General features: G+C 34.8%; 19 protein-coding genes, 2 long non-coding RNA genes and 2 pseudogenes across 41 annotated transcripts in view; 8 read left to right on the top strand and 15 right to left on the bottom strand.

Moving 5' to 3' along the window:
- Positions 1-8,441: 8,441 nt before the first annotated feature.
- Positions 8,442-9,932, top strand: LOC140978415 (uncharacterized). Its single transcript, XR_012175568.1, has 2 exons — positions 8,442-8,651; positions 8,731-9,932. It is a non-coding gene; the product is annotated as an uncharacterized lncRNA (long non-coding RNA).
- On the bottom strand, positions 8,650-10,246 carry LOC140978414 (uncharacterized). Its single transcript, XR_012175567.1, has 3 exons — positions 10,055-10,246; positions 9,092-9,930; positions 8,650-8,816 (listed from the first exon to the last, which is right to left on the bottom strand). It is a non-coding gene; the product is annotated as an uncharacterized lncRNA (long non-coding RNA).
- A 2,125-nt stretch (positions 10,247-12,371) lies between these two features.
- LOC140979199 (histone deacetylase 6-like) lies at positions 12,372-15,366 on the top strand (annotated as a pseudogene).
- Positions 15,367-15,980: 614 nt separating this feature from the next.
- LOC140978413 (tryptophan aminotransferase-related protein 2-like) lies at positions 15,981-20,774 on the bottom strand. Of its 2 annotated transcripts, none has more exons than XM_073443413.1 (6): positions 20,371-20,774; positions 19,779-20,088; positions 17,431-17,734; positions 16,858-17,138; positions 16,412-16,716; positions 15,981-16,301 (listed from the first exon to the last, which is right to left on the bottom strand). In XM_073443413.1, exons 1-6 carry the CDS (start codon positions 20,450-20,452, stop codon positions 16,114-16,116), a joined length of 1,470 nt encoding a protein of 489 aa, XP_073299514.1. In that variant the 5' UTR covers positions 20,453-20,774; the 3' UTR covers positions 15,981-16,113. The 2 variants fall into 2 exon arrangements, with proteins under 2 accessions (XP_073299514.1, XP_073299515.1); XM_073443414.1 differs by having other exon boundaries at positions 15,982-16,301; positions 19,779-20,068; positions 20,371-20,772.
- Positions 20,775-28,474: 7,700 nt separating this feature from the next.
- Positions 28,475-31,128, top strand: LOC140979355 (uncharacterized). 3 transcript variants are annotated; one of them, XR_012175722.1, is made up of 10 exons: positions 28,475-28,659; positions 28,839-28,914; positions 29,005-29,044; positions 29,242-29,300; positions 29,372-29,409; positions 29,565-29,628; positions 29,726-29,779; positions 30,352-30,453; positions 30,697-30,806; positions 30,907-31,128. XR_012175722.1 is itself a non-coding variant. In XM_073444712.1 (10 exons), the coding sequence occupies exons 1-9, from the start codon at positions 28,481-28,483 to the stop codon at positions 30,751-30,753; spliced, it is 669 nt and encodes a 222-aa protein (XP_073300813.1). In that variant the 5' UTR covers positions 28,475-28,480; the 3' UTR covers positions 30,754-30,791; positions 30,907-31,128. The 3 variants fall into 3 exon arrangements, 2 of the variants coding, with proteins under 2 accessions (XP_073300813.1, XP_073300812.1); XM_073444712.1 differs by having other exon boundaries at positions 30,697-30,791; XM_073444711.1 differs by having other exon boundaries at positions 30,697-31,128.
- Positions 31,129-32,031: 903 nt separating this feature from the next.
- LOC140978412 (protein MICRORCHIDIA 6-like) lies at positions 32,032-49,719 on the bottom strand. Of its 12 annotated transcripts, none has more exons than XM_073443409.1 (22): positions 49,534-49,719; positions 47,796-47,902; positions 42,765-42,877; positions 42,303-42,614; positions 42,026-42,100; positions 41,888-41,922; positions 41,275-41,353; positions 41,059-41,148; positions 40,918-40,990; positions 39,495-39,573; positions 38,512-38,640; positions 38,297-38,395; positions 38,069-38,167; positions 37,784-37,921; positions 37,520-37,612; positions 36,739-36,790; positions 36,539-36,650; positions 36,016-36,227; positions 35,781-35,893; positions 33,147-33,226; positions 32,947-32,989; positions 32,032-32,292 (listed from the first exon to the last, which is right to left on the bottom strand). In XM_073443409.1, the coding sequence occupies exons 4-22, from the start codon at positions 42,604-42,606 to the stop codon at positions 32,182-32,184; spliced, it is 2,016 nt and encodes a 671-aa protein (XP_073299510.1). In that variant the 5' UTR covers positions 42,607-42,614; positions 42,765-42,877; positions 47,796-47,902; positions 49,534-49,719; the 3' UTR covers positions 32,032-32,181. The 12 variants fall into 12 exon arrangements, 11 of the variants coding, with proteins under 11 accessions (XP_073299510.1, XP_073299504.1, XP_073299507.1 ...); XM_073443403.1 differs by having other exon boundaries at positions 49,473-49,717; XM_073443406.1 differs by having other exon boundaries at positions 47,796-47,863; positions 49,473-49,717.
- A 1,746-nt stretch (positions 49,720-51,465) lies between these two features.
- LOC140978411 (pre-rRNA-processing protein esf1-like) lies at positions 51,466-63,120 on the bottom strand. Of its 3 annotated transcripts, none has more exons than XM_073443397.1 (8): positions 62,917-63,120; positions 62,194-62,775; positions 61,997-62,071; positions 61,258-61,478; positions 60,830-60,992; positions 53,478-53,606; positions 52,190-52,899; positions 51,466-52,022 (listed from the first exon to the last, which is right to left on the bottom strand). In XM_073443397.1, exons 2-8 carry the CDS (start codon positions 62,722-62,724, stop codon positions 51,746-51,748), a joined length of 2,106 nt encoding a protein of 701 aa, XP_073299498.1. In that variant the 5' UTR covers positions 62,725-62,775; positions 62,917-63,120; the 3' UTR covers positions 51,466-51,745. The 3 variants fall into 3 exon arrangements, with proteins under 3 accessions (XP_073299498.1, XP_073299499.1, XP_073299500.1); XM_073443398.1 differs by having other exon boundaries at positions 62,883-63,112; XM_073443399.1 differs by having other exon boundaries at positions 62,927-63,112.
- A 634-nt stretch (positions 63,121-63,754) lies between these two features.
- LOC140978408 (serine/threonine/tyrosine-protein kinase HT1-like) lies at positions 63,755-67,561 on the bottom strand. The gene is made up of 4 exons (XM_073443395.1): positions 67,209-67,561; positions 66,523-67,111; positions 64,617-65,072; positions 63,755-64,198 (listed from the first exon to the last, which is right to left on the bottom strand). Exons 2-4 carry the CDS (start codon positions 66,883-66,885, stop codon positions 63,941-63,943), a joined length of 1,077 nt encoding a protein of 358 aa, XP_073299496.1. The 5' UTR covers positions 66,886-67,111; positions 67,209-67,561; the 3' UTR covers positions 63,755-63,940.
- A 2,734-nt stretch (positions 67,562-70,295) lies between these two features.
- On the bottom strand, positions 70,296-73,628 carry LOC140978407 (4-hydroxybenzoate polyprenyltransferase, mitochondrial). Of its 3 annotated transcripts, none has more exons than XM_073443392.1 (8): positions 73,196-73,628; positions 72,780-72,915; positions 72,283-72,404; positions 71,942-72,011; positions 71,614-71,763; positions 70,789-70,924; positions 70,547-70,643; positions 70,296-70,382 (listed from the first exon to the last, which is right to left on the bottom strand). In XM_073443392.1, the coding sequence occupies exons 1-8, from the start codon at positions 73,612-73,614 to the stop codon at positions 70,313-70,315; spliced, it is 1,200 nt and encodes a 399-aa protein (XP_073299493.1). In that variant the 5' UTR covers positions 73,615-73,628; the 3' UTR covers positions 70,296-70,312. The 3 variants fall into 3 exon arrangements, with proteins under 3 accessions (XP_073299493.1, XP_073299495.1, XP_073299494.1); XM_073443394.1 differs by having other exon boundaries at positions 73,227-73,382; XM_073443393.1 differs by lacking the exons at positions 71,942-72,011; positions 72,283-72,404.
- A 108-nt stretch (positions 73,629-73,736) lies between these two features.
- Positions 73,737-76,009, bottom strand: LOC140978410 (CASP-like protein 4A3). The gene is made up of 3 exons (XM_073443396.1): positions 75,049-76,009; positions 74,174-74,309; positions 73,737-74,078 (listed from the first exon to the last, which is right to left on the bottom strand). The coding sequence occupies exons 1-3, from the start codon at positions 75,765-75,767 to the stop codon at positions 74,067-74,069; spliced, it is 867 nt and encodes a 288-aa protein (XP_073299497.1). The 5' UTR covers positions 75,768-76,009; the 3' UTR covers positions 73,737-74,066.
- A 1,487-nt stretch (positions 76,010-77,496) lies between these two features.
- Positions 77,497-81,196, bottom strand: LOC140978406 (E3 ubiquitin-protein ligase SIS3). Its single transcript, XM_073443390.1, has 10 exons — positions 80,876-81,196; positions 80,666-80,704; positions 80,417-80,483; positions 80,235-80,308; positions 79,644-79,782; positions 79,460-79,552; positions 78,968-79,033; positions 78,720-78,839; positions 78,339-78,452; positions 77,497-78,113 (listed from the first exon to the last, which is right to left on the bottom strand). The coding sequence occupies exons 1-10, from the start codon at positions 80,902-80,904 to the stop codon at positions 77,724-77,726; spliced, it is 1,131 nt and encodes a 376-aa protein (XP_073299491.1). The 5' UTR covers positions 80,905-81,196; the 3' UTR covers positions 77,497-77,723.
- A 1,744-nt stretch (positions 81,197-82,940) lies between these two features.
- Positions 82,941-86,321, top strand: LOC140979342 (G-type lectin S-receptor-like serine/threonine-protein kinase CES101). Its single transcript, XM_073444695.1, has 7 exons — positions 82,941-84,265; positions 84,403-84,492; positions 84,576-84,763; positions 85,020-85,230; positions 85,347-85,581; positions 85,682-85,832; positions 85,937-86,321. The coding sequence occupies exons 1-7, from the start codon at positions 83,050-83,052 to the stop codon at positions 86,240-86,242; spliced, it is 2,397 nt and encodes a 798-aa protein (XP_073300796.1). The 5' UTR covers positions 82,941-83,049; the 3' UTR covers positions 86,243-86,321.
- A 2,252-nt stretch (positions 86,322-88,573) lies between these two features.
- Positions 88,574-90,362, bottom strand: LOC140979513 (bidirectional sugar transporter SWEET5-like). Its single transcript, XM_073444935.1, has 6 exons — positions 90,164-90,362; positions 89,919-89,955; positions 89,579-89,795; positions 89,316-89,477; positions 89,104-89,223; positions 88,574-89,014 (listed from the first exon to the last, which is right to left on the bottom strand). The coding sequence occupies exons 1-6, from the start codon at positions 90,204-90,206 to the stop codon at positions 88,862-88,864; spliced, it is 732 nt and encodes a 243-aa protein (XP_073301036.1). The 5' UTR covers positions 90,207-90,362; the 3' UTR covers positions 88,574-88,861.
- A 1,899-nt stretch (positions 90,363-92,261) lies between these two features.
- LOC140979198 (RING-H2 finger protein ATL66-like) lies at positions 92,262-92,693 on the top strand. The gene has a single exon (XM_073444528.1). It carries the CDS (start codon positions 92,262-92,264, stop codon positions 92,691-92,693), a length of 432 nt encoding a protein of 143 aa, XP_073300629.1.
- A 1,263-nt stretch (positions 92,694-93,956) lies between these two features.
- LOC140978405 (protein DELETION OF SUV3 SUPPRESSOR 1(I)-like) lies at positions 93,957-95,545 on the bottom strand. The gene is made up of 3 exons (XM_073443389.1): positions 95,390-95,545; positions 95,174-95,269; positions 93,957-94,326 (listed from the first exon to the last, which is right to left on the bottom strand). The coding sequence occupies exons 2-3, from the start codon at positions 95,265-95,267 to the stop codon at positions 94,181-94,183; spliced, it is 240 nt and encodes a 79-aa protein (XP_073299490.1). The 5' UTR covers positions 95,268-95,269; positions 95,390-95,545; the 3' UTR covers positions 93,957-94,180.
- Positions 95,546-96,902: 1,357 nt separating this feature from the next.
- On the bottom strand, positions 96,903-97,692 carry LOC140979197 (pyruvate decarboxylase 2-like; annotated as a pseudogene).
- Positions 97,693-103,989: 6,297 nt separating this feature from the next.
- Positions 103,990-104,466, top strand: LOC140979196 (uncharacterized). The gene has a single exon (XM_073444526.1). The coding sequence runs from the start codon at positions 103,990-103,992 to the stop codon at positions 104,464-104,466; it is 477 nt and encodes a 158-aa protein (XP_073300627.1).
- A 956-nt stretch (positions 104,467-105,422) lies between these two features.
- LOC140979422 (probable inactive receptor kinase At2g26730) lies at positions 105,423-108,155 on the bottom strand. Its single transcript, XM_073444808.1, has 2 exons — positions 106,599-108,155; positions 105,423-106,254 (listed from the first exon to the last, which is right to left on the bottom strand). The coding sequence occupies exons 1-2, from the start codon at positions 107,854-107,856 to the stop codon at positions 105,671-105,673; spliced, it is 1,842 nt and encodes a 613-aa protein (XP_073300909.1). The 5' UTR covers positions 107,857-108,155; the 3' UTR covers positions 105,423-105,670.
- Positions 108,156-110,615: 2,460 nt separating this feature from the next.
- Positions 110,616-118,217, top strand: LOC140978403 (nucleobase-ascorbate transporter 6-like). Of its 3 annotated transcripts, XM_073443387.1 has the most exons (15): positions 110,616-110,790; positions 111,119-111,316; positions 112,258-112,355; positions 112,441-112,614; positions 112,830-112,930; positions 114,060-114,135; positions 114,250-114,309; positions 114,513-114,697; positions 115,398-115,494; positions 116,539-116,625; positions 116,914-116,972; positions 117,060-117,151; positions 117,233-117,310; positions 117,401-117,561; positions 117,737-118,217. In XM_073443387.1, exons 2-15 carry the CDS (start codon positions 111,214-111,216, stop codon positions 117,953-117,955), a joined length of 1,590 nt encoding a protein of 529 aa, XP_073299488.1. In that variant the 5' UTR covers positions 110,616-110,790; positions 111,119-111,213; the 3' UTR covers positions 117,956-118,217. The 3 variants fall into 3 exon arrangements, with proteins under 3 accessions (XP_073299488.1, XP_073299487.1, XP_073299489.1); XM_073443386.1 differs by lacking the exon at positions 110,616-110,790 and having other exon boundaries at positions 110,900-111,316; XM_073443388.1 differs by lacking the exons at positions 110,616-110,790; positions 111,119-111,316 and adding an exon at positions 111,383-111,704.
- A 759-nt stretch (positions 118,218-118,976) lies between these two features.
- LOC140979259 (succinate dehydrogenase subunit 7B, mitochondrial-like) lies at positions 118,977-121,041 on the bottom strand. The gene is made up of 3 exons (XM_073444597.1): positions 120,800-121,041; positions 119,477-119,579; positions 118,977-119,228 (listed from the first exon to the last, which is right to left on the bottom strand). The coding sequence occupies exons 1-3, from the start codon at positions 120,926-120,928 to the stop codon at positions 119,155-119,157; spliced, it is 306 nt and encodes a 101-aa protein (XP_073300698.1). The 5' UTR covers positions 120,929-121,041; the 3' UTR covers positions 118,977-119,154.
- Positions 121,042-123,047: 2,006 nt separating this feature from the next.
- LOC140978402 (calmodulin-binding protein 60 A-like) lies at positions 123,048-126,974 on the bottom strand. The gene is made up of 7 exons (XM_073443385.1): positions 126,445-126,974; positions 125,239-125,317; positions 125,066-125,118; positions 124,488-124,972; positions 124,161-124,321; positions 123,810-124,016; positions 123,048-123,693 (listed from the first exon to the last, which is right to left on the bottom strand). The coding sequence occupies exons 1-7, from the start codon at positions 126,528-126,530 to the stop codon at positions 123,307-123,309; spliced, it is 1,458 nt and encodes a 485-aa protein (XP_073299486.1). The 5' UTR covers positions 126,531-126,974; the 3' UTR covers positions 123,048-123,306.
- Positions 126,975-130,202: 3,228 nt separating this feature from the next.
- LOC140978401 (uncharacterized) lies at positions 130,203-132,281 on the bottom strand. Its single transcript, XM_073443384.1, has 3 exons — positions 132,044-132,281; positions 131,692-131,758; positions 130,203-131,458 (listed from the first exon to the last, which is right to left on the bottom strand). The coding sequence occupies exons 1-3, from the start codon at positions 132,119-132,121 to the stop codon at positions 130,530-130,532; spliced, it is 1,074 nt and encodes a 357-aa protein (XP_073299485.1). The 5' UTR covers positions 132,122-132,281; the 3' UTR covers positions 130,203-130,529.
- A 3,313-nt stretch (positions 132,282-135,594) lies between these two features.
- Positions 135,595-137,676, top strand: part of LOC140978400 (5-formyltetrahydrofolate cyclo-ligase, mitochondrial-like) — a 2,946-nt gene continuing 864 nt past the window's right edge. Inside the window, exons 1-4 of the mRNA XM_073443383.1 lie at positions 135,595-135,886; positions 136,018-136,158; positions 137,040-137,204; positions 137,631-137,672. Of these exons, the coding sequence (XP_073299484.1) occupies positions 135,610-135,886; positions 136,018-136,158; positions 137,040-137,204; positions 137,631-137,672 (625 nt within the window). The 5' untranslated portion in view covers positions 135,595-135,609. The remainder of the gene's footprint in view (positions 135,887-136,017; positions 136,159-137,039; positions 137,205-137,630; positions 137,673-137,676) is intronic.

Below are 137,676 nucleotides of genomic sequence, written 5' to 3'. Positions count from 1 at the left end.
TTTTAAAAGTTATAAATATATTTTATTCCTTAGAGGTCTGGGCGGCTGGGCCTACCAGCTTCTTTAAAACCATTGGAAAAAACTCTCTTGGTTAAAGCTGTGGGAGAAATCGAAAGAGCAGCCGTGAATCAAATGAAGAGAACGCTGAGTGGCGTCCGATTCCTTCACTCTCTCTCTTCGATTCAACTATCTAGATCTCAATCAATTTACAAACTAGTCAACCTCTTCTCTCAGTTTGAACCTTTTCTTTTCAAATAGCCGAGAGATGATATGTTGATGTGCTCTTTCCTGTCACTGCACCTTTCTGTTTATCACCTTCCTTCTTGTCACCAGTCATGGCACTGCGTGGTGATATCCATGGGAAAACTCGTTTCAGCAGCTGTCATAGCAGGAAATCGGAGAACTTGAAGATTGAAGATTAGATTGCAGAAACACTAATCCATGGTGTGAAAATTGGGTGTTTGATTGGAAACTGAACGCTGGGAGAAAGATTTTTATTATTATTACTATTATTATTATTATTATTATTTAGGAATATTTTATCATTTAAGAAAAGAAAGAGAACATTACGCTGATTTCACTGTAATCATACTGATGAACCAATCGATTTATTTTGAAAAATGATTCAACCGATTGGATCGTTTGAGCCAAAAATCGGATTAGAAAAACTTTATGTTATATAAAATAATAATATAATATCATGAATATTATATTTAAAATTATAAATATATATATTTATACAAGTTTAAAATCTAAATATACAATAAGATTTATATAAATATATATTTATCAAAGTTTAAAATCTAAATAAATATATACATATATTTAAAATATCAATTGTTGTTATATATTTTTTAAAACCAAAAACAATAAATTAAATAAATATATTATTATTAAAATAATATTTTTAACGAAGTTTAAAATTCAAATAATCGTGTATATATCTAACAAAATATTAAATTTAAGATTTAAAAAAATAATTTCTCAAAAAAGTAAAATAATTCGAATAACCGGTTGATTGTCGGTTCGACCAGTGTAAAACACTTTTAGGATGTTTCAGACTAGACTCGTGATCAGTTTTTGGTTGAACTTTTTGATATGATCCAGTTTTGAAAACACTTTTATTACATTTATATTTATATTTTAGAAAGAAGAAAATTATATTTTAAAAAGAATTTAATTATACAATTATTATTTTGCATTAATCAAACATAAAATAATAAAAATTGTAATTAACCAAATTTAATCAGTTAAATCATATATATTTTTATTCAATATTATTCCCCTCAAATATTTTAGTAATCAAATTGTTTTTTCAATTGTGTAAATATATCTTTTAATGATTTCAGTCATCTATATTATCATACTTCAGTTTAATCTTTTAATGATTTTTTAAAATTTAAAATTTGTATTTCATTCTATCCAAATATAGTAATTTATAAGATAGAATATTTAGATTTAAACCAAATATAATAACCAAACAAATAAGAACATTTTTAATCGAAAAGATTTGAAGTTGGATGCATTCCATTTTTCTCACCTAAAATAATATCTTTATTTGGTCTCTACGTAAGTTCCATTAGAAAATGACACGTGAATGCCAATCCCATATCTCCTCATCTTTAATGGCAACAAGATAATTCATTTCAGCCAAAAATCATTAATACCTGAGGCTCAGATTCATCCCAACAAATTAGCATGGATCCGTAAACATCCCACTCACAAGACCATGAAGATCAAAAGCAAGAACCATGAACAAGAAAACTATGCTAATATCATCAAGGCCGTGGCACAGGCCTGGCATGGACACTCCAGCTGCCCCGTGATCGAGTCCACTTCGGAGTTCGACGCGCACAGACTGTGCTTCCAGTCGAAACCGACCCGGTTCAAGATCCAGGCGTTGCGGGAAGAAGTTCCTCCACCTGGTGTGAAGAAATGGGATTTTGCTAAGTCGCTCTGGGACTCTTATGAGATTGTGAACGTATCCAGGAAGTTGGAGAGATGCTTGTTGAATATGGATGATCCGTTTTCGGAGTCGAACAGGGTGAAGCAGGTTCTGGTCAAGAGGGGGGGAGAGAGCAGGAATAGCCTGAGGAATTTGTTTAAGATATCTTCAAGGAGATTCAGTGAAGTTGAAATTAAAGGCCCTTTTTAAAGTGATGTTTCTTCTGGTAAAAGTAAATTGTTTTCGTGTTATTGTGTTAGAAAAGAAGGGATCAATCATGTAATCTTCCGAAGTCTAGTTACTCCATACCTTTTATGATTTAAAAGATTTTAGCTGTCTGTCTCATTGCAATAATAACCGATTTTATCAGTCACTTGATCACTTGAATAATCGAACTTTGGCATTTCGCAGTGTTGGAGATTAATGAGTACTGGTTCAAGATGGAATAATTCTTACATGTCCATGAACATCAGTATATATTTCAACAACTTATGTATAATATACATAATCAATAACATAAAAGACAGGCATGTTATTTATGCGTATAATTATAGGACAACCTTTAATAAACATTATTTAGCTAGGTTGCCACACAGCCTGCTATAAAGCAATCCATACGTATTCCAACCTTAATTCCTCTTAAATGTTTCCCATTTATCAAAAGTTTGATGATGCTTCTGAATGAATCCATCGGCCTCAACATCGACACTGATCTCCTCATCATAAACTTCATGTTTCCCATTCTTATCAAACTCCACATGTTCAACAAAATGAACTTTCTTGTTTACTTCCGGCACCCCATGATGCCCTTTATTTTGATGGCGATTCATTATGTGAAAATCCTTCTGCTGATGATCCTCGTACTTGTCAGAGCCATACATGGAGTCGCTCTTGAGACCATAGGGGGCAGCTGGGGCTTTGGCGGACACATGGGGAACTTGAGAGACGATGGGAGGCATTAGGAAATATTCATCATCTGAGATGTTATCTTTGCCGTAATATTGGGCAGAGGTGGTGTAGTAATCGTAGTTTTTTTGCATTTTCTTGGCTTGTTTTAGCCGTCCTGGTTGACTGCCCTGGAAGAGTTGTGGAATTGAATTCCAAATTTATAGATGGTTCATGTCCAAAAGATATTCCATAGTGACTTGAGATAGATTAAAATATTTAGTCGATATATAAAAATAAATAAATCCGTGACGGAGGAGTTGCAAAGAAACCATTATAAAACTTATTGATCAATTGATGTCGATGACTACTGGAGTTGTTTTTTCCCGTAATTAGCTTGGCATGAATCAGATTCTTGCCTTTATTCCATTTTCAGAATATTTGAATTATGTTTCTAGGGAATCTTAAATCATCACTGTAGGACCAAAAACTATTTATTACCAGTCTTTCTACTAGGAATGGTGATATAGTTGGACCGTATCATAATTGGAGTTTGTGAGAAAATATTGTTCTTTCAAAGGAATATAAAAAGGGTGATTCTCCAGCATTAGTGGGAATATGAGATAACCCAAAAAATACAAAAAAAGAAAGAGAGAATTCGAAATAACCATGTGCAGAGGCTAAAAGGTTTATAATTGAATTGACTAATAAATCCACAATTTTAAAGCGTTATATTCCACCGGCCGCTTTTGGCTTGATCGTAAAAAATTGCCTGAATAAGATGAGATGGAATGGAAAGGGGAAGTCACCTGAAATTTCAACATAGGACACAACAGCACATACTTCTATAACTGTTATGTGGTGTTGATGACATACATCACCTATGCTTTGATTGCTTATTTTTTACATGATAGATCATAAAGAGTACCTAGCAAAAGACTGAGCTTTAGTCGACTGTGTTCGAATTGGGAAGAAAATCACTCGGATCCAATGTGACTCAGACATAAAAACCTGTAACTGCAACGCTTGCGCAAAGTAAAAGCATTGGACTAGAGCTATGAATTTGAAATCACCCGGATCTGAAGATATGGATATGATGTGTATTTCGTTTGCACCTCAAAGAAAGACAAAGAGGATAGTTTTCATCCTTCTGAATTTCCAGCACGACAAAGTGGGGATAAGATAGTTTTCATCCTTCTGTATGCAACATGAATATGTTTCATTCCAGGAATCAAATAAACAGTTCAAAACCGAACATGAGATATATTAACACCGAATAAACAAGTGAAACCAGCACAAATCCAAATAAACAAGATTTATAAGAGACAAAGAACCGAAAACAAGCTCTAACAATTTATTCATGTCAAATGTGTAATGTTAAAAGTATGATATATTACTGCCTTTTCTCCAGAAATAAGGTCCATGACACCGCACTTCATGCTTGCATTTTTCTTCGTAGGCAGTTTCTTGTTCATTTCTATACCATGAAAACATGAATCAGCGATCCCTTTAAACATACACTGTTAGAATTTGCACTCCATATTATTCCATCAGAGCAATATAAGAATTTAAATGAAACTCACCATTTCCTGGAGCTTCTCATGGATAGGATTCCCACCAGTAATTTCGCATAGATCTTTCAGTGTTTGTAGCAAATCATACTCATGAAACCTCAAGATCTCCTTGTTTAAATCAACCTGATTGAAGCCCATATCCTCGAGTTCCCTCAGAAGTTCCTTCTCTACTTCTTCCATTCCTTAAAGCTCTTCTGTGTTTTCTACCGTGTCTCCAGCAGGTGGGGGCCAAGAATAGAAAAAAGGTGATGATGGTGAAGTATAGAGCAAAGCTTGATGTCGAGGAAAGGTCAGTGAAGGTGGTAGTGGATAGAACACATATGCTGGCAGAGGATAGAGCAGAGATGGTGGTGGCGGTTGGAGAGGATAGAACGCAGCCAATTGAGTATAGAGAAATGGCAAAGTTGACGGAAAGATCACTGGAGGTGGTGGAGATGGATAGTGCACATATGGTGGAGGGTACACTGGCGATGCCATATCCGACTGATCAATAACAGGATATAAAATCGATGAAGCGGTAGTTGGGGCAAAGTTTATTGCTCCTCGTCCTACCATTGAACTGTCAGAGATAGGAAACTTCATATCCTGTCCAATGTTTGGCAACGGTGTAATATAGGTGACTATCTTCAACCAGTGGATCCATTACAGCATTATTGATTTCGGGGCCAGTTAAGACATTGTTTACCAGGGGTAAATTTAGGTTCAAGCCCCGAACACCATGTTGTGTCTCTTCAATGGTAGCAATTAGCATGAACCAACGGGTATGCACAAAAATATCTGTTGAATTTTGTACCAGATATATAACATGAAGAAGAAAGAAGAGTAGAGGATTTAAGTTGTTAGGCTATAAAAGCTTACATCATCAACAAGAGTAAGCGTGAGCTCGGCATCAGTACTGAGATCCAGTTTATCATCCCTAACACTTGCATTGAAACGGCTGAGAAAATCCCCATATTTTACCTGTCAAAATGTTGAGCTTGGTGATCAGGGACAAGGGTCGTTCATGGTGAACATAGAACTGGACATACAGAACTAAAAAAAATAAATTAACATTATATTAAACACAGGCTGAAAAGCAGACTACCAGCTTGCAAAGTGTACACACGGGTAACTCTAACAAGATTTAGATAGCACTCATAACAGGTCAGATCTACTAGAGGATCAAGACTCACTTAAAAATCTTCTCTTGGATCAATGATCATTCAAAAAGCAGTTCGCATTATATGTCAACGCGCGGCACTAAATAACAGCATGAGGTAAAACATTTGCTTCGAACAATGATCCATAATTATAGAGAACATATGAAATTAATTCCACCATCCTCTCTAGATCGGAGAGACATAAATGGAGGAAAAAAACAGAGCTCAGGTTGCAAAATCACTCCCAGATGATCACAACAAAGAGAATCAAGCTCAGGTCGAGAAATCAGTCCCAGCTGCTGACTTCATAAATTTGGTTCATGCTCATCCATGCACTCTTATCTCACTAGTTTAGCTGGAGTTTGTAGACCTTTTTACGTACTTTATATACAAAATATATTTTTACATGATCTCATCCATGCACTCAAACTTTTAAGATGCTTTTATTATTTATACATGTATATGCATGAGTTGTATAAGGTTTATTCCATCAACCTTCAATGAGTTGTATAAGGTTTATTCCATCAACCTTCAACTAGATAACAACTTAACTATCAAAGCAGTTTGATTTGTTCAATAATTTTTTTTCATGAGATGGAAATCCTCGGTTGTTATACTTCGATGTGCACTGGATAAATCATTGGACCAACACAATAGCCTGCAAATCACATTAGTCGGGTAAGCCACATGATTTGTTCAATATTGCTATTTGGATAAATCAACTACTCTATCCGTCTCATATATTTAGGATAAATTTCTTTTTTCATTCGTCCTAAATATATAATTCAATTTTTCATATTTAGTATTGTTTACTGTACTCTTTTACCAATCTGCCTATATTTAACTTATTTTTTAATTACTAATTTGTTCATTTAATTACTAAAATTTTCATTAAATAAGGGGTGAAATTGAGAGTTTATCAGTAAAATTTATTTTTCAATAATTTTAATGTGTACAAATACATATGTATAAGCCTAATATTATAAAGGAGAGACTATTCAATTATTGAGCCCACGAGAACTTCCCTTGTGTCTCGTTTTCACAAACATTAATTTCTGGTTGGAACTCCCCTTTTCAGCAAATTTTAAAATAATTTCTCCCCTTATTAAATTTATATATGGCTCACTTCTACTTATTCTGTATTTTCAACTTTGTGTGCAATTTTTTAATACTAACTAATCTGTTCATTCCTACTTATAATATTTGAAATCTTAATACAGACTAATAAGAGGAATGGGCATTTTTAAGGAAGTAGATGAACCAAATCCTTCGCCTCTGTTCGATAAAAAACTCGTTTGAGTTCGTTTGTTAATCACGTCAAGCCAAACTCAAGCTCGATTTCGAGCTCCACAATTTAATCAAACCAAACTCAAGCCTAAGGATATTCAGCTCTAAGCTCGCAAACATGTTCGTTAATAGACTCGTGATCTCAAGCACAGCTCGGCTTGTTTAGGTAGCTCGTAAGCTCGAGCTCTAGCTCGGTTCGTTTATGTATTTTTATTGTTATGTTTGTAGTTTTAATTATTTATAAATAGATTTTAACTTTTATGTTTGATTTAAAATTAATTCATAGATATATTTAATTTTTAACAAGCTCGAATCAAGTTCAAACTCGAGCTCAGTTGTATGTTTTACGGGCTCGAAAACGAGCTGAGCTCAAGTCAGGCTTGATAAGCAGATAAACGAGCTATTAATGAACCAAATTCGAGTCGGACTTGATTAACATGATAAACGAGCTTTTAATGAGTCGAGCTCGAGCTTAGTAATTTCAAGACAAATCGAGCTCTGGCCTGATGATAAAAACTCGAATCGAGCTCGAGCCTCTATCAATCTTAAACGAACCAAGCTCAAGTCTGATATTATTTAGCTTGTTTTGATCATTTACATCCCTAGGCGTATTTGTTTTATATACCAATCGTTTTATGTATTGTTAATTTTTTATAGAAAAAAGTTCGCTGTTTATAATCCAATGCTTATTTCAGTTTCTTGTTTCTGAAATTAAAAACGCTATTTCAATTTAATTAGGTTAGACGATATTCACAGGTGGCTTTACTCAATGTACTCGATAATAACCACTAATTTGAGCGTAAATAATTTTAACGGGAATCATAAAGAGTTTATATATAAACAAAACGCGATGATTCGAGTTTTTACGGTATTAAGTTTTCATATATATACAGTAGTCAAGTTTTCAGAGTTTATATATATATAATTCATTGTTTTTACGGTATCAAGTTTTCATCGTTGAAAACTGACTCTAGAAATCAAGGAATACATAAATTATTAAATTAATACAGATTTTATATTTCTTTACACACATAAATCCGACAGAAAATGATTTTCAAATACTAGCCAAAGAACAATGCGATTCAAGTACAAGATACAGTAGTCAGGGTCGACAACGAGTGGAGTTTAGACAAACCCGAAACCCATCCCAGCCATGAAGCCACCAAATTTATTTTTTATTTTTTTTCAAATACTGAATAAATTTTTTAAAATTAATTAGTTGATTAAATTTATATCCAAACTTTATATTAATAATATTTAGAAAAAAAAATGTTATCATATATTAAAATCATTCAATCAATTAAATATATTTATTTAAATATTAAAATATTACAAAATAAAATATTTATTATTAAATATTTAAAAAATTATATTTATATTAGTAATAATATATATTTATTTCTATACACATGAGCGGATAGAATCCAGCTAAACTAAGACCGCCTCGAATGAGCCTAAACAAGTCTAAACCCGTCCCGTTGGAGTGAATTTAATACGAGAACTCAACCCATTGTCATTTTTAGCAATAGCTAACACCCTTGGTTTTATGTTATTTTGAATGTGTTGGCCAGATTACTTTGTCTCTTGACAGAATGATGTGTTTCAAGTTAGATTGATTTGTCTCTATACAGAATGATGTGTTTTAAAACTTGAAACATCATATATTAACTATCAACAAAACATACGTACAAAAAATTTTAATCGTTAACGTGTAGACACATGCGAAGGACGTGGGGCTGTATATTTCTGAAAAAACAATGGAAAAAATATTTTGCATTTTTTAGGTAGGTCGGCTAAAAAAAATCGTATTTCAAAATTTTGGTCAAACAAATTATTATAATTTCTCTCCTCCTTTGGTATGTCTGTCCTTGACCCGATCTCTATAAAGTATAAGAATTAGGCTTAACACTTTTCCTATAACCATTCTCCAGTTTCCAGGATAAATTTCCCTCAGTCAGTGCTAATAACTCCAGGGTAAATATGAACCTGCAACCAACGAACAAAACAAAATCAAAATTTAACAAATCAAATAAAATAATACTAATCAACGAGAATGAATTATAAATAGGCAACAAAGCTAATTCAAAATTTAATGATATTATATAATTTGTTTTGTTGTTTCTCTTAAATAAGAAGATTATTCATCGGTCCTTGCACCACAAAAGATTGGCGCCGAATATCTGCTCAGATAAAAATAAAAAGAAAATTGAACCGACCAAAAACTTTCAAGAAAAAAACGGGCCAACCGGCCAAGGAATTACCCAACTCATCACGACACGTGAACACCACACCATAACTGCGTGTCCCAGATACGACACCGCGGTCGCCAGGCCTACGGCCGTCACGTGAAATCCACGCAGATATTTACGGCTGCATAAGTCCGAAAACCGCAGTTAACGGCGTCAGTTCCCCCTTAACAGGATGCGTTCAACAACAGCCGCATTCTATGTTTGACTACGAACCCGGAGTTTTGCTGTTCGTAACAAAATTAAATTTCACACTCAAGAATTCAAAGAACAAAATCAATTCCTCAGAGTAATTCGGTATTCACATCACGCAGCATATAATCCAAATATTAGCTACGGTATCTTGAAGTATTTTCATTGTATATCGTTCTTTTTCTTCGAATATCCTTTCTAATAGTAACGCGAATGAGAATAAATCCGGCGAGGGATATTTGGCACGTTCCTTGGATTCCACCCTGCGTACCGCTGATGATGCCCGGATGCATTACGATATCCAACCGCCGGTGAGCAACACTTGTGGATCGCCTGCGAGCAACACCGGTGAACCGCCACATGCGGTGCTGTATGACAGTACGTGACGGAGGAGGGGATTATTTTTCTATGAGGTTTCGGAGCCGAGGGAAAATCAAAACACGAAATAGGTGATGGCGGAGGAGAGACTTTCTTCGCCGCTTTGATTGGGAAAAGTACGGCTCTGATTTTCATCTCCGGCGAAGCTCTATCATACTCCTCGATCACATTCCTCAAATCCTCGTCGGATTTAACTGAAATCAAAATGTCCAAATCTTCACTCGGTAACTTGCACGTCAGATTCATCGAGAATCCATACGATTCACCAAATTTCACCATCAACTCTGTTCAAGAAAAGAATTCAACAAAATAATTGAGTAATCAACACTCTTCTTAGGAAAAAAATAATAATAAAAACGTAAGATGATCATGAGGGGAAAAATTAAAACAGCGTAGAGCATAAGATACCTAAAAAAGTAATCGAACGATCAACAGAAAGAACTCTAGTGAAACCGCCGACGTAACGGAGAACGCCGTCGGACGGGCGAGGGGTGATTTTGCCGCCGTAACTGTAAAGAAACTTGATTTTCTCCGTACTGTCAACGCTTGAATTCATGGTGGAGAGAGAGAGAGAAGCCGAGGACAGTAGCGGAATTAGAGGAAGCTTGAAGAAAAGGTTTTGAGAGTTAATGGGGTATTTATAGTCCTAGGGTGGTAGGAAATTTCAAAATTAATAAGAACTCAACGCGGAAAAGTAATAGTGTATTTTGGGGACTAGTCTAATTAAATATTCGAATATTCGGTGTTGGGAGATTTGACTATATAATAATGAAAAAAACTCTCATTATATTATTAATTTTATGATATGAATATTTTTATTTCATCTAATTTATTTTCAATGTAATATATGAAAANTTTCACATGTCAAATATTCAAAATTAGATTAATGAATAGATCAACAATTTGCTATGTACTTCGGAAATTATTGGTTTTAAAAGGAATTTTATTATATTGTTTTCAATTGTTTGACAAAAATAAAATAGTTCTCCATAGATATGCAAACTGTGATATTGGATCCATCTATACTTTTTAATTTGATTATTTAATTTTAGGAATTATATAAACCATCTTATATTACATTATTTCGGGAAATAGTGTAATTCGACTTGGTTACAGTTGTAATAATCAATGGTTAGATTTTCGCATAAAATACCGTTTGGCCTCAGAAGCTCAAAAAAGGAAAAAAGATCCATGCACCAATTGTCTACGAGAATTTGACTAGGACAATATAATATTCCCTATATTTCAAATAAAAACACAAAATTATTTATATATATATATCGATTCTTTTCAATTTCATGACCCCCAAAAAATAAAAATACATGTACCCATTTATCTACGAAAGAATGACTAGGACGATATTCCCCTAAAATTCAGATAAAAAACACAACATTCTTATTTTTATTATCAACACAATTATTTTTAATTTCACAAAAAAAAAATAAAAATAATCCACGCACCTATTTATCCACGAAAGAATGACGCGGACAATATTCCCTAAATCTAAAATTAAAAAAAAAAAAACACAAAAAGCATGATTTCACATTTTATTTTTTATTATGTGACTAATAGTTAATAAAAAACTGAATATAAATTATATACACACTTTATTTTAAAAAAAATCAAGACAAAACAAACCTTAAAAAAAATAGTGTTTCGATTTGATGTTATTGACATCCTCAATCAAAGGTTTTAAATTAATACGGCCTTTTTTCCATTATTATTTACCAAGTATGGGAAAATAATAAACTATAATTTTGTCGTTAGTAAACATTGATTTTCCTACAATATTAGCGGGACCTTTGCTACCCCACACATTAAATTTTTTTAAGTATTATAAAGGAATTTTTTATTGTTCTATAGTAATTATAGATGAGATACTAAAATAAGTATTTATGATATTTTTTTATTAAATTTAAAATGTAATATCACAAAGTTACTTATTTTAAGTCCTTAATTAATAGCACAGTACATATATTCTCTAAAAGAAATACTAACATAGTATATAATATAATTAAATTTGTAATTATAATAATGCTTAATATTGAAACTAATTTATCCTATGTTTTGTACATTCAAAAATACAAATAAGAATATATCAATATTCTACAAAATGTTAAAAAAAAAATGCAAGAACTCAAGAATTCGAGTGATGATGGTTTTATATGTAAATTATATTTTGAAAAAATTGTAATTTGGTCTTCTAGGTTTTTTTTTCCTTTTATTTTGGTTCTCTATGTCATTCAATCCGAGTTTTAATCAGTTATCTTTTTATTTGTTTTTCTTGTTTTATATTTTTTTTTTTACCATGTGAAGTTGATGCAGAGCAGATGTGGAATTGGCATAACGTCAACATATGCAGTATAACATCAATATTCCTACGAGAAAATGACTAAATTGCCAACAATTTGAAATATGTATGACTAAATCTGAATTTTGTTAATTTAAATGACTAAAATCAAAAAAAGACAAACATATTATACAGATGATCAAAATTACAATTTTTCTCTTGTATTAATAAAAAGTTTGCTTCCAGATGACGCTCATACTTATATTAAGAGATCCGTCTCACAAAATACGACCTTTGATACCGTCTCACACAAGTTTTTGTCTATTAAAAATAGGCATGGAAATCTAACATCGAGCAAGAGATGGAGACAAAGCAGTGAAAAATTGTTCTTCTATATTTTCTTCTTTTGGTTTGTTTCGAAGTTCTCTTTGAAGCATGGCTTTATCAGTGTCTCTACTCTCGGACCCATGCATGTATTTGATTTTTCAAGATTATTTATAATTTCTTTAGACTATCTTCAACAGCAGTATTTGGTGTGTAACTTTTCAGTAGCGTTATTATTAATTATCATGTTCATTAGACGAGTCGTACTTAGGTGAGATGATCGGTCTTCGCTCTTATCTCTGGTGGGTTTTTGTTCTAAATTTTGTATTCTCAATGGCAGCGTGTACTATACATTGACATTGGCATTTATCACGTAGACGGTGTTGAGGAGGCCTTTCATGTCACTGACAGAGTAATGACAGAGGAACAGGGCACATCAAAGACATTGGGGTGGCTGCTGGGAAGAATTATGCTCTTAATGTTCCATTGACTGATGGATTAAATGATCAAAATTTCCAAAGTTTATTCCGTCCCGTCATCCAAAAAGCCATGGAGGTGTACCAGCCAGATGCTGTTAGGGTGCTTTAATTTGTCTGTGAAAGGTCATGCAGATTGCCTTCGTTTTTTGAGGTCTTTTAATGTTCCTCTTATATATGGTTTTGGGAGGGGGAGGGTATACAATCCGGAACGTTGCTTGTTGCTGGTGCTGTGAGGTTATCCCCTCCTTTCTGCTTATGCCTGTGTATTTTTTGATTCTCGAACATGTGCAATTTCTATGTTGCTATTGTTTATTGTCTTTCCTTGGTCGGCTGCTGGTCAAAATAACGTGAAATCGCTAATGGTTGAAATTTTTTTCTTGGTAGACTGCTGTTGCAGTTAACATAGAACCGGATAATAAATTGCCGTACGACGATTATTATGAGTACTTTGGCCCTGATTATACTCTTCATTTGGAACCATGTCCGGTGGAAAATCTGAATACAGACAGAGAGTTGGAGAAAATGAGGTGACTTTTTTGCACTGAGTTCCATTTGAAATTAGAAAACTCATCAGTGAAATAAATTTAAATTTGTTTTTAGGTATTTGTTTTACTTTTTGGTGTGTTGTGGAAGTGACTTGAGCTGTTAATTAAGCAATATCTTTACCCGTTTTTCTGAAATCTCCTAGTTGAAATTCAGTGTTTTTTGTTTTAGTATACTGACAGCTTACATCTAATAATAACTGTTGGCCCCATAAATTTCGGTGTATTACTTAGGCACCAATGCTTTCACTATAAGATTTATGGTAATATGTTGTAATATATGTGGTTTAGTTTGTTCTTCCTTGAGAGTCATTGTCATGTCTGCTTCTATCTGTTACTCTTTTATTCAGCCTCAGCATATGTTGGGTTTCCATTAATTTTACTCATCAAGTCGTATTACGAGTCGTGTTCAGCTATCCTGCTATGTAGATTCATTACAAAATGCACTGGCCTTTTGAGTTTTGATCTAACATGATTTACTAAAATTTGTTTGTGCCATTTGAAGAATCTTTTAAGGCTAGAAGTGCACATATCTTTTATAGATTGAAATGTAGTGTTCTTGGAGGCAGTGATTGATATGTTGACTATTTGCAAGTAACCTTTTTAAACATCACTTTTCTTTCTCTTTGTCCCTTTTTTGCCATCTATTTTATGAAATTTTCATGTTTATGTACTGGTCTTGGCATTTTTCTTTTTTTATTTTGATGTAAGTATTTTCTACTTCTTTACACATTTCTCTTGATTCCTTGAAATTGTAGAAATATGCTACTCGATCAACTTTCTAAACTAGTACATGTACCCAGCGTCCCATTTCGAGTAATGCCTCCAACCACTGAAGCTCCGGAAGAGGTAGGTTTGCTGGGGGAGTTCTCAACACTCTTCAAATTTAATTTAATTTCCATCACTACGTGCTTAAAATCAAGCATTCTCCATTTTCAGAGAGAAGAAGACATGGAAGTGAGGGAAAAACCCCGTATATGGAATGTTGAATTGGATTATGAGTCTGAAGGTCATGAGAATGAGAATTCTCTGTAGGAAATTTGAGTAAACAGTTCTACATATGAAGCAAATGATGTATGAGGTATGTACTGACCTTGTCATTATGCTAGGTCATTTAACGAAAGCAAGAATTTTCATGATGATATCAATTATTTGCTGAAAAAATTGCTGCTGTTAACAAAAGGCGGCCTTACATATTCGTTTTGAGTTGTTAGAGTTGATGAAGCTAAGTAAGACATTGGACCTATTTTTATTGACATTGGTGTTTCAGAAAAGATATCAGGTTCTCTTTCATTACGAGTTGATGATCGAACTGAACTCCTTTGAAAATGTTCATGATGATGGAAAAAAAAAATCACTGTTATGTACTTTTCTTCTTGTTGTAAGAAATAATCTTACTCTTGCTATACGCGACTTCACGGTTCTTGGGATAAATAGTCTCTCAATACTCTCATATTAAGTTTTTGAGGAATATGAGAGAAGTTGTAGAAAATTTTCACTTGGTGTTTGGAGAAAATGTTTGAAGGTTCTTGCTTCATCAGAAAAAAAAATTGTTTTTATCATCAGTAGTTGTGAACTGTTCTGAGATAGCTCCGGCTTTAACTATGGCTAATGTTTCAGGGGTTAGGTCATTGTTCTTTCTGATTGCCTTTTATGTTTTTCAAATCACAAGTTTGTGAGTTGGTGGAGGATTGATTTGCATCTCTATTTTTGTTAAAAAAATAAAAAACTAATGAAAATTCTTTTTGTTCCCTTAAAAAATGTAAAAAAAGGAAAAAAAAAAATCGTGGGTGCTAAACATTTTATTTTTAAAAACTTATGAACCTGATGAATTGAGAACATCTTGCGAGAACTTTGAAAGGAATTTACAATGATCACAGAAGTGAGAAAAATATTTCATACTTCTTTTTAATCTGTAAAGAAAAAAAAAGAGATCATGCATTCTTTGAAAGAAGGGGTTGCAAAGTTTTTTGTCCCGATCATTTATTATTTATGAACTTGTCAAAAAAGTTCCACGCCAGAAAACTATATATGCTGCAAGAAAGATACTTGTCAAAATGGTCATGTAGTATTGAATGTTTTTGAATAATGTAATGGAATTATTATGGATTAATGCTTGATGGATACGTGTCAATCACATATAAAGGAATATATTTCTTTTGTAAAAAAAAAAATAATGGAGAAAATATAAATCGTGAAAGATTAATTTAGATTTAATATATTAAAATTCATGGATGACGTACTGCTAGAGACAGAGGGTTAAACAAATTTAAAGAATATTTTCTACAAACCATGCTTCATTCCTGATTTTCAGAGATGTAATCGAACCAAACTCTTGAATGTTTGAATTTGACATGTTTATAATCGAGTTGAATTCGAATTTTATTTAACGAATATATTTATGACTCATGAGTTTATTCGAACAAAAATAAGTTCAGTAAATATAGATTATAAATTTAAATATTTATTAAATTCATTAACAACTAAATTATATATTTAGAGAAAAATACAATATTTTTATTAAAATTTGTAATTTTATTTTAATAAATAACTTTAATAGATTTTTCTACATTTTTCATAAGTAAAATGTATAAATCAAATAACAAAATTAATTTTTTAAAAACCGACTCATGAGCATATTAACGAACATATTAACGAGCTAAATATTGTAAAGCTTTAGTTTGATTTGTTTATCTTAACGAAGTTCATTAAACGAGCTTTTATCGAAACAAACTTCGAATAATTCAGTAGCAACTTAATTCATTTACATCTCTACTGATTTCTTACACTAAAAGGATAGGAAAAAAAGAAGAATAAAGAAGAAGGTTCTTGCTATGAAGAACTAATACTGGACAATCGTTTGATAAATTGATCGAATATTTTATCGCGTGGAAGAACACTTATTCGGACATATTTTTCGTCATCACCAAAATGCTTACCACCTCTGGTTCGTATCTTGTGGTGGCGAAGAAAGCTTTCACAATCATCTATTTCACTTTCACACTTCAACCAAGCGAAGGCTGTAAAAAGTGAAAATTCGAGGGGAAAAAAGTTCATATGAAATAACGTACTGGTAAAATTAAGAACCTTAAAAACCTGATGACTTTGTGAAGAACAATTTTTTCTTTACCAGGTTGTGTAGTGAACGAACTATTGGTAAAGGTGCAGTGCCAAAGGGGAAACTCGGGTAAGCTAAAGATTTTGACATTGCTCACTGCGTCTCTGAGCTGTTTCCATCTTCTCTCCACGAGTTTATGGCTGTGTTCGAAGAAGGCTTCACCTTCATTAAAATCGCCTCTATACTCATGGCTATCAGATACTACTTGTAAAATCTTGGCAGCACGAATCTGTGACTCTTTTGATACGCCTATGGTGCTTAACATGACGAACTCAGTCATTTTCTTGGCGATATCTTGATCCTTCACGAGAGCCCATCTGCAATTGCATGCCAACAATGTGTCATGAACTGAAAATTCTTTTTGAGTTCCTTTTTAGGATTAAGCCTGTTTTTCTTATATTGAATTTGAGCAGTTGCAGTTTCTCAAGCAATCATTGGAATCTAGAAATGTTGCTTACCCGAGTCGTGTACCAGCATGGCCGGTGCTTTTGGACACCGTAAACAGCATGATGTCGTGATCTGCAGTGTAGGAGATGGAAGTATACTGCGGCCAGTAGTAAGCTAAGTCATGAATTAGTATCCCTTGATCTCGATTCACGACAGCATCTCTTGAAAATCCATCTGGATTGTTTGGAGATGTTACGAGCTCAATGTAAGGCTTGTCTTTCTTGAATTTGTTAGCATCACCACCCCATTTGTAGAGTCCAGACTTCAAAAAGTCCGTGATCAATGGATATGACTGCAACAGTAGAAGAGCTTGGATCTTCATAAGAGTGAAGATGAAACTTTAAAAAATTCTAAAAGAAAAATGTAAGCGTCTCTATCAAAATTTAAGAGGAAGAAAGGTAGAAGGGTTAGTTGGCCACCCTTCCCTCCCTCCGCTACTGATCACGAATTCACCACGTCACGTTCTTGCCATGAGTTTATGGCTGTCCCCTTGACGATTTATATAATTAGACCGACTAATTCAGAGGGACGTCGATAAAATTTACACCTTATCATATAAGTTGATCTAGGAAACCATGGCTTACCGAGTAGAATGGCGCAGCGGATACTACATCGATTGGCTCTGTAGCATTTGGCGGAGAAACCGCATACAACACAGCCTGTAACAGTTGTGTAGAACCCGTCCCGACAACAATATAGCGATTTTCGGTCACAGCATTGCCTACTAACTTGTGCAATCTTATGATGGCATTCGCAAATTCGGGCTCCAGAAACCAGCAAATATTATTGCCATCAGAAAAATAGCTAATGAATCTCCAACCAGGGATCAGGACCGTAGTTTTGTCCCCCATTTTCTGCCAATATCTCTCATACATTGTTGGATCCCCGCTGTCCAGAGATCATAATTAAATTACTACACAATGCATAAAAGTGATAAAACTCTAAGATTTACAGCAAATGGTTTTCATTAAGATTCCCTACGGTAAGTATCCAATGACATCACACTTTGGGATGCAAAAGACGTACGTCCCAAGTGCTGCAGAACAAATGCCGGCCAAAATCGCCTCAAGGCACTTTCCAAGCACCTCCTTGAATGGCTATTCAAGATGTTAATCATAAGACTTTAAGCTTTCTTAGATGTATATGTTCAAATCCACTGTCAAGCGATAATCAACCGAAAAATAGGAAATTAAACGTTTATGCAGCCATGGGGATGTAGATGACTTAACATTCATATTGAAGGTACCAAATCAAAAACTGTGGTCCTCACCACTCCTTTAGGTTTGAAGATGAAATATGAGGGCCAAACTTGTCGGTCATGCTCAATCATGCGATCAAATGATTGGATTGAATTGGATTAAAAGCAAACATCACGAGGTTCATAATTCACTCTTCATATCGGTTACATGACACCGACCCACGTCGAACAAGAAAACAATTTAAATCAATTTTTTACCTTTTTCTATATTAACCATCTTCAACTAATGTTTTAGATGTATTTAAAGGACAAAGTGTGTTTAGGTACATCAGATGCAAAGGGCAAGAATCATGTGTGTTTAGGACCACCATGTAACTATGCCTTGAACAAAGAGCATAAATTGAAGAAGCTAACTAATTTTTTCTTTGTACTCTTAGCATGCACCATTGGAATTCTCAAGCCCATAAGGACTTGTCCCTGTCTTTAAAGTGATATGACTAACACCGAAGCGCATGTCATGGAATCCCACCAGAATGACAGTTCATTATGCTACCTATTTAAACATATTAAACAATATCCTCGTTAGAACATCATAATCGAACCATCACTCTATAGCTACTGCATGGGTGGATAAATAGTAAAGCACAGATCAGCCCTCTCTATTGAATTTCTAAATCATAAATTTTGGTGACTCTGAATACGTATTCTTAACAACATGACGGATGAGCTATTTGGGCAGCTTGATTTCATACTTTTAGCACCTCCTATGTCGAGGGGGAAAAAAGGAGGCGTAATCAGAAAATTTTAATCATTTATGTATTAAAAACATATAATTTCACACTTGTACACATACTGTAAGAGGAGAGAGATAACCAAGACAAGCTTTTTCTCAAAAATTATTAAACGGTTTTTTTTTAGCCGTCTGCATCGGTACCCAAGACATTGATAAGAGATAACTGATGGGAAACCAAAGACAGGTACCTTTGTACAAACATCTAGTGTGCGCAAAAATTGAAATAACAATGCAATGTAAATACAAACACATAAATCCCAGAAAACAAAAAAAGAGTTTAACACAAAATCCCACAATGAACAAAATACTTGCCTTTCCATTCGAAAATAACAAGATCCCACTACTTTTATGATTACTTTCTTTAAAAAAAACACACAGAATTTGAATGGGGGAGGGAAATAAGAAAAGGAGGAAAGATTTCTTTATAACCAAATAAATTGGAAAAAAAAAACATGCCGGGCACCCAGCTTTGCCCGTGAAGTGATACGACCCTGTTTATCAGAAGAGAAGATTCCAATCAAAGGAAAAAAATAGTGGAGCTTTATCGTGATGATTTGACATTTCCGCCACTTTTCCAACACCAGAAGAATGGAAACGTCGTGCCTAATTGAAGGAACAACTTGGAAGAAAATCCGAAGTACCAAGTCCAACCCCACATCAAGATTTATCTTTTTACTCTTTCTTGTCTTGGTCGGGTAAACTACTAAAGAAAAGTGTACAACAAAAGGCCCTTTTTCTCCCACTCAAGTTTATACACCAGCATGGGGCATTCCCTCGAGTTTTATGTATTTTTTCTCAAAACAATAGAAACCCTTCATTCAAATATTTTGAGTCGTCTCGTCCGAACATGAACTTTCCCTAATGTAATTATTTTTACTAAATATAATAAAATTAATCCATCATTGCAATAACAAAGAAGAGGGTCTTCATAAATCACTTACTGGTCAAGATCAATGGTTTCATCAACAGCTTTTGAAGAAGATGTCTCTTCAGTTTCAAGAACAGTACTTTCAACAACATTATTAGCATCTCGATTTGTGATCAGAGATGCATTCTTCAACTTATTTTCAGAGCTGAAAAACTCTTGAAACTTTTGTTTCCCATTGCCAATATAGTCTCTGTAAAGCAAACCCACATTCAAGGCTAAAGAAAGCATCAACAAATGCCCCAAAATCATTGTTTTAAACTCCATACTTGAACTTCGACATCCCTTCACCAAGTACGGAAAATCCTGATGAAAACAAAAGGGGTCTTACGGAGCATAAACATAAAGCAAATAAAGTTCAGAACAAGTGCAAAAGGAGCCAAAACTCCATGCTCACTGTCACTGCAGATTGATGCCTATGTTTGTAGATTTTATTTCACCATTAAGGTTGTATCGCATATATTTTGAAAAAGGATATCTTTACATCTATAACTTAAAAACCTGAACAAAACAACGTGAAATATTAATTTTATGCTAGAAAACAAATTAGACTCCAATATTTTAAATATTCATACATGGCTCAGTCATTTATTCGCATAAACAATTACCTGTAGAATCTGAATAGAATTCCCACTTCCCAATGTTCTTTTTAAAAAAAGGAATGCTAGAATCTGAAGGTTTTTCCCACATTGCCAAATATTTGGAAAGCTTTTAGGGAGAGCCGGTGAGATGCTCAAGAGGGCAAAGATTCTATACGCATTTATATTGGTAAAAAAACCGAACTTTTACGTTGAAATCTTATCGTTCTTTTAGTAAGATGTTTTGGGTAAAATTAACAGAAATTCCAATGGATTAATTTTAGAAAGCACTGCAGCTTCCCGTAACCACAAGATACTTGAACGTTGGAGAGCCATCGAATTGGGTGGAGAAATCCCATTATTTTCGATGAGAACTTTTCACGTGCTACTGCGTTTGTTTTTGTGTGAGCGCTTTCCTGGTTATGGGTCGGAAGGCAAAGTTAAAAAGAAAAGCAACCCTATGCTTCGCTCCTATATACATACAACTAACCATTGGAGCATAATATTAAGATCGAGACTTCGACTCAGCGGCAGAACAATGTTTTCATTTCTACTCGGTTAGAATTTTCTAAATTATGCAACTCTCCAAAATTTTATCTAACCGATATGAGACAATTAACACACCCTTTCACGCTCAAGAATAAATATTTAGAGCGTGAATTTTACAAATGACTCAACTATGAGAAGTCAAACACATAACGGTATAACTTGAGCTCTAATATCATATTAAGATTGAGACTTGAATATAATTAACCCCAAAAATTATCTCAGCTTCCACCTTTAGGTGCATATAAATTTTTTAGTTAAAACTATATACTATTTTTAAAATGTTAATATGTTGCGAAAAAATATGAACACTTAAAAAGATCAAAACAACTTTTGTAAAATAAAGAATATTTATATTGTATTTGGACCGATGAATTTGATTTGATGAAGAATTTGATAAATTTATTTGATATTTGGTATATTCAAAATCTACCAAATTTTTTTTTGAAATTATATAACTTGATATAAGATGTATTTAAATTTTACTTGAAATTTTCTACCCAAACAAAAGAAAGAATTTGAAATCTACTCCCATATTCATGGCAATCGGCATTATATTTTTTTAATACTTCATAACTATATGTATGTATACACGTTGATTCATTTATTCTTTAAATAATATTTTATTGGCCAATAGCATATGTAAAAAAAAATATAATAAGTGAAAATTATTTTTCAATCTTGAGCATCTCATTACAACTTTCTGTATTTTATCCATTATTAACATTTTATTCATACATTTATCAATCAATGGCAATAGGCATTATTATTTAAAAAATGTTTTCCTCTAGTAATATCAATGATTTTGGTAATAAAAATAATGCACTTAAAAAGTATATTATATGAAATATAAATTTTAGATTTTTATAAGAATTTTAAATAATATTTAGTGCAGATCTTTTCAACTCCTAGGCATCATTTAGTTCGTGTGATAGGATTAAATGATATATAATAAGAGTGATTACAAAATAAAAAATAAAGATAAATAACACGTTATGATAAATTATATGATGTTTGACATGATTTTAACTTGCTTGATTATTTTTGTTAATTATTTACTAAAATGCCCTCATCATATATTAATTAGTAATATATTTTTAAAATGATTGAATAAATAAATAAAATTTCTAGAATTAATTTATTTAAAAAATTATAAATAAAATTAAAATATTACATTAATTATTAAATTTTTATTAATTTCAATTTACAAAAACAACTAAAAAATCGATTAATATTATAAAAAATAATTAAAATTCGATAATAACATAAATATACATTTATTATGATAATTAAAACAGTAATACAAAATTTGAATATTAAATAATGGTTAATAATAATTATAATGTTAAGGTTAAAAATAACATAATAATAATTAAAATATGATCAATACTATTTAAATTATTTATAATGGTAGTCAAATTTAAAATTATATTTAAATATTATAAAATTGATGAACTTATAATTATTTTAAACTTTAAGATATTAATGAAAAATTTAAATTAATCAAACATCATTTGTTGTACTCCAAAATATCATATAATATCATATATGATATATTAAAAATCAATCACTGCACACCAAATGTGTACAAAATCAGACATCCACTGACAACATTGGAGTAATAGGCTTAGGCATTCATTAGGGGACCACATTCACATTGCCGAATTTAATGGGCTGGATCTTGCTTAGATCTCGTAATTAATATTAGTCGCCATCCGGATCAGGCCCAAAATTAGAAGTGGTCCATTCTTGATAAAATTGGTCAAAACCCATCAATTTTTGGACCTCAGCCCAGTTGCAGGTTTTCTTCCACATTAAGTCGGCTGATGTCAGTCGCTATGTTCGCAAAGGGTCCCCTACCAAAGACAAAAAAATAGTAATCTGAAATTAATTAATATTATCGAGAAACTAGCTGGAGTTATATTCTATTCTAGATGGATAAATTTTCTTTGGTTTACAAAATTATTTTTTTTATATTGATACTTTTTCTAACATTTCTTTGGAAATTATAATAATCGATTATATAAAATTTTTTATCTCTCTCATTAACCGCGAAATTCTATCTGAATAACATACGTGTGAGATAGAGACCGAAACATACTAACGGATTTTACATGAATTTTATACATCAATGATCATGGTTGCATTCGACAATATTTTTTTTTATAAAAAATCAAAATCAGTCATTCTCAAGATTGATGCTTATCGATTAATCAATATAATAATATATATGTATGTATAATATAAAGATAACTATTAATAATTAAGTTGGTGACAAAATATCGTAATTTTTTGGATTGTATAATTTTACTAGGTCCTATAATAGAGTACCTACAAAATCTATGTGATAATGTCTCATGTAAAACGTCTCACGTATCTATATTCGTGAGACAGATCGACCGGTTTATACTTACAATGAAAAATAATATTTTGACATATAAATTAAAGTTTTTTTATGGATTAGACCGGATTAAAAATCTGTTTCATGCACAAAACTAACTATGATATCGTATCATATGAGTTATTGTGAATATTTCTCTTTATCATTATATTAGTAATAGGGATATGATTCTCCGTACAATTTTTTACTCTTCCGATTTGCAAAAAGTTTTTCACAGGGAACGAGCTAGCTAGCTAGGCCGTGGTACATTAATACTGGCCACTTGTTATATTCCGCAAAGTGTCAAATACGTTATATTGTATATATGAGAGAGGTGCATAAATGCAAAAATCCCGAATATAAAAAATCTTGTAACATTTTTCCCCATCTTTTTTTAACAGTATTAATTTGTCCCACCATGAATAAATAGTGGAATGTTGTCACGCACCCACACCAAAAATAACACCTTTTTTTTCCCTCTTAAATGATTATAATTATAAGCTGACATGTAATTACAATTTGAGGCATCTTTTGATCGGTTTCGAGTCTCGCACAATCTCTTTGTACAAGCCACACTCTTTCGTTCGAAAACCCCATGGAATCCATATACATCACCTTTATTGAAGCTTATATAACTAGTCCCTCCAAGTCGACATTTCCCATTCAATTCACCACTAAGAAAGGAAGGAAGGAAGAAAGAAAGAAACCAAACTACATTTCCAGCTCAAAATCTCTATGATGTCTTACGGCGACCACAATAAGGTCATTTGGTGCTCATGGCACCTGATGGACCACCCTTGCGACGAGTATTCACAGTTGGCTGCATCTGTAGAAGGCGATGGAGATGACGACGGCGGAGATTATGATTACGCTCCTGCCGCGTGATTTGGGGCTACTAACAATCAGTCGTTACCGTGTTATGGTGCAATCTAGCTAGCTAGCTGGTATATTAATTGTAGGATGGAAGTCATATATGCATGCTTGGTTGAGTTGTGTGCTTTGAATGTAAGTGTTTTACTTTCCTGGGAATAATCACTATATATTTTTATCAGTACCTACAAATACAAAAATCAATTAAAACTAAATACAAATGCCCATTAACCTAATTAAATTATTATCCAGAAAAATGAACATAATTTCTGGCTTTAACAATTAACGATTAAATCAAGGATGCATGCATGCATGGCTTTCCGCCCATATTACGTATGGATGCTGAACTTTGACCATCAATCGAACTGATTAATTATATGTATGTGTGTGTGTGTGTGTGTGTGTCTATATATATATCTGTGTGTGAGTGTGTAAAGAACGTGTCTATATATATATCTGTGTGTGAGTGTCTATATATATATCTGTGTGTGAGTGTGTAAAGAACGTGGGATAGCCTAATTATATATGCCTTCCAACTCTCCTGATTTGGAACTCCACGAGACAATCCATCCAACCAAATATATTTCTATAAGTTCTGTTAACTAACTGGATAAGAACAAGAAATATTATATGATTTCAATGAAAATGCAAGTTTTAAATACATAATTAACTTGAATATATATAATTTGCATTAATCAATATATTTTGGTTACCAAGTGTTTTTCTTTATGACAGCATGCAGGAATCTCATGTCCCAATGTGTCGCGCACTTTCCAAGTATGCTCCACTAAATTGAAACAATATTATTGTAATGATAAACGTATAGTATGTAGATTTCGATCACTTGAAATTTAAACGTGAATTTTTTTAAAAGAAATTAAAATCTCAGTTATCATCTTCTCAATTTTTTTTGTTTCAAATGAAAGATTTATACATATTCTCCATATTATANGTTTACCTTCTCAATATTTTCTCGAATAGCATACTTGCAAGCACGTACATATTTCCGTAATATCCGCAACATTGAACCCGTGTGTGTCTTGCGAGTGCTGATAGATCGATGTTCCTGGACACTGGAAACTTCCGCAAGGATGCCTTGAAGATTTGAAGACGAGAATTTGTTGGATCTCGATTTTCTACGTGCCCAAACGCAGCGGAAGTTTAAAATTTTTATTTTATTTTGAAAACAAAATAATTCTTTTGGACACTCGTATGGTTTTCAGGAATTAAACATGCATAGGATGTTTAAAGAATTATACCTTTGTGAATTAAATCACTGGACTCCAACTAATCCGGTATAAACGGATTAGCTCTTGTTGATTTCCTACGAACTTTCTTCGATGAAATCCTCCTATCAAGTCCACGACTGGATGGTATGTTCCTCTTCCAAATTGCACTAAAAAATTTGGAAGAGATTTTACGTTGGAGACTAAAACGAGAGGCGGCTCAACCTTGGAAAGAAAAACCAAAGAGGCCAATTTTTTTTTCTTTTGAAAGTGGGAGTCACGAAATTCTTGAGGTGGTAGGTGGTGGTGTAGGGTTTTCAATTTTTTTTTGTGTTATTTATAATTAACTTAAACCCTAATTACATAATTAACATTAATGTGCTTGATTTAATTAATTGGGCTAGTCCAATTAGTTTAATTAATTTAATCAAAGTCCATTAAAACTTTAATTATTTAATATGTTGGACTTGTACCCCTACAAGCCCATTAAACACATTATTCACCATATTTAATTTATTAATTAATCAACTCAACTTTTGAGCTTAATAAATTAAATACATTATAAATTCAACATTTGAATTTATTATTTAAATTATAAATTCAACTTCTTGAATTTTTATCACCTCTAAAATTCAATATTTAATAAACCCAACATTTGAGTTTAATAAATTAAATTCTCAAATTTTATAAATTCAACTACTTGAATTTATTCTCTCAAAATTTAATTATCATAAATTCAACTCCTTGAATTTACTATATAACATAAATTCAACTTCTTGAATTTATTCTCTCAACGGGAACAAACGATCCAGTACTTGTGTGACCCTCAATGGTTCAGGGATACAGCTAGCCGTGGGTTCACAACTCTTTGTGATTCAGGACATAATCCTTTATTCGGGCTTACCCTATTTAGCCCCATTCTTTTCATCAACACCTTGATTAAGAATGTCAGAACTCATTTCTGATTGCACCCATCGGATCATGGTAAGAGCGTCTAGTAGCATCGCCCCATGATCCCCTAGGTATCACTGATAGTGCCTGCAAGAACCAGTCGATTATGATTAACGTACAGTACGGTCCCTTCATCTCATATATCCCGATCGAATCTGCAACCATTGGTTCATCGAGGGTTGCATATTAATTCGATAACTATGTGATAACTTTAATAGTGGCATCGCGTGTACTATTGGAGAACTCCTTCTTCAATGTACATCTCATACTCTGGCCAGAGATTCCATGCACTATTATTACATTAGATCACATAGGATATCCACACCCGTAGGTGAGCGGTGAATCCCCGACTACAATGCACTGGCTCCTATATGTGTCGCAACTATACCCAACCTCGCCACCTGATGACTCTCCTGGAGTCGGTAAACGAGTCAAAGCACAGCCCTAGCATATAGAGCCTCAGTGTTGTCCCGGGTCGTAAGGACTAATGGTGTACAATCATAACCACGGACTTATCCTCTCGATGAATGATAACCACTTGGAAAGTCCGAGGGAGGGTTGTTCGGTATAATCATCATATGACTACCCATCTGTATGTTTGGACATCTCTATGCCCTTACCAAGAAACGCAGTACACAACATCACAGATGCTAGTCTCGAGCTCAAGCGACCTTTATCCACGTTTTAGGCGGCTGAATCGACTAGGAACGAATTTAGATCATACAGTGTTTACAAATGAGTTTCAACATCGAATTACGATTCATTTGTATTAAAGTATAATCAAGGTCTTTATCTATGTTTGAAATCATGGGTATACAGATAAAGAAATAACAAACCATGAAATAATGAATTATATTAAAATAAAGATTGTTCTTTACAACTGAGTCAATAAAATCCCTAGTCAACAGTTGACTTGCAGGGCATCTATTCTAACAGAATTTTCATCGGGAAGTTGGATGTAGATCAACTGGTCCAGACGTCCGGGCCCGAGCAATGGCGGGTCAATGATATCCGGCCTATTAGTCGCCGCTATGATAAAAAGCGTCTTTTTTCTGTCATTCCCTCCATTTTCGTCAGGAATTGGTTAAGAACTCTATCCGCAGAACCACCGGCATGTCCAACCGAATTTCCACGCTGAAGTACTTGAAGGAGCAGCATGTTAATAGTAAGTTCTACATACGATACAATGCATGTAAAGAAAAACAGATCAAGGGGTACCTGCGGAGCAATCGAGCCAAGTTCGTCGAAGAAAAGCACACATGGAGCAGATTTTCTAGCCTTGTCAAATATCTCTCGAACATTTGCCTCACTTTCTCCAAATCACATGGTCAGCCACTCGGGTTCTTTTACGCAACGCTTACAGACTCGAGGCACCCAATGCTGTTACAAAGTGTTCATTGCTCACAGCCATCGAATTCAAAACTTCAGCATCATGCACTGAAGAGCAGCTTTGGTGCAAAGGGCAGCAATATCAGCATCAACATAACCGTGGGTATCTTTCGCCACTCTTTCAATATCAACCTGTGAATATATTTTAACCAAGTGAACATCATATCTCAATATAAGTATAAAAGAAAGTTAACAAGCAAATTAACTCAACGGGGAAGTGTAGCATAAACTGGTCCCAAAGAACAAAAACAGCAAATTTCCCGAAGAACATGGAGAAAAATTCAAGTTCCATATATAATTCAACCTTGACATCCCCAAACACCAACATGAAAAGCAGATGGGAAAACACCTAATCCCATATCACCATAGCAAACCAACAGGAAGGAGAAAAAAGACAACCTTTGAACATAAAAAATCAACCAACAGAACCTCAACAACAGAAAATATGAGCAACTACAAAAACACCAACATGGGTTTTTGCAAAATGTGGTTAAAGTGAAGAAGAAAAACTTACGTGTCGGAGGTTTGAGCAGAAGAACTAGGATTAGCCATGTTGCTGAAGACCCAAATGCGCTGTTCGAGGTTTCCATATTCTTAATAGGGAATGACTTGGAGTTGGGCTGAAATTTTGTGAGAGAGTTAAATTTGAGTTGGGCTGAAATTTTACAGAGCCCAATAACTTACATTTAAATTGACCAGCCGACTTTCCCTCCTCTTTCCCGCCACCTTTTCTTCACCCTCCTTTTTTGCAATTCACACCCTTCCTTGTCGGATAATTATGAATTCGAAAGAAATAATCGTGATTTCTGCAGCCACCATTGTCGCTGCGGCGGCATCCGCCGTTGCCGTTGCCGTGTACTTCAATTCCAGGACCTCCAGTAACCACAGCTCGCATAACAGCGACGTCAAGAGGAAATTTTCCCCTCAGAGCCCATTTGATCCAGCGAAACGAAAAGGGTAAGCTACTGGTCATGTTTTGTATGAGTATTACTTGTTGGCGGGAAGTTAGATATAGAAAAGGAGGCAATTTGAGTCGAGATTTATTCAAAGTACAAGCTGTGGAGCACAAGGTGCAAATACGTGTGGACAATACATTTTTTTCTTGCAATAATCTATTTAGCCCTTCATTTTGGTAGGTATTTGTCATGGGACGACTATTTTATGGCAATTGCTTTTTTATCAGCAGAGAGGTCCAAGGATCCAAATAGACAGGTCTATCTTGTTTAGATCTTCTTATAGAGTAACTTTTGATTTTGTCAGCTTTTTTTACCCTCTTTGGTTTTCTTTTCCGCTGTACTACAGGTTGGCGCTTGCTTGGTGAGTGAAAAGGGAATAATTCTAGGTAAGATTTCTTAATGGACATGAGTTTTTTTTTTTTGGTTGAAGAGTTTATTTTGCAAGCACAACATCATGTTAATATTACTGTGGATCCAACGTCTTATTTGAGCAATATCCAACATCTTATTTGAGAAATCTGTAGTAAGGAAAAAGAAAATATTAAAGCAATCTCAGCTTATCTTCATGGTTGGTTGCATTCAGGCATTGGTTATAATGGATTCCCCCGTGGCTGTTCAGACGACAAGCTTCCATGGGCTAAGGTTGGTACTTTTCTTTATCTTTATAGAGCCAATTTCTATACTTGTATCTTACTTGTTCCCTGTTCTCTTAGAAATCCAAGAATGGGGATTCCCTCGAAACAAAGTATCCGTAAGTACCATATTACGACATTCAAAATATCAGCTTTTTACTCGAATAATGTTTTAGGATGTTTTTATCTCAAATCTTTGTTTTGTTTTCTTCCTCTGTCATTTCCTCAATTAATCCCAAAGTTTCAATTGATCTTTGTTTGTGGCCTCTTGCAGTTACGTATGTCATGCTGAAGTCAATGCTATTCTAAATACAAATCATGCATCTGCTGAAGGGCAAGTTAGTTCTATTCTTATCTTGCTGTCACAATGATTAATTTCTTTTTGGGTCCAGGTTTGACATTTCTGATAAGAATGTTTACAATTTACCACTACAGAGGCTTTATGTCACGATGTTTCCTTGCAACGAGTGTGCAAAGATAATTATTCAGGTGAACGTTACTACCTTTTTGGATCTTGTATGTAAGTACAAACCCAATATGCTATTAAGTGTTTTTGGGTTCTTGCGTGTTTATGATCAACTTTCTCATGTGTTTGTGTTATATGTCACACATTAGCTCCACAGGCGATTTTCGATTTGTAACTTAATATTGAGAGTGTCTTTCCCCATTAGAATGTTTTTTTTGGCTGAGCTCTCCTATTGTGCTTATGTCCTGATGATAATGCACTTGTGACAATCGAAAAGATGGGTGATCTGCAAGTCAAGTGGCAAGCATAACTTTATTTTGGGATGCATTTTCCCAAACTAACATAGTTTGTTATCCACTGTTATTATCAGTCATGAAAACAATTTTTATGAAACCGATGTATCAAGATATACTTTTGCACAGAGCTTAAAATAGGTGCATAATATTTGAAAGATGTCAAAATTAGAAATAACCGTTGTAGTTATCAATAACTTCTATCAGATTGTTATCTTTTCCCTCCAGCTTCTAGCTCTTTGATCTAATCTTTCCAAGTACTTTTGCTCTATGATTTTGGTAATGAATAGTTTTGTCTTCAGTCAGGGGTTTCAGAAGTTATCTACTATGTTGAGAAGAGATTGGATAATCCAGATGTTGCCTATGTAGCGTCTCACAAACTTCTATCTATGGCTGGTGTAAAAGTAAGCCAACTAGTTAAGTTTTCTGCTATCATCTTGATCTTAAACTTTTTATCACGATGCATCAATGAGATCTCTCTGTTAGAGTCCCCCTTCTCCCCATAGGATTCAAGAAAAAGCGAACAAGTAAAGAAGGCAGAATAAAAGAGAAATGACAGGATTTCTTCGATTTATTACCAGCAAGCACATTCTACTGGATGCAATGATTGATGAATTTATTCACATCACAGTTTCTTGATTAATTAGGTAAGGCGGCACCAACCTCAGATGGATCAGCTCTTGATCAAATTCAAGGGTTTGTAGGAGAGTACTGGCCACTAATCTATTATATTTGATGCATAGTAAGTATGCTTAGAGTAAGGAATCGTCATGCCCTTTTTCCTCCTCGCATTAATGAAGACTTAAAATGAAACTATTGGAGTGAGAACTGAGTTGTTCCTACAACATTTTGAACAGAAAGGCCTTGGAGATTGAAAGTCCTTTTTTGGCTTGAAAGCTGGAATGGATATGTTGAAAGGCTTCGAACATTTGGTCGGACACGTTTTGTGTGGTATGTGCTCGTTTGAAGATTATTCTCGTCTATGATTGATTTAATCCTCCTTGCAAGATGCTGTATAATTTTTGTTATTCAAAAAGACGTGAAGGATCTCAAAACAATATCGGCCAGCTTATTGTGGTTTTGTATCGCCTTAAAGAACGTGCATGGCACGCTTCTATTCTATAAATTTTATCCGTTTTTGACATACAAAATTTGTTAAAAGTGTTTTGGTTGGGTTTTTTTCTTCATTAAATGTGTGTCCACGTTCCTAAGCGCTTATTGTCTTTAAAAAAAATTGCTTTTTAAAAAGTTATATCCCGATTATTTCTGAAAAATTTTCGATTTGACATCACTGGACAAAATTTTAAAATTTTATAAGTAAATAATAGGTATCCTTATATTAAATTTTAACGATACAGTATACTTACGAGTTTAAAAACATTTATATAGTCCTAGAAAATTAAATACAATATTATAAAATAAGATCATATTTATAATGGGAAATATAACCAAACATAAAGTGAGTTTGTGATCTATATTCAGAGATATACTTCTGGAAAATATGTTTTTTTTAAAAATTTGATCTATATTTCTTACTGTTCAAGCCTTGTGTTGTCTGAACTAAACAAATGAGACGGACCTAGGATGTATTAATACGACAACAATGTAGTTTTCAACTCTACAATATTCACCTGGAGCAAGTATTCTCCAGATGTGAAATTATCCAACCCCGCGCATTTCTAACATAACTACGAAAACTTTACTCTAATTTTTCTTTTATTTCTTTTATTAGTGTTTTAATTTTATATAGAATTTTTATTATAAAAGAAAATATTTATTAGTATTAGGACATTCATCCACCACTTTAAATATTTGAAAATGGATAAAAAAAAATTATTACGTAATTAAACGTGATGTTTTTTTTAAAAAAATTATAATGAGTGTTGTCATGATTTTTAATATATTTAATTATACGTGGTTTGGGTATTACATTTTCTTCGCAAAACAAGAAAGGGAGTTTTTTAGGTGAAATAATCAGAGAGACCAGTGACAAGAAAACTTACGACATTTATGCATATTTTGAAAATTGCAGCAGTAAATGACCAAGAAATGATGCAAACAAATTTTACGAAGTTAATACGGAGAGATTGAAAAAAATAGGAAGAAAAAATTTCTGAAAAAAAGAGGTTGGTCTATGTTCGACGACTATTTTCCCTTTTAACCCTGTCCAAAAATTTTGATTCAAGAAGCAACCGGGCATACTCCCTTTTTGCTTCCTGTATCTCTGCCCTAAGACGTGTTACCTGCATCCGCATGCACAAAATATTTGAATTTTCAACAGGAACGAAATAAAACACAATATGATATTATAATAATGAAAAAGAAAAATAAGGACCAACGATGTTTTACAAGTTAAGAGCAAAGCAAACGATCCTACCATTTGCTCAATCATTTGATAGTCATTAGGGGCAGTCTTTTTGCATGTTGGAGTCACCGCTCCATGGTTTCGCTATTTTCATATACCGCACGTTTCGTGTGAAATGTGTAATTTTGAACTTTATGTCCCATATTACTGCGTTACTTAAGCTTAAATATACTGATGCTGTTTTTCAACTTAATTACACACACACTATGGTAGATGTATAGCCAAAGCACGTCTGACGTTTTTCACTTAAAAACACTCTCCCCAACCCCCCATTCCACAAACACAAGCTCGTGTGTGTCTCCGTGTGCATACGAACATACATTGATTTCTTGATTCTCATTTCTCACGACCCTACCTTCTTCATACCAAACTCCCTATAAATACTAGTTAGCCAATTTAAGAAATGGATGTGCAATTGGGATTCCTAGAATTAATTATAGGGCTCGAATGAAATTGAACATTCACCCAATACCCACAAAAAAAGGCCGGCAATGAAGGGTTAAAGCATAGTGCACAAAGTGATTCGGCATACCTTGAAATTGAGTTCGTCCTCGGTCTTCTTATATTCTTCACATCTGTTATTTTAAAAGAAAGGCAAGAATTAGGATTAAAAGTGTAAATCATAGGTCGAAGTAGATTTTTCCCAGTAGATTTTGGTTGCTTCACTTTGCCTCTAGGTCTTAAGACCAGTGAGGTCATTCCTAAGTATTTCATTCAAACATTTAAACTTACAGAGCATGAAGCTTTTGATTTTCTTGAATTGTGCTAACAGCCTCCTGGGGTTCCAAAATGTTTGTAGGAGCAACAGAATGCTACAAAAAAAGGAGCTACAAGTTGGCCAGAGATTTCCTCGTGGAAAAATATGAAGAGTGACAGATGAATAAGGTAAAACAGGCCAACATACTTGAAGCTTTCATCAACACAACACACCAGAGCATGTCTCATTAAGCTAATGTTTGATTCAAGACAATAGTTATGAGAAAAATCAATTTGGTGGCACGATGAACAGACAAACCCATAGTTACAGAAGCTTCAAAGTTGAGTCACATGAGAGAATCATGCCCAACAAACTATAGGTAATATATTTTATTGAAAAAAAACAGGACTTGGCTTGTGTAAGCGGAATTTCATTTTCGAAAAGGATGGCAGAGCACAATCACAAGGGGTTGTGATTTTCATTGACTGGACTCAACCCGAAATGGTCTCCGGCATAGCTCTCTAACTACACAACCAGATCAGACATGATGTTAAAGTCTCAATTAAGTAAATAATTAACCAATAAGATTAGTGATGTCAATAAGTTACAGTTGACAAATTTTCACATAAAATTTAAAGATTGATTTCCACCACAATCAGCCTTTCGCCAGAGTATACTGCAGTTATGTGTTCGACGGATTTTAAATTGTGTTAAGTAAACATGGAAACCAACAAATAACTCAAACTTCATGAAACCTCAAGTTTTTGGATCTACTATGCCTTGTACCAGAAAAAATAAAAAGCCTTTAAGAGGAGAAACAGTTGATAACAGCATCAGGTGAAATTTTAAAAGAACAGCGACAAAAATCTGCAACGGGTAAGAATTAAGGACAATCCGCTGAAATCAATGATGATGTGGTGGAAGATTCAGAAATAAGGAATTAATTAGAAGGATTTTATCTAGTTATCTTTTTTAATATTGTATGCATTCTATTCATAGATATGAGAATTACAGAAGATTTCTTTCTAGGGAAATTATTTATCTTCCTCGTATATAAATGGCTAATGTTGGCAAGGAATAAGAATATCCAGAATTCTAAAAATCAAATGGTGAATGTGAGATCACGAGGTTCTCTCAAAACGAGCCTTAAACCTCTATCCAAAGTACATTTACCATCCCATAACATGATCCAAATCTGAGACCATAACAAGTTGGTTTAAGAGCGAGCCAGTCGTCCTGAGGGGATTCCAAGCATTATAGCCACAGTTCGAAGCTTTTGAAAATTTGTATCAAGAGGACATGGCAGCCAATGAAAGAAGGCAACAAGCTCTTCTTGATCAATTGGAGGAGATGTCCAAGTCTGTCAACAATGTAATTGGCCGAAGATCGGGGCAAAGACAGCAGCAATCAACGGGGCCCCACCTGAAGGACATCGAGACAGCGAGGATGACTTATCAAAAGTACCTCAAAATTTGAAGCTAGACTTTCCCCAGTACAATAGCCAATCAGACCTGATGATATATCTTAGTCAACGTGAAAAGTTTTTTGACACCAACACAGGCCGGATAAAGACAAGGATTGGTCTCTTTCCACTTTGAGTGTGACGGCGAACACTGGTTCCTCAAATGGGAATGAGATCGACCAAAGTTAAAGAGGGAAGAACTTGAGAATTTGCGCTTAATCCTTGAGATACTTCTACAAAATTGTTCTTGAAGTGGTGGCGAATTTTTCAGAATAGCAAGGGAGTGGCAAGATCATGGAATATCTCATTTTCATGCTTGAGGACAAGCACGATTTCCAATGGGAGACAGATGTAACGGGCAAGAATTAAGAACAAACTAGTGAAATCAAGGATGAAGTGTTGAAGATTCAGAAATAAGGAATTAATTAGAAAGATTTTATTTAGTTTCCTTTTTTTAATATATCATGCATTCTAGCCATGGATAGGGGAATCATGGCAGATTTCTTGCTGGAGAAATTAATTGTCTTCCTTGTATTTAAATGGCTATTGTTGCAAAGAATAAGAATATCCAGAATTCTAAAATCAAATAGTGAATGTGAGATTGCCAGGTTTTCTGAAAACAAGTCTCAAAAGCCTATCCAAAATACATTAATTATCCCATAACATGATCCAAATCTGGGACCATAACAAAATCCAATATAAAAGCGCATTAGAGACGTCAAAAGTTCAAGGAAAGAGTCATCAAACCTCGTGCAAAAAATTGTCTGATAAACCATACAAAGTTTAATACATGATTGCCAGGTGATTGATGAGAATATTCAGTCAAAATCAAGGCACGTTTGTCATAAAATCTCAAAGCAGATACAAGAGTGGATCAAATTCATATTCCCAGTATGAACAAAGAAAATTATGATGGAAAGACTTTCCACATTGTCAACCTACGGTATACGTTATCACTGCATAACCCTTTTGAACTGCAATTGCCAAGTAAATTGGGAGTACAACTTTGACATTGGTTATGACTTTCAGAGGATGTGTGTAGGAACACGTGTGATGGTGGGTGTAACTTGTAAGTAGAACCATGTTTCAGAATTCTACTAAAATGAGAGTATTTTATTGAATTTCTGAAATAATTAGGAATGGCACAATAAAATCCAGGTTTTTCTATAGTGGCCATAAATGACAAATATTCAACACGAGCGCATACCTGTACACCTTGACCATGAACAGCAGAAGCTGTTCTGGGCCCTTTCACAGCCATCTTTTTTTCCCTTTCAGATTCAACCACGTGATCATTCTCTTTCCTTTTCAGAGCCAGTCCTGTGAGATCAAATGCAAGACATCTTCAAGTTAGGTACAAGAATGACAATCTTTGGAGTTTTTTTGCCTCTCCCTTCAAGATTGAGCATTCTAAATCCTTTTTGAGTTTAGATGAAAGATACCACGATTTGGTGCCATGCGATTCAAAGAGGCATTCACTTCATGTCCAGCAGCTACAGATAATTTTGCTCCAGCAGCCACCAAGGAATCTTTACCCAACAAAATAGGTTCATATGTGCCACGACCTTGTGTAGTAGAATCAGAAGAAAACCGTGCAATTTCTGGACGGAGTTGTTTATTAGGTTGGTAACCAATAAGTCCACAATGATGATCCCTGTCAAACTTCAAAAATGTTCATAAGCACAAATGAATCTCATCTTTCTCCCATAAGCAACGTTAAAGACCAAATCTTGAATTTTTCAAGATGCAGATACAACCACTGCAAATGACATCATATAGTACGGACAACAGAGACAAACAGGATAACACGTTCTTCTTTCTTACAGAACACATTATTTGTGAAAACGTAGCAGATGCTCATGTACTTCTCAACTCATTTTGTTCTAGGTGATGAAGATAAGTTGAAAGCCAATACTATCAAATAAAACAACTCCTCCTCCAAGTTTCCTCAAGCAAATCACTTACCAATATTCCTGAGTCATATCTTTCAAGCGGGTTTCAAGCTTTTGGAAAACTGGAGTTCTCTCAAATTCTTGTTTATTGTGAGTTGGCTCGATAAAATTCGCTTCCAAAACACCTGCCATACCCTATAGCAAGTCAGGTGACAGAAATCTGGCACAATAAGGTCAAATATGGCAAGAAGTAACAGGATACAAAACACTTACCCACAACACCTCTGCCTCTGCAGGAAGAATAGCTTACTACATGCCAAAACGGCTGCAAAAGAAAACATTATGGGATGCATATGTAAGGTGCATGCAGTTGTAAACTGTGAGCACCTCAGAGAATATCATTATATCTTCATTGTTTGGCATGTCCGGTTGATTTTTCTTACTAATAAATCTTTTTCATCTTTTGTGTGTTTGAGGGGAAGGAAAAGTCATGAAATGTCTTGGGAGACGCATATGAGAAAAATAAGATAAGATCAATGTCATCATAATTCATATTATATACTTGCCATATGGTATTTATCTTCTAGATAGTGCACATGAACACAAGGCCAGAGTCCATTCTCAATCAAACAGAATTGGACAATAGAAGATTTCTCAAGTCATTCAAGAGGCAGATCCATCAACATCTTCAAAAAATAGTAACAAAAGCATCGACACAAATACATAACGTCAAGTATGTAAGCTAACATCTGTTCATTTCATGATTTCAAAAGAAAACATCATCCCTGGAATTTAATATTCCTCTGCTTTCACCGTAGCCTACTTAGTGGATGTTAAGATGACTAGTGCGCAGAATTATAAACACAAAATTAGCGACCCAAATACATGTGTCACATGACAAAATATTGACCTATCAATCATTCTCCACTAAAACAAATACACTTTATTCTCCAAAAAGTTTCTTTTCACAAGACAGACCATGAGTATTCCATGGTGTATTATACAACTGGCAAAGAACAAAATGTAAAAAAGTAATTAGTGGAAATATATTTACCAATATCAATCTATTCTTGTGGTAAACATTGAAGCCGTGAATGTTCACATTTGGAGCTTCCTTTAAAAACCCAACTGTCGTAACAACCTGACCCTGCAGTCATAAAACGAAGAATTGTAGCTCACAAGTTTAATAACATCAAAGTTCAACAACAACCAGAAAGGTTGTGGCCAGTTGTTTCAATGAACTGCATTAATGCATATGGGTATTAACACATATGATAATTTTGTCCGTGCTAATAAGTACAATGAAAGCTGTCCCAACCTCCACATTTTGTGGCTTATACAATATGAACTCAGGAAATTTGAGATCATTGGCAATGCTGTGATAAATGACAACTCGTCCACGCAATAATATGAAGAAGTTCTGCGGAATTCTCAAGTATAAGATTGATAAATATGCCTGCAGGGGTGAGAAAACAAAGCATTAAATAGGTTATGCCATGCTATCAACACATTACAAAGAGTAAAATAACAAAGTATTAAATAGGTTAAGCTATGTTATCAAGACGTTACAAAGAGTAAAATATTTCACAACACCCAAACATACCCGAAGTGAACAGCGAAGACGATTAGCAAGATGATGTTCACTTAATGTCATCCGATAATGCATTTTTGGGTTGGTTTCCTTCACAGATATGCAAATATCCTGATAGCATCAAACACGGTAAAGATCAACATTAAACTTACAAAATATGACCATTCATGGAGAGGGGGAAATAAAACCCAATTGACTAGAGCACAATATATTATAATTGATTTCAGAGTAAATATGAACCTCTGGATCAGACTCAAAATTGAGCTCCATTTTTCCTTGATTGTCATTCCATAGATTGTAGATTATTATCCTGGTGCCATGAAGACCGACAACCTCACACTGTTCAACAGAGAAAAAGTAGAAGATCCCAAATCATGGTTATGAGAGGAAAATATAACTTTAGATAGAGAGAGAGAGAGAGAGAGAGAGACTAGCCCCCCAATAGCTAAGCGTACTTGCTTCAGAAGTTCAGCTTCCGTGGAAAATGGAGACCACTGCAACAAAATGGAAAGATTATTCTCATGATGTTGTTCGTTGTGTAATGAATTCCACGTGCCTTTTTGAGTGTCAAACTGATAATCAACCTGCACAAATGTAAATAGATGGTGAGACCTTTCAGGCATATCCAGCATGAATTACCATCTTTAAAAAAAGAAGAAACAAAAAAGAAAAACATTCCTCAATGTGAACAGTAATGTTAATATTGATTACTGAGACACGAGAAGAATAAAACCACAAGATTCAGCAATACTTCATCAACTTAATATAAAGGATACACCTACTATGATTTCACAACAACGTGATTGATTTTAGCATCTGAAGAAATTTTCAAAAATAAGCATGAAGCTGAGCTGGCTACGAACTTTTGGAATACTTTAGACGGTTGTGATCTTCTAAAAGTTTTTGTTTCAGGAGTTGCTATTGTGAAAATCTGTATGCCTAAACTTTTCTCGAGAACCTTTTCCTTGATTTTTCCAGACACTGTATAACGGCCCCCCGTTAAATCTATAACTAAATTAATTTCCAGTTCTTTTTTGTCTCCATTTTTCCAACAATTACAGGACAACACATTACGCAGCATAATCATTACCAATCATATCAACTTCTCAAGAATGCTAAAATGAAAAAAAAAAGGGTGGTGGAGGGGACGAGGTAAAGGCCTGGACTTTCTTTTTTCGTCATTACTGATTAAAGGACCTGTCCCCCGACAAACGTTTCAACCAACAAACAGGTAGTCATGCACGTGAGATGTTTTCAGAAGAATGCAGAAGAAAATTTGCTCATAAAGGAAAATTCTAAAAATAAAAAAAACAGATATAGAGAGAAAAATATATTCAATTTTCTATTCACCAGTTTTACTGCCAGTTGTAACTAAAAAGAACCAACACTGAGAACTAAAACAAGCCGTCAACAAAATTAGACCAGGACAAAACCTTACCATGGGAACCACTATTCTGTCATGCCGTGTGTGCATTAAAAATGTATATGATAGAAGACCAACACTTTGTGTCGAATTCCTGGTCACAAATAAGGAAGGTTATACACATAAATAAGGTCAAATTAGGATTCAGGAAAGAAATATAAATTTAGTATGAAAATTGATCAAACTAATCGTTAAAGTTAAGAATGAATCAAGATTGTGATTCAAAATTTGGAATACTTAATAGATTATTTGCATATAAGAATTGGAAAGAAGGGGGTGGGGGTGGGGGTGGGGGGGGGATAACAAAGTACCCATAATATAATCTTATTTTGACGTATCAAGGAAATTTTCTGTAGAAGATGTGCGACAAAACATTAGCATTTGTAACAACCCAAATTAGCAAAAAGGATAAGTGATTGTTGTCAGTAAAATGAGCATATAAATATTGTAACCATGCTGAGAGACAAGATTACGAATTCAATGTTCTGCAGCAGTTATTTACATAAGTATTTTTTTTGGTTTTTTTTAAGAGAGAGAACCATTTACAATGAGTCTGACGACAGAAAACACGAGTATTGATAGGTGAAGAAAACTCGGTAACGCAATACAGAACGAAAATCTTTTTACCTAGTGTAAAATTTATTATTTATTCTTTATTAATAATTAATCATATTAACTGGCCAAAGACGGACAACAGACGGAGGAGAGGTAGACAAGATATTTATGAAGGTTTATGAGCACTCTGAAAAAATTGCATTAGCTTAAATTGCACTTTTGGCCTTTAAAGCACACCAAAATGCGTACTTCATGCCTGTGGCGTGTTGGAGAGTTGTCCTCGGTATGACTAGACACAGGCCGATCCTTCTCGTGTCTTGAGCCTAGAAGCACACCTTGTGCTTTTAATAACTACCATCAACCCCTTATTTATTTCTCGATTTTCAAGAACATCCCCAATACATCACAATAAATAACACAACTCACTCCATTCCGATAACCTCCTCACATCTGAGAACAAGACAATCAAATGGGAAATTGACATCAGGATCGAAGGTTCCCCCCAGTTGATGCCTCCAACAAGGACGGTTCCACAGTTCTGTAGCTCGTTCACCCGCACAAGCACAATTCTTCAGTTTTTCAAAGAATTCATACCCTAAATCTAGGTACTTAATCCATTATTTTCACATATACGAGGCAATCAGAAGGATTTCAAGCACATACGAATACCTCAATTACATGACTACGTCTCAATAGAACATTACACAGAATGCAAATTAACTGAGAGCTCACAAATAAATAGATATGCATCATAATACCATATACGAATACCTCAAGTACATCTCAATAGAACATTACACAGAATGCAAACTAATTGAGAACAAAAAAATAAATAGATATGTATCATAAATACCACTAACCGAAAAACCAGAAAAAGAACAACCTGTCCTTGCAGCGACTGAAGACAACAACATCAGCACCAAGTCTCATTGAACTGGTCTTAAACCCATTTCCATCTGAAAGGCTAGAAGTCAACTTCTCTCCAGGAGCCATATGGTTAATAAACGATATTTTTTACGCTTACACTGTCCAATAGTGGTTTTTGAGTTCTTATCTGAAAAACCAAAACTAATGCATCGTCGCATTGCTTCTGGGCCCATTCCACCACCATTGTCTAATAGAAAAATCATCACGGTTTACAATTATGTGACTTTAAGTTATCGATCACAGAATGTTAATTAGAAGCATAACCAATTAACTAAGATTTATATCATGTTATTTGATGAAAGCAAAAAAGTACCTTGAATGAGTAAGGCTGGTGTCCCATCCCTTGGGTTTGAGGTTTTATCTATTATGACAAAGGTGGCCCCATTGTGTACCTACCAATCGATGAGACAAAACATGAATACCAAACCAGCTTTAGCATTAGCACTCATTCAAACAGGATGGCAGAACATGCAGTAAACTTGCAACCTGCATCCCTCAAAGATATCCTATCCTTTCCGGAAATCAAACTCAATACACAACCCCCGTCAATGCTAAGTCGGTTTGATTTTTACCACTAACCGACTAAATACAGGGACAGCAAATGTTAATCATTGTCACCTTCAGATATTTGTCATCCTCACTTTGCTAAATAAAGGAGATTCCACAGCAAGGCAATTTTAATTCAAATAAAATCCATATGTCACCATGGCATTGGCAGGGAACAATATAACCTCATCAGAATTAAACAGATTATTAAGATTAAACCAAAGTTTCAAACGTCAAACCTTGAAGCTAGTAAGAGACTAAGAGTGCAATCAGACAAATATGACAACAAAGCTTCAAGGTGTATCTTTACATCACCCACTCCTACAAGGCAAAATGTAAAAAGAAGGAAGAGAAGTGATAAAACTTTAATGTAATATCACCTCATCCACAGCATTATCGACCAGTTCTGCTATAGCTGTGAAAATTGAAGTCGAAAAAGGAATAAGAAAAATATACTTGCAGCCATATCCAATAAGATATCTTCAAGTCAACAGGGAAACAACATAAGTAGTGCATACCACCAAACACCCATTTATGTGAAGTGGCATTTGAGTGAAGAAACTTGGGGTGGATACGAAGATAACCTGATCCAGCTGAAAACCAAAGAGCACGATGTCAGATTACCATTAGTTGAAAAAAAATTAATGGTGGAAAGGATAAGAAATTGCTGGAACCACATTCAAAATTTAAAAGCTGATAAAGCAAGGTAATGGTTTGTGTCTAAGTTCAAAATTAGAATGTCAAAGATCATTTATCACAAAAAGGAGAAACATCAGATCTCTGAGAGCATAACACCTCCACAGGTGGGTTTGGTGGGCTTGGAATTAAGCGTCTCGTCATAGTTTCCAGCATTCCAAAACTGCCTGCTAATGGGTGCTGGACTTATTGATGATGTGGAGCAAAGCGTTGAATCATCAATTGAAGACTGCCCTTTATCCGAGATATGTGAGCCACCATGTTCAGTATTTAAAGCACCAAACCTACTATTCTCTTGTGACTGCAAAGATATTTTAATCAAATTTTGCTCCAACTTAACAGCTTTCTGATCTACCTCTCCAACACCATGGAGGCTACTTAAATTGACACCGGTAGAGCTCATTTCAGAGACTGGAAAGGAAATGAAACATGTCAGTGAGTTATCATACCAAAAAATGATTGCAAGTTTACTTTAAAATATCCAACATTGAACGAGGAGAAACTGAATTTTCAGAGAATGAAAAAACGTGGCATAGTAAACTTTTTGAACAACTATTGTACAGTAAACTTTGGATAAACTTTTGCCCGCCCATTGAATGTACCGACAACTTTCCTGTCATCTTTGTCAGAGTGGGAAAAAAACTCCCGTCACTCGTTGGACAATCACATACTCCCTGGTTTGAACAAACCAACTTGTAGTCATTTGAAATACATCTAATGCATACAAGTACAACAAACATCAAGGGAGGTAAATAACACTCTTTATGGGTTTGTCATTCATCCAAACAGGACCATACCTGATATTTTTTAGGCCTCTGTCAAACTCCAAAATTTGGGCCCCTTACAACAATAATATTCAATTTTTTTCACTAATTTCCGCAAACAATATAGAGTTTTTAAAACTAAAATTGTGGAATTTTGGCTAAAAATAGCTTAAACAGTTTCCTACGAAACACAGAACTTTTAAGAAATCATCTAATTTTAAGTGGTTGTGATGGTTTCTTTGACAAAATATTGAAAATTTTGTACTTGAGCACCAAAAAATATACAAAGACAGAAACAAAAAGCATAACACAAATCCAATTAAAATTCTACACAAGTTTGAGCATTTACAACAATAATTACAAGTTGAGTTTCATTTTCCCAACCCCGTATATTTAATCTAATCCAACAGCCTGTTATACTAACAGATGTATTAAATTTTTCAACGATCAATATTCTTAATAATGGGAAAAATCAGACTTTTCGTTAAATTTTAACAGAAAAAAAATAAAATTAAAAGAAAAGAAAAGATTTTGCATGTATACCTGAGAATCTAAGATTGAAAGTAATAGAATATTGCAAGGAACTAAGATATGGCAATTGGTTAATAATGAAAGAAATACTAGAGTCATTAAACATGAAAAAATTGGAGGAAAAAATCACTGCAAAATTTTTGCAATTGGTTCGGAACTAGAAGATGACATCCCGTTATCACAAACAAAGAAAAGAATAGTCAGATTTATTTGAGAAATTACTAACATAAAAACACAAGAACATAACAAGAAGCAAAAATACTTTGAAATCTAGAGTTTGGTGAAGAACTTGTTCGCTTGATTGCAAGGGTAGGCAGCAGCCGTCGAGCCAAAAAAACGTAACAACTAACATGTAATACTAACATTTTTTCAAAACTTTGGGCCTCCATTTAGAGGAGAAAGGATCTTCTACAGTGCACAGTATGATGTTGTGCAATGTAAAGCCGTTGGATGATCCAACGATGGTGTTGTGCAAGGCACCAAATCCAAAACCTATTCAAAGTGAGCCTGAGGCAAGGTCTAAGCGCCTCTCAGGCCTCGCCTCAGGTCCGGCCCTGCATCTGAAACACCTAAGATCGAGGATGGACATTATTCTTCAGGGGTGTTAAAAATAAACCCAACCAGCTAATTCGACCCGAGTTGACACGAAAAATATTAGGTCAGAGTTAGGGATTTTAGGGTTAGGGTTAAATCAGGTATGACCTGAAAAAAATTAGGTTGGATTAGGTTCGGGTTGACCCAAATTAAGAATCAGATCACACATCAACCCGAACTCACCCAACCCATTTATATCCTTTTCACAATGTAAACATCCTAGACATTTTATTTTAGAGTTAAGTTACTTTCTGATGCTTGAAGATTTTTTTTATTTATATTTATATAACACATTTCATCGTGTGATATTTATTTTTGTGAAATATTTGAATTTTTTAAACAATTATTTCTTTTGTGGAGAAATAATAATTTAGAAAATTAAACTTTTAAATTTAATTTAAATATTTAAGCACATGAAACATAATTATCATACTTAGGTGAAGTTTGTTGTTATGTGTTTAGATTAAAAATATTACTAATATGTGGTTTGAATTTTTTTAAATTATTTTGTTAAAGAATAAAATAGTAATGTTGCATAGTAAAAAATCATATAGTTGATCGAGTTCATCGGGTAGGTTCCGGTTTATAGTTTTTGGGTTGGGAAATTTTTGTTAATACCCATGCTTCAACCCGACCCAAACTCACCTGATCCATCCGAATTGACACCCCTAATTTTCTTGCGCCAGGTCTTTGCTCAGCACTGTTGTAGAACAGTACAAAACATGTTCAAGCATCTTAGTCATCTGCTAAACATGCTTTAACACACTGTCAACTTGGGTTTACTTTTCCTTCACGCAAGACCACCTAACGATTATTTGATTTTATTTGATAAAACCTAGGAGCGATGAGAAACCCACAATCACTGTGCATGAGTTGGAGCATGAAACTAATGAATGGCTTCTCTATTAAGGGCTGATGTACTATGTGGGCAAAGCTGGGCTTTTGCCCATCAGGAATTTTGGGCCAAATTTATTTAATAGTTCAGCATCTACTTTGAAATAGTCCAAATATATCTTAAATTATCCTGGCTTAATATTGGAGAATTAAGCCAAAATTTGTTAATAGTTCAACCCATAACTTTTGAATAGTTCAAATATAAATTACATTCTCCTAAAATTGAGGGAACTAATGAATTTTTTTTCATTACAAATATGCAATTTTTTATGTTTGTATGTAATATTTTAGATAAATTATTTTGTTTGATAAAATTTGGGTGTGATGTTTCCAATGTTACTGTTAATTGTATGTTGAGATTATTAATTATTATATACTATGTGTTTTTTTAATATTGAGTTGAATATTTTGTAAAAAAGTTGTCATTTGTGTCGTTGGAAAGGTTGGACTCATGTCGTTGGAAAGGTCAGAATGAAGATGAATTAGTGAGTTACTGGGATGAAGACAAAAATCGAAACAAATTTTGCTCACCAGATTAAAAGTTTTTTGTTATATACCTGATCAATAGCTCATTTTGCCTAGAATTCTTACCATTTATAGACAAGCCAAAAGAGAATAAAACAAAAGTTCCCCAACATTGAGTCCATATCTCTTGCCCAAAAGGTTGCAAATCCCAACAAGGACTTGAAGTCCTCTAATCTAAATAGCCAAGGATTGGGTAGGTTATAGACATCTTTGATTTTCGAATTATTATCCATTAAATGCTTAAATTTACTATTAACAAGCACAAAGGTGCAAAAGAGGGCTAGCTTGTCAAGTTTTAGGCACAAATGCATCATACACAAACTACATGCCCACAAGTAACACGAGACCATGAAGTTTCAAAGACACAATGTATTGAAGCCTAAAACTAATATCATTATCTCTTCCACGTCATTAAAACTTCTAAGAAGTAGAGCGATTGATACTTCATTACGTAATTGTTCCTACATTATCTATCCATAATTTATAGCTATTGAGGGTGTCAAGTGCCAACATGCTTCGAAACCAAAAATAATTACGAAGGTGCAAAGCGAAACAAACTTAAAGGGCGAGACTTTCAGTGATTGCATTAAAGTATTTTACCAAGGAGAGTTGAATGTTGCATGAAGAAATGATTAATCCTTTTCGTTCACAAATCATTTTGAAGAATTGAAGAGAAAATTAAGCAAACCTACAACATGTAGTGCTTAATTGACATACTAACTAAAAATCGAGTCCATGCTTGCCTCAAGGTATGGCCGAGAGTAGGCATCCTTTAGGATAAAACCCAAATTGTTTTTATGCTTTGGGATGAATATTTATAAAAATTGGAACACGAATCTAAAAATGATAACATAAAATGACAATAGTGTTCCTCAAATTTCTCCAACATTAACTATTCTTGCACCAATATCTTGTCTACTGCTTTCTTCATGAGGTATACATGCCCCACCCCCTTCAACCCTCATCGCAACATACTTCATGACCCTCTCAACCATCTCACTCATACGCTTTTAGTTCCTCGATAACTCATTCATTTGCAGCTTCTACTCACTCAGTGTTAATTCCTATTTACTCTTCACGGACTCCATGCCGCTAACATTGTTGCCACCGCCTCCATTAACCCGCTCTGCTCGTAAAGAAGCTTCTTTGCGTACGGGATGAGATAGTCCATTTTTTAGTATTTGCATCCCAGGTTGCCTCCTTATTGGCCCCTTGGCTGTATTCTGGGTCTGCAAGGGCAAGCTTGGCACACCAATCCTTTGGGGTGAAGTGAGCTACGGTTTTTTGGGCTACAATGGTGTGGAATTTTTGTATTGTTTGCAAACATGCCGTCACTCTTCGGTTGACAGCACAGGGAAAGCTATTTAGTAAAGACAAAATTCCCTTGGGGGTTTTGGGAATAAGCATTGTGTTTTAAGTTGTGTTATTGACAAGACTATTGAGCATCGTTCTTGGCTCTGCATATGGTTCTCCATGTAGATATTTCAGAGTGATCTTAAGTGGTTTAAGAAGCTATTATTGGCACTTCTAGACTCACTAGGCCAACCAAAACTACAGCCTTGTGCGGTGTTGAAGAGAAAAAAATTCCCCTAAAGGTGTTTTTCCCAGTCCAAGCAGGCCTGATATGACTATCGTCACCCACCTTCACCCACCAAGGTTGAACACTAACTCGAGCTCAGTTTTTTTGGCCTGGTCAAATCTCGAAAAATGACTTATTTTGAGCTCAAGTTTGGTTTGACTTAGAATCTGGATTTAGCTAGTTTAGTTGTCAAGTTATTAGAACATAACTGATATGTTAGTGGACGTGAAATTGCCGGAGTTATCGACTAGCCATTTGTACCAACAGTCCAATCGCTTTATTATGTGTGAGAAGTATCGATTGTAGAGAATGCTATCATGCAATTCATGAGTGGTGAATGGAAATGACAGCCTGGATACGTAAATATTGTGTATATGCAAACAGTGATTTTCAAATATCATATAGTAGATTCCTGGGGGTAGAGAGATTCACCTTCCAGTCTCTATAATTCCTATGTAATATTTTCTTGTGTGTAGCTAAATTTTTCACTTTACTTATTTACTCGTCTGGTCGAGCATTTTCAAATGAGTTTCATCATTCCGTTGAAAAGGTTTCCGCGACTGTTTGTTTCTCAACCCAAATCTATTGTATCACTCCAGCTTCAATTATCACAACGCACGTGCACCGTTTTAAATCCTATTACACACAATCTAACTATAATTAAATACAAATGTCAAAGAGATATGAAAATAAAGAGGCTTATACCTTAACATCAGGCATTATATTTGGTCCTTGAACCCTTCCACCTTCGCTTCAAACGCGAACAGGTTATCCTACGAAAGAGTGGTGAGAGTAGTTTTCCAATTGTCCATCTGAAATTAAATTGATGTGTGTTTCTTATTTTTATAGAAATGATTAATAACTCAAGCTTACAAGGCCTTTATATAAGCTTCAAAAACTAACCCTATGTTTGGAATCAAGGATTTGGTGGGATTTGGATTTATAAATCCTGATTTTAATCGTTTGGTTAGTTGGATTTTAAAAATAGAATTGGATTTTAAGGGATTTGACAGAATTTGACTGGATTTCATTGTGTATAAACAAATCTTCTCAAAATTGGTCAGATTCGATGTGATTTAGATTTGAATAAACCTAAAAAAATATCCATAAAAAAAAATTAATTATTATCCTTCTACCATCTTTATATATAATGGTTGGATTAAATAACAAATTTATTTATTCATTATTTTATATATTTGATTCTTGAGATCTATTCTTATAATTGTCATGAATATTGAACAATTCTTTATTCGATAATAATATATTTTTCTTTTTTATAAATTTAGGATATGGTTGAATATTTAATTTTGAAATAATTTATTTCGTAGAATTTAAATTTGAATATTTAGATATTATGTTTGATTATTTTATTTTAATAATTCATTTTGTGTTCGTTAAGATTAGTTAAGAGTTTATATAGTATGTATAACACAAATACATAATTGAAATGATATTGAGAAATATATGATAAATTTAATTTTAATTTTTCAGTTTTTTAATAATGTGAATAAAATGTTTTAAATATTGATTTATGTAAAAGATATTAAGATTATTTTAGTAAAATTTTAAATTTCCAAATTCAAATCTTGTTTTTTCCAAACAAGAAATGAATTCTAAATAGAATTTTTAAATTTCAAACCAAACACAAGATGAAATTCTAAATCAATGGATTTCCAAATCCAATTCTACTTCCAAATCCAGATCTAAAATTTTAAGCATCTAAACACACCGAAATTTACAAGGAAACAAATCAAATGTATGGGAAAAATAAATTGGAATAATTAGCGAAATCTCAACAAAATCTAACCAAATATAGAATATATATTTACCAAAAAATGGTGCAAGTTTTTCACTAAAAATGAGTGAGAGTCTATTTATATCAGGGCAAGACGGTATTTCAAAGTTTGGATTAAAGGAGAATTGAGCTGGTTAGAGTCATATAGGTATAAGATTTCTATCAAGTTATGATACAAATCTGAATCAGATAACTGATAGTTAGTTATATCCAGAACAATAAAATGTTAATTATTACCAAACCAGATCAATATTCAAAAATATTAATTATTAGCAAACCAAATCAATATTAAAAATAATTGGTCATTGGGGGGGTTTACATACATTTTGTTTAAAGAAAATACAGATATGGGATAAACTACGGAATCAGTTATATGGGTACTCTTCTACCATACAAAACCATATTTTACAGTCTAAATCATGCCGAAATCGAACTTCATCAAGTGCTCGAGGTTAATCAAGGAGACCATACAATTGACTCATTCAACTTTTTTTCTCGGAAACGTTAAGCCATCAACTGAAAAGTGGGAAACTATCAATCCATTATATTCTTTTCAGTGAAACAAAGACCCAGATAACTAAAAATACCTCGACGGAAGTGAATACTCCGTTGAATTGGACTTTACACTGGTAATTTCGTATCACTTACCAGTTAAACCACTCGCGCGCGTATATCAGATGGGTAACGGTTCGCTAAGCCTCGGAGGAATCGAAACCCTTGGCCATAATAGAAAGAAGGGAAATGTACAGATCACAAAATAAGAAAGAGAGGGAAATCCCATTATTATTATATCATTAAAAATGCCCTTTCATATACCGCGATTCATGTTTTTTGTTTTGTTGGCTACTGAAATTGAAAAACATAATGGAACAAATTTTTTTATGACATATCTACCACAAATGTTCACATGTATTTTTAATCGATGAAATCCTATACAAAATATTAAAAATATAGAATTAATATATGATGTTTAAGTATTAATTATTTTAGATCTAAGATAAAAGATAAAATTTTGATTATAAAATTTGAACTATATTATCTCGCAATTGCTACATTTATTTGTGTACTCAAATATCATATATTATATATCATGTCTTAAAAAATTGATACCGATATATCATATATGAGTAACATATCTTTAGGCTCTGTTTGGTTGAGTATATTAAATAAGGATAGATTAATAGTCAAATATTTATCGTTAAAATTTTAAGATGTTTTAATAATCATTTTGACCCGGTTTAAGATCCAATTTTATGGATAACTATTTGATCAATAGTATTGGATCTTAAACCGGGTCAAAATGATTAATAAAAATCTTAAAATTTTAACGATAAATATTTGACTATTAATCTATCATTATTTAATCCACTCAACCAAACACACCCTTAATGTTTTATATCGATTTTCATCTAAAAGAAACAAATGTCGTTAATATCAGTATTTGTTATAAATGTTTTGGTACTCAAAATTCATGTATTAGTATCATATCTGAAATATTGTGTACTCGAATATCATTTATCAGTCTGGTATTTTAAATTTTGTATCGACTTTCATCCGAGAAAATATGTGTCATTGATATTAATATTTATTATACACGTTCGAATAATAAAAATCATACGTTAATGTAATATCTCAAACATTTTGTACTCAAAATATCATATATTAGTGTCAAATTTCAATGTTTTGTACCGTATTTCATTCGAAAAAATAATGGGGGCCCAACATTTTTTGTGTGAACAAGGAAAGACAAATTTTTTTAAATCTGACAGGAACTGAATGCAGATATAACTATGATGTTAGAGATTTATCGATCATTTCCTGAAAGTATGACCCACAGTTGTTTCCTTATTATATTTATTAAAAGAAAATGAAGTTTTTACTTCCAAAAGATTTTTAATAAGTCAAATTTATATATATAAGTAATGTTCAAACTAGTCTAGCTGGCATGATCCTGATACAACAACCGACATCATATGGTTAGCATATATAATATTCGAACTAGTCTAGCTGTCATGAAATATGACTTGTAATAAATTGAATTTTTTTCTTTCTAACTATGTTGTCCGCTGATCATTTTTATTATTAATATATGATATATCATCAAAATACTTTAGTTCGCTATATTTTCAGGCGATGCAAGAGTGTCGTGCAATTTTAAAAAAATTAAAATCTAAAATACCTATTTAATTTTCACAAAGAAGAAGTATTCATTTTCGATATTTTAGAGAGTGTTTAATACAAGTAACTCCTTTAATGCCACGTAACTTTCTCGTATATGAATAATATAATTTGAGTTTTTTTTTTAATCCATATAGGGTATATCATTGTTTAGTTTGCATCGGACAAACAAAGAGGTTCGTTCATTTCTTTTCTCAGTTTTAATGGCGAGATGTTATTATTATTTAATCCCTAAAAATTAATTTTCCATCGTTCAATATATTTTTGCATTCAATTTAAATCTTAACATCCCCCAAAAATGACCCCATCATTATACAATAATAATCCAATATAGTGTACATTTTTACAAGTGATAACGGCCTACCGCTTGATAATAAAAAAAAATCACCAACTTACACAATCTGATTGTTATCGAATTTTTTTTAGAAATAAAGATAAATATTATTTTAATTTCCAACACAGTTTCAAAAGCAAAATTTCTTAAAACTAAACTAATCTCCCGGATGTGTATAATAATATTTCGCGACTTTTCTGTAGGAAACGCTCTTCGAAAGTCGAAACCAGCTGTTGTTGAAAAACTTGTGTACAAATATGACATACACAATGTCGCACAAAATTAACTTCAAAAGTCCAGGCGGCAGTAGTATATAATGCACAGCTTAAGTTGCGCTTCTAGATTTTCTTATTTCTCTTTCTTTGACTTGCCTTGGGATTTGCGATTCCCTGAAGGAACTTTACCTTGAGACATCAAAGGCAGTTGTTTCAACTTCAGTTTGAGCGACTTAACCAATGAAGATGACTCGTGCTTCTCATTTCCTTGAGGCAATCCTTCAGTTTTTTCATGTTCATGTTCGTGCACTTCTGACACTTGACCAAGAACTTCCGAGCGAACCATTAGGTCATTTTCTTTATCGGTAATCTTCCGTTTTTGGGCATTCAGCCTAGAATAAGTCGCACTCCTGTAGCGCCAAAACCAGATTTAATTTTAACAGTAGACATTGAGTGTCTTAAAATTTGATTTAGACTTTTGGGGGTTCTCTTTCGATAGATAAAATAAAAAAATATTATCAGTACCATAGCGTAGGCTGTAGTGTGGTACTGCATAATACGAAAAGGGGATATGTACCTTTTAAACTGAGGATCTGTTGGATCCAAAGCAAAGAGGGATGAGGTGAATAAAGATGAAAAACGTGGATCATCAACGTCAGCAGTCGGAATTTTCCCTTCATCTGGAATTTCCGTTCCTTTCTTCCCCTTCTTTTTCTTAGGCTTCAAACTGTAGCCCTTTATATTTGTATCTCCTCCATTATCATCAGCAAGTAACAATTCAAGCTCTGCTATGCTTGCTTCAGCTTCTTGGGTTGTTTCTTGAATGTAACTTCCCCTTTTGGTGCCTCGGACTTGATTCCCTTTACTCTCTGTGGCTGAAGGCTCATCAATGAAAAAGTCATCATGTTGTTCTGCAGGTTGTGAAATTTTCTGATCAGAATAACCGTCTTCCTCATCTGATGAATACTTGGACCTGTTTTTATTAGCCTTCTTTTTCTCTCTCCTCTTTCTGAGATGCTCATCCCAAACAGTTTCTGATTTCTTGTCTTTCTTTTCTAGTATGCGTTTGCTAATATTTTCTAAGCTAGAATTAAAAGTGACCTCCATGTCCTGATCATCTCCCTCTTCATCATTATCATCTGAACCATCCTCAGACTGGATCAGTGCACGATACATATCTTGTTTTTTGATTTTTTTCATCAATATGTCTTCTGTGTCTTCGGCACCACTATCATCAGTTTCGCTCTCATCAGATGCCAAAAACTCTTTCAACTCCAGCTCAACAAGCTGAAAACAAAATAAAACTCGTAACAAACTGACAAAGTAATTTTGTTTTAGGGGAATTTATGTAGGCCAGAGACCCAAATTCCATTTTCACCTCCTTAATAAAAAGTTCCTTGCAAACACAAATACTGAGCCAACCAATGTCCGGCAATTACCTCATAAATAAATTCAACCATCTCCGATGGGTATGGAAATTAATATTAATATCAAGCAAAAGATTGAAAAAAAGCTGCTTGTGTAGCCCACGCTAATTCTCATGATGCACTTGGTTTGATCTCTACACGCTAGCAATTAAGTTATTTTAGTTAAAAAAACAATAAGGATATGGCAGAATATATTCAAGCTCTCGCCAACTTCCACAAATAAAGAATTTCTACGTGTGAGGTAATTATATATTAGATCATGTCATTATAATGTTGATAATGTGATTCTCATTAAATAACTTTTCCATAGACAGACAGAAGATGACTCATAGTTTAAGCATTTTATAATATGTGTGTGATAGGACCCAGGCAAAATTGTGAATCTTGCATGATAGTGTGTAAGCAAAAGGCAACCAATAAACATGAATAAACTCGAACCTGATCAGTATTTAGTTTTCTTTTCAAGGTCTTCGCGCGCTGTGGTTCATCTTCATCCCAAGTAAGATGAACATTGCTTTGTTGCAATGCTCTAGTTTGAAAATTTAGACCTTCGTAGTCAGCTGGTGCCTAACAAAGGACAGAACCAGAATTCACAACAGTCGATCAAGATTAAATTGATCTATCCTCAAATAAGAAGATGCAGACAAAAGAAAACTTTTATCGCTATCAAATGCTCACAAAAAAAATATAATTGGAGAGCAATATATCAACTTATTCTCTGTTTACAAATGAGCTTGTGTCGAAATCTGCCTTGATTTCTAGGGATCTGCAAGATTTATTCTTTCCAAAAATAAGGAGATTAGGACAATACCTTATTCTAGTCTCCATCTTATTAGTTTTTTCCTGTTTTAGTTTCTTTACTATATTTTTTTTTACTCATCATTTGGTATAAAATCTCTCTAAACCATTAGATCAAAATTTCTCTATGACCAAATACGGCATGGCCAGTGACAAAAAACACTCAACTACATCTGGAGATTCTTCGGCAGAGAGTACTCTTCTCATTAAAGAGCACAAACTAAATGGGAATAATTATCTTCAATGGTCTCAATCCCTTATGATGTGCGTCAGTGGAGAAGGAAAAGATGAATACTTAACAGGTGAAGTTGTTTGTCCAAAGCCAGGGGATCCCAAATTCAAACTCTGGAAAACAGAGAACAAGACGGTGCCAAGAAATTCAAAGAGATCACAGAAAAGAGAAGAATTTTTAAGTTCTTAACGGGAGTCAACAAGAACTTAGATGAAGTACGAGGAAGAATTCTTGGAATGAAACCCATATCCAGCATCCGAGAAGTTTTCTCTGAAGTTCTCAGAGAAGAGAGCAGAAAAAAGGTAACGAAGACGATGGTGTGATTATTCAACAAAGCGGGCACACCAGAGATACATGTTGGAAGTTACATGGCAAACCCGCTGATTGGAAGTCTTTGAAAGCGGCACCTGAGAAAGAAAATTGCAACAATCACGCTGCCACTGAAGAAGGAAATCCTATTTTGCCATCCAATCCATTCAACAGTGAACAACTTGAAGCCCTTCAGAAGATGTTCTTACAATTGTCACCCCAAAATAACATCGGAACAGGATCATTGGCTCAAAAAGGTAATCTTTCAAATGCTTCACTGCAAAATCAGAAAACAAGAGCCCGTGGAAGATAGACTCTGGAGCTTCAGACCATTTAACGGGAGATATGTCATTTTTCCAAGATGGTAACAGATTCTATCATTCTCTCAAAGGCAGGCTCTAGAATTTAAACATGTCCATGTTTCTAATTTAGATTCCAACCTGTTATCCGTGGACTTGAATGTGCTTAGGACTTTACCTCCTCAAAATCAATGAACCTCCCAGAAGACAAACTCACAATGAGTATGTGTTAGGTCTAAATGTCAGCCAAGCAATAGCTTAGTTTCTTCTTCCAATAAGGATGGTGCTATCATTTTATGATAATATCGTCTAGGACATCCAAATTTTGTGTATCTTCAAAAGTTGATTTCTTCTTTTACCTCATAAACAAAAATCCAAAATTGTTCCAATGTGATGTGTGTCGACTATCGAAACATTTCCATAACTCCTATCACATTCAACCATAAGAAGCATCTTATCCTTTTTCCATGATTCATAGTCATGCCATCCAAAATAAAAAATATTATGGACACTAGATTGTTTGTGTTATTTGTAGATGATCACACAGGAATTGCATGGCTATTTCTCATGAAAGAAAAATAAGAGGTCTGTCAAAATTTTCAACAGTATGGTTCAAACTCAATTTCAGACTAAGATACAAGTGTTGGGGACTGACAATGCAACATAATATTTTGAAAACAATCAAGGAGCTTATCTTCGGAGTCGAGGCATTATACATCAAAGTTCTTGTGTTGACTTTCCACAACAAAATGGGGTGGCTGAGAGAAAACAAACACAGTCTAGAGGTTGCTAGGTCTCTCATGTTTACCTGTCACCACACATGTGCCCAAAGTTTTATGGGGACAGGCAGTCTTAACAACTACTTACTTGATAAATCGGATGTCATCCTATGTCTCAAAGTTTCAAACACCATATCACATGTTTCTCAAATCATTTCCCAATACTCGTGTCTTGTCTAGTTTTCCTCTCACGATTTTGGATGTTCTGTGTTTGTCCACATTTTTTTTATGAGAAACGATATTATATTAAGATAATGGTTACAAAAGGTGGACAAGATATATGCAATTACGTCAAAAATAGTTGAAACTCTGACTACAATAATACATCAACATGTAAAACTCCAATCACTAACTAAATCTGATATTGAGAAATTCTTATATTCTGAATGTTTCCTAACCAAAACTGAAGCCCTCTGAATTGATCTTTTCCCAACATTCTTCCGCTGATTCTTCTATATCATCGAAAATCATGTTGTTTCATTCCAGTCAGATTGACCAAAAGATACAATGGACTGCCACACTCCAAAAAATACCGTCTCTCTTGCCAATATCACGATCAATATCTAAACAAACAATTCATGTGCTGATCTTGGAACAAACCACACCACACCAAACCCAACTTCTCTAGAGCTTTGGACCAAATACTAATCGTGAATGGACAATGCATAAGCATATGATTCTGAGTCTCTTCCCGGCAAAGTACACACCAATTCGGACAGAGTGCACAAGAAGACCATCTCATTTGCAACACATCACAACTTGGCAATTTACCCACAACCACAATCGACGAAAATGTTTGAACCTTATGTGAGATCAGTTCTTTCCAAATAAATTGAAAAGAAAGGAATAAAGGAAAGACGCTGATCGAGAAATAAAGATGTATAGAGGTATTTAAAAGACTAATCTCCCCACCATTTATCCACCCAAAATGTAATGATATTCTCCCTTTTAGCCACTACTCTCACTAATTTACAAAAAGCCAGGTAAGTTCGAGGAATAAATTTCCATGGGCTTCTACATGTAACATTTCTTGCTAAACCCGCATTCCATCCATTTTCTTGCATCTCATATTTGCTCACAATAATCTTCTTCCATAACAGCTCTCCCTCGACAGAGCATCTCCACCACCACTTCCCCAAAAGTGCCTTACTTCTCTGACATATGTTCCCAATACCCAAGCCCCATATTTCTTTCGGTTTGCAAACATTTTCCCACACGACCAAATGACAATAGGAATATCCATCTACCCCGTCCCATAAAAAATCCCTCGTGGTCTTCTCCGTAACATCTGCAACCCTTTAAGGTACCCTAAAAAGAGACGTGAAATACTTAGGAAGGGCATTCAAATTTGCAGAAATCAATGTTAATCGACCCCCTTGATAAATAAGCTTTCTTCCAACTCGCTAACTTCTTCAACATCTTAAACACGACATGTTCCCAAAAAGCGATTTTCAAATAATTACCACCTAATGGAACCCTTAGATATTTGATAGGTCATTCCTCCCTGTCACCCAATTTCTCTGGTTATCCCAGCCATTTCTACTTCAGTACAATTGATTCCCAACAATGATCTCTTTTCCAAATTTATCTTTAACCACGGTATGCAGCAGAATGAGTTCAAAATCTCCATCAAAAAACGCATATGACTCTCAGTCTTAATAAAAAACAATGTATCGTCCGCAAATTGCAGGTGTGATACCTCAACTTTATCTTTACCAACTTCCATTTACCATATATGGTTCATTGCCTTAGCCTTCACCACCAATCTACCCAACACATCAATTACAAGCCTAAACAAGGAAGGAGAAAGTGGATCAACTCCTTGCCTTGGACCTTTCTTCCACTTAAATTTGCCCATCGGTCTACCATTTATAAGGAGTGAAAAAGAAACAATCGAGATGCATTCCTTTATCCACTTCCCCATTTCTCTCTAAACCCTTTTTTTTAAAAAAAAAAACAAACAAACAAACTCTTCTGAAAAAAGTCTTTCCAATTCATCTCGAGCCTCACCATCAATAAGACTCCAATCCACTCCTTCGATACCCACCCCCACCCTCACCCTCAAATTTCTTAAATTAATGAAAAACCTTATTATTGAAGTTTCGATATGCACATCATCTGAAACCATCGATCCATCCTCCAATTCCAACTTATTTATCAAAGATATGCTAATACGCTAATTCGATAATGAATGAAAAAAAATATGAGTTTTGATCCCATTCCCTCAACCACCTCAATTTTGCTTTTTGAGTATTAATCTCACTCCTTCGAGACAACTACTTTTCCATTTCACACTTTGCTTCATTTTTTTCCTTTGTTAATTCATCTGTCAGCCATCCAACTGTCTGATTTTCTTTTCTAACTCCGAAAGTCTCATATCCGCATCTCCAAAAACCTTGTTATTCCATTTCTTGATATCATTTTTATGCCTTTATGTTTCCTCGAAAATTTGTACCCTTCATGCCCCTGAGAATCTATAAATGCTAATGATGATTTAAAGGATTTATGGCTCAACCACGCATTCTCAATTTTTAAAAAATGACGGTCCCCACTTTATCTTTGAAGTATCTAACATAACTACTTAACTAGGAAGTTATCTGAGGTTATTCTCGGTAAAACTATTGGTCTGTAGAAAGGAAATATATCCGCCCAACCCCTTAAGTAAAAATATATGTCCAGCCTACAGTAAATAGGTGTATCCCTGAAGTTAGACCAATTGGTCCAAGTGTATTAAGCATTCAGCAAAAGCGGATCATACAACTCCAATTCCTTGACCAAATTATCAAAACACTTCATACTCGTGGTTATGGATGTACTATTAATCTTTTCACTCAAAGATCTTACAACATTAAGAAATCATTATTTGATCTCAAACAATCACCTAGAACTTAGTTTAACAAGTTCAGTCACACGGTTCAAACGTTTGGGTATAATCAGTGTCAGAGAGATCACGCCATGATTGTCAAGCAAGTGTCGTCAAGGAAGAAAGTCATTCTCATTGTTTACGTCTTTGACATCATCCTAACTGGGGATCATGGGAAGAAATTCAAAAATTCAAAAGCTTTCTATCTAAAGAGTTTGAATTCAAAGACTTGGGCAACGTCAATACTTTATCGGCATGGAAGTAGCTCGTTCTAAGAAAAGCATTTCGGAATCTCAAAAGAAGTATGCAATTGACCTCTTAAAAGAAACATGAATGCTTGGATGTAAGCCAGTTGATACCCCAATGGATGCCCCAATGGATGCCACTGCCAAATTAGGTAGCAAGGAAAATTGTGCACCTGCGGATAAGGGAGATAGCAAAGACTTGTTGGAAAACTTATTTATATTACCAATACCATGCCAGATATCAGTTTTTCCATTAGTGAGGTAAGTCAATTAATGAACAGTCGTACAGAAGAGCATACGTAATCAGTTTATAGGATTTTGATATACTTGAAGATGACACAAGAACAAGGGTATTTTGCCAAAAGACAACAAACAAGGAAGTTGAAATATTCACTGACACTAATTGGGCAGGATTTATGATTGATAGGCGAACGACTTCATGATACTGTACTTTTATATGGGGAATTTTGGTTACATTATTGCAAAAAGCAACCAGCTGTGTCACCGGTTCAGCCGAGGCATAATTCAACTCTTTCTAATGGTATATGTGAGGGAATTTGGTTGAAAAGACTACTCAATGAACTTGGGGTTCCTATTTCAGGGTCCATAAAGATGTTTTGTGATAATATGCTAGCCATCATTGTAGCCAAGAATCTTGTACATCGTGATAGAACAAAGTATGTGGAGATTGATCGTCACATTGTCAAGGGAAGGATAGAGAATAACATCATATCGCTTCAATATATCCCTACCAATCAACCGACAATGCAAATATTCTGACCAAAGCACTGCATACAAAGACTTTTGAAGATCTTCCTTCCAAGCTAGGATTGCTCAACATTTACAATCTAGCTTGAGGGGGAGTGTAGAAATTTCCTGATTTAGTTTATTTCCTATATTGTTTTTTTTCCTTGTCATTTGTTCTTGATTTGAGGAAGCGATTGAAGCTTCCCTCTCTATTTAAACATGTATGTATACTACAGAACAGTGCGAGAAATATCACAATTTTATTCTCGAAATTCCACAAGCAAACTTTGAAACCCGGTAAACACCATGATTTATTAGCACAATGAATAAAAATGATGAAAGTATATTTACCGGTGGCAATCAGGTCAAGTGATTCATATACAAATGGAAACAAGCGGTACAAATGAGACTGGCTATAAGGTTTTAAGCGATAATAGTAATAACTGAAAAAAGTGATATTAAACTTCCTCGATCGAGTAATCAATGGGATGAAAACATCAAAATTTTTGGAACAAACTTTGAAAAAAGACAGTGCCATCAAGTAGGTGTGAATGAAAAATATTCAAGTTAGCCCTTTTAAGAGTTCATGAAAATACAGACTCTGTTATATTAGTTAGATAAGTCAAACAAAGAAATAACAGCTCAACTACTTTGTCGTCCTGTTTGGCTTCAGAAAGCGTTGCTAACAGGAAATTGTTCCGTTTTTCATCAAAACTAGTACCTAATTTTAATAATATACTCTCCCAGTTTCGACATCTTGTATACTACTAAACTCTAGTGGAAACTATCAGATTTGTAACTTCCATGGCATTACAAGTATTGATTGCTAATTTCATGGAAGACTGGAAATTATCTATAAATGTTCCTCAACGTAGAATTAAGCTTCAAACCGCAATATCCCGTATAGAGAACAGTTCGGACTTCTGATCTAGGGGAAAAAAGAAAACTTTTGCACGAAGTACAACAGTTTGTTGAATTGAGTGTCGGGGTTTAGGATAACACCCACAAGCTCTTGCTAGACAACCATTATGAACAAATCATAACAAATTTGGGATCTCGTCTGATAAGTAATCTTATGACTTTAAATTATTCCTCCTATGTAACAATAAGATCTTACAGCACCTTAATTTCTATATGAAACCAAACAAGCATACCACGTAAGAAAGCTCGAGTTAAGTTAAAAATTAGCCTACCAAAATGTAAGACTTTCAAGAACACGAGTAACCAAAGAAAGAACAAGAAATTTGGACACAAGCAACTACTCACAGTGACATATGTCAGTTTACCAAAAGCTATGTTCAAGCAACCATATCATACAAGGGCAATCATGAATGGGCCAGATGCCTTAACATAGCTGTATAAACTTGTAACATAGTTTGATGTGATGCTAGAAAACTACAAATGTTGCTTTGATGACCAATAAGCACACGCGCTAGTCACTACTAAGGAAAAAGTTACAAGCAGATAGATTATACAGAGAAAATTTGTTCATGTACTGATCAAGAGTCAAGATATTACCTCCGTCGCAACATCACGTGGCTGATGTTCAAATTTCGTAGAATCTGGAATAAATCTTAAATCCAGTTTATTTCCAGACCTTTCAAACTCTACACCATCACAAGTTTTGTAAAGGTAATCTGCTGTAGCACTTGAATCAAATATCACAACTGCAAAATAATACCTAAAGCAAGTAGGTAAATATCTCATACTCTAGAACTGGAGATCAGTATTAACAAGTTGGCAAATATTTGCATCGCTTCAAGTAAATTAAGCAGTGGCTCTGATTTTCATTTATATGAGACCGATCTTCAACTGATTTGCATTTTGCAGTCAGTACAGTTTAGCATCTGAACCCATGCATTAGGTATGTAGCAGATAAACAAGCCCCAACAAAAAGTGGAACGAGTAAATATATATAAAAACTCAAATTCAGCAATAGATGTCACCTTAGCCTACATAATTCGTAAGCGCGTAGCTTCTTTTTATCAATGTCATCATCGTCCTTGTTATCATGTTCCTCCTCATTATCGTCAAACAGTCCAACAGGACCACGGGTACCTTCCTCTTCCATGCGTTTGAGTCCAAACTCAGATGGATAGACAGTTACAGAGAAAATTTGACCCCCTTTAGGAAGAAATGATGTAAGCAAGACATACAAGTCAACTGCCTACAAAAATGGAGATTAACTTAGTGAGAAACTAAAAGCACTGACACGGTGCTATCAATATTGAGAGATGCATAAACTATCCGCTAAATAATGCAGCGCCACTTAGTAAATGGTCGATATTCTAAGATAAATAGTACATAAAATTCCCATATTGAGATAACATTTAAATTTAATTTAATTCATGGAAAAACATGGTAGCATGCTTAGAGCACTGGTTAAGATGAAGTAACTATGACCCAAAGATTTAATGCACCGCTTGGATAAAATTTTGAAATGATAAGACCAAGCAAAAATGGCAAAAACACAATTTTCAACACCTTACAGACTCTTCATTTGGAAATAATAAATGTGGATCTTGTAAGCCTAAGAAAAAGGTAACACATAAAAATAGGACTGAAGGTTCGGAACTTCAGATACCGCGAGCGCAGCTTGGAAAGTAAAGTTCATATTATGGGCAGTCAACAGCATGTAAAAAAATCATGGACAGAATCTGAAAACACAGATTTGGCAATGCATACCCTCACTTGACTCCAGTCCAGATTAACAACAGCTAGCCTGTGTGTTTCTTTTTCTATGTCTGGTACGTTTTCTACCTGTTGCACCACAAAGATGGAAAGGGAATTTAGAAAGTTGAGACAGAATTTGAGATCCTTGTATAATCAATCTCCGCTGAATAAATCAATTCAAACGGAAAAGAAATCAAAACGGTTCTGACCGATGGTAAAAAAGTATCTTCCTCTTCGTCGTCCATAAATTCATCATCTGAATCTGTTGAAGTAGTGGATGCTGACTCATCAAAGCCCTTCTCCTCATTGCTGTCATCAGATTTCTCACCGTCACTTTCACTCTCAGTATGACTAGCAATGCTACCACTGTCAAAGTCGTCAACTTCATCTTCTCTTCCTCGAATTGCAGACTCCTCATTCTCGTCTTCTTCTCGAATAATCCGGTAGTAGTGTTTGAGAGAAGATGAGTTTTTGTTGTTGCCTTTGTTGGTAGGTTTCCCTCTCTTATCAATATTGGCGCCGGAGGAGGTAAAGCTTCTATCAGTGAATACACGTTGGAAACGAGAGTCAATGGCCACTTTCGCCCTCCTCTTTGGAGCCTCCATAAAGCGAGGGTCTGATTGTGCTGAGACGAATCGATCATCCATTATCACTTTAGCCTCACCATCGTCCTTTCCCTTCCCAGAACTCTTCTTGTTGCTGCTTTTCTTCTTCTGCTTCTTTTTATCCTCGGATCCCATTGGTCAAGCCAATTTTCTTGAGAAATTAAGAGGCTTTCTTATCGAGTCGGTCTGAGAATGAGACAATGCAAGACAGACGAAACAAAACATCCATTATTTGCTAAGATCAAACCGATAGAGACAGTGAAATTCAAATAATATTATAAGATGATTCACACAACCAGAATACAAGAGCTCTAATCAGATACATACTAGACTTAACAATGAATTTAGCGTCGGAGCTTCGGTAGGAGGCTCTCAGCACGAGGAGCCAATCAGGTGCAAATAATATGACGCGAGTACTGCAGGATGAGCGGAGGAGACAACACGTAGGCCAATGGCGGAGGAGGAGTTGGTAGCTACAGCCTAGAGTTCGAAGGCATGGAGTGCTGTACAACTTTAGGGTTTAAACAAAGTGAGAGGTGAGAAGCCGCATTTGGGCCAATTTTATTGGGCCTATGTATAGCTATAAATTATATTCTTCGAGCCCAAATAGATTTCCTACCAACAAAATGTAGAGGTTTAGAAAAAATAATAAATATTAATCCAATTTAGGAACATAAATTAGTAGATTTTAAATCAACAATAAAATAAATAACTCATTTCTATTTGAGCAAGGCCGATGATAAAAAAAAACACCTGAACGAATTGGCTTTTAAGTTGAAAGTTTCAACAATGTGGTATGATCCTTTATGTAAGTGGGCTTTATCACCTTCTTAGTACATTTCAAGCCTTTTAGGTAGTGGAATCATTGTGATGGAATCTATCAGAGATAAGACGGAATTTGTTCGAGCCAAATTGAAAGTCTACACGGAGACCATTTTTTTTTTTATAAGACTGGGTAGTTTGCTGGATTGCAAATTATATTTTGGGTAAGTTCATTCTTAATCATATACGAGGATATGAAATGACGAGTGTTCATAGGTAGGTCACGATACGACACTTTTTATCATGTTTCTTAAAAGATTTTCTGCAAATGAGCTCTAGTGTTGGCAACATGGATAATCTCGTATTTTTAACTTCTAGTAACTAGTAATTGAAGAAGATCAAAGGAAGAAGAATAGACATTCGAGGAATGTAGAAATAGGACGGTCTCGTCTTCAGTACACGAGCATATATTTCATACAGAGATGAAAAGACGCATACTAATTGTAGTTCATATATACAATCATATCAGCACATACCTCTCCATACATGAAAGAAAAAAATGGCACGAATCACGATCAATATTTAAATCCTACCCACTCCTACGCCCCCAAAGAGGGGATCTACGAGTAGCGATGCACTTTGGAATGCATCGCGAAAGGGTATGATCCTCAGGGGGCTCGTAAGATGAAAAGAATTTGGGGTCTTGCTCGAGTGACACCGAATAACTTTCAAGAATTCTCACAATTTCATGGAAATGCGGTCGCTTGTCAGGATTACCAGACCAGCAACGATGAATGAGGTGACGAAATGCTGGTGGACACGAAGAAGGCAATGGTGGCCTAGCATTCTGCACGTAAAATAGAAAAACAGTTCATAAAATTTTAACGTCGAAAGGAAGTATACATTAATATTGGTAAGTTATACAGGATTGGTTCATACTATTGTTTTAAATCAAGTAAATACCATTTACATACAATAAACTTAAAGCTTAAGGCTGTAGAACCATAGATACAATATTGTCGACTCTTTTTGTGAGAAGATACATGGTTTTTTTTAAAAAAAAAAATAGAAGTGGATCTATAGAAGAAACTTGTACTTTAGTGAACTTGATAAATTTATATATCTTGTGAAAATGAACTAAAACATGATCTTTTATGATCAAATCGCGCTTAACAGAGGCATCATATCAAAAGTCAATATATAGCTAAGAGATGGAGTTAAATACGTAAATAAAAAATGAGTACGTTGAATGCTAGATAAATTACCTTTTGGCAAACAGCAAATGCTGCTTGCTCCGGAGTCATGTCATCAAATGGTGTCAATGCAGTTAGAAGCTCCCACAAAACAATACCGAAACTGTAAACATCAACTTTCCTTGTGTGGTGCTTTTCTTTAATCATCTCTGGTGCCATCCAACGATAAGTACCTGTAAATCCTTTTGCACTTCCACACTGAGACTCCAAGCACGATATTCCGAAGTCGGCTACTTTCACACTCATATCTTCATCGAGAAGCATATTTTCTGATTTAAGATCACGGTGAAGAATCCCTTGAGCATGAAGATATAACATACCACGAGCAATGTCGAGGGCGAACTTTAGTACAAGATTCAGGGGAAGCGAATATGGTTCTTGCTGATGGAGGAATTTTCTTAGAGAGCCACCTGGATAATACTCAGTGATGATACAAAACACTGGTGGTTTTTTGCATGCTGCTATGAACTGGTATAAAAGTTAAAACAATATGGATGTCAAAAAACTGAGATTCCACTGTCATTAGACAAACAGTCAACAAGCTTGAATGACAAATTTAGTAAAATGACAACTGTTACGGGAGTATCAAACTTTAAAGTGCTCGGTTCTATGTTACCATACCACTCTCATGCTTCAGGCCTCTGGAATTGCATGAGCAGAAGTATGCATGAATTAGCAGCTATGAGCAAAACTGTGCATGAATTAGCAGCTAATACCGTAATACGCTTCAATCCTAATTTGATTTGCTCAAATCTTATATACAGTCTTATAAAGCTATTCACATCTCTCCTAAAATCCTATGTATAACGAGATATTACAGCCAGACTGTACGTATAGTAATCACAAGCCACAGAGGAAAGGTACCAACATGTACAAGCACTGAAAAGGTTTGCATAATTCGAACAGTGGTTTTGTTCCCAAATCGTAGTTTGATTGTTTACAAATATCAAGAGATGAATTCATACACAATTAACATAACAAAGGTCACAGGTAACACAACATACAAAATACGTCTAAAGCTATCCATGACATATGTCAAAGATCATTCTTGAAACAGCTAACCACATCCTTTTTGTGCAAGTGCGAAGGTCAATAGCTCGGAACCCTTTTTTGGGGCTACCAGAATTCAGTTTATGATTTCACATCTAGACTACGATTTTCTCTGATAAGGAAAGGCACCAAAACTTTTTAGATAAAGCACCAACATTTAGCATTCAATTGCCATTAAGTATAACTAACCGGTTTTCGCCGTCGTTTTCAATTATCACAATGTAGTACCAAAGAAAGTTCCTTACTTTGCCCAACCATTTGACCTAAAACTATGTTGAGACAATCCAGCATCACTCTTCCTATGCATGTATCACTCAAAAGCATATTCCACCAAACATGCAACATGAAATCTTCAAATTTCGGATGTGTTGTCTATAAAAATTGAGAATGGCAATCCCTCAATATTTCCTTACCAGGGACGGAGGAAGAGGGGTCAGAAGGGACCCAAGAAGAGGGAGAAGCGGTAGTCGTCCCCCTCTCTCTTTCATATATGCCTTTAACATTAGTATCATCTTTATATACAAATGTATGGGTGACATAGTATTTTCACACCCCCCCCCCCACCCCCTGCACAGCAAAATAATCCAGCAATCAAGCCCAACAATGGCGGAGGGAGGAATGGGCTGGTGAAACGATTTTATTTTTTTATTTTTTATTTTGAGAAAAGGATCCCCTCAACTTTATCATATGTATGTATGATTATGAGTAAGTATTCGTTCACTGTTTCGTAAAGCTTGTAGCTTCACCACTGCATCCAAATACTCAGAAGATTAACAAGCAAGGGACAAAATTTTCGGCACAACTTACGCACGACAAAGCATTCAAGATTCAACCACACAAAACAAGGAACAAATTAGATCCCACTTACAGTGATTATATTAGGATGCTTCAACCTGAACAAAAGAGCAACTTCTGATGTAAACTGTTTCTCCAAGAATGCAGCCAACTCTCCATCCTCTTCAGGCTGGCTAATAAGCTTAATAGCCACATCTCTCTGATGATAAACCCCTCTGTAGATCCTACTATGTCTCCCAGAAGCAAATTTGTTCCCTATATAAAGTTGGGATAGATCAGCATTCCATTCGTCTTGTCTTCCACCTTTGATTTCTGCACCCGAAGAAACCAAGTATTTTGACCATGAAACTGCTCTATTATACTCTCCCAAAGAGAGCCTCCTCTCCAGCTTGCTGTGGGTGCTTGTTATTTGTTTCAGCCACCGATATTTCTTCATAACTTTTGCCCAATAACATCAAAATTATCCAGATTTTCTCAACTTTTAAACGATAATAAACTAATTAAGAATCAATGTGCGTCAGTAAGCCTGGTATCGGAACAGGCAGCAATCTCGGCAATAACTTAGCACTGAAAAGGAATGGCTCGATTCCAAGTTTTTCCTTCTCTAGGCTCCCGCAGACCAAATGGCAAATGTACTCGATCATAAACAAAATAAACGGATGCTAAAAGACAAATAGAGGAAACCCACAACTCATTACTCCAAGAATAGCTCACCGGAATGTGCATGCAAAAAATAAGAGAGAAAAGGTTAACACTTACCAAGCAACGATCTTGACACCACGCTTTGAAGAAAATAGGGAGATGGGCACACAGATTCACAAGAACAAACAACTCCAAAGCAAATAAACGTTTGGTAGGAAAAGTATATCATCAGTTAACAACAAAAGCCAGAAACACGAGAATCTGTGTGTATGAGAAACTGCTTTATCTTTGCTTCTCGGCAGAGAGAAAAAGGAATGTAGGGTGGCAGTCTGTTTTCTGTCACTGTGCAACTCCACCGATCAACGCAGTGCAGATACAGATAGAGAGAGTGAGTGAGTGATGGAGTAAATACAGAAAAATAATAAATATAAAAACTGGAAACATTGATAACGTGGGGAGATCTACTTGTGAGGGGACAAATTATCAATGTCTTTTTGCCCTTGGACACCACTCTTTCTTTCACCAAGGACCACTTTTCTTTCTTTCTTTCTTTTTTTTTTTTAACAAAATATTATATTTTTCGTCCCCCAAATTATTCAATTTTTCTAGACCAATTTGTTGACGAATTTTGAGATTTCAATACATATTTGTAGTTTCAGACGGATTACAGAATAAATCATTTTCGACTCATTTCAAGGAGATATATATCTATTACTATACCATCTTTTATCAAATTATAATTTAGTTCCAAATAAAATTGCAATATAGTATCGCATCAATTTTTATTAACTTAATAATAAAAAAGATTTAATTCCAAACTTTTTTTTTTGAAAAAATAAAAATTTGGTCCGAAAGACTGATATAAAATAATCTTGTGGGGACCGAAAAACTAGTTCAAAACCATCCATTCAGGGTATTCTAGACATTGCACGTGGCACGTGCAATAAAGAGGTTTGGAATGTGGAATCGAGGTGTTGGGGCCCACCGCCTGGCCATGGCCTTTCTGTATGTTGTACTGTTGCCGTATGCACCCATCCGTATACGGTCACTCTCCTCTTTTATATATTTATATTTATTAATTCCAATTAAATTTACTAAATAAATTATCTTTAAATGCTCAACATTATTGAATAATACTTAATTTATTTATGAATATTTTAATGCCTGGATAACAACACTTGATCATCCATTATAAAGAAAGAATAGTATAACTATATCTAATCAATATCATTTTTTTTTAAAAAAAAGAAATTGATCAACTAAAATAGTAATTTCTTTTAAAACATATTATTATCTGAATTAAAAATAAGTTTGTTACAGTTGAGTTTTGAATCGAGTCCTCGTCTAAATACGGTTTAATAAATAAACATTATAAAAAAGGAAATGCTAAAGCAAGAATGTAATTTAACTAAATAACCTAATATTTGTAATGTAATTGTTTAGACAAAAAATCTAGTGCTGACTCATGTCTTCAACTACCAACGGATTGATTACATGTGACAATTAATTCAGTTTGAAACTGGTTTGGGCCCGACCCATGTGCCACAATACGGGTAAGTACGGTCCAATTTTTATTTTATTTTATTTTATTAAAATTGTAAGTATGGTCCATTTAATGGCGAGTAGTAAGTACAATTAGGATGATGCTTACACGAATTATTATACACAATCACAATTAATTAATTAAGCTTGCACATTATTGACAAATGATTAGACATTATTATTCTTAAATTAGATGTTCATGTTCGGATACAAATGCGAAATGGGCCCGCCCATTCCCACTTCTTGATTCGTATCCCTATAATTACATTTAATCAAAATATTTTTGAAGTCATATTTAAATATTTTTTCGATGATATGATTTGAATACAGTTGATGGGATCTATTTGGACCGAAAGATTTTTCTGCAAAATTCGACGAATATTGCTAAATATGATTTTGTCAGTTCATTTTATGATACATTGACATAACATCTCACATATATATTTCATGTTTTAGGACTTTTTCAATATATTTTATTTGACTAATATAGTTTAAAAATTATTACGTTAAGACGAGGATTTATCCAATAGATGTCAAATGATAACGGTTGCGACTTGTACGTCGTAAAAAAATAATAAAAATATAATTTTTTAAATATAAAAGGGGTAATCAGATTGTTCTTGGCCCCTGTCCCTAGACAGTTAGTTATATTGATTCCCTAGAAAAAATTAGGTGGACTGAGGAGGCATGTGTAGCCTAATTATACCAACGCCAAGATATATTTTTTTTTTAAAATAAGGGACATCCATAAATATGGAAGAGGACTTGTGAGGACAGAACATGGCTGATGATGCACAATCACATGTATTGTTTTTATACAAAAAAGATATTATCTTTGTCACCATATTTATTCAGTTTTACACAAGTTTTTCAATTTATTTTGGGAAGAAATATGTGTTAGAATAGTAAAATGTAGGAAGATTAAGGTTGCGGTTAAATTGAAAATATCGTGATTCCTTTTAAAATATATTTAAGAATAAATAAACTTGCAGTGAATAAGTTGGGTACAGCACGAAGCCGTAGTTTGCGAATTGTGGTGTCCCGCAGACCAAATTCAATTACATGTTTCGACATATTCCGGACCCGATTTAGTTCATCGACTGGAAATAAGAAGCAAAATTACAGTTCGAATAATAATACTTATATCTTTAAAGAAACGGATTTTGGGCAATGCATTCGATTGTTCATTCGACTGGAAGAAGTAAATTATTATTTGGAAGAATGAGGAGTTAATTTTAAATTTAATTTGTTATCCTTGGTTATATATTGAATGTGCAAAAAAAAATTTAAAATATATGTATGCTAATTATATCTTAAATTTTATTTTAATGTGCGAATCATTTTTATCAAAAAGGCTCAGTTCTTCAGTTCTTCTGCCATTTTCCACATTATAGAACTTAAAAAAGAAATTTTTTTTTTTAAAAAAAAAAATGAACAGTGATGCTTTATAATAAGAAAGCAATTTTGTTCAAGTCCTTATTTGAAATTCCCGTCATTTAGTTGATTAGGTCGCATTCTCATTTGCAAAATCAAGATACAGCTGCTCAGTAAATAAGTACAGAAATAGATTCACACAAGAAGGGCGCGGGCGCTTGTGTTGTGGACAAGTTAATATAGCCCAGTAACGGAAAATAATGTATCATAGATTTTACACAACCAGTCAGAGAAGGTCTTTACCGTCAAGATAAGAGTTTTCCAAATAATATCCCGCCATAAACAATAGCACCAAACCATTTGTTGGATACAAACCTGACAACAAATGGCAAGTAATCTTCAGTGAACATATTTCGTGAATCCAAACTAGCAACCAGAACGATATCCATTTTAATGCTAAGACAGTAACAACTCACAAAATATACACAAACAATATAGGCAAAATGAAAACCATTGAAACTGAATCTCAGAGTACTCACTTTTTGTTGCAATCAACTCGACTTGAGAGGTTAACTGTCATGATTTGCCAAGCCAACTGGGAAGATGCAGCCATCAAGAATGAGAAATATGGCCATGCTGCTCAAAACCAAAACAGAAATACCATAATAATGAAAAATAGTCAAATATTATTTCATATCAGGAAAAAACAGTATATCAGGTCCAATGGTGGTTTCCCCAAGAACACAGATTAACTTAGCAGAGTGGAAGTAAGTGAACATACCAAGATTAGCATTATATCCGCTAAGAGCAAGGCTTGTAATGCATGCAATTCCAAAGCCAGTAACCCATTTTTTACTGGAATCACCAAATCGTAAGGCTGTTGATTTGACACCAACTCTCAGATCGTCTTCTTTGTCCTAATTGTACAACTATCGCATTATCAACAACAAGGAATATAAATTTGTGTGATTATAATGAGCATCTCATTATAGGTGCCACATTCATTAAGAGAGACAACACAAACAACAGAATCTCGTGCAAAAGCTATTATTGAACATAACAGCATTTTATAGATAAATTAATGTGGAGGTTATACTGATGTTAAAATCCAAAATGAGGATACCAAGATTGCATCAAATGAGGCATTAACTTCAAATTCATATCATGTAAAATGCTTAACAAGCATGGTATCAACAAAAACACATGGAAAAAAGCCCAATTTCCACTCCCCTTTTGCCAAAGACAAAAGATGGATGCATTTAGGACACAACAATTTTAAGCATTATCTTTTACAAGGATGTTTTAAGCAGTCAATCAAGCTCAAGGAAACCAAAACAATCATCACTGTTTTGAAACATATGAAAGATTTGAAGCCCATGTGACGTGTCCTAAATCCAAATCAGTCACCAATCTTTTGGATCTGTTCCTGTTCATAAAATGCATGCAAGCAAAGAATATTTCACCATGTACTAACCCAAGCAGGTCTCAAACATTGTAAGAAGCACAACTATTCATCTCACTTCCAGATTTGGACTCGGAGGATTGAAAAATGTCCATGTAATTTATATCCAATGTGAGGGTAATCCTAAAGGTAAAAACAATGTACCTGATGAGCATATATTGTATCATATACAAGCGCCCAAAGTACACCTGAAGCATAAAGTGGGAGTACAACAGCTGGATCGAGGCTTTCTTTAACAGCAGCCCAACCAAGTAAAGCGCCCCAGTTAAATGTCAAACCAAGATATGCCTGAGGCTGCACCAACACTAACATGGTTCAGATTCATTAGCTAATTTAATGAAAGGCTACTTGGTGCATGTGCATGGCTCTTCGTTGGCCTCAGGGCAGATTGAGGAGGCAGAAAATGGAATGGAAGGGGTTAGATGAAATAAAAAAAATACGGGACAAATGAACAGAGATGAAAATGCAGTACCCAAAATGTCAGCCTCTTCATGAGAGGATATGAAAATACTAGCAGCAAAGATGAAGCTCCCAAAACACGACTGCAAGATATTTGACAAGTCAGATTACCAAACATCATCATATACACCACATAACCATCTTTAAGAGCGCCAAATGTTGGAAACACACATTTTTGACATATGGCTTTGTAACCCAGAAGATACGCCTTCCTTTTATTGATTAGAAAAATAACTCCGAAGACATGTTTCCTTAAAAATTTATGTACGAGCTATACTGGGAAACAAGTGCTCCATTAAGATTTACAGAATTAAGTCATTATTTGTAAAACTAGAATATGGAGCAAGTACGAACCTAAAATTGTTAAGTTGTAGTAGAATTCCCAAACCCAGAAGCAATTGAAAACCAAGAAAACAAAGTCCTTGAAAAGGCGTTAAAACACCGCTAGCAATGGGTCTCAATCTCGTCCTCTCTACCTACATGCAAAGCTATGAAAAATGAAACAACAAAGATTACAATTGCGAGTAAGCATATAAATTCATACATGGGTCTATTAGTGCAAGAACATGCAATGTTTAATCAAAACAGCTAAGGAAGTCTGAATAGATCAACATGATGTCGAGTCTATAGATCAACATGATGTCGAGTCTGTCGGTACACCATTTAAGATGTGAAGATAAAAATCCAATCAACAAAGTGAACAGAGGTGTAACAAAATTCAACAAAGTCGAAATGACCATCTGGGTGCCATCTCCAATTTTTCCCGTTAAAAACAAGAATTTTACATCAGTTATTTCGAATTATCAATAGACAAAAAAAATATATATATGCTGAAGTGAAATAGTCCTTACCTTCGTATCAATATCCCGATCAAGTAGATCATTAATGGTACACCCCGCACCACGCAAGAGCAACGCCCCAGTGCCAAACAGCACCATCATCTTAGCATCCGGAAAGCTCCCTGGCGCAGCTGCCATTGTAATCGACCTACATTTAACAATGTAATGCACGTGACATTCAACAAACATCAGAAGCAGTTGACCTTCCAGCCTGACTGGAAAAAAAAAAAGCACGCGGTTTAATTATCTTCCACAGCTCCAATTTTTTTCCATTTTTCTAATTTTGTACATGGAGATTATAGGTTGAACTACTGCCAACAAGAAAATTAATAATACTTTTCACGCCAATTGACAGGGAAAAAGGCGCACGCAGCAAATCAAATTCCACTTGAAATGTAACACGAAATCTAAAGGGTAAACGCTTTTACCACATGCAAGGCCAAGCAAGGAGCCAAGTACCAATAGGCTTGTCGAGCCGAGCAAGGAGAGCGAAAGGTCGAGCTTTTCGCGGCAAATAAACATCAATCCACGAACTACCACCGCCGTCATTACCGTTCGAAGTTTTGGTTTCCTTTTTATTTTCTTTAGATGCAACATTTGAAAAGCAAGAGCTCTGAAAAAGTACGTGATGCCCGCCAAGCAGTCGAGAATAGTCAAATTGGCGTTGAAAATTAGAATTTCTGTGGAATTCAGAGAAGCTGCGTGGGTGACGATGAGAGTCTACGAAATCGTTAGGGCTAAGTGCCGCCGGATGTTGCCGGTGGGAGTAGGCGGCGGATGATAAAGAGTAGCGGCGAGTGATTCGAGAAAGACGACCGATTCCCATTATGAAAGACTTGTTTGACATATTAAATTACATGTAAATATTGTAATATAGTATTTAGTAAAATGATTAGAAAATAGTTTAATTCATTTTCACAAGTATTGATGTACCTCATAATAATTATATATGTATATAAACTAAATGTTTTTTTAAATAATATAATGTTTGATTTTGATTTTGATTTTGATTTTTGTTTAAGTTGGTTTCAATCATTTTTATACAGAAATTGATCAAACCAAATACATTATTTTGTATAATATAATATAAATTTTATTAAATTCAGATATACATTAGAATTGTCTAAATATACTTGTTTCCGGTGTTGGACTCCCGATTGCAGAGGTTGTAACCCGACAAAGCTAGAAAAGCAAAGAACGACATCCCTATTGATGCACTGGCCATCGTCGTGAACTTATCACTGCCCCAGTTCGTAATCCAGTCGTCCACTCTGGTAGCAACCGATGACGATGCTGACATTAAAAACTAAGCTAGACACACGGGAAAAAATGCGAAAAAAATTTAGGTGGTACGTACCAAGAAAACATAAAATTTATCTGAATTTTTCAAGGTGGTCGGAACTTGCCTGATCCATTGAGAAATCGAGATGGTAACTTAAATGGTGGGAGATTACATCTTTTCTTGTGCACAAATGGTATGCTAGATTGTAGGTTTGAAAACCAGAATACACAAATCCAACGACATTAACAGCAAGACAGTACCTGTACAAGCAATTTCAAGGGATATATCAGTAACATGAAAACATATTACATTAGAGACACCAGAATCTATCCTTCTCCACATGCGAATGAATTTGATAATGATTCCAAATATGAGATAAGCGTAGGATCCTAATGGTGAAACGCATGAGACTATTATGTGAGCAAGACAAATTTACACTGAGTTACTTGATTAAGATCAAAATTTAATGACATTTACACCTTCAATGAGTTTTCAAGAGAACGGTAGCTTGGATATACTTGATTCAACCTGATCATTCCCAACTATGAGATTGGAAACCATAGATATCAGATAGAATGAATGATCTTACATCTCTTATTCAAGACAACCAAGCAAGATTTAGAGAATCAACTACCAGTCTGCATATAGAATGGCAAGATTAATACTCAAGATAGAAGTATACAATGAACATGAGAAGCCATTATATTCTATGGTATTGGTTCCCTAAAATCATTTATCTAGTTGAATCTCGTGCCAAATATAACTCATCAGTCATTAACTACTCAATAACACGGCACCGTTGTATAAGATAGCAATTCAATCATGTGATTAATCTCCATTGCTTCAACAATCATCTTCATTGCTTCAACTGAGTCATAACAGATGACTCCCGCTGATTTAAAACCGATGTAATAATATGCAAACAAGAAGTAAAGATACAAAAGTTTAGCATAACATGTAGTAATATAATTTGCATTTGAATGGAACTAAGAATTATACCGATACTCTTTGTAGCGATCAAATGAATCACTACTCCATCCTTGACTCCTATCAGCAGCCATAACCGAAAGAGAAGTCACGCAAGCCACCACCTCGAATATTCTAATCACCATTGCTGCCTTCGTCACCGTCCCATTCCTTCCCGACCTCCGCAAAATTGGCTCCACCGCTGCTCTTGACCTCATCTCTCTCCCAACCTCCTCCTCCTCCCCCACCACCGACCTTTTCCTCCTCCAACCCACCTCTACTTTCTTCACTTCGGGTGACGGCTCCTCCCTCACTAGCTTATTGAGCTCAATAACCATAGGTGATGCCCCTTTCACATATAACCCAAGATTCTCCGACCTGGGTTTATCTGAAGAAAGGTGTTGGCCTCGGTCATTTCCTCCGGAGGTCGGGAAACCTGGGGGAGGATCAAGATTCACCGATGGGGGTTTTTCAGAATGGGGCGAGGGACGCCATTCTCTACCTCCGGCGTCGGCAGAAATCGCCTGATTGTTCGATTTTCTCGGGGATGGAACTGGAGAATGGTACATATCAACCGGAACCAGGGCTTTACAATTTTTCTCGACAATAAAAGCCTCGTTTTCAGTCTGAAAACGAGGATCATCGGAGCGAACTGGCGATTCGGGTCCAAGTGGAGAGTGGAAAGAATCTCCTCGACTGGTAGTTGACTCAGTATCGGACATTGATATGTGACCCGCGTCCTCGTTTTCCATTAAAATTTTCCAAGAAAATCAACAAATTTTCTGTTCCAGTAAATTTCAAAAAACACAAAGACAAAGATGCAAGCAAGAAGAGAGAAGGGGAGTACAGAAACCGAAGAAACTTTTGAATTTGTAATGCATGGAGAAGATGGAAGCAAAGCTGTGAGGCAGAGGAAATTGATATTTTTCGTATATTTGACATTTGACCCATATTTTGCAAACAATTATTGACAAAAAAAAAGTTGATATTCTTCTTAGTAAACTCATTGTTTTGAGTTAAGAACAAAGTCACACTCAAAAGTATATTTAGTACAAGTTGATATTCTTCATATATTTAACTTTCAAAATGGGAATTATTAGTCTGGTTCAGAGGAGGATCCATTTTAGATTTGTTTTGTTGGGTGGCAGAAGAGGGGAAGGAAGAGGATTTGGGTACTTTTGTTATGGTTTGTTGAAATCTTTTGAGTCGATCGCAATGAGATGGTTTTTGATGGGTTATGTACCATGCCACAGTAATAGAGCAAGTCGACTTTGGGACGCTTTCTTAACATTCAGTAACTCAAGAATTTTTTAGTCATGTCAGGTTGTAACAACCAACAAACTGGTTGGATTCATGTTGATGCAGCGGTGGTAGAATCGAGTCTAGTTTTCAGGTTGGTACAGAGTGGCTCGGGATCGTACGGGTCGCGTCATCCATCGATTTATGTCAGCGCCTTTTTCTCCCCATCTTGCTGAAATTTTGGTTGTCCGTAAATGAGTCTTTCTGCTCAATGTTACCTAGTGCATCGGATGCACTCGTTGTCGAGCAAGTTTTGGATAAAATGCAGAGACGAGCGATGCATACTGATTTTGTGGCCGAAATCAGGATGTTTGCGCACAAAATGAAATATAGTATTTCAACATTGCTTCCGAGATGCAAACAATCTAAATTTAAACCTTAAAGCATCAGCTGTGTTTTGAGATGTTATCTCATTATTTTTGAAACTCCATGTACACTTGTAAATATAATCTAAATTTACTATAAATGTTACTATTATCAACCAAAAAAAAAGATTTCAACATTTCATTGCTTCTTTTTATTAACCACCACAAAATAAATATAATATTGTCGATTTTCGTCTCTTAGAACCCTTTAAATTAGAATAGAATTAAATAGACTTTTTTTTCTTCAGTATTTTCTAAAAATTGGAAGCTGTTCTGTTTTTAAAATAATATATTTTTTCATTGATTTCTTAATGAAAAACTGATATAGGATTTGTATGCTCTAGCGTTTTCTTATTAAGAAGTAAATAATTTTTTTGTGAAAAAATTTGTGTATCCTAAAAGTGGAGTGGCATCCCACCTTTTTATATTCTCGTTTTGGGAGTCAGCAAATTCCTTTGTCTTTTACCTTTATTCCTCCACGCGGATTCTCCATCTTACAATCATCAAATTTCAGAAAATTTTTCCTATTCCTGTAATTTAGAAAATCTTTTTTAAGTTTAGGAATCTTTTTCTTTATTAAATTTGATGGAGAGAACTAAGATGGGTTTCCTACCACTCGACGTGCACATGAAAAGTTACCAAGAAAACAGCGTGGCATTCCACTCTCCAAGAAGTATGGTGCCACTAAACATGTTATCACATGAAATTAGGTTAGCTATGGATTCATGATAGCTATTTTTTGGGAGAAAAACAAAATTCATATTTCTTAAAATACTTTATATAAAATTTTAATTTTTAAAATAAATGCCACACCCAATGGATCTCGTAAACAAGCAGCACAGATGAAGATATGGTAAAACACATTATTCCACGAAAGAACACAACCAACGATGCACAAATTTTACATACGCTACAAAAGTTCTGCCACTGAACAAAATACATCAGATGGTTTCCATCGACTATCAGTATTTTTTCTTAATCACAACAGGTCGAATCCCACATGGTTAAACCGTACTCAAAACGATCCGCTACCACTAAAATAGCTCAAGATTGATGCAGGGACGACTCTTCAACCACCACTTGCACCCGTTCCCCTATTTCCACATTTTGAGTGGCCGCTTGGATCCCTCTGCTTGATGGTGTTGCAGCACCATCTGCCTCGCTGCCGGATGAAGAATTCTCAGTGCTGACAGGGCGAAGCAAACCCTGTAACCTTAGAAGATATCTCTGACTAGGAGTTTGGTTTCTTACATATCGAGTTGTTGTAACAACATTGGAAGATGACCTCTCTGCATCAGTGTGAATGCTAGATATTGCACTTAGATCAAGATTTGGAAAGACAGAACAACGGCATCTGGGGCATTTTACGTTTAGCCGGAGCCACTCGTCTATACATTCCACGTGAAAGTTGTGAGCGCAAGGAAGTCCGCGAACCTGTATGGTGTCCAGTGAGAAGCTATAGCGGAACCAGGAATCTCCTTTAGGGGGAGGGAAAATACAAGATTACCCGTAATAGTACACAAACATAAAATTGGTTTTAAGAAAAATTGACCAGAGGCCCCACCCACCAACCTCTTTTACTGGTGAAATTCTTGACATTTTTCAAACAACTTTTTGTCAATAAAAATATTATTACATTCGAAACATAAACATACGTACCTCATTTCCCACATGAAATTCTTCCAAACATATAGGACACTCGCTGCAATCAGTAGGCACAGCCTTCATTCTGAACTTAGGAAGTTCTTGAATAAGCGCCTCCACTGCTTCTCTCTGCATGTCACAATAAAAATTTCAAAGGTTTGAAGGAAAGCTTGTGATATTAAAGTGAGCGCATATAAGAAATACCAAAGCAGAACTAAAACAAAATGAAGCAACAGATATTTATCTGATCAGGTGATTTTCTGACAGTATTTATACATGCTTAACTTAAATCTCGATCATGAGCTAACCATAAATTACTGAAAATCAATAAGCGAACTTCACCAGTTAATTTAGTCGACCCATTCTGTGAAATCTTTGAAGCAAGTCGCTTGTTACCTGAGCTGTGGTCAGATACATTCCAGGTTGATAAGCAGCGGCATCTTGACCCATCCCTCTCATTTCTTGACCAGCAGCTTCAAAAGCCCAATCTGGCACTCTAACCATGTCTACCAAAACCTGAAGTCAGATTCAACAACATTGAAGCAGGTCAATTAAAAATAAATGTGGTGAACACATTCTCTAATACATAACCATGTGTTAATATGTTTACTAAAATCGATGCAAAAGAAATTGTAAGAGCTTACTCCATATTCTGAAACAGGAATCCCCTGTTGTGCTTGCAATTGATGTGCCTGTCTTCTTGTTAACCACTGAAATAAAAGAGGAACGAAGCATAAGATCTGGATAGCCATTGTTTGTTACAAGTTTGTAATATATTTAAGCATATAGCATTTCAGGTCCTGCCAGAACCTTCTCCTCAAGTAAAAGAAAATAGAGGAAAACAAAAGGCACACTGGCAACTGCTGGGGGAGGGGCAATTATTCCAGTATTCCACTATTCGCCTTTCTAATCCTTGTTATATTATGCATTATATTTGCCATTTTTTGTATAAATCTATCATCTATCTCATATTTATCATAATTGCATGATTTAAGAATCGGAAGGATTTCATGGGGGCAACATGTGCATAACCTGTTTTCCATTAAAATATTCTACACAGAAAATTCCAGGTAACATCTCATAGCAGGAACATAAAACTTGTTGGACAGTAAAATATTGTCAAAACTGAAACTAACCATTCCCAAAGAGATGCCAGCGATGCACACAAGTCCACAATAGCTGAAAAGCAGCCAAATAAGAAAGCCCCACTTCTGACCTTCTTCAGGCAACTGCAAACGTTTCCACGTTTTTATAATTTTTCAAGATTCGTTATATAATGCACGATCACCTACTTGGAAGCGAAAGTGAAAATATACTTACACAATCTCTAGCACTAGAGAACCATAGGGTACCAATAATAGTCCAAGTCCAAAGGAAGGGATATAAGAGCAGAGCAAGAATGGAAAGCACAACAATCCTTCCACAAAAACGTGCATATCTCTGCTGCCAACCAAGATCCCTAATGCCATTTTGAATACAGTACAAAGTATAAAGCTTCTAAATATGTGAAATAAACCCAAACACACGAGATGATAAAAGGAAAGATAATTGTACAACTCCAAGATGCAAGTCATTGTTACTTCCAGACAAATAAGCACAACTTTAAATAAATGTATAGCTTGACAATTTTCCTTTTGTTGTACAATTTTTTTTCTCTTTCTTTCAGAAAATTGATGACTCCATCGCACAGCCTACCACATATTGTAAATGAAAACCGATAATACAACTTACTAAATAAAGCTTAATATTAACCATGACATTTTTCAGGTGGGCAAAATGCCGAGAGGATTATCAATCAAAGGCTGCCCATCATCAAATAGATAATTTCATTACCTATATAGATTATAGATAAAATATATACAATTCCATGACTACTTATAAAATAAACATTAAAAGGAAACAAGGTCTTACAGCCCCATTCCAGCAGCCAGTCCATTATCCACAAACATCAAGAGCCGGAAAACAAACACTGCGGTGTAGTCTACCTAATAAAGGGAAGAGAAAAAAATCAAAACATTTAGTTATAACCTCAAGTCTCATCCAAAATAGATGGCATCTCCTTAACTCGTTTCAAAAGCTTAAAGATCACTCACTACAATCCATATATGCAATGGATGTGTACATAAATGGTACCGCTTCCAATTGATTGCCACAATAATTCTGATACAATAGTTAAGGAATGATCCAAGGCTTTATATAGTAAAAACATATCAAACTTGCATTAATCTAATTAGCATATACGAGAAATTCAAAATAAGAACATAAAAGACAAACCAAATTAGCATCCAAAAAGCATCCCATTTAATATGAAACAAAATCTTGAACATCTGTGAAAAGGATACATACTTGTAGCGAGCATAGACAAGAAGAACCCATCATACCTGCAAGAAACCCACTCAAAATTACCACTTCAAGCCAAAAATAAAAACCCTACATGTAAAAATCCCCAAATACACAAGCAGGTACGGAATTTGTTCCCCGTTTAAAAAGAACAAGATTTCTTTACCACCATTTCTCATGATGAACCTTGAAACATTCTTGAAAACACTCACCACTTGAAATCAACGCCTCTAATCGCCATCAAATATCTTAGTAATCGATCGAAGAATTGATTCTCATTAAACTAATATGAGCATCAATGGAGTGAGTCTACTCGTCAAATTTCAAGCATTAAAAAGACACATTTTTACACGGAAAAGGGGAACACTGAATTCTGTATGTTGTCTGTGACAAGAAAAGAGAAAAAGGAAGTGAAATTGGAGGGGAGAGGAGTAAAGATTAGAATGAATTCTCTGGATTTGCAGAGTGAGGCAAATTGAAAGACGGGACCTTTCCTTTTTTATTCGTTTTTGTCAGTTGGGGTGATGTACGGGGAAAGTTGAAAAATAAAGAATTCTTAATGTGTATGTATATATTATATATATATTATATTCTCAAGTATGAAAATTTTAAAATAATTATCTTAAATAATATTTAATTTCATAATTATTATTTTTATTTTACTAAAATATCTTTAAATTATTTCATATTTTACATAGAAAAAAATCTAAACAAAACTTTCTTTTTAAATCGAACAACTTTTCTAAATTGGAAATAATTTCGTGTCAATTGTTTAGTATTATTTGATCAAATTAAAAATAATAATAACACATACAACACGTGTATAACTTTTACTAGTAAATATTATTATTATTGACTGTTCATGACACACATTATTATGTATTTCGTAAAAAATAAAATAATTTTTTTTTTTGAAATTAAAATAGTAAGATATACAATAAAACTTATTACAATATAGTAAAAAACATGTAATTAATTTGATAAGATAATTTTTTTAATCAAATCTAAAATTATATCATGTTTTCGTATAGTTAATTATTGGTTTTCTTGTAAATAAGATTATTATTATTACAACTGCAACTACATTATATACAATAAATAACGATAGGACATACATATAAAATTGTGGAATCATTTTGACATGAATTTTATCCTATAAATTGACGTATCTTTAAATATATATTTTCAAATAATTCGCAAATAATTAACATATAAAAGGATATAATATACATATATTTGAAATTTGGCTTTTAGCTTTCGAATATATTTTTTAAGTTTCTAGTATGATCTAAGCATCGATAGGATTTTGTTAGAAAAATATTAGGTGCGTCTACCGTAGTTGTTTTCCGTCTATAAGTCATCATAAATACTAGTATAAGGATAAAACCTCACACTACATTCAATGTTTAATTTTAATTTAGATATGTGAGGTCTATATATTTTTATGTAGCTCACGTATCCAAATCAATTTTTTATAGTCGAATTTGCGTTATGACGTTATCCTTATGCTAGCGTAAGAAAGATAATTATATGATGTAAAAAGCCATATAGTAGTATTTTTAGGTAAAATTAGTCCGAACTACAATTTAAAACGCAAAAGCTCTTATAAGATCAGATTATTTTTTAGCCAAATTATTACTTTTCATTCAAAGCGTGGATTTGTTCGATCTGTCTCATGAATATATAGATATGTGATATTTTCTCATAATAGGCCTACTCAATTTAAAATACACAAAAAATCTTGTGATATCGTCTCACAAAGTTGACTCGTAAGACGGATATTCGACTTGACCTTTTTATGTCAAATATACTATTTTCAATGCACAAGTATATTTTTTTGTTAGTTATGTTATGAAAAAATATGGGGTAATATATATTTATTTGAGTGAAAAGTATTATTTTTTATGTCAAAAGTATCATTTTCACTGTTGCAAGTATAGACCGAGTCTCACAAATACTGATCATGGAGAACATTGTACACCAGATCTAATCTTTAGAATATTGATTCCAAAAATGATTTTTCAATTTGTCTGCTTAACTAATTAGTACCAACTTAACAAATGGAAATTATTATTATTTTTTTTAATCAACAAATGGAATTCATTATTCTTTTGAGTGAAGGAAAAAAATATTCTCTTTCAGCTCTGTGTTGACTTTGTTTATTTGTTTATTCCAAGTTCATACATAATTTATTTATACAAAATAAAGTTTTAGAAAACAATTTTCTGAAAATAAACACAAACAAAAACAGACATATCATTCACTTTCGAGGGAGGAAAAAAAACATCTCATTCATTTAATAATGATAGAATGAACACATAAATGTTGGACTTGCAGGCCTAATGTTGATCTGTTACACTTCAAACTGCAGAGGAAAGAATTAGTCATGGAGGCAATCTTCTTCTTTATGTTGCTTTGCTTCTCCCCGTTTCCAGTTTTCTCACTTGACAGTCTCAAACCGGGGGAAACACTGAACTCATCTGCATACTTGATTTCTTCCAAAAAGATTTTCACTTTAGGATTCTATTCTCCTGACAATAGCAACCGGAGTTATCTTGGAATATGGTACACTAGCAATTATACAGATACGGATACCCCAGTCTGGATTGCAAACAGGAACAATCCCATATACGGTAACTCCGGCAGTCTCAAGATAAGCATCGCGGGTGAGGTGATCATCGAGCACAGAGGGGGCGATCCTATCGAGATTTATAAGTCTGAAACTGGGACCAATGTAACGGCTACTTTGCTGGATACTGGGAATCTTGTGGTGAAAGAGATGAACTCATCATCATGGGGGGGTGGCAACGTGGTGTGGGAAAGCTTTGATTATCCAACTGATACACTTCTTCCGAAGATGAAGTTAGGTGTGAACCACAAGACTGGAAAGAACTGGACACTTACTTCATGGTTTTCTGCAAGCAATCCGGCTTCAGGGGCTTTTAGTCTGGAATGGGATTGGATCCGGCGCAGATTGTTGGTTAAACGACGAGGAGTGCTTTCTTGGACTAGTGGGGACTTGAAATTTTATTATGAATATGGGAGTCTGAAGATTTACTCGTTTGAAAATATAGTTCCTAAGCCTGATCCTTTAAATCTCAACTACATTTTTAAAAATGTTTCCAATCAAGATGAAGAATACTTCACCTATTCCCTCTACGTAGATCCCTTCACGCCTGAAAATCGAAAGATTATATCTGGATGGACACTGCAAAATCAGGGGAATATCTATGACAATGACAGAGTTTATGTTGCCCTAGTTGATCTTTGCTATGGTTATAATACTAGAGGTGTTGGAAATGATGTTTACTTGGGCTGTGAACTCTGGGAGCAGCCTAAGTGTCGAAATAGGCATCAGATGTTCAATTACACTTATGGACGGTTTCAATTCGTTGCGACATATTCATATGACAACACTTCAAACCTTACCCTAAGTGATTGCAGGGCAAACTGCTGGAACGACTGCAAATGCATCTCCTATAAGGATGAGAAAAATGGATGCTCGTACTGGAGAGGTGAAAATGCAGAGCTACTGCAAGATTATGGGCCAGAGTTACAGTTAAGATATTTCCTAGTATCAGCAGCATCAGAGGAAAGAAGAAGTATGTTTACTACTTCCCGAGTCCAAAAGCAATAAGCATGATACTGCAGAAAATCTCATAGCTCTGTTTTATGGAAATATTTGTTTAATTAATATGAAAAGTTTTGAGTTTATATCATTCTAAATGATTTTTAACAGGATGGAAGATCTGGGCTCTTCCTGTGGCAATCGCTTTATTTCTGGTTTCAATAGTCACAGCATCGTTCGTTATTCGAAAATTTAGACAAGGTACTTATAAATTATACATTGTAACAAATAATTTCAGTTATCTTTTCAGTGCTGATATTTTCTTTGTGGGTACAAATTGATAGCGAAAAAGAAGAAGATGAAAGTAATGCAGGAGCTAATGACACTTGAAGGATACACTGGAATATCAGAATTCGAAAACAATGGGGGCCATGATCTTAAAATGTTTTCTTATGCGTCTCTTCTGGCCTCAACCCATGATTTTTCTTTGAACAACAAACTTGGAGAGGGCGGTTTTGGCTCGGTTTACAAGGTGAATTTGAGAGTTGAATCCTTTTACCTTAAACTGAGAATAAAAATCCTCTTACCTTGTCTGTAATATGTATAGCTTCCTTCTTGAAAGAGGTTTCATAATTCAAAAAAAATATGAACCGAGTGATATTGTTTAGATATGGTGGCAAATTTTTTATCCTTATGTTATAATACTGAGCTCACCAGTAACCAGCCTTGGTTATTTATAAACTCTTCTAAAGCTACCCATGTTCTGCGTCATATATTATGTTTTTCAGGGGAAAACTCCTGAAGGACGTGAAATAGCAATAAAGATACTGTCACGAAGTTCAAAACAAGGATTGATCGAGTTCAAAACCGAACTAATACTCATATCTAAACTCCAACATAGAAATCTAGTAAAGCTATTGGGTTTCTGCATTCATGGAAATGAGAAGATGATAGTCTATGATTACATGCCCAACAAAAGCTTGGACTTCTTTCTCTTTGGTGAGTTATTATGTTCAGCTTGAATTAACTACAGCATAAAGTGAAGTGAAGAAGACTGAAGTATGTCGAATATCTGTCTACATAAACTTCTGATGCAAGTAGTTCAAACGTGACAGATCAAACAAAGAGAACTGTACTGAATTGGGATACACGTTTCAATATAATCGAGGGGATTGCTCAAGGATTGCTTTACCTTCATAAGCACTCTAGATTACTGATAGTTCATAGAGATCTGAAAGCTGGTAACATATTGCTGGATGAGAACATGAACCCAAAAATTTCTGATTTTGGTTTATCGAGAATCTTAAAGCATGTATCTGAAGAAAATACGAGCAAGCGTGTTGGAACACGGTAAGTGGCAATGATAGGCAGGGCTAAATATTCTCTGAGTTAGTTTAGATTGAACCAGAATTGGAACTATCAAATAAGCTTCATTGCTTATTTTTGACAGCGGATACATGGCTCCTGAATATGTGACACAAGGTACTTTCTCTGTCAAATCTGATATCTATAGTTTCGGAATTCTGATACTGGAGATTGTGAGTGGGCGGAGAAACAACAGCTTCAAGAATCTCGAAGGCCCTCTGACTCTTGCAGAATTTGTAAGTCATTAACATGATGCTAGTGAAAAGATGTATATGGCATGAGTCGTCTTTCACGTATGTTACACTAAAATTCGAGTCGGAATGAAAAATTTTGATTTCAGGCTTGGGACCTGTGGAAGCAATGCACTGAACTAGAGCTCATTGATCCTATGCTAAAGACTGCAGACAAGAAAGATCAACTGAGAAAATGCATTCAAGTTGGTCTTTTATGTGTACAAGATAAGGCTATTGATCGGCCCTTTATCGAAGACGTTGCATCCATGCTGAAAAGTGAAACCAATTCTTTGCCAGTGCCTCGGAAACCAGCATTTGTTGTGAGAAACGATGGAGTTCCGACGAGGCGAAAACCCGAGCCAGAGAAGTTCTCTAAGAACGCCGTATCAATTTCTGCAATGTATGGAAGATAATAAGTAATGTTCTTTGTTTATTTATCTGCTGTTCCTTTTGTAGGGATCCCGACTATGTATATTCTAAGAAATACTCCACTTTGGGATAAGTTTTTGGATACAAAAAACGGGATTTAATTTTAAACTTAAAATATAAATTATTTTAATTGCTTAATACATATAAAATTATTGTTATTATTATTATTTCGAAAATTTTATTATTTTTAGATGTGCATAGGAAATTATTTAACTTATTCTAACTCTTACCTTTTTTGTGTAGTTTTATCACAAATAAATTCATTGAAATACTACTAAAAAGAAAAAAATCTGAGTTATTTATTTATTTTTTAAAAGTGTAAATAATGTCATATGTTGGGATTTGTAGAAAAATGTTGCAATTGAATCTTAAATTTGAAATTTAATTTCAAATTTAAAATGTTAGTGTAATATAAGTTACAAATCATAATTGACTCGTGACGAGCCTATCATTGTTATTTGTTATATTAAAATTTTATTAATCAACTCGGTTTATAAATTATATACATAATAATCATTATTTTAGAGACAAATCGTGTCCACATATTTGTTAATATCAATAAAAAAAATAATTTATTTGAATAAACAAATTTTGTTTAAGTGGGACATTAAGACATAATGGTTTTTGTACCATTTCTGTAAGTACATTGTATGTACCTTACATTGGAATTAATGTATATTTGAAATTGAAATTAAAGGTTTACGAGACATGACAACCCATGTGGCCTTCTAGCACGAACGATACCACTTATGTTTTGTTTGGAAAGCATTTTTTATTTATGAAAATTTAATTTAATTTTCTTACTTTCTTATTTTTTTTCCAGAATATAATATTTATCAACATTTTATATCGCAATTTATAATAACTTATAATTCCGAAAATATTCTATTATTATTAACATGATACCACCTCGTCATTATTAAAAAACCAATATTATTAGGAAAAAAAACTAAATATTTGTAATATGATATAATTCAACCGTAACAAAGATGTGTTTCTCTACTACACTTGATGTTTCAAATCGTGCTACATTTTTTTTCAAACAAGTCACGTTTGTACAAATTATTAAAAATTAAACGCACTAAAAACCAAATATGAACAAAATACAAATAATCGTTAATGAAATATTCGATTCATCTATTTTTTTTAGAAAATCGACAATAAATTGTATATTGAACACTTCAAATGAATAAAAAAAAATATATCGATGATTTTTTAATTAAAAAATGAACATAATATTTTATCATCGATATATTCTATTTTTTTCGTGTACTACGTTCAATGTTTTTACTTTTTAATTATTTATATAAACAAAACTTGTTTAATTAAAATATAACACGATTTAGAACATCAAATATAACATGAGATTTCGTACCATGCCAATAAATTTTTGTATAGCGCTGATTTATAGCGAAAGTATCTCTTTTGGTAGGTGATGGGTTTCAATATACGTTTTTCCACAATTTTTAAAAAATATAGCATTAAATATTTATATATAAAAGATTTTATTTCACAATGATTAGATTAAAATTTATTTGAATTGATATTTGTGTAAATAATTATTAGAAAAGATTTTTAAAATTTTTAATATAATAATTTTACATGTTATGTATGGTTTTGATAGAAAGAGATGGAAAATTATCATCGTTATATACATTCTTCACTTCCATCTCATTAATCGTACCCCATTTTACATAAAAATCAAGAAAATATGTGACGTAGATCTTGCCTATGTAAGTGATTCTGTGATAGAATTTGATAGAAAACATCGTGCAGGGATCAAGAACGCGGAGAAATGGAGAAAGGGAGTGACAGTTTGTGAGAGCAGATCAGATCAGATAGATTTGAAGAGTCTAGATGAGCTGTTGGAGAGGCATCTCAACAGGGCTTTGACTATGGAGAAGAAGAATGAAGAGGAGTACCCCGGTTCCCCCGCCGCGATGCCCGAGATGTTGTCCAAGCTCCCTTACTAATGTGATGAAACGATGCTGGGATGCAAACCCAGATAAGCGTCCCGAAATGGATGAAGTTGTTGCGATGATAAGAGGCGATTGACACATCGCGAGGCGGAGGAATGATCCCCATTGATCAGCAACAAGGTTGTCTGTGTTTTCGGAAAACTCGTGGCCCTTGAAAATGTACCTTTGGGAGCATGTAAAATTACCATATTTCTTTCGCATTCTAGAAAATTGGAGAAGCTGATCATATTTTTTAGTCACCATCGTCATCCGTAATGTGTTCATTTATCTACTGTATGTTTTGTCGATACCGCTCAAGTACTATGTAATAAAAGTCTTAACTCCCTAAAACATGAATCAGAAAAGGCAAACTAAATTTGCATTGTGCCCATTAATTTAAAATTTGTATCCGAAAATACATCATATATTTGATTTTTTTTTTTACAGGTACACATGGAGTGTCAAAATCAGTTACTTTACATCAGTGCTAATTGAATTTTTACACAGGTATTCAGCATGATCTTAATCCAGTTCTTAGATGTTGATCAATTGCCCCATCATGTCGAACAGATGTTTTAAAACTCTAGATACAAGAATAATTTACAGAACATAATGTTGTTTAGGCGTGCAGCCGTAAGTGTATTATCAGACAGGGGCTGCGGAATTAGTTCTCTGAAGTTGAATCTCCGGCTGGCTGGTGTTGCCGGTGCCATCGTCGTCCCAATCGGTGGTCCCATAGTAGGTTGCATAGAGTATCAGTTGAACTAGCCCAGACAAACTTCCCAAACCATTCGGAACCTACATGATCACAATTTAAAATGGTAAAAACCCATTCCTATAAATGAAAATATTAGGGAATGTATTACGATAGAAGAAGTGATTAATACCATGACATAGGGATCAAACTTGATGAGAGCATATGAAAACCAAATCATGCCATTCAAGAAATTGGCAAGCGACAGATAGAAGGGCATGAATTTCACGCTCTTGGTTTTAATAACCCGTTTCTGCAAAAATTCAAAAAAAAAATCTAATCAAAACAACAACACATATATATTTTCTCATACTATGATGCATATATATATTGGTTATAACATACCATGACGGTCAAGGGAGATGTGTACATTATGATGTTGAAAACTATACACAATATTCCGATGAGCATCGATCTTTGTTTGGTGCCATGCAGAAACACCAATGTTATAAACACCACAACCACCATGAACACCAATTCGATCAGTAGAGCCAGAAGGATTTTTCGCTGAATTAATGTATAAGTAAGCAACAGATTAAATCTACGTACGTTCAAAGAGAGATATATAATTAGAATGAGATGGATAAAAATAAGTTTAACATATATACGCGTTTGGGCCAATCAGAATAGACGAAAAAGACGGTGACGTAGAAGATCTCGATGAAGAATCCGACACCATTGATGGTGACGACCAGAAGGCTGTCTGGGTGAACGAAGGGCATCCCGTAGAAGACCCACATCGCGCAGTTCAGCACCGTCGCGATATACGGGTCCGGTTTGAATGCTTGCACCGATTTCGCTTTCCATATCTTGAAAAACGTTGGACTGAATAAAATATATGTAACTAAACGTTATTTAATTTACTTTATAGAAATAATTAATGCATACATAATCATTACATATATATATATTCTCTTCACTTAATTTGTATATATATTAGAGCATTACAGCGGGGAGAGGAAGAGACCAAATGAGATCACATTTCCTGCAAATTCAACAAAAGAAATCATTATTACAAAATTAAATAGGCGATAAATAGACTAATTAAAAGGCATCTGCCATTTACATTTAACAAGAACACATGCATATTCATGATGACCTGAAAGCTAGCTTAATCAATTTATAGATAGTGAGAGATCATATTAACGTACTACAACATGACTATAAAATTTTGATTTAATTGAATCACATACCGATAACTCCGACTATGGTCCTAGCTGTTTCTGCGTCCACCATCTTTAAAACCCAAAAAAATGATCAAATTGCGCAACCACGAATGCCAGAAGGGGTGACAAAATATACATATAATCTGAGCGTTGGAATGATCTGGAGAAACAAATAATTCCAACGGCTGTGATATATATTTGCCGTAATACTTCTGTTATGGGTTAACCTGGGCAAAGGGATCTATATATAGAGTTTCAAATGGATATTTGATGGCTATGAATTCACCTGTTTTCCTATAATTTTGGAGTCGAGTTGACTGCAAACTAAATATTTACGATAAGTTTTGATCTTTTATTGATAGACTTACATACGTGAATGCATGCTCGATCTATCATTAATTATCTGCTTGAAATAATCCCCTTTTTTATGTATTTAAATTATTCAAAAATCAGCATTTTATTTAATTTTATGTGTGACATCATATGTTTTTTTTCTTTTACGAAAACAACATTGCTACAATCTCCTTTAATCTGAAAACACTTTTTTCCCCTTCCATGACCTAGAGATGCCTTACCAATTAAATCCTTTCAGCATCAAATATCTAAATTATTTATTTACTGAAATATTTAATCGACATAGTTCTTGTCTTTTCTCTTTATTTCAATCTTGTCTGTTTTTTGTATGCAGTCTCCAAATCCTAAATCCGCCCATGTTTGAAACGATGTAGAACTGCTGAGTTATAATTTTTTAGTGGAAAAAGAAATTAAACGAATTTAAAATTATGAGATATTCAAATCTATCTTATATAATAATGAATAAATCTTTTAGATTAATTATATTAGTCATTTTAGTAGACGGATAAAAATAATCATATAATTATTATAACAACCTATTCTATTTTAATAAATTCAAAAAATAACGAATAATTTGTTAATAATAATTAATAACTTAAAGATTTAAAAACTAATTAATTAGATTAAAAATCAATAATCGCGTACATAACTTGAAGATTTAAAAACTAATTAATTAGTATTCACAGTATGCTGGTTCCTCGTTGGAAGAGATAAGAGAGGGAAACTTAAAATATTATGTTTAATTAAAAGAGTCGTGGCGTGGCAGTTTCTTGATTCATATGCATGAAGAAGCTGTGTTTAAAAAAAGTTGATGTATTTTCTTTAGTCGAATTATTTTACTTAATTCATTAATAGTCGTTGAAATTTACAGGTAATCATTTTTAATGTCTTGCTAACATGTTTGGTTTTATTGGTATTACGATATAACAATTTATATTATCTGTACGTGTTTGATGGAGTGCTGACCTCCTCTATCTTGTGATTTTCTTGTCACGTCAATTTATTGAGAAAGCAAACTTAATCTAATTTCTCCACTCTATAATTATTTAAATTGTCATTTACTCAAAGTTTAGGTATGCTTTTTCTTTGGTCAAATCATTCTCCATCAAGATAAAAAAGCATTTCATAATTATTTTAATTTCAGTCAAATTTAAATATAGGTTAAAATCTTAAGCATCTTATAAGGTTATCACTTTTAAATGAAATATATATATATATATATAATATATATAATCTGTCAAGTTGTAACTTAGGTTTTCAATTTATAGTTTACACCACAAGATATTGTGTAAAGTTATAATGTTAGACCAAAAAAATAATTTTTAATGCCGTTTTGGTTGCTGTTGAATACAAGTAGAAAACGAATTTTATGCCAACTTGCAGCCAAATGCCATTGTCACTTCATATCCACCAAACTAAAGCTCCTTAGACTTCAAATAATACCTCTTGTACATTTTTCTCCTTCAAGATATTGTTTCCACTCTACGCCATCAACCAAAATAATAATAATAATAAAAAGACCTATCAATTTGCAAATAAATTAAATGAATGAACCAACGCCTGATGTCTTACATAGATACATGTTTATTCCTTTCTTGGCGATCTACATGTTGGAATTCACTCATCCGTTTTTTGGTTCTTCCTTTGTTTGTTTTGCATATAAAAGTAGTGTTTCTAGTAAAGAAATCTAAATCTTGAAAAGGGTTCTTTTTCTTGGGAAAAACCAAGCTACTTGCTTGATCAAAATGCTATTTTTTATCGTAATAAAGCCATGATCATGGAGATTGTATTATCTGTGACACTTCTATTTGTCGGGATAGCTGCTTTGGTGATCATTCACATTTGTGTGGTGGGGAGAGCTTTCAGTGGTGATTTCCCAGTGAGGGCATCGATTTCAGACCCTAGTCGAGCGGTTCGGATTCCGAGCATGAGACAAGAGGATATAAAGGAGTTGCCATGTTTTGATTACAAGGTCGAAGAGAATGGGAATAGAGAATGTTCTGTGTGTCTGGAAAATTTCAAGAACGGGGAAACGTGCAAGAAGCTGCCCAAGTGTAGTCACAGTTTCCATTCCGAGTGTATTGATTCTTGGCTTTTGAAGACCGCAGCGTGCCCAATATGTAGAGCATCTGTTGGATCATTACACTTTGAACAAGTTCACAATAGGAGCCATTCAGATGAACTTGGAGTAGAATTAGTCTAGCGTCGCCTCACTGTATAGTTTTTGTTCTATTGATTGAATGTTTGCTGCGTACGATATAAGCATTTTGTCAGTGCTTAAGAAATTATGTGAATGTGCCAGACAACGCAGCATCAGCCTATGGTGGGAGAGAAGAAAGAGTTGGATTCAATTGTTTTTATTATTATCCATTTGGATTTTTTCTTTTTATTACATTTGATCGAGGTTTTTCTCTATCACCAGGTAGGTATCAAATCCAAGTTTCTCGCATATTAGTAGAAATGGGTTTATGCCACGGTACCACAACTAGAACGATTAATCGAACTGGATTCTGAAATGTTATATTTATTCTTGCCATTCTTGAGTATTCATGGCTCCTCCCATTAGTAGAAAAATTAATTTTGGTCAAATCACACTGCTCCCTAAATATAATAATAATTTCATAAACAAGTAAAGACATAATATGTCTCATACGTTGACAATGTTCTTTCATTTGGTTGAAAGATCAAATAAAATAAATATGACTTTAAATTAAGAGAAATTTATTATATCAAGATCGTATTTTTAACCATAGTTAGATTGTATTGTATAAGACTATAATTTGAAACTTCCAAAATGAAAGGTGTGTTTAGAAAAGATGAGAAGATAAGCATAAAATTAAGAAGACGACAAAACTTCATTAAACGACACTGTTTCGCCACCAAATATCGTTGGTTCCCATTTTCAAATTTGTGCGATTGTGGTATACGGTAGGCCACTAGGCAGGCTCTTGAATTTGGCTCTTCCAGATAATTACCATCTATGGGCAAAACCCACCTGCCCTTGATAATACCCTCCCCAGAAAATAGATTTAATATTGTCATCTTATTTTCAGTTTCCACGTCACATTTAAATTCATTTTCAATCACTCCAAAAATACCATATTTAATATGGTAACACAGTATAATTTATTAGTTTAAAATGTTGAAATACTACAAATTTTGAGAGGGATTCTATGTCAAACAGTCTTGTCCACTGTCCAAGACTTTACGCCTCTACTTCTCATACACAGACCATATAACCGATAATTATTCTGAATTCCTCAAATATACTTTAAACATAATCATTTTTCAGATGGAATAATCACGATTCATACATATGAGGCCTCCGGTTTTATTTTATTTTTCTAAACCAGCGATGCAAGAACAGCATCATCTGAAAATGACTTCTGATAAGGTGTTAAAAAGGACTTAAATCACGAAGAGATACAAGCCATCCCATAATATCTAGATGCTTGCAATTTCAGAAATCATGAACAGTAATTGCTTCATTAAAAATGTTCAGTAATCATAATTATACAGGCAAAAAACATTAATCCAGGAATAATAGACGATCTATGCAGATAGAATCTGCTTTTACCAGTTAGAGTTCAAAATAAAAACGTTGTGTCAGTAACAACAAGGCCATGAAGATGAGAACCAACACATTCAAAAGTAACCTCGTAAGGGCAAAGCACGACCATCATCAACAAATCAAGTAGACTTGGCCTCACTCTTCTCACCGATGCTCTCTAATTCCTTGCGAAGCTGCAATGAGAAATCATCACTGACATCATCATCATCCCAGTCATCTTCCCATTGCTGAGTCACTTCTTTGCCTTCCTCTTTGTCATCCCACTCTACAAACTCCAAACACGTGAGGGGGCAAAAAAATCCACAAAACTTGGCACTAATAAAGATTTTGAGTACTCATAATCAAGTCACACATTGACGACTTCATGATTCCAATGAACAAATGAAAAACTGACAAGATAAAGCAGAGAGTTTTGCATTGCATGTCCATCGTTTAGGAAAGGCCAAAGGGCAATTAATAATAAACAGATCTGACCAAGTCGAGTAACCAATACAACATAGGATCTTCAGAATTCAATTTTCAGTCTTAACACATCTCGAAGAAAGACGTGCAACAAGAAGATCAAAATGATAAAACAAGAGGTGCTGATCATCAACTTGGTTTAATAAAGATTGGTGCCTCCCATGGATGTATGCTATTGAAAGCCGAACCACATAAATCCTGTCTCCAGTTTAATTTCTGCCTTGATTTACGTATATTAAATTGCTGGTTAAGACCAAATCTTTAAAGGTCATATTGCTTGTTCTGTGATTGCAGGACTTTCTGGGCATTCTGTTCAAAAGTTGTGCTCGATTCTTGGTGAATTTCGGGTAAATCGCGGTTGCTTACATAACAAAGCGCTTGTGAGTTGTAAGTCATCTCAAAGATTTAAATAGTAATCTTTCAGGTTTCAACTTCGAAACCTTGGTTCATACTCCATGACACAAAATGAAGGACATTGCATCAACATCGCCAGTGTTTTCAACCAAGCAGAGTAACATAATTATCAGATTCAAACATTTTAATTACTTAAAACACTGGCATAAAATATTCACCACATATTTGAATGGATAAAACTCAATTCCTAACACAATCACAGTTCACAAAAATACACTAAAACTTAGAAAGGTTACCACGATCAATATCAAAATCCTCAAACTCGTCATCGTCTTCGAATATATCCATCTTCACTTCTTCAGTTGTAGGCTTTGGGGGTTCAGTCTCCATTCCTAAATCATGCAACATTTGGTTTCATACCGAAAAATAATACACAGAAAAATCAAAATCTCCGGTGTAAAACCTCCTAAGAATTCTAGCTTTGAACATACTCAATCAACGATTCATCTTACCAGTTACGTTGATTGAGAGGTACGATATGAATAAACGATAGATCTTTCTCCAAGTTTGAAAGAAATTTAGGGAGGAAATCGAATTTACAAGAGCCGAATAGGTGAAGTTTCCATCTCGACGACGTAGTATGTGCAACTGAATCAAATTACGAAACCGCACCCTAGGAATAAAAAAAATGCAATTTTAGCCCACGATTGAGAAGTTGCACCAAGAAAGTGGAGCAGCCCCAATACCAATAAAATATTTAATGTGAATCTGAAATTATCAAATTTGGGTCATACTCAAATATGTTTGAAAAAATTCGAGTCGAATTCGAGCCTAAAATTATTTTGTCCGATAATTCGGAAGTCTTAATATTATATTAATATAATTATATATTAACTAAATATATTTAAAATCATTATTTTCGAGTAGTTCGCAAATATGTTTGAATATTTTGAGACGAAATCGATCTTGAGTCTTGATTCAAATAAAAAAAAATTAAATATTCGATATTTGAATCGAAATTGAGCTCAAATATATTTACTTTGTTTACGAATATCACACAATATATCTAAACTATATATATTTATTTTTCAAAATTCAATCAATATTTTTCTTTATAACATAATTCTATTATTTAAGATTCAAATATAACAAAATAATAATAATAATAAATTAATTAAATAATTAAATGAGCCAGCTCTAGCTCAAAAACTTGGGCCTAATTATATTTTGAACTTGATCCGATCACAATATGTCAAATGATATTCCTACATTGATGAAAGATAAATGAAAATCGATCCACAAACATAAAAATGATGAATAAATTAAAGGACCTAAAATTTCAAATTGAGTTGCTTCAATAAGCTCTTCCTCACAATACACCTATGTATACAGAACACAAATATTCCAAATTATTTTTTCTAAGACACTGGAAACTAACTACGAAAACTGGATGGACTAATGAGTTTACGCACCTTGGTAGTCCAGCATTGGCCCTCGCCGTTGCAAATGGCGTCCACAAGTCCCGTGCATTTCCAATTCTTGATCACATTGTAAGGGCCATCATGGATTTCAACTTCAATGGTGTACTACCCACCATTGTTGATCAAGAAAATAATGCTCTTTTGAGCACATCAGATCATTGTTGAAACATCTAGTGCAGTCACCTGCCGAGAAACATCATTTTATGTCAATACTTAATGGCGTGCGCATCGTGGTTATTAGACTGATGGCTGTTTAGATGTAGGATCCCCTAAAAAAGGCTGAAAAAAAGAAGATGTCACTGCATTGCAATTCACGATCAAAGCATTTCTTGCCTAAAGGACTGGCCTCAGGCACACACACCTTTTGCGCTTCTCATAATTAGAGCTTTCGCGTGTATACATTTCAAGTTCTTTAACATTATTTTGATTTCATCCTTAAACATATACAGTAAGAGATAGCAACAACTTGAAGTTTCACTATGCTTAAACTCTGAAAGGTTTTTCGTTACCTGAAAGCTTCCATCACCAGTGCAAACAATCACCCTTTTCTTGGGAACAGATTGTGCATAACCTAATGTAGCACCAACTGACCAACCAATCGATCCATGCTGCATTTGAAACTCATACCTGCAACACCACCACCTTTTTGCCTCAAATTTTATTGTAACTAAAATGGCATAAAATGACAATCAAACAAACAAAATCTCCACTTAGCCACATCCCTCGGGCTTTTTCAGTTTCTGACAATTAAACCAAGAATCCCTTGTTTCGGCAACCACAGAGGTTTCCCCACACAACATCTTTTGGATATGTTGGAAAAGCATATTCACTCTCAGTGGCCCGTTAGACTCATTCTTGACAGGCGACCCATCAGACACATAAATCCGCTTGTCATTCTCATACGCAGTAGCGTTTTCCTCGATTTTCTTGGCCAGTCCCCGAAGGAAATCTTTCATCAAGACAGCCAAATGAAGGGCCGTGAGCAACGATGACACGATCAGGTTGCACGATAATTGCTTTGTCCCTTTTCAGCAAGAGGGATTATCCCACCGAACTATAGTCCTTAAGATCGGGCCCACAAATACATAAGCATCGCAGATTCCACAATCTCACCACAGAATGCCGTCCCGACTGCACCTCGGTATGTGCCGATGATGTGAGGATGCTGCTCAGGGACCATTACCACAGGCATTTACGAGCTCAACAAATTCAGAGCAAGCTTTAGAAACTCGTAGTTTTGGCCCGCCGACAATCACCGGCTTCACTGCCATGTTTAGAAAGGCTGCTGCTACATTTATTGCAGCTTCAAGGCCCCTTTTATTGCTAAATCTGTTTCACCGTCGAGGAATTTCATCAAACACTCGAGCTGAGAAAGCATCGAGATATAAAGTAAAAATTAAGCACTATTCCGGCAAAGTGATAACGTATAGAAAAATATGTTAAATATGACAATTCTAAAAGATTATACATGAAGACTCCGAAACAATATTTTAATCCACATCCGATCCCCGTATTCACCTGGTAACACGTGACGGCCTGGAAACATCTCAGTTCCTGGCTGAAATCCGGCAACCCAATTGAAATCGACAGTAAAAAAACTAGGGGGCAGTTAAAAATCGACAGTGAAAAGTGATGTCCGTAGAATGGGTAAAAGGGATTATTAGAAGTCATTTGATGAAACACGTTTTATCCTTAGTCGCATTTATCCTTCTTTGCTGTTGGTATAAATAGATTGACTTGTGGTAGTTGAGCTTCAAGACTTTCATTTTTACAAAATTACAATCTGATATACAGAGAAATAGCTTTTCTCGTTCATCAATGGAGTTTTGCCTCCATATTATGTCTCGTTTTCTTTTCTAATATGGTATCAGAGCATTGAATCCGATTGCTCCTCTATTCTCGCCATGGTGAAAGCTAATGCGCCACATCTTCAAGCTACGACTTCACAGAGTGGGAGAATTATCGATGATTCGAGCAGCCCGTATTTTCTCCAAAATGGTGATCATCCTGGTCTGGTGCTTGTATCTCACTTCCTTGCAGGTAACAATTATAATACCTGGAGTCCTGCGATGTCTATGGCACTTACTGCTAAGAATAAGCTCGTTTTCGTTGATGGAACGTTCGTGCGTCCTCTTCCTGAAGATTTGTTGTATGGTGCTTGGATTAGATGCAATAGTATGGTGATTTCGTGGTTACTTAATGCTGTAAGTCGAGAAATAGCTGATAGCCTCATGTATATGGCTACCGCACATGAGATTTGGATAGATCTCCGCGAAAGGTTCAATCAAGGTAATGCACCTCGAATTTTTCAAATCAAAAGGCTATTGACTGGTTTACAACAAGGTTCAATGGATGTTAGCACTTATTATACTCGTCTGAGAACTTTGTGGGAAGAATTGAAAGATTTTCAGCCGCTATCGGTGTGTAAATGTGGTTCTATGAAGGATTGGGTGCAATACCAAAATCAGGACTATCTTGTTATGCAATTTCTGATGGGACTCAATGAGTCATATGCTCAGATTCGTGCTCAAGTTCTGATGATGGATCCGATTCCTGTAATTTCGAAGGTCTTCTCATTAGTGGTTCAGGAAGAACGTCAACGATCCATACATTCTGACACTTCTGGTTTGTCATTGGATCACTCGTCCCCTAATCCGAGCATAGCGATTGTCAAGGGACCTTCATATGGTAAAAATGATAAAGGTAGAAAATCAGATCTGCCAACTTGTTCTCACTGTCATTATCCGGGTCATACTAGTGATAAATGCTACCAATTGCATGGATATCCACCAAGTCATCCCAAATACAAGCCAAAGCAATATTCTGTATCCACGAATAATGCATCTAAAGTTCGAGCAAACCATCTTAAAGTTGCTAATACTCCAGCTAATTCACAATCAACCAGCAGTGCACCCAATTCACTAAGTCCCGACCAATGCAAGCAGTTCTTTGCTTTCTTGAGCACTCAACTGCAGCTTGGCTATGGCACCACTATGGATTCGAAACATCTTGAGGCATATGCATATTTTCATTCCTATGAGCACTCCTTTTATGATTCTTCTATCCTTAATAATCATTGGGGCTTAGACACGGGAGCCACACATCATATTTGCTGTTCTCTTGCATATTTTCATTCCTATAAAACCACAAATTCCACAGTCACACTACCTGACAATTCCACAATGGCAGCGACACATATAGGATCTGTTTTGTTGTCCCCTGACTTGATACTCGAGAATGTACTTTTGTTGGCAGCTTTCATTTCAATCTTGTTTCTATTAGTTCTCTGACTGAACGCCTAAAGTGTTCTGTGTCCTTTTCTTCTGATTCTTGTGTCATTCAGAATATCACCAAAGGAAAGGATGATTGGGATGGGTAGCCGCGTTGGTAACCTTTATGTTCTGAATCCATCCAACAATTTTCATGCAGTCTGTAATGTTTCTTTTACTCATAGCCAATTATGGCATTACAGAATGGGACATCCCTCTTCACCTAGGTTGTCTGTACTAGGCCAGTTCTTTCATGATGGTTCAATAAATCCAAGTGATGTACTTGACTGTTCAATTTGTCACCTAGCTAAACAAAAGAGATTGTCATTTTCTCCCAACAATTTAACTTGTGATATTCCTTTTGAGTTAATTCACATTGATGTTTGGGGTCCATTTCATCCTTTGAGTGTTGAAGGATATAAGTATTTTCTTACTATTGTTGATGATCACACACGATACACTTGGATATATTTGATGAAAGCCAAATCTGATGTTTTGCGTATCTTACCTGATTTTTGCAAGTTGATCCATACACAATTTGGTTCCAAAGTCAAATCTGTTCGTTCTGACAATGCTCCAGAATTGAATTTCTCCAATTTCTTCAAGGCCGAGGGAATTGTATCATATCATTCATGTGTTGAACGACCACAACAAAATTCCGTTGTGGAACGAAAACATCAACACATCTTGAATGTAGCTCGAGCTTTGCTGTTTCAATCACATGTCCCTTTAGTTTATTGGAGCGATTGTGTATCTACTGCAGTCTACCTCATCAATCGAACTCCCTCTACACGCCTTTCTGATAAAAGTCCTTTTGAGTTGTTTCAGAAGCAGCCAACTGACACGCACCTTAGATCATTCGGGTGCCTTTGCTATGGCTCTACACTTTTGAGCCAACGCTCCAAATTTTCTCCTCGTGCCATCAAATCTGTATTTCTTGGATATCCCTCGGGTTATAAAGCTTACAAACTTCTTAACATTGACACCAATGAAGTTTATATATCTCGGGATGTTGTTTTTCATGAGCACATTTTCCCATTTGCAGACCAGTCATCTCCACCCGACTCTTCTTCTCATTTCTTTTATGAAAATGTCCTTCCCACACATATTCATCTACCCTCACCAGCTGCTGACCCAATACCGCAATCTCATTCTAAAAGAGTGTCCACCAAGCCTGGTTACTTACGTGACTATCATTGTTTTGCTACTTCCTCATGTTCACCCGAGCTGTCTACTGCTCATCCCTTGTCATTGGTTCTTAGCACTCATCGGCTTTCATCTTCCTACCGAGCTTTTGTCAACAATATTTCATCCATTCATGAGCCTCACACATTCTCTCAAGCTGTTCAACACCCGGAATGGTGTCAGGCCATGACTGATGAGTTGAGTGCTTTAGAGAACAATAACACTTGGACCATTGTTTCCTTACCTCCTGGTAAACATGTCGTTGGTTGCAAATGGGTCTACAAAGCAAAGTTTCTAGCAGATGGGACTCTCGAACGATACAAGGCCTGCTTAGTCGCAAAAGGGTATACGCAACAAGAAGAGGTGAATTACTTTGAGACTTTTTCTCCTCTTGCTAAGTTGACCACAGTCCGAACCTTATTAGCTTTAGCAGCCATTCGAGGATGGTCCTTGATGCAACTTGATGTAAACAATGCATTTTTGCATGGTGACTTGTTTGAGGAGGTTTACATGTCACTTCCTCCCGGATATGAACGATAGGGGGAACCTTTGCCACCTAACGCTGTTTGCAAGCTACAAAATCCTTATACGGACTCAAACAAGCCACTCGACAATGGTTTGCTAAGTTCTCTTCCACTCTTCTCAAGATTGGTTTCGTTCAATCCCATGCGGACAGCTCCTTATTTGTTCGTACACATGGTGATGTGTTCTTAGCCTTGTTGGTATATGTGGATGACATAGTAATTGCCACAAACAATGACACTGAAGCTGAGAGTTTGAAACTTTTCTTGAACATGCAATTCAAGTTAAAGGACTTGGGCGACTTAAAATATTTCTTGGGTATTGAGGTAGCCAGATCTTCACGAGGTATATACATATGTCAGCGTCATTACGCACTTCAGCTAGTCACTAAAGCTGGACTCATTGGGAGTAAACCTCGCACAACCCCCATGGATGCCAATTCGAAACTCAGTCAAGATGATGGTGAGTTATTAGCAGATCCATCCATGTATCGTAGACTTGTAGGAAAGCTACTTTACCTCACTATCACACGTCCGCACTTGGCCTATTCAGTAAACAGACTTAGTCAGTTTGTCTCGGCACCACGAACTGCTCATTTGCAATCTGTGTATTCAATTCTAAGATATGTGAAGGGTACAGCAGGTCAGGGCTTGTTCTATAGTTCGAAGACCGAAGCCAAATTGCATGTGTTCTCGGACTCTGATTGGGCTGCATTCCCTGATTCACGTCGCTCAGTCACTGGATTTTGTGTTATGTTAGGCAGCTCATTAGTTTCCTGGAAATCAAAGAAGCAGCAAACAATGTCTAAATCTTCTGCTGAAGCCGAGTACAGATCCATGGCAAATGCTACTTGTGAAGCCGTCTGGATGATTTCATTGCTCAGAGATTTGTGCACGGTGGTTGACGTACCAGTGACATTGTTTTGTGACAATCAAGCAGCCATTATATAGCATCCAACCCTGTATTTCATGAACGTACAAAACATATTGAGATTGACTGCCACATCGTGCGTGAAAAAATACAGTCAGGCATCATTCGAGTACTACATGTTGCATCCCATTTGCAACTTGGAGATATGTTCACTAAGGCTCTTCTTCCTACAAAGCTTCGAGCACTGATGGTCAAGATGGGTATTGAAAATATTCACTCCCTACCTTGAGGGGGAATATTAGAAGTCATTTGATGAAACACGTTTTATCATTAGTTGCATTTATCCTTTTTTGATGTTGGTATAAATAGGTTGACTTGTGGTAGTTGAGCTTCAAGACTTTCATTTTTACAAAATTACAATCTGATATACAGAGAAATAGCTTTTCTCGTTCATCAATGGAGTTTTGCCTCCATATTATGTCTCGTTTTCTTTTCTAATAGGGATGTTGCTTAGAGCTTAGTTAATTTCGGGAATACGAGGTTTTAGTACCGATGATTTCGAATCTTTTATGATATTAGTAGAATAATTTGTAGAAACAATTTAATATTACTGGCTGGACTTCTTCGACTTTTTGGAATCAATTACATCCAACACAATCTTATCAATTCTTTTTAATAAGTTAGATTTAAGTATCGATACAAAATTGTATATGATAAGCTACAAAAGTTTAATTTTTTTTTTAAAAAAATAAAATTTTATATTATTTTCCTAATTCTTGATTTCTATCCATCCTAATCAAAATTTAGGAGAGGGCTTAACATGGGCCAAAGTTTCTAAACCCGACCCGTTATGGTTTAAGATGATGTACCAAATTTTCGGACCCCGACCCTTCTTTCTTTTCTTTTCTTTTCTTTTCTTTTCTTTTTTTTTTTTAACGGCCAGGGTTAGGAACTCTATCTCTTGAGAGAGGAGCGTTTGAAATCTTGTTTTGTCATACAAACTCATTTTATATTATATTTTGATAAATATAACAAATTTTTTTATTATCTAAATAAATAAACCTAAAGTTTTGTATATATCCTTCTTTAAATTTCATTTTTTAATTTTTTATTCTGAAACCACTTACAATTCATTTTAAATATCCAAACTCTAGAGCCGGGAGGAGTGATAGGAGAAATACGGAATCAACCTATCTTATGCTCATGTTTTTGAAATCAAACTGATTCGATCGAGAATCAGTCAAGGTCTTATATGAACCATATTTAAAAAGTTCAAATTATCAAAATCGATCATGAACCGGTTCACTATTTTTTTTTATTTCATAAGAATTGTTTTAGAATTTAACTTTTCTTATATTTGAAATCTTAAGTTTTATTTTTGGGGGTGTGTGTGTGAGAAAATATTGTCCTACACTGCAATGTATACATATGGAAATGCCAGCTGTAGCCTAGCCATTATCATCTGTACAATAAACTGGAAAGTACTGCCATACCCTTCTCAGACACTGTACATGTGCCCACGGTAAAGGCAAAAACGACCTTTCAAATATTATATATATATACTACGCATCTCCCTTTAGCCGTTACTTTCTTTCAAGCCACCTTTCCATCAACACGCAATAATTGCCCAAATGGATTTCAGAGAATCCGGAAAAAATATTCCTGCTTTGCAAATAGATTGACAAATTAGGGCAAAACCCCTCTCAATTTCTCCACACACACACACATATATATACACGCACGCACGAACGACTGTGTCTGTGTGTGTGTTTGTGGTATAGGGCAATGGAGGCTGGTGGGTTCTCGCGCCAAAGCGTGCAGCCAATCGACGAAGCATCGGAGAATCTCTTCCAGAAGCGCCGCTGCTGTTTTTTCTTCCACACAAACTCCTCCCCATCCCCTGCTGTTGGATTGGCGTGGTGGCAGAAGATACGGGCGTCCGAGATCGCTTCCGGAGACTCGCTTTGGTCCCGTGGAGTGAACTTACTGAAGAAGATCCGAGAATTGTCGGAGATCGTGGCTGGTCCGAGGTGGAAGACCTTCATACGCCGGTTCAATCGGAATAGGAATAGGAGCGGGAGCGGAAAGCACGTGAATGTACAGTACGACCCATTGAGTTACGCCATGAACTTCGACGAGGGGCCGGGGCAGAACGGTCATTTCGATGACGACGGAGAGGATGGGTACTTCTCGCGGAATTTCTCGTCTAGGTACGCCAAGGGTTCCATGGATTTCGGCAAGGAAGGGGTCACCTTCGTTTAATTAACGCCGGAAGTGCTGTTCTGCGCTGGCGTCCGAGGTATTCTCGATCACAGCTCATCAAATTTAGTGAGTCTACCTGTATTTTCCCCTTTTTTGTTGTCCGTAAATCAAAATTATTATTTTTTGGTCTTTGATTTTGTATATAATAATTAGTGGGAGAATGGCATAAAGACATCAGATTATTAGTTTGCGTTTGATTATCTGATAATTTTTTGTCAACTTTCTATTAAATTATTGTTTCTTGTTGGAGGAATAGAGTTTGACGTGGACAGTATGAGTCAAAATCTGAGTGGAAAGTTAATATTTTTCCTCTTATAATTATTTTTATCGATTATTTTAATTCATCACTATATTCTTTGAAACTCTCGACCTTTTTTTGGAAATGTATCGAAGATATGATTTTATATATAGAAAGTGTATCAAAAATATATTCTCTAACATTCAAACAAATAGTTAAGCGTCTATTCTGAAAGTTATCGGGAGCAGAGTGTTATGTTAGATATAGTTGAGGGGTTAAATTGCTATTTACTGTAGTTAAATTGATTTTTTAATCGACGTTCCCGACTCTGTATCTATTTTGTCTCTTACTGTCAACTGGCGTCAAAAGATTCACGCACACATTAATCACTATAATAAAATAATTCAAATAATTGTCGACTTGATGTCTCTATTCACAATATAAGAAATACTTTTGAAAATTAGGTCGTTTCCAGTTATTGCCAGACATATTCCAATTGGAAGGCAAATAAAAATTCTCCCTAAATATCTGTCGAATAATAATAATAAACTTTTTTTGCCCAAAATACAGCCGCCCATAGGATTCCTCGAAGTGGGATTTTTTTTTCATTGTTTTAGTTTGTACTATTGCCACTTAAATAATCTGCAGAGAGTTAAAATAGATGATTTTGAAATGAAAGAACTTTTTTTTTTTAATGTTTAGGGAAGGTGGAGTAAGAGAATGTTTGAAGATGCAATTGACTATTCTTTGTGAAATGCATCCAGTTATATAAATACTAGTAAATGACAATTTGATAAACAAAAAATGGTGTCTTTTGAATTCTTCTTTATATAATAGAATAGAATAGATGAATATTAATTTGATATGTGCTGGGGAATTTCAAAGGTTTCGAACATTTAGTTTCTCTCTTGAAGAGAGTCTTGAGTGTCATTTAGACTATATTATTATAGCATAGCTGACAAATCATCAGGGATCAGCACTTTTAGATTTCTCTTCATATTCCTTCATCGAGTTTACCAGATGAGCAACTTCCCTCATACTTGGCCTCATTTCTGCTGAAGAACTGATGCATTCCAAAGCCACCTGCAGCAAATTAACCATCCTCTCCGCATTTGCACCTTCTGAAACCAATGATTTTTCAAAAACCTCCACAGTCCATTCTTCTCGAATAGCAGAATCAACCCATGCAGCTAGATCATACCCGTTGTCTGGAACTAGTTCCCCTGTCAATAACTCGAGGAGGATAACTCCAAAGTTGTACACATCGGCCTTAAAGATGTTGTTTCTTTCATTTACAATGGGGAAATCATTGTCTTGAGATCTCTCGATTTGGGCCAGATGAGAATCAGCTTGATTGTTGATCACTGCCAAGCCGTACTCGCATATTAGAGGTTCCATTTCTTTGTTTAGTAGGATGTTGGAGGATTTTAGATTTCCATGAGGGATTCCTACAGTTTGTAGTCTCTCATGCATGAAAGCTAACGCATGCGCAATTTTGGCTGCAATGTCTAGTCTGCTTTCCCAGTTGAACTGTTCCCCTTTCTCGGGTCCTGGAATTGGCAGTACGAGAACTTTATAATTGACTGCAAATTTTTTTTTTGACATGCATATGAACCACATATAATATAATGTTGGGCTACAAGTTTGAGAGAAAAGTTCAATGCCGAAATGTTAGTTTGTGAGGTCTATTAGCATCAGACTGGAGGACCTCTCAAATATGTGAATCATCACACGAATTGCTAGCTAAACCAATTTATGACCGTAACATTTTTAAAGATGCAACAAAGAAATGTCTCAGAAGATTCGAAGTGCGTATTTTGTAGGATGATTTTTCAAGGTAAGTTTCACTAGCAATGATATAACCACAGGGATGAATAGGGAGTAAAAAAATTACCATGAAGAAGCTTGAAAAGGTTGCCTATCTCTTGGAACTCATAAACCAGGAGTTTTTCTTGTCTGGAACAATAAAACGCAATCACTGGCAATACATTTGGATGCTTCACTTGATCTATCGCCTCCATTCTCTTCGTGAACTCATCCTTGGAAACATCCCAACCCTTGATCCTTTTCACTGCAAGAATCACTCTTTCACTTAGTGTAACTTTATACAGACTTCCATTTTTGCCTCTTCCAATCAATATGGCCGGAGCACGTAACAAATCTTCGAATTTCAACCCTTCAGACACCGGACTATGTAGTACGGTTAGGGAAGAATCCTTCCCACTTTCAACAGATGTTATAGAAAACTCAGACCGGTTTCCACCACCAATGCTTTTAGACTCACTCGACGGGCTGACGACCATACCCGTCTGGGAATCCTTTCTGGAGACATCATCTTTCTGTTTACTTTTGCATTTCATGATCAATTTGAAACCAATTAGGCAAAAAATGAGCAATCCAATTACAGCATATCCAGAGTACATCAGATAATCTTGCAAAGTTTTCCCTTTATTCTTTTTTTGGGTGCAAGTATTAGACGTAGGTTTTCCACATAATCCTGGATTCCCTAAAAAGCTAGTCTCATTGAAACGTCCCTTGACATCAGGAATCTCGCCGCTGAGATTATTGTAAGAGACATTGAAATCTTGAATCTTGGAGAAATCAAACTGAGGTATACCTCCAGTTAGCCGGTTATTTTCAGCTCGAAAAGTCAGCAAACCTGAGATTCTTGACATGTCCGGTATTACACCATAGAATCCATTTCCTGATACATCAAACCTCTTCAAATCACTTAAACTGGAAAGGGAACCTGGGAGATCACCCGAGAAATTATTTCCACTTAAATAAACATGTGTTAAAAGACTGCATGCTGATATCTCTTCTGGAAGCATCCCAACAATGTTGTTCGAATTTAGGCTCAATACGAGAAGAGCCCTACTCACACAAAGAGAGGCTGCGTCAAATAAACCTGTTAGGTTTTCCTCATTGAGTATAATTTTCTTGATTCTTGGAGAATCAACGTAACAGGTTACTCCTTTCCATTTATCTGCACAAGGGTCCGAGCTCAAATTCCAACCAAAGTTGGGTTCTCTCTGAATGTTTTGAGGAGAAAGTTTTTGCATGAATTGCACCATTGCTTCCCTTACTTCCGTTGTTTCTGCAGAAGCCATCGACAAGAGAAGAAAGAACTGCCACACCCGAGGTCGATCCATCTTCTTCTTAAAATAGCAAGGATTTTCTTGATTTTGCTAAGGTTAAACAATGAAGAGCATTATGTTATGGTGACAAATTAAAGAAGTAATGATATCATAACTAAAAGTATTATGGATTTTCCGATTAATGGTTGGATTTCTGGAAGATCATTCCAGGGAGTGGCCGATGGATTGCGATCTGTATATACAAACAAATACAAGAGGGGTAACAGAAAATGACAAATGAGTAGAAATAAATATGTTTGAAGCCGGCAGTGGGAAAGTGTCAAATTTATTTATCTTTGTTTTGTTTATAACCTGAGCTGCCTACTCGACTTTTTTCTTGAGTTCTTAGATACGCTTATTTTGAAAACTTTATTTATGCCAAAAAAAAAAAAAACAAATGGCATTTAATTAAGAAAATTTGATGATAGAACCCATGTGTAGGCTCTCTCCTCGTCCAATGAAAAAGAAATCGAATTTTAATAAAATTTCTTAGAAACTTTATAAGTTTTGTCACCTCTAATTACAATATATGATATATTTTAAGCAAAATACTTCAGACCACTTCTCAACATTGAATACGTAAAAATCACCAAAATAGAATTAACACTGCAAATAATTAATTATAGCAACGGGAAATTTCCATCGCTAAACAAGGTTAGCGATGGAGCAACGAAGGAGATGTAGGAATATATTGTCTATTAGTGACAGAAATATAAACCACGGTTTGGTTGTTTCCGCTGTTGTATCAAGCCATATCTCTAAATCCTCATTTTCATTTCGTATATATTAGTAAAAGATGCACACGCGTTACATGTGTTATTATTATTTTTTATTTAATCAAATAATACTAAACAGTTAACACGAAATTATTTTCAATTTAGAAGAGTTGGGTAGTTTTGTTTAGATTTTTTTTTATGTAGTGACTTGAGGAGGTTTTTAGTACGTTGAGAAGATTAATTATGGAATTAAATATTTTGGTATCCTTTAAGATAGTTACTTTAAAGGTCTCACACTTAATAATATAGTATAAATAATATAGATTTTCAAAGTAATTGAAATGTTAATCAATTATATACTATTTCTAGAAAATCTTCAAGAATTTGAATTGAAATCCTTCCAAAAATCCAAATTTACCATCGAAGCCTATTCTAAAAGAATTTGGACCAAATTTGTTAAGTTTTTGAAGCATGGATGGAGGACCAAAACTGATTATTTTTTGCTCATCTTTTTTTTTTATTTTGCGGGAGAAGTTTTGTTATAATTCAATCTAAAAAAAAATGAACTCTTCTCAAACTTAAGACATCGCTACTAGATGTGCTACAAGCCAAGGAAAACTGAAATGTATAGGTACAACATCAGAATCATCAATAAACGTGTATATGAATGCTCAAATTGCAATTTTGACTTTTTTATATTTTAAACAATTTTATTGTATTCTCGTACGTTAATAAATTATTATATTTGACTTATATCCATATCATGCATCTGCAAAAGAGATGCGCATTCTGTGTTAGCTTGCAGTAGACACCGAAACATAAATTACGAAACAAAAAGAATCATCCTTGTTTTGGGTTACAATTACTGGGCTTGTTCGGATTAAACATTGTCGGCCGGAAACACAAATAAGCTGGATTTCATCAACATGTCTCTCGGACTAAGAAAAATATAGGCATATGAAGTCTGTATCCTTGTATTGATTTAGTGGTTACAACTGGTAATTAAAGGAAATATAGGTTATTATTGGATATGATGTTTTTGGATCGAATTAAGATAACAATAAAATTAAGTAAATTTAAAAGAATGAGAAGGAATAAAATAATAATAAGGAATAAAAAAATTGTGGAAAGGGATACGCATGAAAAGTTGATCTCACCAACCAAATTTAAAAGCTCCTAAAAGAAAACGATCAAAAAAATCAAACATCACTTGGAAAGCAATAGCCAACAAATAGAGGTTGCGAACGGAATTAAAAATAATAATTAGGAAAAAAAAAGTAGATGAAAAAATTCAGGAAAAATTTGTACAATAATCTTGATCAATTATTTAATTAAAAAAATAATCTTTTTACATGTATAATTGATCGAAATTAAAAAACAAAATCATCGGATTTGTATTCACCCCCAGCTTCCAAATTACAACAGCGGACCTGATTTTGCTAAAGAGAGAATCTTTAATGTCGCAAATAGGGTTGAGAAAATATATCGAAATATCGAAATACCGAAATATCGTACCGAAAAAATACCGAAATTACCGAAAAAATCACTATACCGAAAATTTCGGTATCGGTATCGGTAAATAAATATATTTTTTTTCGGTATATACCTAAATACCGAAAAAATTTTTTTTTATTATTATTTTTTTAAATTTAAGTTCGGTATACCGAAAAAATATACCGACAAAATTTTCGGTGTCGTTACGGTATCCGGTATGAACTTTTTCATATCGAAAATTCGGTATACCGAACATTCGATATACCGAATTTCCGATATCGGTATCGGTATGGAAAAATTCTATACCGATATTTACGGTACGGTATACGGTACTGTAGTTCGATACGGTATATCCCTAATCGCAAATTTCAAAACGCTCACTTTCTTGTTTAATAAAATGTACTGAAACCCAGCAACCCTGTCAAGAACACACTAAAAAATATTAAATTATTTGCTTAAGACTCTATCAAGTATTCGCTAATGGTTTACAAATCTTGAGCTGGTTAATCGTTACACTTTTGGCTCTGTCTTGTTTCTCGAACTATTTCCTTGCATTTTATGCGAAAAATTTGCCAACCATCCTGTAAAGTTCTCTCCTTTTTCTCATGTGTCATCTCCTTGGAGAGTCTTGCCTTTTTACTGAAACTTTTCTGGAGGTGGGGTCTTTGATTCATTGACATTGCTGGTTTGGCATCCTAGTTGATTTGGTTCTTGACAAGCTCCCTCGTATCACGATCAGGTCACTTTCTTATTTCTTTTTTTATATAATGATAATTATTTTCTATTTTGTTGCAATTATGACACTTAATACATACACCTCTTCTGTTACATTTTCATTTTCCTGATTTATTTTTCCCCACGATTTTGTGTTCTTTTACTTTTCAATGTCACCATAAAGCGGTGGGCCGCGTAGCATAGTGTGGGGGAAGTTACATGTGGGTTGTTGCGCTTTTATTACTTGGATCTTCATTTGTTCCCAGGTCCTACGGTTTTCACATCGTTTGCATTTTCTTCCCTTGGAGTTTTTTCAGCATTTCCTTGAAGATTTCTGATCTGGGTGTTTGCAGATTTTGGGATTTTTTCGCATTTTGCAGCTCGTGAGTCCCACTGAGAAGTCTTGAAAACTGTTATTCTACTCTATTTCTCCATAGAGAGAAGAAAAATGGCTGTGGGAGCAGCACCGAAGTCAGATGAGCCAGCGCCACACCCACCAAAGGATCAGCTTCCAAATGTTTCTTATTGCATTACCAGTCCGCCTCCTTGGCGTTAGTATCTGTTCTATGAAATTAGACACTTCTTTCTTCACTTTATTTAGTACATTCTTTTATTATTCTTGTAAAATTTGGCATATAGTGGTTGTGAATTGTTTGAGCTACTGGCTTTCCTTTCCTTTTTTTTTGGGAGAGTTAATTATCTTCAGCTTTCCTTTTTCTTTGTCATCTTTATTTGAGTGGTATATTCTCGTGGCAATAATTTTTTTTCTTTTATTTTGATGGAATATTCTCGTGGCAATTTTTTTCAAGGTGATGGCAGAAAGTGTTGCAGAGTATCTGCGTGGAGACAGATTTTAGCAATCTGTGTTATAAGGACTTTATGCATTTTCCCTTGCCTGGCCGACTAGTATCTACTATTTTCCGATTCTTGTTAATCTATGTACCCTTTCCTGCCCTTTTTCTGAGATCTTTTTATGTTCACTTTTTGCTGATCAAAAGATTGTTACATCTACTTTAGCCTTTAAAATTGAATGTCATGTTTGAATCTGAATCTACCTTTCTGGAACTGATGCTTTCACTCGATATGTTTTTTAAATAGCATGTTTTAATGGTTTTGTGTGCTTTTCTGGCTATTTTATTACAGTTCGTGTTGATACTTTAGATAGATCCACTGTTTTTTGTTTCCTTCTTTGGAGACATCTAACTTGTTTAATTTTGAGGATCCTGGTTCAACAACCTTTGGGTCTATTCGGTACTTAAGATAACCTTTCGTTGTTTTTCCAGAATAACTTTAAGTAGTTATCCTAATTTGCGGCATTGTAAAATCATTAAGCAGCAACGCATTTCCGAGTGATCTTTGAGTTTATCTCGTCCCCTTTTCTGCTTTAATAGCTTTGAAATTATCAGTGACTTAATCAACATTGTCTATCTTTCCAAATGCTTGAATACATGGGTTCTGATTGAATTATTTAACTCTGATTTTTGGTTTGCAGCTGAGGCTATTCTTCTTGGATTTCAACATTATCTTGTGATGCTCGGTACAACCGTCATCATCCCGACTGCCCTGGTTCCTCAAATGGGAGGAGGAAATGTGAGCGTTCAAGTGCTTATATTATCTCGAAGTTCGTTTTCTGCTTGATTTTGTATTCCTTATGTAGCCTTGCACATGCCTTTAGGGTGAGAAAGCACAAGTTATCCAGACTCTTCTTTTCGTTGCCGGATTGAATACTCTGTTACAGACATGGTTTGGAACCAGATTACCTGTTGTAATTGGAGGATCATACACCTTCGTCTCACCCACAATTTCCATAATCCTGTCTGGAAGATGGAGTGATACAGATCCTATTTCGGTTTGTGATCTTCATACTATTTCTGTTGATACTTTTTATGTTCCTTTTTGAGAACATTGTTCTTGTGCCATGGTGCTTGTTTCTGCTAAAATTATAAGCTTTCCTCAATTTTAAGCTATACAGCTGCGAAAGAATTGGAAATAAAGAAACGCTAGAAGGTTTTAATACTTCTATTTATTTTTTGCTAATTATGTTAAATGTAAATGATGGTGCAGAAGTTCAAGAAGATAATGCGTGCCACCCAGGGTGCATTTATTGTTGCCTCCACCATTCAGATAGTCCTTGGTTTCAGTGGTCTTTGGCGAAATGTTACAAGGTTTGATATGAATTACGTTTTTGATATGCCTATCACCAGTTTCACCAAGCTTGGAGAACTCAGATTGTTATTTTATCATTTACATAATGTTGCTGGTCTTGCCTGCACTTGCGCTATACGCATGCTATTGTGAAGAACATCATTTCATTTTGTACAGGAATAAAATAGAAAAACTAGTGATAACACTTGACCGTATAAAAATTATTAAAGACAGAAATAAGATAGAAATGAGAGATTATATTTCCGCGCATACATTGGCAGATTCTGTTCTTTAAAAGATTTTCATGATTGCATCAACATGTTTATATATATGGTTTAATGATTCCTAGCTAGAGTGCAAAAGCAAAGAATCCAAACCATAATTTCAATGGATATTTATGTCTGAACCCATGTGAACTATGGAAATATGGATAGAGAATTATTGAAATTTAAGGAATTTACTTTATCTTACCATGCAAGTGGAATAAAAATGTGTAGGTAGGCAGAATCACATATCCACGTGTTGGCTTGGTCAGCTTCATGGCTAACAAGGTTCTAATAGCCCGCGAAAGCTAGTGTTAGCTTAAGATTGGAATTTATTTTCTTTTTATAGAAGACCAGTTAGAAGGTACGTAAATAAAACACTAGAAGAGGTCTGGGGTGTCCTACTATCCTTCAATGTCTTAGCCCTCTTAAGTAAATACTATTTTTCGAGGAGAAATCTCACCTATTCTTGACCAGGTGCTTCCGTTTAGATAATGCATTATGATTTGGATGCTTTTTGGCTGGGTCAATGTCGACACATCGTTTGGTGCTTTAGCGTCTACCATGAATTATTGTGTTTATAGTAATTGAATTTTGTGTGTTTTTTTTTAAATCTAATTGGTTCACCAGTACAGCAAATTCGACATTAACATAATCGTCATTGAAGTAATCTAATCCAGCTAAATAAGGTATAGTATTTGTGATTGATGAGTGGGCTGTAAAGAACTTGATCTATGTCTCTTTGATATATTTGAGTATATTTTTCTAGCGAATGATACTGTTGACAAATCTATTATTGAGACACACGCATTTACCCAAGATTTTTGTGTGAACAAATTCACTTCATGTAGTGTTTCTGTTATTTCTCATCCATGTGTAACTACAGGTTTCTGAGTCCACTTTCTGCTGTTCCTTTGGTGGCTCTTGCCGGTTTTGGACTCTACGAGCTTGGATTCCCTGGGGTACAAACAAGGGCTAATTAATTTCATTCTTTGTGTTTTCCTGAACATATTCGTCACGGTTTCCTTCTGATTAAAAGAAACAGCTGGATTTGATGCGCCATCCTTGATTTTTAGGTTGCCAACTGTGTTGAGATCGGGTTACCACAACTCATCATTTTGGTTATCTTTTCTCAGGTGACATCTTGAATTGCATGTCAACTTCGTATTACAATCTTGCTTTGATAGGACTAATCGGAGATTGCTTTCTCTAAATATTTCAATTTCTGTGCCCAAGAATTTTGCTGCTATAAATGTTAGCATAGGACTTATTTTACTTTTTGTTGCAGCATTTGTCTGATATACTGTGATTGAATGGAATTGGATATTTCTTGTTGCAGTACTTGGTCCATTTCATACGTCCAGGAAAGAATATTTTTGATCGCTTTGCAGTGATATTCTCGGTCACAATTGTGTGGATATATGCACACCTGCTTACTGTGGGTGGGGCCTATAATGGAAAGCCACCGAAGACCCAAACGAGCTGCAGAACCGATCGTGCTGGACTTATTGCTGCTGCTCCATGGTATGCTGAAGGTTTTGCTTAATCATCAGTTGTGTTTCATAACCCTATGATTGTGAGCTATTTGCATACTTCTGTCAAGTGCTGTTTGGCACTATATATGTGTGTGTGTGTGTAGTTTTTTCACTTTTTCCCACGCATTACCAAGTTTGAACCTGAGACATAACTCTTTGGAGACCAACTGATCCACAATGGTAAGCTGGTTGGCCACATGGATCTTGAGTCAATTTTGGGTTTAAATAAAATATGCAGTAGCATCAGACATTAAATTTTATTTGGACGCAAATAAGTTAACATATATCTGTTCCATGTTTCAAGAACATTTGATTCTCGTTGGTTGATCATATAAGTTTTTGAGCTTGAGATATGCGGCTACTGTTTCAGTGCAAGGGCCAATAGGCTATGAGCATTCTTTGTGCAGTGTAGGATTCAGTTAGTTGTGAATTGTGAATGTTCTGACTTGTTGATATCATGTATGAATCGGTGGTGGAGTTGTGGAGCAGCTCTTTCATCTCTCTTCATAAACTTTTACCATCTGCATAGAATTTTAATTTAAAAGACAGTGCCCATACCCCCTCCTGCAAAATAATTGCTGTAAAAAGTATATGTATACAATGATTTAATATTCGCCTTCCCTGATAATTTGTTATTTCTCTGTATTGGCAATGACTTACTTGTGACCGTGTTGACCTTGCACATACAGGATTAGAGTTCCATATCCCTTTCAGTGGGGAGCGCCTTCGTTTGATGCTGGTGAAGTATTTGCAATGATGATGGCTGCATTTGTTGCCCTTGTAGAGGTTTGTTTTGACCTCAGTTTCTCTGTTATCAATATATATTTTTTTATCAATTTTTGTAGAGCATCTATTGGTGTTCCTTTTGAACTCAAGCAGACCAAAACTTCAATAATTGATTTCATTTACGTGTTCAAACTCTTCCAAAGGCAAAAGCGATTTGCGCTCTAATTCATTTGATGGGTTTTTCTTTGTCTCTTATCGGAAATCAAGAAAATACTATAGAAATGGATTTAATATTATCAAGATTGGTATATATATTTTGATATGATTTTATTGAGCTCAATTAAAATAATATTTTCTATCATATTTGTCCTCAACTTACTTTTGTTGTTGTTGTATAAACAGTGATGATTATAATAAAATTACGGGAGAATAATATATGAGTTTTAGAAATTTAGTATGTCTTGTGAATATTGGTCCATGCCCAAATCAAATTACATTGAGTTATGTGTGATTTTCTCTTTTATGTAAAGGTTTCTTTTTCATGTTGTAGGTCATGTATGCCATCTATAATATATCCGTGATCTGGTTAACGTTTACCACAACCACAAAGATCTATTCTCAATTGTTGTTAACATGATTACTAGTATCCGTGTGATGAACAATTTTTGCGTACCTTTGCTATAAAATTATGGCTGTCTCATTATCGCATAAAGGAGATGGAACCATGCATATCAATCTTTATTATCCATTCTTTTGTGAGCAAGATATTTTCTGTCTTAAGCTGAATAATACAAAAAGTATACCCGCACTTGACATTAGGGTAGTGTTGGACATCAAATAATATGTTGTTCAATCAGAACTGATGTTGTCAAGATCATTTCAGGAATTGTTTTCTATCATGTTTATCTCCAACACGTTTCACCTATGTTAGGTCTTCAAATTTTAACTGATTTTATAAGAATTTTAGTCACGTGAACATCTCTCTGGTGGATACAGTTCTTTCATGGTCGAACCATGTAAATCTTGTGCACTCTCACGAAATTTCATATTTTAACAGACGTAACACGTAATTTTTCTTGAAATGTTTTGAAATGTTTAATGCAGTCCACTGGTGGATTCATTGCTGTGTCCAGATATGCAAGTGCAACCCCTTTGCCACCATCAATTCTTAGCCGTGGTGTAGGCTGGCAGGTAATTAGGCTCGGCATGTTGGATAAATCAAGTTTTGATTTTGCAGCTTCTTTTACTCAACAAAGAAAGTATAAAAATATGAAATTTACATTCTTGACAAAAATCAAATAGAATTTCAGTGAGATATTTTTCATATAAATTTCGTGTGTTGCAATCAACGTCTGTATCAAATAAATACTTCTATAACATTTCTCCTTGATTATTTTCATAGTGTCTTGTTCATTTGGATAACCAAAATGGTTATTGTCGGAACTTGATTGCTTTTTTTGGCCCATCTCTGAATGACAGGGTGTTGCAATCTTGTTGTCCGGTTTGTTTGGAACTGCAAATGGATCTTCTGTATCCATGTAAGATATTCGCAATCACTTGTTCACTTTTCTCCGGTCTGTCTGTTTCATTTACTCAGATCTTCCTTTTCTTGATTTCATATGTAGTGAGAATGCTGGTCTATTAGCATTGACACGTGTTGGAAGCCGAAGAGTGGTGCAAATATCTGCTGGATTCATGCTTTTCTTTTCTGTACTCGGTAAACTTTTCTGCACTTGGCTTGCTAATCACTTGTTTTATTAACAAATGTCACTTTAACAAGCAAAGATTATACTCACAGGGAAATTTGGAGCTGTTTTTGCTTCAATACCGGCACCTATTGTCGCTGCCTTGTACTGTCTCTTCTTTGCATATGTTGGTATGTAAATGAAGCTTGACAAAATATTCTGAGCCCATTTCTTTTAGGTATGATGTTTATGAGGAATTTGAGCGTTAATCTTGAATCCAGGTTCGGCCGGTTTAAGCTTTCTTCAATTCTGCAACCTCAACAGTTTCCGGACAAAATTTATCTTAGGCTTTTCTATTTTTCTGGGCTTGTCAATCCCCCAATATTTCAACGAGCACACCGCTATCGAAGGATTTGGACCTGTCAACACGACAGCCAGATGGGTATGCACGACTATGAATTTCCTATAAACTTCTTGGCTAAGAAAAATGATATCTTCTTTGTTCTTTGTTTCTTTCCTCGACAACTTTAATTGATGCCTGGTTTTGTTTTGTGGCATTCTTGGAAAATAAAGTAAAAATGCGTTCTTGAACAATTTTTCTATCCCTTTATTTCCAGTTCAATGACATGGTAAATGTCCCCTTCTCATCAAAAGCTTTCGTAGCTGGCGTAGTCGCGTATTTCTTGGACAAGACGTTGCACAAAAAGGATGGTCAGATAAGGAAAGATCGAGGCAAACATTGGTGGGACAAGTTCCGGTCCTTTAAGACTGATAACAGAAGCGAGGAATTCTATTCACTACCTTTCAATCTCAACAAATATTTCCCTTCTGTGTAATTCTGATACCGAAAAGGGGAATGGTTAGTCTCACCTCAAAACTTTCCGCTTCAAGTAATATTGAAAAACCAAGTATGGGCCACTAGAGTACCACCATTGTTTTCTGACTCGTGTATTTTAACACGTGGTGGAACGAACACATATAGACTTGGTCCAATTGCAAGATGACTTACTCATCTTGTGTTTGGATGCTTGGATTGTAATTGTAACTCGTCTAAGTACATTTCTCGGTTCCTTTACACGAAACACTATGCTTATAGTATTTTTAGTGTCGTCTTGGTTTTCTGTTTTGGTGAAAAGTTTGTGGATTTGGAGAGATTTAAGTAAATGGCTTGATAATCAATACAACATTTCGAACACGAAGGAGCATTTCTTTAATTTTATTATCATTTAAGTGGAAGAGTATGATTAATAGATAAAGTGGTAACTTTAACTTAAAGAATGGCATAAATCATTTCTTGATTTGGCAAAGTGGATAATCTCTATTTCCCTGTTTATGCTCAACAAATCATGAAGATGAATCCTCGCCGTTATGTCTCACCACCGCCCGCGAAGAGTGACAAGACCCCGACACTAGGAGTGACGCGTGTATTAAGCTTCTCAGATACTTTCGTTCTCGAGGAAATTTATCATTTAAACAGTAGAATTATTTTCTTGATATTATATATAAATTTCCAGCCAACAATTATGTATTAATTTTCGTTTATTATTATTATTATTATTACAGAATGTGATTACAAAATTTAATATTAAACTTTTTTTTACCATATTGTGATTATAGAAAGATCGTTTTAAAATATCATTATGCATTTTCTTTAATTTTTGAAATGATGCCACTTAAGATATTACATCTGATGACTTTCGGATCCTAATTCCGCCCCGAGACAGCAATTAAGGAAACACGAATAGTAAGTAGACCATTCAGTCAGTCTCATTTTTGTGCCAAGTCCTGAAAATGAAACAAAAGTGATTAAAAAAAAAATACCCGAACCAATTTGAAGAACCGGTTAAAAAATGGTGGTAAGCTTGGAACTGAAATTTTATAGCAAGGAAGCGAGATAAAAGAAAACTTTAACATGCCAAATTCCCCAGTCTCACATAATTGAGTAGTATGCTGTATATTATCCACTTTATTCTCCAACACAGATTTTTGTAATTAAAGTACCAAAAAGCCCTGACATCATGAATAGCTTCTGGTGTTACACGCTCTCTTCTGCTTGTTTACGGGCTTCCTCTCGCATTACTGCTCTAACATAGATCTCGTAGCAGCATCCTGGCAACAAATATCATGTATGGTGTGGAGTATGTAAAAGTATGAAACGGTAAGTAGCTAAGACTTGTATCAACGACTGAAATATTGATACATTCATCTATCCAAATCATAGATCAAATAATCAGTTTGTTGTAGGACGAGCGCGCAAAGTGAATCGAATAGTTTAGTGGGATTAACAGCTTTCACGCAATCACAATAACACACCTCAGAATTGGAACATACAAATTGTAGCGCAGAGAAAAGCATACCAGCTACAACGACAATAGTCAGAACATCTCCAAATACTTTGAGGCGCTTCACGCTTTTCTTATATGACTTGAACCGATTTAGAGCTGGGTCTTCTGCCAAAAGCTGAAAATCAAAATAATCATTACCAAATGAAACCCATGAAACAGAAATAAATTCTTGAATAAAGGAAAGAAAGTATCAAAAGGGTGCCCACAGTGGACATGCAAGTTAGCTGGCCAAGCTTCTGTCAAGAAATCATTTGATTATATAACCATTACTTGGGACTTGGGAGCAACGTAATTACAAAGCTTAGCAAGTGTAAACACATTTCTGAACACATACAAACTGTAATACTTATTGAAATACATAACACGACTTGAAAATATTTAGAATGGGAAGCATGTGCAATAAAATAAGCTCGATAAACTGTGCATAATATTATAGAATCGATGAAATAAATACAAGAGGATACCATTAATTCAATAAAAAAAAAAATACAGGACTCCTTAGTATGTGAACTAATCACTGAAGAAAGGATCCATTTGCCTGTCCATAAAGAATATTCTCGAAAGCAGTCCAACTTTTTATAAAAGAAAACAAAAGTAAATCATTAGATTACTTCTATCTATTGAGAGCTTAAGAGTCTGATGTCACATTTTAATAGCATTGAGGTTGTGCTTAGCTCTATGAATTTGATCTGAAATGGATATGTATGCATAGATATCAAAAAATGCAAAAAAGGGAGAACTTGAAGTTATTTACCAAATCGGCTAAAATTTTGGCTAAACAATTTGAGATTCAATAGATTTTATAATGTCGAAAAAAAGTGGAGGACTAATGCATCACTATCCATCAAGTGGCGCGCATTGCCACCCAAATTCTGGCCGGTGGAGATACTAGAGGCAGATCCACAGTATAGGAAACACGACGAATTAATGGATTTTAGGCTATAAAATATATTTTCTTAAAAAAAAAACATCTGAAAGTTAACTCTTTCATTTCATTTGGTTGGTGACTACAAATTGGACTTATAGGTTAGGTCAAAGAGCTACCAAAAACCAGAGAGAGCCCCTCTTCATTTGTATAAAACTCTTTTATCCTCTGTCTCTCGAGACAAGGTTAGGGTTTCATTCTCGGTACAAATCTCGTCCTCATCTGAGACAAAAAAGTAATACTCTTTTACCTCATTCCCCTATTCTAATCCAGGAACCTTATATAAGTGTTATAAATACTTCATTCTATAACGATCCCAAAAGCCAACACAATCAAATTAACATTAACTCAAACGAGTCTAATTTCAGAATCATATAAACTATAAAAATGTAGACAATATAAGTACTTACAGCCTTCTCGCGAGCCCCAGGTTCAACATGAAATCTACGCCTCGAAAGATTCGACGAATCGTCAGCTTTCTGCGCCTGTGAATTGAGCCGAAGCGCAGAAAGGGTAGTTTTGTTGAGTAAGAACGCCATCTTTTTCCCCGTACATCAGAGCTCGCGAGATGGCGAGATGAAAAGGTACATATAAAAAAGTGTAATTCACACTTTGATGCGAATATTTTCAAATCCATCCATATCAAATCAAAAATTATGTTTGCCTACCAAAACTTGTGGCGTCTGAAGATAAAAATAAAATAGATTTTTTTTAAGATGATTTTACGGATTTTTATCTGTGAGACGGTTCAATGCTAACGATATTCATAATAAAAAGTAATACTCTTAGCATAAAAAGTGATATTTTTTCATGGATGATCCAAATAAGATATTCGACTCACGAAATTGATCCGTGAGACGCCTCACAAGAATTTTTGTATAAAAACAAATTGCATTCTTCTCTCTCACGTTGAAAGAGGGACAAATAAAAATAAAAATAAAAAAATTCAACGACATAAACAATTTTTAATAAGAATAAAAATCTGATTTGAACTCATGTTAAAACAAAAAAATCACACACCCAATCTAATTTAAAATGTGAACAGTTGTAATATTGATTAATGCGATCAAAAATCACATTTTTTGGGGTGTTGAATGTAATATTTGTGTTTGCACAATATTTCTGTGATGTGGACGTGTCGAATACAAAGATGCACCAACTTGTATGAAAATAATAAAATATCTAAATTTTAAAATCCAAACGAGAATGAATTTCAACTTGATCGTTGATTATAATTTTCTATCAAATATAAAGCCGAAACTAAATAAAATAATTTGATGAAATAAAATCTCAACATGATTGTATGTCTACAACTCAGTAAGAAATTGCACAATATGAAATTATAATCAAATAGTGTTAAAATATGACTGAAAAATATTCATAATGCTAGAATCTGAAACGAAAAATATAGAAAGAATGATTGAAATATGACTGAGATTTTTGCAAGGAGTTGTCAGAATTTGTACGAAATATTCATCTCCAAGATTTGCTTCACGATCTCTTCCACTATGTACAAACGAGTGTCGTCTACACAAATTATAAAAAATTAGATATACCAAATTTTATATATAAACAAAATACAATAAATCATAGATAAAAAATTCGATTAATCTTTTTTTAAAAAATATCTCAAGCACTATAAACAATTAAATCAATTCATTTTTTATTTTTTTTTAAAAAAGTGAACAAAATGTTTTATTTGTGATTTATTATACATTATTTATCTATAAAGTTTGATGCGTCTAATTTTTATAATTCGTTCAGACGAATCTTGTTTAAGTAAAATATAACACGATTTAGAATAACAAGTCCGTCCTCCATTTATTTTTTTGTGTAAAACTTAATATGGATGACACAAGGATTGATCAAGATGCAAATTGAGAGGGCAAAAACTTATGTGAGACGGTCTCACGGGTCGTATTTTGTGAGACGGATCTCTTATTTGGGTTATCCATGAAAAAATATTACTTTTTATGCTAAGAGTATTAATTTTTATTGTAAATATCATTAGGGTTGACCCGTCTCACAGATAAAGATTCGTGAGATCGTCTCACAAGAGACCTACTCAATTGAAAGATTTTAATTTTTGATCCCTTGGATCTGTGGTATACATCACTATAAAAACTTCTTTTTGATTTTTTTTTTGGTTTTCTTTAAATTCTAATTCTTTCTATTTTCTATTTCTCGGAATTTTATGTTTCACTCTTTCTTTTTTGGATTCTGGTTTTCTCTTGTTTTTATTTTCTTCTAATTATTAGGCTACCAAATTTTTATTTATTTATTTTATTGTGATATCAGAAAGCTTGTGCGGAATTGAAAATGAGATGAGTATGAGACGGTGTAACCAAATACGAGACCCGCCACGCCTCACTTATAGACACGTCTCACCCTGTTCCAAAACCCTCCCTACCCCACTTGTAAACTCGTTAAAACATGTCTAAACCCACCCCGTACGAGGTGAGTTTGGGATGGGTCTGCCCAAGCCGAGATTGGACCCACCACGGACCTAGACGGGTCTAATTTGGGTTGCTGTGTGAGTACCTGTTGTGGGATAGCCGTTCTTAATGCACATGAAGCTTTAGTTAGTAGGATTCATGAATCACGTAGGCATTACAAATATGTAACTCAAACGTTTTTTGGCTTGGAACTTCACGTTCAGTCTCATGCAAAGACCACTCAACGGCGGTTTGGATAACAGTTATGTACACATCTAACTTCGTCTCGAACATGGTTTTTTCCGAGCCATGATCCTTCTAATCGACAATCTCCATCTCAATAAGCTCAACAAAATATTCCACCGGCTTTTATTTTTATTGACAGCAACTGCCGTAGCAGGCAACAATGCATCCATGCAGCTCTGTAAATCACATGGTAGTTCAAAATCTGAACTTCGGAGCGAGAAAACTCTCTCACCGAACTACATATGCTCGTTTCCACAGAATGCTCCAGCCATGGAATCGGTGTCATAGATTAAGCTACCGGTTTCTTGATTCAGGAAACTCGAGTTTTGTCCAATCCCAATCTCCATGGGTTCGACGACACCTTGCGGATAGTGGATGTTATATACCGACTGCATGAAATCCGGGGATGATAGATTTTGCATGGAGTAGCTGGATTCATCAATCTTTTGAGAGATCAGTTCTCGAAGCTGGTAACTATCCTCGAAGGGCAAACTTGAAGGTGATGGGCCGGTAGATAAGCATGATGAAGAGGTTAACGTATTTATTAGAGACGATTCATCATTAAAAACGATGATATTCTCCTTATCTTTAAATGCAAAGATTACCAGCTCGCTGGCATCAGCCTGAAATAAAAACGGTTACGAATATACTGAGGCGTATTTGAGCCTAGAAAAATGATGATCGGAGAAATTTATTCTATGTAACAACCAACAAGGTTAAAAGGTATGAGAATCCCTGCCTTTTCTGGTTCAGACAGGTTATCAGCAGAAACGTACTGGCCATTCGAGAACTTCCCCATCACTTGTCCGACTACATTAAAAACAACCCCATTTCTTTGTTGAGATGGAGAGGAACCATACAAGTATAATTTCTTATCAAGAACACATGTCCGAGCATGTTCCACCATAGCATCCCACATCTTAGGCGGCATACCAAACCCAAAGATCTGCAAATATATAAACAGTCACGATCATTGACAATTAAGGAAAGTTAATTCTTTTTTGCTACAGGAATATTTAAATAATGCAAGGGAATATTATTATATCAAATTTTTTAATGATAAACATAAATATAATGCATCAAATCTTACACTTCGAAGCCTTGTGGGATCTAAGGAGAGTAAACACAGAAAATCTTGCACGGTGTTTACTCTTTCCTTTCGTAACCGCTTGTGGAAAGCTCCTTCTTTGCCAATTTTTTCAAGACGCCATATTTCATCGGAAAGAGACGGAGGGTGGTGTTTCTTGTACACTGGAGGATGAACATAATGAAAATTAGTTAAATCATATGACTGAAATTTCATACGTTCCAAATTTCTAGCCTCACCACTTCTGATGATTGCATGGAAATAACCATAAGAGAGCACAATAAAAATTCGAACGAAAGAAATTCCAACTGATATCAACGAAGGACTCACATTCTCCACGATGATCTCTTACAATAAAGGCTTCTGATTTTGCTTCCTTTACTCTGGTACCACCAGTATTTTCAAAGAGTCTAGCTCCCAACCTGAATTTTCGACTTCTAGTCCAGCTCGAATTATCTGTAAACGAGATATCATCAATTGGAGCAATACCATCTTTAAGAGTAACAATCACGTCCCCCGTCACAAGGGATTTTTTGCCTTCTCTTTCTCTCACTATATTATTCTTGAAATCTTCAGCAGTCCAATTGTCTCCTTCATCGCCGTCAAAATCTCCCTCAAGAACCACAATTTCAACTTTTCCCGATGATTCAGGGGCACTCGAAACAACTTTCCCTGTATGAGCATCAAATAAAGCTACAGCCAGATTGCTGCACCCTTCTCCTTCGATTCGAGTCCCAGTAAACACAGGAATGGATATGGCGTTTAAAAACTGCATGGTTCTTGATTCAGAATCTTGAGATTTTTTTACACAACTCCTAGATTAAAAAATCATGTTAATCTCATGACTTTTAAGAAAATTATCAAAGGACGATCATTAATTCTTTCCACTAAAAAATCTGATCCTATACCGTTTCATATTGGTTGAGTATTTTCTTAACGCTAAATCCACTTCCTCTTTCACCTGAGATCCAACAATAGAATAGACCAGAGTTACTAATTTGTATATAGTGTAATGATTTAAGAATCAAAGGGATACTGAGTAGAATTTCACAAAGAATGTATTTCAAGGCCGTAAACTTACAACTCGACGAATCAAAGGCTCCAGAACCGGCTCCGTTAACTGTTGGAGTCTCTGCAGATTCATTACATCTAGCACCACTCTACAAAAATTCCATGGATGAGATATTCGAGAAAACTACAAGGAGAAACACCGTGAAAACTCGTGTCTCCGGTGAACAGATAAATTGCAAATCGAGGCCGGTAAAAATTCCAAATTTGTTAGTAGTTGTTTTTCAGGAAATATAAATTTCCCCAGAATGAAACTAACTCAATCTGCCTCTCATTCCGGCTTCAACTAAATTCTTTCAACTTGTTCCAAAGGAATACAAATTATTCAGCTCAATTATTCCATGTTATTGGTCAAGTACTAGACACACGAGGTACGTTCATGCGAAGCCCATTGAGAAAATATATCTTAATTAAAGTTAAGGTGTATGAAAAAAATTATGCCTTACATCAAAAAATAAGTAGTTTATAAGCCATTGAATAACTACCAAAATGGATATTTTTTGTGGGACAAGCAAATACAAATGGCTACGACATTCATTACAATAAGAAATAAGCCATGCTTAAAATCTGCCTTTAGACCTCTAAAGCACTGTAAGATGCGGGATATATGGTCAAGATGTGCAGCTCATTAAAGGGCTGCTTGAGGACATGTCTCCAAGTGCAAAAGCACTTCAGAAAGCCCTTCTGAGCGAACAAAAGAAACCAAATTTTTCCTACCAGAAAGTGTAAACCACGCATACCATTTTCTTGTTCTTTTGCCTTGGCCCTTGGCATAAGTTAATGGCCAACCAAAAAATGAAATCCCACCCAAAATTCCAAGCCACAATGAATCAAACTCTAAATAATTGCCAGAAGTGCTAAATTAAAAGCTCAAGTTCTCTTGTTAACAAGTTAACCAAACTGAAAATTTTGTGTTGCAGAATTTCAGAACTACCTTCCTGCAATGCACAAAATTACAATAATATTTTTAAAATACATAGATATTTAATAACTGTACTTTCGACTCTAATGAAGCAAGAATCAAGATGAATCATGATTGTAGCACAGCAGTAAAGGTACGATATACAGTCACTTCAAGAATCATGAAAAACCATCAAAAAAAAGTCTAGAGATGAGCAAAATCCCACATCTCATTACACTGAAATGTCCATCCAATTTAAAAAATAATTCAATAAAAACGAGCATATAATTTTTATGTCGGGCTTTCAAAGACTTAAACCTTCTAAAAGAAGGTAATTTCCTGGGACGCATGCCATCGGAGGAGCAACCTTCCCCTTGATGCGGCCGCTTCTGAGACATTTCCATAACGGCGCCAAAGGAAACCAAAACAGCACGTGCCGACTATTGTACCCTACGGCTTGATCATGGTAACTCTCAAACGTGTAATAACAGTAAATAATATAGATAAAGCAACCGCAGCGGCATGGATAAGAGAAGGCATATTTCTCCAGGGAAAAACCCGATCAAACAACATGCAGTGCTACATTAAATGTTTATGTACCAAGAATTGATGCAAGAAAAAATAATAAAATAAATAATGGGGTGTGTTCTTGTTTGTGAGTGGTATGAGAAGATGAAAGAACAAACGATTTATGATATAGGAATGAAACTGAACGATAAAAAAATTTAGAAATCGCAGATATAGAATATATTATGGTCTCACTGTTCGGGCTTCAGCTTCTTAAACGATTCACGGCTTTCTAGATTTCCAAAAGGCAGATTATTTACAGGATTAGTAGGGTTAGTAAAATTTTCTGGGATAACCCGAACGAAGTTGAACAAACCATGTGAAGTTGGAGGAGGGGCTCTGGTGTGGGGCCCAACTTGACCGAGGAATTATTAAAATTTTATTTATAAATATTATGAATTGCGATTTTATATTCTTAAAATATGGTCCCCATTTTAATTTTTTCATTAAAACTAATTAATATATCAAATAAAGAAAAGATATCGACTATTTTAAGAAAAAGACAAAATTTCACCAAAGACCTGTAAATATTTTTCCCGAAATAGTATTTTGTAATATTTTAATTGTTATGCGAACTATATTTTATTTATTTGGATATCATCTTTGAAATTGGATATCGTTTGGCCTGTTTGGTTATTTATTACTAACATATCCTCCCAATATAAACTAATTAAAATAAGGTAGGACATAGAAATAATAAAAGTTAAATGATTATGCAAACTGAATAACTTTGCAAATATATTTGCCATGTAACACCCAATTGTTACTATTCAATTTATAAGGAGAACTTGCGGTTGACGTGATAATACGTAAATCATGCTAATCATTTAAACCATATTGAATAAATCATGTATATTATATATTTCTTATAAAATATTGATAAAAAAAATCAAATACATGACAAAAATAATAAAACGATCACATATTCCATCAACTCATATTATTTGCCTAAAACTGTACGTTGAAATCATGATAACTTGCTACCATCCGAAATTAATAAAGAATGAAAAAAAAACATGGTATGCAAAAATAAAAGTAATTTTTTGCGCTATTATGCGCACGCGCGCACACATTTTATATAAAATTCTCATTCCAAAAAAATAAAAGAAAAAAAATACAAAACCATTGCGAGTTGCAACACCACGTGTAATTTAATGCGAAGCCAAACCTAAATAATATAGATAGCAACCCGACAAGCTGAACTTAGTTTCTACGAAGCTTCCTTACAACAGTTGATTTTCTTTTCTTTCCTTTCAATTATTTATTATAATTTGGATTTTTGTGGTGCAATATTTATATATTGTGTTATATTCCTCATGTGAATGTTATAGAAAATGGTCATGATTGTACTAGGAAATAGGAATCACGTGCATGCATGAATTATTATGTGCAGCTCTATAATTTTTTCTAACAAAAACAAAAAAAAAATTATTTTATATTAAAAATCTCAGGTTCATATTTATAGTTAACAATAATTTTTTGACAGGAAAAAGCAAATCAATTAACAAGTTTCCCCGTTAATAGTATATATGAGTTGTGCACAAATAAGAAATTGTAAAAATAAAGTACTCTTTTTAAGTATATATCTGTTGTCTGCATTGAGCTTTTTGTATTTAAATGATTGGTTGAATTACATTAAAGATTATTAATAATAAATGTTTGTTTGTGAAAATTTATTCATACCCGACTAACATTAATTACCGGCTCTTTAATTTTCATTTGTCAGTGAGCGTGCACACGCGACGATAATGTAAAATAATAACTATTAAGTATATGAATCGTGATCATAATTAATAATAGAAAATTTTTTCATAGTTTTTAATTATGATTTGGAAAACGATAATGTGATTATACTCGGTTCTTCTTCCAGGCCATTTTGGACTTCCTGGATAGAATGTGTAAGATGAACTCTCGTGTATCGAGTCTTTTCCATGATCACGCTTGTATATTATTTCTCCTTTATTACTAATATAAGTTGGTCGACAGGAGTCTGCCTGCTGGCTTTGTAAGATTGGATCAAGATATTCTATCGCCATTTGCTGGTACAAGCAATTTTGCTTAAGCTTGTACGAAACAATGAACTTCTGGGAACAGATCAAAACTCCATGGTGAGGAATGATATCCAATATTCATTGTTTTACGGGAAAAGTTAATATTTCTAATGATTCGTGCTTACAAATTATTTTTTCTCTGTGCAGAATGTCTTTAAAACGTTCTGGCTTGTATTTTGCTCAATTTCGGCTTACCTGACCTCATCTTCTGGTCAGTGGAGATGGTATGAAGAAAGCTTCCATTTCTGGTGAAGTATTTATTCATCCATCCGCAAAAATTCATCCAACGGCAAAGAGCATGTATGCTGAAATAATGAATTCATTAGTTTTACTGAAATTTTCTGTCAAACAATCTGCGGTTGATAATTGATGGTTCACTTAGCTGGTTTCTTGTCTTTTGATTTTCTTGACGCAACATTTCTTAAGCTTAATGATGTATATCAGGCCTCGGGCGGTTACAATGCAAAGCTTGGTGCCACTATTCTCGGTATGTATACCACGAATTTTCTCTGCTGGATTTTTTTTTTTTGAAAAATAAAAAAAAGTACCACCATGTTTTCTGTGTGTTTTGCAATAAGGTGAATGCGTGGTGGTAGTGTATAGCATAGTTCTTCCGAACAAGACTCTTAATGTGAGTGTTCATGGGGAAATCATATTGTAATATGCATGGCCCATGCTATTACCCAAGATTAATTTCAATCACTTTTGCTGCAGTCGTTTGCTTCTTCTTCTTCTTTTTCCTTTTTGCATTTCGTTATTTCTTGTGGATTCGCATATCCTCTGTTGCAAGAAATGCACTTCCTCTTTTTTCATTTATCAGAAAAATTTGGCAATGCACTATTATTATCAATGTTATTATGGAAATTTTTTTATTGATGGTTTGTGGTAACTCGGCGCGACTCTTAACTAGGTTTTTCTTTGGGTTTGTTTTCTCGAGGAAGAATGAAATAAACCGAACCTTACGGGAGGACATAAAGAAGCCGAGTCTTTACTAAACGAGTGTGTATTTATGTTAAAGAAGCTGAGTCTTTTTACTAAATAAGCGTATCTCTATGTATGTGCGTGTTATGTATGTAGAACTTCGATTATTATTAAAAAAAAAACATTTTATGCACGAAAGTTTTATATTAGATAAGTGGAGCGTATGCAATATTAAATGTCACGTTTTTATTGTTTAATTTTGCATTTGAATTTTAATTTTGTTGTATTCTATTTTTTTCCATAAAAGTGAATCATTCTGCAGTTCTAACGTAAATATGGCTGTCTTCCTTGTATTACATCATCTCGCACCATGGAGATTTATATATACATATAACAGATAGATACTCTTCAACTTTCCAAATGCTGACAAAAGAACGAGGATGTAACGGTGAAGTCCAAGGATATCATAAGACAAATACCATAGAGGCTTGCAAGTTAGCGAATCAGTCAACGAGATGATGGAGATGGTGGAGCAAATGTCAAAGAGTTCCACGTAATTTTATCATCAAGAAGAGCACAAGCTATATATCACTTCGGATCGAAATCTGATATTAATAATTAATAAAGTTCTAAATGTTCCATTTTTGTAGCACTTTATCTATTCACAGGATAACAAGGTTTTCTAAATCATCATAAGCGGGGTACAGAGTGTATCAACAAATACGAAAGAGGACTAAAATAAATTGCTGTGTAACAAAAAAATAAAGTTTATATACCAATACCGAAAGGCTACGAAGATGAGTCTAGCAGTAAACACACATGCAAGTCATGCTAGGAGAAACAAGTTCAAGAATTAAGCTCTTCCTAAGACCTTGTTATCATGCTACAAGAACGAGCCAATTGATAAGTCAAACTGCCTCCATCCAGTATTGCCTCTCCATCAACTTGGTCGTGGGAATACTGCTTCCTGCAGCCTGGACAACGCCCATCTTCCTCCAGAATCCTCTTGTGACAAAAGAGGCAGAGCCTGAATCCACACAAACAAGGGAGAAAACTGGAGTCCGTGCAGTCTAACTCTTCAAAGCATATGGGGCATGACGAGGGGACCGGCCCAACATTCTTGCATCCCCAAACAGATGCTCCATGGCCAATGTGCCGCTCGGATTTCAAGGGGAAACTATACTGCTTTGATAAAGTGGGTAGGCATTGAGGCCGAAGAGCATCATCCACCCTCCAAGCCCGGCAATTCACCGTAGGCCTCTGCCCACCCATTCTTCCACTCTCTGGATTTGCATTTGAAATCTCAATCACTCGGTTTGTAATTTCGTTATGAGAAGTGGGATTTCCATGGTTCTCAAATGGCAACGAACCCAACGCCGAGTTAGGGGTATGCTCATGCTTTTTATCAATTTCAGCCAATGCATCAGCCACAGCCTCCCAATCGTCCACGCACCCATCATCACCATCATCTTCCTCACTCATGATTTCTGGATCGCACCCATTGCTGCTGCGACTGCTACTGCTGCTGCAGCTTCTACTACTCACGGTAAAGTTTGTCCCAGAATGATTGCTTCCCAATAAACTACTGGCATTACTGGTAGGACTGTCTGAAGGTGAAGATCCAGAGTCGATGTAATGATGAATCGATGATCCATCCCCGTAACTCTCATCACCACCTCTTGGACTTATCTCCATTTTCTCCATCAACAGGTCCCTCTCGTTCTCTGTATCCACACCCCCATGTTTCCCTGCTCCACTATTCAGTTCCTCCTTACACCTCCCCTTATTTTTTACTGAAAATATATATAATTGCATTCACGAAATATTAACATATAATAGCAACACTTTGTTTAAATAAGGTGCAAATATACGCACAGCAGAAAAATAATAATAAGAAATCAAATAACAAAGAACACATGCATTGATATATAATATAATTAAACAAAAATGCAGATAAATGTTAGCCATGCGCATGGGGGTAAAGGGAACTGATTGCATGTGAAAATTAGACCAATATCTTGCAAACCTTGAGAAAGCCACTGCTCACGACGAGCATCAAGCTTGCACTGCTTCAGTCTCGCCGATCGATTAGCCTAAATTTAAGAAGACAAATTCGGTAAAGACAAAACTTTCAACATCAAATATGGCCCCCAAAATGCAAATTGTACCAAGAAAATTATATACTTGAAGACTCACAATCACAAACATTGAAATTCATAAATAGATGACAATATACAGTCATATCCACCCCCACCCCCTAGAAAATAATCCTACAGCCTAAAAAAAACGAATTTAAATAAAACCAGACGGTAATACATGCAATACAAAGCAAGAACGAATTTGGTATGACAGCACAAAAATGAAAAGACAAAACATACCCTTTTTTTCTTGGCAAAATCTTTGGGGTTTGAGGAGGCCATTGGGATAGAGGCGCTGGGGGTCGAATCAGAAACCATGGCTGAGTCGAGTGGTTGTTGAATCTGAGAAACCCTAAATTGATCGGAGATGAAACGGTTGATTTAGAGGGAGAATGTGGATAACGGATTCCTCTGCAACGCTCAACCCTTTTTCGCAGATCTTTTTACGCCTTTACGAAGAGAGGACGTGGGTTTCACAACAGGGAGATATATATTCAAATCATTTGGCAATTTTGCCCTTAGATATTGTTCTACTTTTATGATGACCGCAGGGTAGTTTAGTAACACGATCCAAAATATCTCGAGTGAGAGCATTAAGCGACGTCGTTGGGCTAAAACTTGCAGAATGCGGAAAAGACCGTAGTTTGTCAGCTACAAAACCAGATATAAAATATTTGCCTAATTAGTCGATCTTAAACATCAATTAATTTATTATTTGTGATATGCCGGCTATGTTTTATTAATATAATATAATTATATATTAAATATACATAGTTCAAACAGTGTGTGAGATATGTTCTTCAAATCATTCTGGAACTTGAGTTGAAAACTGAAAATCATTTGAATTTCGAATAGAGTTTGAGCTCGAAAATTTTCTTTTTTTAAAAAAAAAAATCGTATCGTGTTTTTATTAGTTATTTAGAGTTAAAATTTTGTTGATTTGAATCTCATATCCGAAACGAAACCTATTTCGCATATTAGAAGGTAGAATAGAAATTATGACAGTTGAGCATATTTGATTGATAACAAAAACTCATATGACACAGTCTCACGAGTTAATTTTTTGAAACGAACGTTCAGTTTGTGTCACACATGAAAAAATATTACTTTTTATGTCAAAATATTATTACTTTTTGTTGTAAATATGAGCATGATTGATCCGTCTTATAATAAAGATCGTCTCACAAAATACCTACTCTTGATTGATATATTTACTGCACTTCCGTCTCACAAAATACATACTCTTGATTGATACGGCTATTGCGCTATTAAAATCATATCTTATAAAAAAAACTATCATGCTATTAACCGATACCAAAAATTTAAACTTAAATATCAATTTCATAAATTTATTGAAGCAGTTTACTTTCTTGGTTAAATTAATTAAACTGATACCAATTTATAATCACTAAGTTTGAGTTAATTAATTACTTTTGACATTAATTACATTAGGCTTTTATTAATCTAAATTAAAAAATAAAAAAAAAATGTCTATGTCAATACTTTAATCATGAGAACCGATCGAATTGGAAATAAGATTTGTCGGCTTTTTATCATTGTCTCTATAACATTTGAAATATCAGCAACCCATTTATAAAAAATTAGTTTTATTGAAAAAAAGATGATTAAGTTAGTGTTTGCAAGAATTTTAATTCAAGTATTTTTTAGTCTTTACATACTATTTAAAAATATTTTATTGACTAAAAACTTGAATACACTTAAAATAAGTTCTTACAAATACTTATTTAAATAGAACAAAACTATTGGATTATTCTTAAAAAGAAAAAAAGTTTTCTTGAAATTTGAAATATTAGCGACCGATTTATAAGTTCACCACATTTTCGCGTGAGGTGGAGGCGGCATTACGAAGTTGGAAAGATCAAGATTCGAGGCATCATTTGAACTAGTTTTGTTCTTCTCGTGCACCTTTCTTATATAATCAGAGGCCATTCCATCCACGTTTTCCTCTTCACCAATGATAAAACTAGATGTATTAATATCATCCACCATTTCAATCATGTATTTCATTGGATTTGAGCTTCTCTGAAGCTCGTGAGACCTTAAGTTTCCATGTTGTGGTGGTGGAATATCCGAATCCAAAAATTTTACTGGTTTGTGGTTTTTTCCGGCAGCTGGTGGCGACATTCCGAAGCTGGACTTGCCCTTGGAAAATGATGATAGTCTGACAAAGTTGGCCATCATTTTCATTGATTTACCGTAGAGGGATTTGCTGTTTTTGCTCGCGTTTTTGTTCATGGTGATATAGTGAGCTAGGCTAGGCTGTATATATGAAGTTGATGGTGGTGGGATAAGAGGGGAGTATACGTGGTTGTTTATATAGAAGGAAAACACGTAATTTAAGTATTTTCTATTCAGTTTGCATTCCTACAAGTAGTTCCAATTCGTGTATATATAGGACTAGGAGCATTGAGACTTGGTGTTGAAGCAAAGTTACTATGGTGGTAGTGGATGAATGGTAACATTTTATGTTGTGAGAATATAATCATATGTACTTTTTTAATCTAGTCTTGAACATCACAAGACTTAGTATGCATGTGGCATGTTTTTGTCTTACAACTAGGATTGAAAATGAACCAACACATGATCTGGTCCAAACTAGGTTTATCAACTTATTGAACAAGTTTCTAATGCCTTCTCCACTTAGCTACAACATCTTTAATTAATTGGCTAAAGTTTGTTAGATTAGATACAATTTGAGATTGAAAAGGTGTTTTGATTTGAAATTTTAAAAAGTTTATAGATAACGAAATGATACGAATTAATTAAGAACTTAAATAACATTACGTCAAAATTTGACGTAGTATGGTTTTTGGACCATGCTCAAAGAAAAAAGACGGAGTAGATCGGGTTGGATTCCATTTTTATAGACGAAACTTTTATAGCTTTATACCATGGAATAAATATATAAGGAAGAATTTGTGCTCCCTACTTATGTCTTAGACATGTGCTCTTTCAAAGGTAAACGAATCGTGCGTTCGATAGATGCAAGACGTACGGGCCTTAACTACAATAATAATGACTTTCTTTTTTCTCGAATTAATTACAGGCATAAAAACGACTAGTTTCCAGGAAGAAATTTGATTTTTACTTGTGCCGAATGCTCCCCACTTTTTAAGGTAAAGTCATGAGTTGAGCTCAAAACTTTAAAATAAAGTCCAGAGGTGGAATGAGATTCTTGTCTCCTGTCACCAATTTTTCCGTTTAATATAAGTTTTTGTCGTACATGTCGATCTAGTTCATATTTATGATGAGTTGGATCAGATATGAGATATATCTCACAAAATTGACCCGTAAAACCGTTTTCATAAGAGTTTTGTGTTCCGTTTTAATAATTTATTTTCTAATCGTTGCGTGATTTATTTATGATTTTGATTGGTCACTTTTGATAGCTGAAATTAGATCTTATAATCCCCATATTTATTTTTGGATCAAATAATACATTCTTTCAATGTGAAGTGATACTTTGTTTTCTTCTGCTACATTTGGAGTAACACTAACACGCTCGTATTTCATTTTGAGTAACTCTTATGCGACACTTGAAATTCTGTCTAAACAATTAAACATTTAGCCCTGTGGCGGCCCCGTTTGACCTGTCTAGACTAACTCACCACCGTGCCAATATTTTTGGTCTGTTTGGATTTGGTTTTGATTTTATCCAATGTAAGAAATTTAATGAAAATTAGACATAATTTGTTTTTGTTAATTAAGTTCTGGGAGGACATATTAATTAAAAAAAAACCATTATTGGATATATTTGATTATTCAGGTGATTTTTGTAATACGAAATGACCATAGTAGGCCTCTATTTCCATAGATTGGCAAGACGGATGACCCACCGGTGCACATTGGCGGCTGCCCAATTTCCGCCATTGCGTGCCAAGACCCCTGCCCCTCTTCTTCACCTTAACCTTCGGTTCTCCACCACCTCAACCTTCTCCAACATGAACGCCACCAATCCCGCCACCCTTGATTTGGATACCATTTTCGAGCTAAAGAAGTCCCTTCGTTTCAAAATTAAAAAGGAACTCAAGTCAATGGATCCCATCTACAGATCTCAAGAAGGTATAGACTCGTTTAAACACCACAGATTTTGATACGTTTGTGCGTAATTTGGTTCTTGATTCGTGTTATTCGCCGTTGTTTGATCTTAATGACATTGGCTCGTGTTTCTCTTGGTTTGTGTGTTTCTTCAGATGATGAAATACAGAGAATAGTGTTGGAATCTCCATGGTTTAAGACATGTAAAAGACTATGTGCTTATATAACTTGTGCTGCTTTAAGAGAAGTGGATACTTCTAAACTCCTGTCAGAAATTCTAAGAAGCACGGGCAAAGGTATATTGTAGAAAAATATTATAACTTGATTTAGAACTTCCTTATATATGGGTAATTGGGATGGTATATTGCATACTGCTTTTACTCATCAAATTTGGGTTAATTTCGTTTTGATTTCTCAGACTATATCTTAACCTGAATTAGCAACTCACGTGATTGAAAGCATGGTTTAATATGAGTTAGAAGGTGTCTGTCTGTCTGTCTCCAAGCACATGTGAATAACCTTTAAGGGTCTAGTTATAACATAGTTATTAAAGTATACACGGCATACCTTCAAGCACCAAGACGGAATCCAAGGTGCGGTCTTTTAGAAAAAGCTCATACCTTGGCTGTAAGTGTACCTTGTTTGCGGGAATCTAGCACAGCCATCCTTGGTTGCAGTTGTAAATACATTGTGATTTATACACTAACGCATATTTGTCTTATTGGTGTTCAGTTGTTCATAATAAAGTTCATTTTGGATGTTATGTAACATAATTTTTCTGAAGCATCTAGATTCTACAATACTATATATTATGTCTTAGTGTACATCGTTTAGACAAGTTGTGCTCCTTGTCTGGAGCTTAAGCTCCATGATGCCTATGCTCCTCAATTTGCTTTAGGCCTCTAACAAATATGGTACTGTAGAAAAACAGTTGTTATACATTTTTTTAGTATTAAATGTTTGATGATGTCCTTTCGGTTCCTCACGAACACTTAACGGTTCAAGCTTCCTTGATTATATCTTAGTGAAGAATAAGTCAAATCTAGAAAAAATGACCATGTGTTGCATAGGGCCATCAAATTATGTTATTTGAACTTTATTGCTATTATTTAATTTAAAGGAGGTTAAACTGTCATTCTCGTTCAAGAGTTTTATACTTGTTTTTTCGAATTTTAAGATGGTCAGTACCAGGTGAGAAAGACCCTATATGTTCCGAGGGTAGAAGACAAGAATAGTCATATGAGGATGCTGAACATCTCTACTATGGATGATCTTATTGCAAATTCAATGAACATATTGGAACCAGCTCCCCTTGATGCTCAGGGAAACGAGCTCGAAGATGGTAATTTTTGCCTGTTTTCTAAAAAATGCTTTCTTTGAAATTGTATGAAGTCGTCTCTGAATTTTGTAGTTCATTATTATTTATCCATTTTGAACGTCAGTTTATTTGTAAGTGACTAAGAACTTGGAGGTACACATGGGCGATAACTGAAAATATGAGACCGCTGAAAAGCTTTTTAACCAAAATACCAAGTGTTGTTACGAAGAAAGGCTTATTTGTTGGTTTTTCCATGGTTGTGGTCTATGAAAATCAATGTTCCGAATTGTGTTGATAATCTGATCTAATTCTTCCAGTCTTTGTCAGAGTTAGTTTTCTTTGTCAAACTTTAGATCTCGCGCTTGATTGATTTACTTTTGCTGCTAAAATTACAGGTAATTAAAGTCTGATTACATATAAATTTATTTTCCCTCTTTCTTTTCTTTGCAGTCATGTTAGCTAATGAACCAGTAGACCTGTTCCTTTTACCAGGTAA

Source organism: Primulina huaijiensis, chromosome 6 (genome assembly GCF_012295235.1).
Source record: "Primulina huaijiensis isolate GDHJ02 chromosome 6, ASM1229523v2, whole genome shotgun sequence".
In the NCBI taxonomy this organism is placed as follows: Eukaryota; Viridiplantae; Streptophyta; class Magnoliopsida; order Lamiales; family Gesneriaceae; genus Primulina; species Primulina huaijiensis.
This window is presented reverse-complemented; position numbering and strand designations above follow the sequence as displayed.

What these genes read in the sequence shown, in the direction of transcription:
- LOC140978406 (XM_073443390.1), bottom strand. Translation starts at nt 80,904, where the DNA reads ATGGCGATTAGAGGCGTTGATTTCAAGTG. An exon ending in TCTATGCTCGCTACAAGTAT is followed by an intron (nt 80,484 to 80,665) that starts GTATCCTTTTCA and finishes CTATTGTATCAG; the next exon opens with AATTATTGTGGCAATCAATT. An exon ending in TTCCTGTTTCAGAATATGGA is followed by an intron (nt 78,840 to 78,967) that starts GTAAGCTCTTAC and finishes ATCTGACTTCAG; the next exon opens with GTTTTGGTAGACATGGTTAG.
- LOC140978410 (XM_073443396.1), bottom strand. Translation starts at nt 75,767, where the DNA reads ATGGAAAACGAGGACGCGGGTCACATATCAATGTCCGATACTGAGTCA. An exon ending in GATCGCTACAAAGAGTATCG is followed by an intron (nt 74,310 to 75,048) that starts GTATAATTCTTA and finishes TTGCTTGTACAG; the next exon opens with GTACTGTCTTGCTGTTAATG.
- LOC140978412 (XM_073443401.1), bottom strand. Translation starts at nt 43,887, where the DNA reads ATGGAGGCCCAAAGTTTTGAAAAAATGTTAGTATTACATGTTAGTTGT. An exon ending in ACCAGCCTTACTCATTCAAG is followed by an intron (nt 41,149 to 41,274) that starts GTACTTTTTTGC and finishes TTTTTCTATTAG; the next exon opens with ACAATGGTGGTGGAATGGGC. An exon ending in AGGACGAACTCAATTTCAAG is followed by an intron (nt 32,293 to 32,946) that starts GTATGCCGAATC and finishes ATGCGGATGCAG; the next exon opens with GTAACACGTCTTAGGGCAGA.
- LOC140979196 (XM_073444526.1), top strand. Translation starts at nt 103,990, where the DNA reads ATGGAGGCTGGTGGGTTCTCGCGCCAAAGCGTGCAGCCAATCGACGAA.
- LOC140979355 (XM_073444712.1), top strand. Translation starts at nt 28,481, where the DNA reads ATGAATTCGAAAGAAATAATCGTGATTTCTGCAGCCACCATTGTCGCT. An exon ending in TGAAAAGGGAATAATTCTAG is followed by an intron (nt 29,045 to 29,241) that starts GTAAGATTTCTT and finishes GGTTGCATTCAG; the next exon opens with GCATTGGTTATAATGGATTC. An exon ending in ATGCATCTGCTGAAGGGCAA is followed by an intron (nt 29,629 to 29,725) that starts GTTAGTTCTATT and finishes TTACCACTACAG; the next exon opens with AGGCTTTATGTCACGATGTT.
- LOC140978407 (XM_073443392.1), bottom strand. Translation starts at nt 73,614, where the DNA reads ATGTCAAACAAGTCTTTCATAATGGGAATCGGTCGTCTTTCTCGAATC. An exon ending in CTACAACTTAACAATTTTAG is followed by an intron (nt 72,012 to 72,282) that starts GTTCGTACTTGC and finishes AATATCTTGCAG; the next exon opens with TCGTGTTTTGGGAGCTTCAT. An exon ending in CGGATATAATGCTAATCTTG is followed by an intron (nt 70,644 to 70,788) that starts GTATGTTCACTT and finishes GGTTTTGAGCAG; the next exon opens with CATGGCCATATTTCTCATTC.
- LOC140978413 (XM_073443413.1), bottom strand. Translation starts at nt 20,452, where the DNA reads ATGTGGGAAAAACCTTCAGATTCTAGCATTCCTTTTTTTAAAAAGAAC. An exon ending in ATTCTATTCAGATTCTACAG is followed by an intron (nt 20,089 to 20,370) that starts GTAATTGTTTAT and finishes ATGCTCCGTAAG; the next exon opens with ACCCCTTTTGTTTTCATCAG. An exon ending in GAAACCATTGATCTTGACCA is followed by an intron (nt 17,735 to 19,778) that starts GTAAGTGATTTA and finishes ATCTCTGGACAG; the next exon opens with CGGGGATCCAACAATGTATG.
- LOC140978401 (XM_073443384.1), bottom strand. Translation starts at nt 132,121, where the DNA reads ATGGTTTCTGATTCGACCCCCAGCGCCTCTATCCCAATGGCCTCCTCA. An exon ending in ATTTTGCCAAGAAAAAAAGG is followed by an intron (nt 131,759 to 132,043) that starts GTATGTTTTGTC and finishes TCTTAAATTTAG; the next exon opens with GCTAATCGATCGGCGAGACT. An exon ending in TGAGCAGTGGCTTTCTCAAG is followed by an intron (nt 131,459 to 131,691) that starts GTTTGCAAGATA and finishes ATATATTTTCAG; the next exon opens with TAAAAAATAAGGGGAGGTGT.
- LOC140978402 (XM_073443385.1), bottom strand. Translation starts at nt 126,530, where the DNA reads ATGGAAATGTCTCAGAAGCGGCCGCATCAAGGGGAAGGTTGCTCCTCC. An exon ending in AGCCTTTGATTCGTCGAGTT is followed by an intron (nt 125,119 to 125,238) that starts GTAAGTTTACGG and finishes GTTGGATCTCAG; the next exon opens with GTGAAAGAGGAAGTGGATTT. An exon ending in ATCCCACAAGGCTTCGAAGT is followed by an intron (nt 124,017 to 124,160) that starts GTAAGATTTGAT and finishes ATATATTTGCAG; the next exon opens with ATCTTTGGGTTTGGTATGCC.
- LOC140979513 (XM_073444935.1), bottom strand. Translation starts at nt 90,206, where the DNA reads ATGGTGGACGCAGAAACAGCTAGGACCATAGTCGGAGTTATCG. An exon ending in GGTCTCTTCCTCTCCCCGCT is followed by an intron (nt 89,796 to 89,918) that starts GTAATGCTCTAA and finishes TATTTTATTCAG; the next exon opens with TCCAACGTTTTTCAAGATAT. An exon ending in ATTCTGATTGGCCCAAACGC is followed by an intron (nt 89,478 to 89,578) that starts GTATATATGTTA and finishes ACATTAATTCAG; the next exon opens with CGAAAAATCCTTCTGGCTCT.
- LOC140978411 (XM_073443397.1), bottom strand. Translation starts at nt 62,724, where the DNA reads ATGGGATCCGAGGATAAAAAGAAGCAGAAGAAGAAAAGCAGCAACAAG. An exon ending in CACGTGATGTTGCGACGGAG is followed by an intron (nt 53,607 to 60,829) that starts GTAATATCTTGA and finishes GTCCTTTGTTAG; the next exon opens with GCACCAGCTGACTACGAAGG. An exon ending in ACAGATCCTCAGTTTAAAAG is followed by an intron (nt 52,023 to 52,189) that starts GTACATATCCCC and finishes TTGGCGCTACAG; the next exon opens with GAGTGCGACTTATTCTAGGC.
- LOC140979422 (XM_073444808.1), bottom strand. Translation starts at nt 107,856, where the DNA reads ATGGATCGACCTCGGGTGTGGCAGTTCTTTCTTCTCTTGTCGATGGCT. An exon ending in CCTTTTCAAGCTTCTTCATG is followed by an intron (nt 106,255 to 106,598) that starts GTAATTTTTTTA and finishes TGCCAATTCCAG; the next exon opens with GACCCGAGAAAGGGGAACAG.
- LOC140979342 (XM_073444695.1), top strand. Translation starts at nt 83,050, where the DNA reads ATGGAGGCAATCTTCTTCTTTATGTTGCTTTGCTTCTCCCCGTTTCCA. An exon ending in TATTCGAAAATTTAGACAAG is followed by an intron (nt 84,493 to 84,575) that starts GTACTTATAAAT and finishes ACAAATTGATAG; the next exon opens with CGAAAAAGAAGAAGATGAAA. An exon ending in GTTTTGGCTCGGTTTACAAG is followed by an intron (nt 84,764 to 85,019) that starts GTGAATTTGAGA and finishes TATGTTTTTCAG; the next exon opens with GGGAAAACTCCTGAAGGACG.
- LOC140978408 (XM_073443395.1), bottom strand. Translation starts at nt 66,885, where the DNA reads ATGAAGAAATATCGGTGGCTGAAACAAATAACAAGCACCCACAGCAAG. An exon ending in AGCATCCTAATATAATCACT is followed by an intron (nt 65,073 to 66,522) that starts GTAAGTGGGATC and finishes CTTTTATACCAG; the next exon opens with TTCATAGCAGCATGCAAAAA. An exon ending in CATTTGCTGTTTGCCAAAAG is followed by an intron (nt 64,199 to 64,616) that starts GTAATTTATCTA and finishes TTTTACGTGCAG; the next exon opens with AATGCTAGGCCACCATTGCC.
- LOC140979198 (XM_073444528.1), top strand. Translation starts at nt 92,262, where the DNA reads ATGATCATGGAGATTGTATTATCTGTGACACTTCTATTTGTCGGGATA.
- LOC140979259 (XM_073444597.1), bottom strand. Translation starts at nt 120,928, where the DNA reads ATGGCGTTCTTACTCAACAAAACTACCCTTTCTGCGCTTCGGCTCAAT. An exon ending in CTGGGGCTCGCGAGAAGGCT is followed by an intron (nt 119,580 to 120,799) that starts GTAAGTACTTAT and finishes TTTGATTTTCAG; the next exon opens with CTTTTGGCAGAAGACCCAGC. An exon ending in GACTATTGTCGTTGTAGCTG is followed by an intron (nt 119,229 to 119,476) that starts GTATGCTTTTCT and finishes ATTTGTTGCCAG; the next exon opens with GATGCTGCTACGAGATCTAT.
- LOC140978405 (XM_073443389.1), bottom strand. Translation starts at nt 95,267, where the DNA reads ATGGAGACTGAACCCCCAAAGCCTACAACTGAAGAAGTGAAGATGGAT. An exon ending in GGATTTTGATATTGATCGTG is followed by an intron (nt 94,327 to 95,173) that starts GTAACCTTTCTA and finishes TGGAGTTTGTAG; the next exon opens with AGTGGGATGACAAAGAGGAA.
- LOC140978403 (XM_073443387.1), top strand. Translation starts at nt 111,214, where the DNA reads ATGGCTGTGGGAGCAGCACCGAAGTCAGATGAGCCAGCGCCACACCCA. An exon ending in GTGATACAGATCCTATTTCG is followed by an intron (nt 112,615 to 112,829) that starts GTTTGTGATCTT and finishes ATGATGGTGCAG; the next exon opens with AAGTTCAAGAAGATAATGCG. An exon ending in GCCGTGGTGTAGGCTGGCAG is followed by an intron (nt 116,626 to 116,913) that starts GTAATTAGGCTC and finishes TCTGAATGACAG; the next exon opens with GGTGTTGCAATCTTGTTGTC.